General features: G+C 37.9%; 1 protein-coding gene and 1 non-coding gene across 2 annotated transcripts; both read left to right on the top strand.

Annotated features, from left to right (window-relative positions):
* Window positions 1–39,418: 39,418 nt before the first annotated feature.
* Window positions 39,419–108,455, top strand: UBE2E3 (ubiquitin conjugating enzyme E2 E3). The gene is made up of 6 exons (XM_016211201.2): window positions 39,419–39,544; window positions 40,183–40,401; window positions 42,199–42,249; window positions 102,656–102,788; window positions 105,911–106,058; window positions 107,823–108,455. The coding sequence occupies exons 2-6, from the start codon at window positions 40,208–40,210 to the stop codon at window positions 107,918–107,920; spliced, it is 624 nt and encodes a 207-aa protein (XP_016066687.1). The 5' UTR covers window positions 39,419–39,544; window positions 40,183–40,207; the 3' UTR covers window positions 107,921–108,455.
* Window positions 87,195–87,301, top strand: LOC148092600 (U6 spliceosomal RNA). Its single transcript, XR_015714953.1, has one exon. It is a non-coding gene; the product is annotated as a U6 spliceosomal RNA (small nuclear RNA).
* Window positions 108,456–144,179: the final 35,724 nt, after the last annotated feature.

Below are 144,179 nucleotides of genomic sequence, written 5' to 3'. Positions count from 1 at the left end.
AGAAAGAAAGAGAGAGAGAGAGAGAGAGAGAGAGAGAGAGAGAGAGAGAGAGAGAGAGAGAGAGGAAAGAAGAAAGAAAGAAAGAAAGAAAGAAAGAAAGAAAGAAAGAAAGAAAGAAAGAAAGAAAGAAAGAAAGAGAAGAAGGAAAGAAGGAAAGAAGGAAAGGAAAGAAAGGAAAGAAAGGAAAGAAAGGAAAGAAAGGAAGAAAGGAAGAAAGGAAGAAAGGAAGAAAGGAAGAAAGGAAGGAAGGAAGGAAGGAAGGAAGAAAGAAAGAAAGAAAGAAAGAAAGAAAGAAAGAAAGAAAGAAAGAAAGAAAGAAAGAAAGAAAGAAAGAAGAAAGAAAGAGAGAGAAAGAACATACAATGGGACAAAGATATTCCATTAAATAAATGGCATTGGGAAAATTAGACAAATATGTGCAAAAAAATGAAACTAGACCACCTTATAATACCATATACAAGAAGAAATTCAAAATGAGATAAAGACTTAAATGTAAGTAGTGAAACCATAAAAATCCTAGAAGAAACACAGGCAGTAAAACCTTGGACATTTCTCTTAGCAATATTTTTTCTAATATATCACCTTGGGCAAGGCAAACAAAAAAGGTAAACAAATGGGACTACATCAAACTATAAGGGATTTGCACAGCAAAGGAAACCATCAACAAAATGAAAAGACAACCCACTGAAGAGGAGAACATATTCACCAAGGATACACCTAATAAAGGCTTAATAATCAAAATTTATAAGAAACTTATAAAACTCAACACCAAAACCACAATCCAATTAGGAAATGGACAAAGGACTTGAATAGACATTTCTCCAAAGAGGACATACAGATGGCCAATAGACATGAAAAGATTCTCAACATCACTAATCATTACAGAAATGCAAATTAAAACCACAATAAGCTATCACCTCACACCTGTCAGAATGGCTGCCACCAATAAATCAACAAGTGTTGGCGAGGGTGTGGAGCAAAGGGAACCCTTATGCACTGTTGGTGGGAATTCAGACTGGTGCAGCCACTGTGGAAAACAGTACGGAGTTACCTCAAAAAATTCAAAATGGAAGTGCTGTATGACCCAGTGATTCCACTTCTGGGAATATCTCTGAAGAAACCCAGAACACTAATTTGAAAGAATATATGCACCTCTATATTCACTGCAGTTTTATTTACAATAGCCAAGATTTGGAAGCAGTCCAAGTGCCCATCAGTAGAGGAGTGGATAAAAACAGCGACTGTGGTACAATTACACAGTGGGATACTGCTTGGCCTTAAAAAAGAAAAAATCTTACCTTTTGTGACAGCATGGGTGGACCTGGAGAGTATTATGCTAAGTGAAATAAGCCAGTCAGAGAAAGACAAGTACCATATAATTTCACTTATATGTGGAATCTAGTGAACAAAATAAACTAACAAACAAAATAGAAACAGCTGTCAAGAGAGGAAGGAGTTGGAGGCTGGGTGAAAAAGGTGAAGAGATTAAGAAAAAAACTACAACTGGTAGACACAAACAACAGTATGGTGATTACCAGAGAGAAAGGGTGGTGAGTGGAGGTAGAAGAGGGTAAAAGGGGGATAAATGGTGATGGAAGGAGACTTGACAGGCTGGTGAACCCACAATATTATATATAGATTTGTACACCTGAAGCCTATATCATTTTATTAATCAATGTCACCCCAATAAATTCAATAAATTTTTTTTTAAAAAAAGAAAGCTCCTTATACAAGAATACTGATTTCTTACTAATGTCTCCTTGTTTTCTTTGTGTTTAAGATATTTCATTTTCAACGCCATTTACAAACCTCCAACCATCAAAAAATGTTTTCAAAATAAGAAAAAGAAAGCCATGACATCTCTTACCTACTATATATATATACCATATATTATTGTAAAGTCCTTATGTAAGAAGAGTACCTGTCTTTTCGCTTAAATTTTTGAAATCTGTTTTCCTATTTTGTTACTTTTATGGTCTCTGAGTTACTGGCAAGTACAAATTAGCAGTACTATTGCCAAGGAAACCTTCATACTACAGGTAAACTGTTGTGACAAATGAGTTTGACCACATGCTTTCCTCTTTGGTTTAAGCAGAAAAATTCTGGGGAAATATTCCTCCCGATCCACACAGATGTCCTATTGATAAAGCTTTGGCAGCACCAAACAAGATGGGAAAGGTCTTTGTAAAAGGAAACCGTCATTCGGTAGTTTGATTACTACTTTTTCTGGCATGCCAATACCTTAAAATTGTTATTCCACAATGTGACAGAAAATGTAAGATGTGTATGAAAATTATTAAGTTCCCTAAAATTGCACACTTGATATCTTCAGGAATTGGTATTTTATATTTATTAAGGCCTAGCAGATTTGTCTTACCAGAAACCCTGACCTGCAGAAATGAGTCCGATCCTTGTGGATTAGCTACCACGGGAGCTAATCAGTAACAAGGATGCCAACTGGAGACAAGGTTGCCAACATAAAGGGCTGCTTCCATCAAAGTCGCTTGGGAACCTTGACAGTTGGTAGACAAAAAGAAACCGCAACCTTGACGAGCAAAAATATTCATTTTGTTATAGTCATACCTTTTGTGCACACAGTATAGCAATGCCAGACCTGTAGGTTAGAATATTCTCTTTCCATTTATTTCATCATCCAGGCTCTTTCCAAAAGGTGTTTTAGAATATGAAGGAAAACAACTAGAAAATGTGAAGAGAAGCAACATGGTAGGGCTTCATAAAATCTCTTTGTTATTTCCCTTATTCCAGAATTAATAACATGCCAGAATTGTATATTCCCAACTCACCTGGAGTGATAGAAAAAACTAGAACATTAGCCAAGATTTTTCCTCCAGTTGAGCCCATAAAATACCTTTACACATGCTCTCTGATTGATCCTTACAACAGCCCTGTAAGGTAGATGTGCCTGTTCCGATTGTACAGATAAGAAAGCTGAGGTTCTTAGAATGTCAATGACTTGCCTCGAGAGAAAAAGCTGGGCAGTGACAATACCAGGATATCACAGATCTCCTCCATTTCAAGCGGAGTGTTTTCACTACATTACGACTGTGAGGAAATGTATGGGTTCTTTAAAAATTCTATTAGAATTCAAAGGAGAGCCAGAGGCACAGGCTAATTGCAGTACAGGCCTGGAATAGTGATGTTAGCTGAGGACAGAGCTAAACAGCAAGGCCTCAGATGGGAAGAAATGGAAAAACTGTTTGTTATGCAGGGCTAGGCGACACCTATCCAACGGTAAGAAGGGCAGTGGCCCCAGCCGAACGCAGAAGCACGCTGCATGGGGTCTAGGCGGTCCGCCAGTGCCAGTGAGTCTGAGCTGAAATCCAGAGAGGCCACGAGAAAGGCAAGCCTACCCCGCAGGCGCCCACTGGGCTTCTTTGGAGAAATGTTAGCAAGCGTGTGCCCTGATAAAGGGAAATCTATTTATAGATGAAAACATGTAACTAATGAGGATACTAAATGAGACTTGAAGAAAATTGACTTACTGATTGAGGCAATTATTACAAACTAATTGACTGGTGTGTACTAATATAGCAATTTTACTAATATACAATGAGGTCGAGTTTCCCTCGCTACCCCATCAATTACCTTTATTCTTTTGTAAACCATTAACCCCCAAGCAGTTTTTGTTTTATTTTATGTTTATTGGTTTCAGATTTATATGTTTAAATAAAAATTAATACTTGATGCATAAAAAGCTGTAAGAACCTATGAAGAAATTAAGCTTATACCTTATTTCTTATCCCACTACCAGAAATTTTAAAAAATTTTGTGGTTTGGTATGTAATCTTTCATATTTTTTTTAAATTTCCTATTTGAATATACATCTACTTATGTATAATGTTTAAAATAAACCATACCAACTTTTCACTAACTTGCCTTTCTAAATATAATGTATATTAGACCTTCTTCCATAGCAGTGCAATAAAGATGCCTTATTATTTTTAATAGCTGTTCGTATAGTATTCCATTCCACAGATACACTTTTTTAAAAATATATATATCTTTATTGATTTCAGAGAAAGGAAGGGACAGGGAGAGAGAGAGAGAAATATCAATGATGAGAGAGTCATTGATCGAGCCTGCAACCAGGGCATGTGCCCTGACTGGGAATCGAGCCCCAATCGCCTGGATCCTAGGTCGATGCTCAACCGCTGAGCCACGCCCGGCCAGGCCACAGATACACGTTAACTGACTCCCCTGGTAAATGTTAAATTATTTTTAATTTTTTTATTATTTAAAATGTTGCTCAAAAAGCAAAGAAAGCCATGCTCTACAATTCTAACGTGCAGATGTGTGTCTCTAAATACCATTCTTCACTAAATGGAGCTGGGGCTCCTTAGGAAAACTGCTGATTCTGGGGCTGGGACAGGGACAGTGAGCCTCAGCCATCTTTTTGTACCAGAAAGTAGAAAAGTGTTCTAAAATGTTTGGAATATGTCAGAAGGACACAGAAATGCTTAAAGTGGTCCCATTTGCCAAATCTGATCCAATTTGAGCACCAAAATAATAAAGATTAAATTTTAATGATTAAGATAATGTTAATATTTCATGTTAATAAATATTAATAAAAATTATTTTATTGACTAAAATTATAATCCATTTGTCCAAACCTATATGTATGTATATATCTATGTATGTATGTATATTTTACATGCATATGTATGTATATTTTAAACTAAATACATAGGGAAAAAGAAATAGCCATTCCTTACAATAGAAAGCAAACAATATAAAGGAAATGATTGAATTAGGAAAGCACCATTTGGTAACCATCATATTAATAATTGATTCAGGTATGAATCAACATTGGATACTAAGATTAGTGGCTGGAAGTTTGAGGAGTAACTGAATATTTCTTTAACCTCAAAGTAAATCCTCACAGATCCTATTAATTATAAAGAGAAATATGGTATCTTTACACTAGAAAAACCTGGCAAACACCTTAACCAAGTGATCAAAGTTAACTCCACCAATGAGAAGACAAAATTGCAGCATGTGCCTCCTCCTATGTGGCGCTAAGGAAAACACACATCAGTTCTATGGTATTCCTGCCAAAAGTGCAAGACATGAAACTAATCATGAGAAAACATACTAATTCAAAGTGAGAAAAATTCTACAAACCACCTGACCAGTTCTCCTTCAACAGCGTCAATGTCATGACACACAAAGAAAGACAGAGCCTGCTCCAGATGAAATGAAACTAAAGAGACAAAACAATGAATACAACCCACGGATTTTCTTGCTTTAAAGACCATTGCTGGGATATGGGAAGAAATCTGAGTAAGTTCTCTAGATAAGGAAAGAGTATTAATGAATATTAATTTCTTAACTTTGATACATGAACTGAGATTATATAAAAATGTCATGAGTTTTTAGGAAATTTACAATGCAGTAGTTAGGGGTAAAGGGGAATTCTGCAACTTAGTGCAGAAAAAACGGTTGTGTGGCCCTGGCCATTTTTGCTCAGTGGTTAGAGCGTCATCCCACAGACCAAAGTGTCTTGGGTTCAATTCCCGGTCAAGGGCATGTAGCTCAGTTGCAGGCTGGATCCCCCACCCTAGTCAGGGTGCATGAGGGAGGCAACTAGTTGATGTATCTCTCTCACACTGATGTTTCTCTCTCTCTCTCCTCCCTCCCTTCAACTCTCTCTAAAAAAATCAATGGAAAAAGTATCCTCTGGTGAGGATAAATAAGAAGGGTGTGTGTGTGTGTTTAGAGAGAGAGAGGGAGAGAAAAGAAGGAGAAAGAAGAAAAGAAATATAATAAAATGTTAATATTTGGAAATTCCGAGTAAAAGTTAATTCTTTGGTTATTCTTGGCATTTTTCTATAAGTCTCAGATTATGCCTACAGTAAGTATTTTAAACAGTATTCTAGTGAACATCAGTGTATATAACTATTTGTATCATTCTCAGGTGTAACTAGGATAAATTCCAAGTGGAATTGATAAATCAAAGAATATACATATTTTAGATTTTCAAAGAAATTGACAAAATTCTTCTATTATACTACTGTATACCATGTGATAATCCAGAAATGGCAGGGAAGAGAGTGCCTTATTTGACACCTTGGCATTAATGAACACTTGCTCTTTCCAACGCAAGTCTGATCAGTAAGCTTGCTCTTCGGGTTCGCATCCTGTGATGAGTAGGGAGGTTGAACGTCTCTCCATATGTTCAATAACCATTTGGATTTCATTCTCCTTAAAGTAGCTGTTCATACACTTTGCTATTTCAGGTGCCATATTTTTCTTAATCATTTATAGGAGTTATTAATATGTTAAGAATAATAACCAATGTAATATTAATTGTGAATGTCGATTCCACTAGTTTATTTTGTCTTCGACTTTTTTCTTTTTCTTTTTTAAAATATTTTTAAAAGTATGTTTTTGTTGATTTCAGAGAGAGGAAGGGAGAGGGAGAGATAGAAACATCAATGATGAGAGAATCATTGATCGGCTGCCTCCTGTGCATCCCCTACTGGGGATCAAACCTGAAACCCAGGCATGTGCCCTGACCAGGAATCGAACTGTGGTCTCCTGGTTCACAGGTCCGTGTTCAACCACTGAGCCACGCTGGCCGGGTGTCTTCAACTTTTTAATAGTTTCATAATTTTATGTAGTCAAATCAATCTTATTCATAGGGATTCAAGATTTCACATCATGTTTATAAAATCTTTTGTAATCCCAAGAATATAAAAATGTTGTTGTTTTTTCTGGAACTTTTAATGTTTTATTATTTAATATATAAGTCCCTCAAAGCTTTTTTTCTTTCTAGATAATTATTTAAATCCACTTTGGTGGATAATAAACTGCGTCTATATAAAACTTTTTAAAAAGTTTTTTATTGATAGAAGGGAAATGAATAATAATCTATAAACCAAATGCTCCACATGTTCTTTGTTTAAAACAAATGTGTCACAGAATAGTTCAATTTCCCTAGCTTGCTAAAGTTTGTGACTGGTTTGGATCCTAAGGATATCCAAGTCCTATTCTAACATATGACAAGCTGTAGGAAAAGTGCTGTCATCCTTCCCAAATAAGCGATCTTTTCCCAGAAATGATATCTTAGAGTAAATATCTGCCTGAAGAGACTCTTGTTGTTTTCTGCTTAGACGGGGCTGGCAGGCAGTGTCAGTCCCTTTGATCCCTTGAAAGAACATGGGCCTGTGGGCTGCCATCCTCTTGAAGGATCCTGTCATTGCCTGTCAATCCATATTAAACAAGGATGGTATTTTGTAACAATTTATCTCCTTCAAGGTGATTTAGTTATTTTCTGCCGAGATTATGCTAGAGGATGTCATTACTTTTGTCCTGTCTGTCTCGTTATTTTTATTGCCAGAGAATGTTGTCGTTTACTTTCCCCGATAATCCATCTGTCTGGGAAAAGACTGTATTAATACTTTTATGCTGGATAATAGCTTCATTTTTACACTGAAGAACATAGAAATAAGATCGCTGTCCCTGTTCTTTGAAGATGCTGTCAGAAATAAAAAATAAACAACCCTAAGGAAAAAGGACTTTTAAAGTAGCAAACTGTTACGAGTAGAATATTTTAAAAAGAAAATAGCTATATAAGCATTCAATTACATGCAGATTGACATCTTTGATTCATAGCATGCTGGTAAAGAGGAAAGCTTTGACTTAGCCATTGCTAGCTAAGTAACACTGAATGCATGTTATGCACTCTTGTAGCTCACTTGCATTATATGTAAAATAGAAATAATAACAGTACTATGTCCTAGTGTTGTTGTGAAGATTTATTTAGGTAAGTCCATGGAAAATATCTGAATACTACTTGGTACATATTGGGAACTCATGAAGCATTAGCTGTATCATCATCATCACCACCATTATTATAAACAATCCTTATATATTCCAGTAATAACTTTCTAAAATAATTAGATTTTAGAATTACGTGACATATTTAATCCTTAATAGTATTATCTGTAATACACAAATGCCCTTGAACTAGATATTGACAGATATTGATGGAATCAAAAGCTTCTCATTAATTTATGAACTATTAAAACAAAGAAGTCTGTACCCCAGTTACAGAGTGAATACTTTTAATAATATAGTTTTAGTTGATTCAGACCTCTACAAAAAATGTTTCATTTTTGTATAACAATATTTTACCATAATTGCCTTTGTAACTGAAGAGGTTTGTAATACATGCTGTATAGAAATGAAGACTTGTTTCTCATTCTTTCTGCCATTTTTTGGACCGTTCTGAAAAATGTGGCTACATGACATCTCTTTGATTCAGACCTCGGACAGCTCCAAGCACAACTAAATTTCTCCTCCAATGGCTCCTTAACTCCTCTCATATTCCCTCTTGTTCAATATCCTGTTTCAGTGCCCCCCCAACCATTCAATTTAGAAGGATTTTATGTTTACTCCTATCCTGTTAGTCTTTTTTAACATAATGTATATTTCACATTTTGGAACAAAATCCAAGTTGCCAGGGAAAAGATACCATATGATTTATTAAAAGAGTTAAATACCATAATAAGTTAAATAGAGCACAAGATATAAGATACGAAAGAAAATAAATATAAAAATGAACACTTAATGAATTATGAAACCTAAAATTGACTTCTGAGGCTAATCTCATCAATAGTTAGAATTACTGGACCTATTAATTTATTGGGGAGTGTCACAAACGTAGCATAGCCTTATTTAACATGAACCAGTAACTCCGATACCCTTGGCAACAATGGACACGTTTTGGCTGCATAAAGATTCAGATGACTGATTCATTGGCAATTGAATTACCCTGCCCAATGTGTGCTAATTAATGGATTGCTGAGAGGAGGCTCTAATGGAGAGCAACAATTAAAATGTTGTATGCTATTTTAAAAGTTACTGATAGATGATGAAGGCACCATGAAATACACAGATTTTAAAGGCACCTTTCAGTTTTAACAAATGCAGGCACCTCTCCCAAGATCTAGTTAGGACATTTCTCTCATCAGGAAGTTCTCTGTGTCCCTTTTCCTGGTCAGTCCGTCCCACCTAGAAAGCAACACCGTTCTGATTCCTATCACAAAAGGTTAACTTTGCTTGGACTAGAAATTCATATAGGTGGAATCATGCACTATGTACTTTTTGGACTCTGGCTTGTTTCACTTAGCATAACAATTTTTGAGACGCACCTATATTGCAGTGCACCAGTAATTTAATCCCCTTTTGCTGAATAATAATCCTTTGTACGAATAAACCAGTTTGTTTATCCACCCTCCTACTGATGAACACACATCTGGGCAGTTTCCAGTTTTTACTACTACAAATAGAGTTGCTAGAAGCATTCTTCTACTAGGCTTCTGTTGATACACATTTTCATTTCTCTTAGATAAACATCAGGAAATATAATGCTGGGTAAATGTATCGTTTATTAGAAACTGACACCCTATTTCCCAAAGTGGCTTGCCATTTTTATTCCCACTAGCATTATGAGAATTTTCTGAAAGTTCTATATCCTTGACGGCATTTGATGATGCTGAGCAGTAAGTTCTTTGTCAGATATATATGATGAAAATATTTTCTCCCACTCTGTGATTTGACTGTTCACTTCTTAGTGGTATATGGAAGAACAGAAGATTTTTTACTTTGATGCACTTCAATTAACAACAATTTTTTTTATGATTTGTGCTTTCTGTGTAATTGCAAAGAAATTTTCATTTTACCCAAGGTTGCAAAGCTATTTTATAATGAATTTTTCTAGAAGCTTTACAAATTTAGTCTTTATGTTTAAGTCCATGCACCCTCTTGAATAATTTTGTTGTATAACATGGAGTAGGTGTGTTCATTTTTCCCCCATATGGATATCCAAATGTTCCTAAACCATTGGTTGAAAAAACTTTCTTTCACCATAGAACTGTAATACTTTGATACTTTTGTATCAAATCTATTGACCACATATACATAGGTCTATTTGGGGGGCTCATTATTCTGTACCATTGATCTATTTGTCTATATTTTGACCAACACCACATTGCTTTGATTACTATACCTTATATAAAGTCTTAAAATCAAGTAATGTAAGCTCTAACAACTTTAAAAAAATTCAGTTACTGTTGATATACAATATTACATTAGTTTCAGGTATACAACCCAGTGATTAGACATTTACATAACTTAAGAAGTGATCACCCCAATAAATCTAGTAGCCACCTAACGCCATACATTGTTATTACAATATTATTGTCTATATTCCCTGTGCTGTACTTCACATGCCCATGACTATTCTGTAACTACCAAATTGTGCTTTTTAATCCCTTCACCTTTTCACCCATCCCCCCAACCTCCTCCCATCTGGCACCTGTCAAAATGAGTCTGTTTCTGTTCTGCTTGTTGGATTATTTTTGTTTTGTGGATTCCACATGTAAGTGAAATTATATGGCATTTTTCTTTCTCTGTCTGATGTATTTTAGTCAGCAGAATACCCTCTAGGTCCATCCATGTTGTTGCAGATTAAGCCCCCCAACTTTTAAGATTATTTTGGCAATTCTAGGTTCTTTAAGTCTCTCCTATAAGTTTTCAAATCAACTTGTCAATTTCTCAAAAAGTCTTGCAGTTATTTTTATTAAAATTTCCTTGAATATACAGAACAAATTGGGAAGAATTTGCATCTTTAAAATATCGAGTCTTCCTATCCAAGAACATTGAAATCTCTTTATTCTGTAAATCTGCTTTAGTTGCTCTCAGCAGTGTTTTGCAGTTTTCAGTGTAGAGGTTATGTTTATTTTTTGTTATGTTTATTTCTAAGTATTTTGTTTTTGGATGCTACTACAAATATCCTTCTTCAGTTATAGAGAAAAATAATTGTTCTGTATATTGATTTTGGATTCTCAACATGTTAAGTACATATACATTTAATAAGTAATAAGTATTTTTAAGATGTTCTGTATGCAATCATATTATCTGAATATAGTTTTATATTTCCTTCAAATCTTAAATCTTTTTTCCCCTCACTGCATTGTTTCGAATGTCTATCTAATAAAATGTTGAATAGTAGTGGGGATAAGTTTTAATGTTTCAAAATTGAACAGTAGGCTTTTCATACGTGCATCCAATCAGATAGTTGAAGTTTCCAGCTATCTCTAGTTTGTTGTGAATTTTTATTATAAGTAAGTGCTAAATTTTGCCAAATATAGCATTTCTTGCCATAACTGTGTTTTGTTTTGTTTTTTTCTACTTTAACCTGTTGCAATGTAATCTGAATGACAGTCACTTTTGAACATTAAAAGATCTTGCTTTTCCCGCTGGAGTGGTTCAGTGGTTGTGTCAACCTATGAACCAGGAGGTCATGGGTTCAATTCCCTGTCAGGGCACATCTCTGGGTTATGGGCTCAATCCCCAGTAGGGGCCATGCAGGAGGGAGCTGATCAGTGACTCTCTCTCATCATTGTTTTTATCTCTCTCTGCCTCTCCTTTCCTCTCTCTGAAATCAATAAAAACTTATTTTTTAAAAAAAGATCTTGCCTTTATGTCTAAACCCCACACGGTCATGATGTATTAGAGTTTTAATATATATTACTTAATTTGATGTGTTAATATTTTATTAATGTTTCCTGTATCTATGATTATGAGAAATATTGATTTGTATTTGTGTAGTATTTTTATCTTTTTTTGGTAATAGCATCATGCTGTTCTTATAAAATGAATTGAAAATTGTCTTTTTCTACTGTATTTTCTGAAAAAGTTTGTGTAAGTTTAATATTGTACAAACTCTTTAACAGTATAGGGCCTCCTGGCTTTTTATTTCTGTGTAACAAATTGTCCCTAAAACTTGTCAGCTTAAAAGATCTGTCTACATAAGACAACGAAATCTGTGAAGAATTTTATGAGATTTTATTTGAGCCAAACTAATGACAATGCCCAGAAGGAAGGTCTCAAGTGCTCCAGAGAATGACAGTTTTGCAGGGTCTTTTATACCTTTGGAATTAAGGAGAGAGCATAAGGAAGATTACCTGAAGGTGGGAGAAAGCAGGCGGGGATTAGATTACAAGGTAGTTAACAAGATTTTGTGCTCTCTTGAGGGTGGTTTCCATTCTTAGGGGTCTGAAAGGGGACATTTCAAAGATGTGTTAACCTAGATGCACAAAAACAATGGACAAGGCTCGCTTAAGGCAAAGATAACCTTTTATTAGGGAAGTTATAGGCCTGGGGCGTGACTACCTACATGGACTACCTGCTTGTATGACCTGCCCACTTAGGAATTTATATCAGATCACCCTGTGATGTCACTTTTGGTAAGATCTATTACAGTGCCCCTTTCTTGTCCACAGAACAAACATTTATTATCTCACCATTTCTGTGGGTCAGGAATCAGGGAACAGTTTTACTCTTTCTATCTCAGACTCTCCATCAAGATTTCAGTCAAGCTGTCAGCCTAGGCTACAGTTATCTCAAGACTCAGCTGGAGGAGAATCCGCCCCAAGGTCATTTATTCAGTGTTGGGCAGGCCTCAGTATCTTGTTGGTAATTGACTGAAAACCCCAGTTCCTCCCCTTGTGGGTTTTTCCATAGGCTGCCTAACTATCCTCACAGCACAGCAGCTGATGATTGTTAGAAAGATGATAGGTAGATAGATAGATGATAGATATAGATGATAGATAGATGATAGATAGATAGATAGATGATAGATAGATAGATAGATAGATAGATAGATAGATAGATAGATAGATAGATAGATAGATGATAGATAGATAGATGATAGATAGATAGATGATAGATGATGATAGATAGATAGATAGATAGATAGATAGATAGATAGATAGACAGATAGATAGAGATAGAGATAGATAGATGATAGATAGACAGATAGATAGATAGATAGATAGATAGATGATAGATAGATATAGATGATAGATAGATGATTGATAGAGAGATAATAGATAGATGATAGAGAGATAAATAGATATAGATAGATGATAGATAAATGATAGATAGATTAGATAAATAAGTAGATAGATAGCCTATGTTGCTTTTATAACTGAATCTCAGAAGCAAAATGCCATTAATGACTGTTGTATTCTAGTGGCCACATAGGCCAACTCTAATAAAACATGAGAGGCGACCACACAAAGGTACGGATACCAGTCTGCTTAATATACAATCATTAACAGTGGAAAAAGAAAGTATTCATCCCACTAATATCTAGTAGGAGTTTTATGTTCCTTTCTGGCACTAGCCGAGATGCATTGACAAGCTTGAGTAGGTAGGCAAGATAATAGTCAACAAACATTACTGAGTATTTCTCAAATGCCAAATGGAGAATGACAGTTACAAATGGCTGAAAATCTTGACAATTAGCATACTGTTTGACCTGATGATCCTCCCTTTAAGGATTTATCTGAGAAAATACCTGGAGGAGTATGCAAAGGGTTATGTGCAGAATCTTCACATGGTTGTTTAGCAAAGAAAAATATGCACAGAACTTACTTATAAGTAAAGTAAGTTCTAGTAAATAAAATTGGTATTGTGCAGCTATCAAAATTAGTTTCAAAAAGAATATTCATTGACATGGAAAAGATTTTATCATTAGCTTTAAGTAAATTAAAAACAAGTGATAAAATAGAGTTTCTATGGAATGATCCCACTGCATGAAATATATGTGTGTTAGAAAAATCAAGATATCAAGATATTGTTGCGCAAAATATTAATACGTAGAGTAGACATTTGTTGTTTTAGCTTACCTGGGGTCTATTTTTCCTTCTCCTAATAATAAGACCCAGATTTTCCAATTATCCCTTCCTTATCCTCTGTGCAATGGTTGGGTAGAATTACATAAACCCAAGCTCACTGAAGGAGTTGGCTGTGGCCTAATCTCTACCAATCACAGTATTCCCAGCCAGACACAATTACTGATTCAGGGATGGAATTAAGAATCTTATGCCCTGGACTTGTGTTTGAATAAGTCTGGAGCTACAGTAGCCACATTACTACTACTTAGAAGCCAAGAGATGGAAGGAGACCCAATGAGATCACTTGAGCCTGCACCTCCAGTCCAGCCTGTGTCTTCAGCTCATTCAGGCTCTAATACTGCGTATTACGTCATCGCTCCTCTCTCCATCACATGTGCCCCTTAGCTCCACTTTGCTTAGCTCCATTTCACAGCTTTGGACTGAATTAGGAAAAAAGAAATGAAGAAATGATGGAAGGAAAGGAGGGATGAATAGAAGGAGGGAAGCTTGGTTTTCATTTATTTTTTAAAAGATGGCCGTGTAAGATACAATGAAATATTAGCCATAAAAAGAACAAAATATCCCCACTTGCAATAGCATGGATGGACCTAGAGGGTATTATGCTAAGTCAAATAAGTCATTCAGAGACAGGCTAATACCATGTGATTTCACTTATATGTGGAATCTAAAGAATAATATAAACAAACAAAATGGAAACTCACAGATACAGAGAACAGAGAGAATGGGGGTTGGAGGACTGGGTGGAAAAGGTAGAGACTGGGAAGTACAGAATGGTAGTTACCAAATAGTCACAGGGATGTGAAGTACAGCATAGGAAATATGGTCTCTAATATTGTAATACCTGTGCATGGTACTAGGCGGATACTGGAAATACCAGGGGGAACACTTTGTAAAGTACACGATTGTCTCACCATTATGCTGTGCACCTGAAACCAACACAAAATAATATTGAATGTAAACGGTAATTGAAAAAAAATTCCTTCAACCAACATCCAGATTCATCACCAACTCCTGTCTATTCTGCTCTCATAATAATCTTGAACTTACCCATTGTTTCTCATCTCCACCAAGTTGTCCTTTGGGCCACCGATTCCCAGCTTGCCTGGACTACTCTAATAGCCTCCGCTTGGTCAGCCAATTTTAACTTTTGCCACCTGATGGTCCATTATCTACACATCAGCCAGAGTGACCTCGTTAGAACTGAAATCAAGCGATATCACCTTCCAGATCATAACTTTTTATTGGTTTCCCACCACTTAAGTAAAATCCAAATTTCTTACCATGGTCCACAGAGCATTTTCAGTTCAGGTTCTTGTGTCTCTTCTACCTCCTACTATATAACTGTCTCTGTCCCTCTCCTTAGTATCTAACAGACTGGTCTCCTTTTTGTTCCTCAAACAAGTCAAGCCCTTTCCCATAACTGGCCTTTGCATTATTGGTCTATTTGTCTGTAATGCCACATGGCCAAGAGTGTTTTTTCTGGCTATGCTGTTGAAAACTACATTCTCCATTTACTTGTTAACTCACCACCCTAATTTTCCTTCATAGAACTTACAATAATTATTATTATTTTTACATTTTGTTATGTATTCTATATCATTATATAATAGAATATGTCTTATATATTATATTTTTTATTATAAATTTTATTATTTTTTTTACCCCCATGAGAATGAAGACCTTGCCTATTACATTTATTCTGGTTCCTACAACATGTCACATAGTAAGAGTTTAATAAATATTTGTCAAATAAATGAATATGTGAGGTCTCTAAATATCGACATTTTTAAAATGGCTGTGTGAGATGTTAGGGAAATTTATGTTAGACAAATGAGAACAGGTAGAAGGGGGAAACTATGACCATTGTCTTCAAATAAGTTAAGGACCCACATATAGAAACACAAAAAGAACTATTTTGAATTAAATGGTATACGTTACAGGGAGGCATATCTGCTTCCATATAAGTAACTTAGTGTTTTAATGTTTTAAGAGTGTGAACTGTCTAAAGGTAAAATAGGGTGCCTTGTAAAGTTATGAACCTCTTGTAACTGGGAGCATTCAAGCAGAGACTAGATGGCAATCATCGGAGCACAGGAGCTTATTCCTCCTCGAAAAGAAGGCAGTACCAAATGAAACTATATAGTTAACTTGAGTAGGTAACTAACGTGGAAACTCTGGAGTTTTATTTCATCTTTTTATTTCCTAATATGAAAAATTAGTCCTTGCACAGTACACTTTTTAACATAATTCAAAAAAATGTCTGAAAAGGATATTTGGGGAAAGCTCTACTTACAATTACTTTTCTAGTAGCGAAAATAATTAGGTTCTGATTTTTTTGTAACTCAGAAAAATCAGTAGTCAATGCATCAAGTATAAACAAGCTAACAGTACACATAGTTCCCTGCTGAAAAATAGAAATATTCTGAATTACACAAGAAGAGAAATTTGCCTTGGATAGAATTTAAAACATTACCTACCATACCAAGGAAAGAAAAACATAATACTTTTATCAGCATGGAACTCAAGACTGATTTTTATGAAACTATGAGCACTACAAAGTGAAAAAACAAAAAAACTGATAAATTTCTAAACTGTCAGATTTTAGCTAATGGAGTAAAACCTCAGGTCCTTGTGGAATAAATTTTACACATGAGTGTTTATTCCTTTAAACCATAAAAGTCTCATTTTGATAGAAATCTTTTCACAAATGTATAGGCACATTTGCCACTTTCCTGCCTATTAAACAGAGACTATAAAAAATATATTTTAAAATGCCTTAATGATCTATACAATTATCGCTGTATATTCCACTTATACTGGCGTCCTCAGAGTCTACTGAAGCGTGTGTGTGTGTGTGTGTGTCCCTATGTTAGCATCTCATTGATGTGTGTTTTGACTAGTAGTGTCTCCTTGTTAAAGTTTTTCGGTTTTCTTCCTTATGATCACACTCCTGTCTGTCATTCTTCAATGCTGTTAAAGCCTAACTCCAGGAGCCTTTTTCCTGATGTTAAATGTGCTGCTTTTTATCTGCTGCTGTTTTGAAAATAAATAACTTAAGCAGAATAAGAACACATAAGAAAAATTAGATCAAAACGGTGGACTGAGCACATGTGTGTACCTCATCTTTCTTTCCCAAATCCTTAGAAATAAAGGAAATAATATGCTGTATGTGTGTAATACAAGATTGTAGGGTATCTTTATAATGAATTTATCTGAAGTGTAAAATTCTTGGGAGAGAAAAAACTGGAGCATCTTGGTTCATATGTACTCTGTGCAATACTAAAGCTGGGATTGAGAATTTGTGATGCAGAGACACTCAGAATCATGTGGTTATGTGAAAGTAAGTTCCCAAAAGAAAAGGAGGCCTGGCAGACAAAAACAAAACATGTTCAACATGCTGACACTTGCTACAAGGAGGCCTTCTGCACCATCGTCCTGGCCACCTGTCAGATTTTAACAAACTTGGATTTCAAAATGAGAAACTGTCCTTTTTCAGGTTAACTTGAACAGAATCCACATTTTCTTCAAGTCAATATGAAAACAACTTATAAGGATGGTGAACTTTTATATTTATATGTAAATTATATTATTAACCCCCCAAAATATACCTTAATAGTTTTGGAGCTAGAGACTCATGGCTTTCTTCAGTTCTGGAAAATTCCAATTTATCATTGCTTCAAATGTTACCTCTCCACCAGCCCCTCTATTCTCTCCCTCCAGAACTCTTGTTAGAAGGACATTAGGATCTTCACATCTATCCTCTGTATCTCCTAATTGCCTTTTCAGATTTTAGTCTCTTTTGTCTCTCTGTGCTGTGTTTTTAGGTGAATTCCTCAAACTATCTTCTCATTCCCCAATTCTTTTTTTTACTGAGCCAGTGTATGAATTATCTATTGCTGCCGAACAAATCACTTCAAAATTTAGAGGTCTGAAATAAGACCAATTTATTATCTCTCATAATTTCGTGGGTTGGCTAAGCGGTTTTCCTGCTAGTCTTGCCTGGACTCTCTCGTGTAATTCCATTCACCAGGCAGGTCAGCTACAAGGTCTGGGTTTCACTGGAGCTTTCTGAATGGACAGGTTCCAGCTGATCTCTCACTACCCAGGAGGTCACCCAGGCTTCTCTCGTGGCGACTTCAGTGTTCCCAGCAGCAAGACTGTGTAAGACTCAACACTCAAGTGTTTTCAAAAGCCTCTACTTGTATCACTTTTTCTAGAGACCCATTGGCTAAAACAAGTCACATTGCCGAGCCCAGATTCAAGGGGTAGAGAAATAGACTCTACCTTTTGATGACAGGAGCTACAAACAATGTATATTTGCATGAGAGTTATGAGTTTATTCTTTTAAAACATATCTTTGAATGCATATATTATACTTATGATGTTTTAAAAATTTTGAAATATGTCATCTCACAGAGCATCTCACTGAATTTAGTCATCTCTTCCTAACCCTTTCCAATCATGAAATTCCCTTCGGTATGTATTTTCTTTTAATTTTTTATTTTATTTTCAATGACTGAGAGAATTTCAGTTCTCACATAAGACAATGGTGAGCCCCTTACATTGTATCTAACTAGGAAAAGTAAAACTTCAGAGAGGAAAATAGAAACTGAAAGTAGAAGAAAGGTGAAGAAGTAAAAAGAGGTTTTTTTTTTTTTGACACCCCCCCCCCCCGCCGTTCCCCCCCCACTTAAAGGGATGTAAAGTTTAGAAGAAAAGGGGGAAAGTCAGTGCAGACCTTAGGACTGCCTTCTTGAGACATCTGTAAGGAAAGAAGCCAAATACATGTTCTTTGTCTTGAAGTGATTATAGAAAGAGCTGAGACCATATAAAACTGAGTACTTGGGAAGAGAGTAAGAAATACCCGCTTAATGATGAGGAGTGCATTAAATACAGACGACTGTGGTTTATTCCAGTTCAAATATTCAGCTTCTTCTCTGTGCCTTACTTTGGGCAGGAAGGAGGTAAGAGGAGATGAAGAGGCCTGCCCCAGATGCAGGTTCCTGGAGCATAAGTTTAAACAACCTTGGCCACAGAAGGTCAGAGAAGCATCAATCCTTACAGGACTGAACAAAAGACTCCTGTTATCCAGATTAAAGGAAAATAAATTAATGGATATCTTTTTAAAACTGGAATCCTGTAAGTTTTCTATAAGAGTAAGAAGTAAATGTGCAATAAATATATAGTGTATATTATTACCACTTAAAGTATATAAAATATCATTGATGCTGTCCTTATGAATAAATGATGCTTTATATGAGCTGACATTCAAAGTATTTAACAACCTTCATACATGAAAAAGGCCTGTCTGGAAGAATGCAGGGCCCAGTGGCAGCAAGTTTCTGGGGGTGCCTCGCCGCACCTGACATTGGCCTGGGATCCATGCTGGATCGTGGAAAGTTCAGTAGGCCTCAGGGTGGTAACCAAGACCACTGGGTCAAGAGACTGGGACTCCGAGGGCTTGTGGCAGTGGCTATTTACAAACCATAGAGAAGTATTTCACAATTTAAAATAAAGCGCTTTCTCCCCACCCCCTCCAGCTAGCCTTAACAGAAAAGAGCCAAGATCCTGTAAGAGAGTTGGTCACTGTATGAGTTAGCATCGTGCATAGCTACAAATGATAGAAAACTGTGTCATAGTGGCCTAAACAGAGAGATTTTTCATGTTATGAGAAAACAAACTAGCTGTGAGCAGTCTAGGGCTTGGACGTAGTGAGGCACAGCGACATCGTTAGGGACCCAGGCTCCTTCCATCTTTGCCTTCCATCATCCTAGCCGTCCTCGTGGCCGCAAGTAGTCTTTGCACTCCCACACTCCACCTCTAGGTTTCAGGAAAGAATAAGGCGGGAGAGTGAAAGAGCAGCACCTGGCTTAGGAGAGCAGAACTTCTGACACATCCCCGATAGACGGCTGCTTGCCTTTGGCCAGGAGTGAATCACATAACCTCCCCTGGATGCCAGGCCCCATCAGGAGGTCAGTATTTTTAGTGACGTTCTTTGTTGCCTTGAATAAAGTGAGGATTTGTTAGGATTGGTTGGGTAAAAGGCAGTGTATACCATGCTCATCTAAAAACTACATCAAAAATTGAACAGAATTGACTCTTCCAATGAATTCTTAACATTCATGAAAAAGTCTTAAAATAGCAAAGTACAGTTCATGTTGCTATGGGTTTTTCAATAATGTATTGTGTCACTCAGTAACTGTTGTTATATTTAAATTTCACATCTGCAAGGATGTATATAATCACAACCTCATGTTTAAGTGGAAACCGTCATATTACGTATAAGCTATTTCCAAACATGTATAACTAATCCAATTTCTAAGCCAAATTTCTTCATCCATGCAGAAAAAATGACTCCTCACTGATGTTCACATAAAAGCTCTTAGTGAATGCAAGATTAATTGTTGTAGCATTTGAGGAGAGAGAAAGGGCATAATTTAAAAATTATAAAAGTATCTTGGTTGAGGCAATCAAACACAAGGGAATTTTCAACTTAGAAAAACATTTTAATTTCAGATTTCCCTGCTACTTTGAGGTAGTTACATTTTGTTCTTCCTGGTTCTGCTTCTATTCTAAGGTGACCTTCAGTTTCCTTTCTGTCTTTCTCTACTTTTGTTTGACTTTTAATTTTTATTCCCCATTTCAGAACAGAATTTTTACAAGAGCAGTAAAAAGGTTTTCTCCAAATTGCCCAACATTATATATTTTTGTTCGAGAAAATGAGATCCTCATCTGTCTCTGCAGAGAGGCTTTTCATAGTTTCTAGTGTAGCAAATGCAATGGAATAAGTCATGCTCCCAGTTTAAAAACATCTCTGATGAAATAATATGTAAGTTCATTGGGGAATAACCCTGCATGTAACATATGAGCAACTGGCTTCTTTAACCTGAATCCCAGATTTGGAAGAAAAATGTTCTCAGAATAGGTTCCTTTGGTAACTGTTAATATTGCTGAATCCTCTCCTCTCAGTTTAGCAGAGAGTAGAGGGGAATCAGGCAGAGAACAGCATATTAAGATGCTTATCTCTCACATATAGCAAATATAGTGTTATAACGCCTTAATTAAAAACTGAATGGGCCCTGGCTGGGTAACTCATTTGGCTAGAGCATCATCTTGATACAACAAGGCTGTGGGTTGGATCTTTGGTCAGGGCACATACAAAAATCACCCAGTGAATGAACAAATAAGTGGACCAACAAATCCATGTTTCTCTCTCTCTTCATTCCTCTCTCTCTCTAAAATCAATTTAAAAAACACACAAATGGAATGGTTCTCTGAAAAATAATAGTGAAGGGTAACAAGTCATATCTAGGATAGCTGTTAGGTCTATAGTTAAACTATGCTTACATGTAATTCAAATTAACTCAGTGTAAATAGAACAAAATACTTAATACATTGGTTTAAGTCAATTTATCCTAAAATTTATGTCACTAGTGACCAATGTGCATTGGTGACCTTCCTTTCTCAAAGCCCAGACAAATGCCTGTTTGACATTGAATAGACCCAGTGAGTCACCTACAGCTAATCAGAGATCGATTTAAACTTCGCCAGTGTGTTGTCAGTTTAAAATGTCCTATCCTGCTAGTGAGGATGTAAGTTGGTTCAACTTTTTGGAAGATCATTTGGCAACAAATCAAGAGTATTAGAATTGCATAGTAATTTTACTTTGTGCTTACATCTGATCACCTCCTTTGGATAAAGTGGACTTATGTAAATAGATGTTTATCATAGCATATTTATAAAAGGAAAAATGGAAATAACCTAATTTTAGGTTATTAGGACATAACCTTATCTGTGGTTATGATTGAAGATAGAGTACAAAAAAGTAGAGCTTGAAATAGTATAACCTGAATTTAAAAAATGACTATTCATACAATAAGACCCAACACAGAAAAATTACTGAAAGTAAATTCAATCATTCAATGGTCATATCCAGGTAAACAGATTTTATCCTTCTATGAAAACCTTATATACGTATCTGATCAATTACTTTGAATAAACTCCTAAGCACAGAAATGATACAGTATGAGATTTATTGTTATTTTTAAGCATTTATGTCACATTTTCCAATGACCATCCGAGAGTATTATACCAATTTATGTATATTTATTGTAAGCAAGCCAATTTCTACTTACGTGTACTGAACTTACCAGGTCTTTATATTTTTCTTTATTGTCCCAATTATCTACATTAAATATGAATATTTTAATAATAATAAAAATACACATGAAAATGGCTTTGAAGCGATAGCATTAGAAATGCAGATCAAATAAGACAGAACTTCCCGTCCCTCGGCAATGACTGTTGGGAGCCCCATACAGCAACCTCAAATATCTGCCTACCTTCCTTTCTTTAACTAAGTGATAGATGTTTCTACTTAAGTGTCTCATGATCAATCTTACGTTAAAAGTGCCAAGAGGGGGACACCAAACCTGGTTGCTGCTGGCCCCGTTCTAGCAGCGGTACCCCCCTTCTCCCACCCTCGAAAACTCTGAGCTATCTTTAACTCTCCTCTGCTTATCACATCCAGTTTCCAAGTCATAAACATTTCTGAATCTCTTCTCTGTCCTTTATTTTCCGTTCCCAAAGCTCCTACCCCAGCACAGTTTTCCATTCCTCATTCATGGAACAAATGCACACTGAGCACCTGCTCTGCACCGGCATTCACACTATAGCAATGATGTTGGGGCAGACGCTGTTCCTACCCTCGGGAAACTCATGGCCTGGCAGGGCAGACAGACAGTAAATGAAAATGCTGCCATGAATCCTACAACCGCAACTGTGGGGATGCTTCACAGAAAGACTACGATTGCAAGCGCGTGTAACCAGAGAGGGAGATCTAGCTGGAGAGCCCAAGTGAAGATTTCATGAGGAAGTGCCACTGGCCTTGGCCTCTGAAGTGGTGGCATTAGCAGGGTGCAATCTAGGCATGAAGAACAGTGTGTCAAAGACACTGGGGAGGAAAGGACCCGGGGCATTCAGAATACAGGAGCCCGCCCAGCCCCCAGCAAAGCCTGTTTGGATGGAGAACAAAGAGGGGAGGAGAGCGATTTGCCCTGAGGCCCGCAAGGCAGGGCGTACAGATCATGCAGCCCTGCAGGCAACGTAGCCCTGAAACAGCCTAAAATTACTCTCTGCCTCCAGGTTATAGCCCCTTTCATTATTATTGCCCAGGACAACTAGGTACATCTTTCCTGAAGATCTGCTGGAACACATCAGGTTCCTGACAGAAGAAAGCAGGGGGGAAAAAAGTCACTTAGCTCACCACTGCCTACAGGCTCAAGTAGACTCACTGGGCTTTGGTACGGGTTGAATTGGGTCTCCCCCAAAGTTCGTATATTGAAGTCTCCACCTCTAGTGTCTCAGAATGTAACCTTATTTGGAAACAGGGGCATTGCAGATGCAATAGTTAAGATGAGGTCATTCTGGAGTGGGGTGGGCTACTAATCCCATAGGACAAGTGTCCTTAGAAGAAAAGGGGAAATTTGGGCACAGACATATGCCCGGGGAGAATGCTGTTTGAAGATTGGAGTTATGCTGACCCAAGCCACGGAACTACCAGAAGCTGGAGAGAGCCTAGAGCAGAGCCTTCGCTAGCACCTTGACCTCAGATTTCTGGACTCCATATGAGGCAATTAATTTCTGTTGTTCAAGCCACTCGATTTGTGATGCTTTGTTACAGCAGCCCAGCAAATGAATAAGGCCTTGTAACCTTAATTTTTCATTTGATATAAACTAAACTGTCGCCCCTAGTCACATAAGAGAACTACCACCCTTCCTGTTTTTCTTATCTCCTGACTCAAATGTTCTCCACTTCTCTCTGCTTATCTACATTACTTTTCCTTTTAAAACCCTGTCTAGTTTGGCTCATTTGGTTGGAGCGTCATCCTGTGCACCAAGGGTCAAGGGTTTGTATTCCCGATCAGGGGACATACCCAGGTTGTGGGTTCGATCCCCGAATGGCAACTGATTAATGTTTCTCCCTCTGTTCCTCTCTCTCTCAAATCAATTAAAAAAAAAAAAATACCATGCATGGGAACCCCCTGCTCTTTTGAAGCCTTATATGCTTGTTGTTAATGTCTCCCCTAAATAATTTTGGAACATGGTGAAGCAAAATAAATGGAAGAAAGACTGTGGCGCCTAGTTGAGCTCTTCTTAAAAACAAAACCACCCAGAAGCCCCAGTGAGAAAAACAAATAAAAGTGAGATTGCTCTGCATAAACCTTGGGTGAACGGCCTGGAGCTGGATCTGTTCTGTCTACGCCATCCATCAGGCAGCCCCCTTTGAAGCACCTGTGAAATCCTGTGGTGCCCAGAACTAAATCTGAAACCACTGATTTGGAGCCTCTGTCCGTTTCCAGGCACATAAGATATTTGTTTTATCGATGAGGAACTGACACAGAGACAGATCCTCCTATACCCATGTTCTTCCTTGGTGGTTAGTTAGGCATTAGGTGGGTCCGAGTCACTCAGATACTGTTCACTGAACCTCAGCAGCCATGGCTGGGACAGGATTGGGGTTGCCAGCTTGTTCCTCACGTTATTTTTCCCGACAGTACAACTGATCCTCCAGTTGTCTGATAACGATTCAGTAGAAGGGGAGAAGAGGCCCTCAGAGCTCTCTTAAATTACACTTTTATATGCTTGAGCACCAGCGATGCCAGGAACGCACTGCCGAAACGTGGGGTGCCCGGGCATCTGTTGAGAGCTGCTCGGCACGCTGTTCTGCACTAGCAGTCTGTGTCATTTTTGCACCGGGAGTTTCAGAGAATGTTACAAAATGAATGTGTAATATTCACAAGTAGTTTATACTTTTCTACCTCAGAGAGGGGCTTTCTGCAAAGGATATTGTACACAAGGAATGGGTTATTAATCAAAACTGCTAAGTTGTGTTATGACCCTCTTTTCTTTCGTGGTCATGGCCTTCTAGGATTTAGACATCCTAGACTATGTCACAGCTTTAACGAGTAATTTAATAGGTTCTTTAAAAAAATAAATTTTCTACTTAAATTAAAACAAATATAATGGCTATGCAATATGTGTATAAACTAAGCATATGTGGTAGGCTGAATAATGGTCCCCAAATGTATCCTATTTCTAATCCTTGAAACCTGTGAATGTTACTAATATGGCAAAAGAGACTTTGGAGATTTGTTTAAAGTAAGGATCTTGCAGTGGGAGGATTATCCTGGATATCTGGGTGGGCACTCAAATACAATCACAAATATCCTTATGAGAGGTGGTCAGGGGGAAATTTGACACGAAAGAAAGGCCGGATGACCACTTGAGCAGAGAGAGATTTGGAGATGCAGTACTGTTGCCTTAGAAGGAGAAAGGGGTCAGGGGGTGCAGCTCTAGAAACTTGAAAAGCCAAGGAGACAAATTCTCCCCCTGTCCTAGAGCCTCTGGAGGGGGAATGGCCCTGCCAACACCTTGTATTCAGCCCAGTGAAACTGACTTCAGACTTCTGACCTCCAGAAATATAAAAGAATAAATGTTTGTGGTTTTAAGATACCAAATTTGTAGTAATTTGTCACAGCAGCCATAAGAAAGTAATACAAGTTCTGGCTCCATGGCAAGAAAAGATGGGAACGTCATCAAAAAAGAATCACAGCAAAAGTAATCATAAGGTGTCTAACTCTGCACCTGTGACAATTCTGAATTAAGAATTTATGATCTAAGGATTTGTTGTTGTTGTTGTTGTTATCCCAATGCTCTCTTTTTAGGGCCTTCTAAATCCACACACTAAAATTAACAAAATGTTCCTAATACAGAGGTTCCAAATGTTTGGTCATAAAATAGTGCTGTACAGAATATTTTTATTGGTCCTTAGATGAGTGAGGAAAATACAGTGTAATGAGTTTTTTCTAAATTAGATTTATTTAAACATTTTCTCTTATATACTATGTTCCCTTTGTAAAACTATATAATAATATGCTGATGTTATCATTTTAAGCAGCAACTTTAAAATAAAGTGGCAAAATTAAAAACTGGCAATTGGCCCTAACATTTTTAAAACTTTTACTGGTCTATTAAATTCAACAGTCTAGTGATGATTTACCTAATGCACACAATCAATCATAAAAATTTTTCTACCTTATCATCTATATTAGTTACTTATTGCTGATATAGCAAATTCCCACAAACTTAGTGACTTACAACAACAAAAATGTGTTATCTTGCTGTTCTGTAGGTTAGAAATCTGACCTAGCTCTCACTCTCATCGAGGTGTTAGGGGTCTATGTGCCCTTCTGGAGAGCCTAGGGGAGATAATGCCTCCTTGCCTTTTCCTTTACCTTGCTTCTAGAGGCTTCCTGCATTCCTAGGCTTCTAGCTCTTTCCTCCATCACCAACAGCTTCTCTCTCACACCACATCGCATTACTGCGACCTCTTATTTCATTTCAGCTCCTTTTCTGACTTTTTTCTTCAGTCTTTCACTTTTAATGATCCTTGTCACCCACCTGGGTAATTCAGGATAATCATTTTAAGATCATTTTATAAACTGCCTTAATTCATCTGCAATTTTAATTTCCCTTTGCCATGCAACCTTACATATTCATAGGTTCCAGGGATTGGGACATGGCATGGACATCTATATTTGGCGGAGGGCATTCTGCCTACCACATTAATAAACTTAGACTAAACAGCAACTGAGACAGAAGAATTAAGGTGGTTTAATTTTCATTATTTCCTTAGGATGAATTAGGAGCATTGAAATGGCTGGATAGATTCACACTGTAGAAGTTTTTGAAGGATATTGTCAAGCAGCTTTGCAAAAACCATTGCAAATTATTACGTTAAATTAAAGATTAAATTCTAAGATGCATTAGAATTTTATGTGCCATTAAGAAAGAAAAATCACTGCCAATTAAACTATGACACTATTTTTCATCACTTAGAATTTTTATTTTACAGTTATTTAAATAATTTTCTTAATCTTAGTTGGCCTTACATTTTTATCATGCATCACAACAGTGTGAAGAGCTATGGCCAAGTTTATGGAGTCACAGGCAATGCCAACTACCTCAGAAGTACTGCTTGGCTGAGAGTGATTTAAGATATTATCGATCAGATGGTACATTTTGATCTCAGAGACACTAAAATGTGCATGTTAGAATCAATGAAATGCAATATATAGAATGGGGGACCCTCAGAATAAGATGATTTAACATTCCTGATTCCCATTTTTCAGCAGTAACTGAGATGGTCTGTGGTGGGAGGTGACTTCAGCTTTGCTGAGGCAAACATTGCACGTTTCCCATCTGTTCATAAAACGGGTACCTCAGTTAGTGAACGAGCATGTGGGTTATGCGCTGAACTCACACGGCCATGAGTACACCTGTGCAGCAGCTAACATTCTCCTTGCTGCTCTTTGCTTGAATTTAAGAATATACAGATTTCCTGCAACCCTCTTGAATGTCAAGTCTGTGGTGGGCAATTATTAAAAAAAACCACAGCATATATAACCCAGTGTGGAAAATAGGCTTTCGAAAAACCATCTTGAATAATTTAAAAATAACTACCATTTATTCAGGAGTTACTATGTGCCAGGCACTATGCTAAAGGCTCTGTCAACATTTCCACATTTAGTCTCCCACAACTAACAACATTGCACAGAAGATATAAATATGTTCCTTTTAAAGAGGAAAAAAGTAAGTCCTGAGCTAGGTAAATATGTTCTAGGAGACATGGCTAGGAGGGCCATAGCTAAGTTTTGAACCCTGGTTTGTTTGAATCGAATCACTGTATATACCATAATGCCTTCTATATTAATTATATTAATTTTATCTATGGAAATAAATCACTGCTTCCAGCTTACTGAAATTACATTAAAGTTAGGGGGTAATTTTTCTGCCTCTTCTATAATTCATCTTTCCTTCTTTTTTTTTTTTTTTATATACCTTTATTGATTTCAGAGAGAGGAAAAGAGAGGGAGAGAGAGAGTTAGAAACATCAATGATGAGAGAGTCATTGATCAAGCCCGCAACCCGGGCATGTGCCCTGACCGAGAATTGAACCCCGGTCACCTGGATCCCAGGTTGACGCTCAACGGCTGAGCCATGCCTGGCTGGGCAATAATTCACCTTTCTTACTAGATAATGCTTATAAGATATCTGAGGAAAACATACTTTATGAAAACGAACAAAGTTCAGGGAGTAAAAGTGCAAAATACAGATTTATAATTTTTCCCTACATTGAGAACGGCTAAAATCCACTTCTCAAGGGCATCCCTGCTACCTCCAAATACCACTTAAAACTTATTCATTGTGCATCATGACTATGCAATAATATGTATATTATATAGTTTTAGAATAAATATTTTTGCTAAGTATTGAATCAAAACCACTTCTCTAAAAAAATAACTCTACAAATTAAAAAATAATGATTATATATTGAAACATAGGGGCAACTTATGTCCCTGGTATATTTCAATGATGAGTAGGTAAACACTTCTATAATCTGGAAATTTACCCTCTCATATAATAGATGGAACTGAAGTTATGATTTTCAACGAATTCAAGGGGAAAAATAGCGAGAATATTTCTTTCTGCATATCATTGGTCTATGGCAATTTGAACAATCATGGACATTTACAATTTTTGTTGTTGTTTTGTTTTGTTAACCCTCACCTGAGGATATTTCTTCCATTGATTTCTAGAGAGAGTGCAAGGGAGGGAAGGATGGAGGGAAGGGAGAGAGAGAGAGAAACATCGACATGAGAGAGACACATCAATTGGTTGCCTCTTGAATCGATGGGGGCCAGGGATGAACCTGCAACCCAGGTACGTGCCCTTGATTGGAAATTGAACTCTCAACCCTTTGGTGGCAAGGCTGACGCTCTAACTGATGAGACACACTGGCCAGGGTGACATTTACTCTTTAATTTAGTAATCAGACACTTTTTTCCTATTGTTTCTCCTCATCACTGATATTCAGGATCTTTACCACTAAGTAGCTCTCAACCTTGACTGTGTGTTGGACTCACCAGGGGGAGATTTAAAAACCACTACTGTCTGGGTCTCACCCTCACAGCTTATGATTTAGTTAATCGGGAGTGTGACCTGTGTATCTGAATTTTTAACAGTTCCCCACTCATCAGATGATTCAAATGTGCAGCTCAAGTTGAGAACCACTAATATAAAGGGTTAGGTAATAGAAAACACATCTGTGAGTTTGAGAAAGAAGGCTAATTCTAATGGCTTAACAGTGATACTTTTGAATTAGCTGCAGATTTCAATGTATATGTTATATATGTTCCTAACACCATAGATAATGGAGACTTAGCTATGTTACTAAATACTCTAGGCACTTCATGAACCAAGAAGTATAACCAGATCATTATCTATTGTAACTCTGATCCTAAAATTATCTTATTTGTTTCTGGAATTCTGTAACAAATTTGTGTTTGGATCATAGCACCAGAAAATTCAATAGTACTACTGTCTTGGAGGAGGGGAGTTGGAGTGTCTAATAATAAGGTTTAAAGTTTATAACTTACCATCTTGGGCAGTAATCCTGGCCAAGTTTCTTAAAAGACAATTTGACACACTAATAAAACTTCTGCCAAAATAATCTTTTACAGAGCCAAAGTAACCTTAGGTATGATAAACTGGCCCCACTGCATGAATTCACGAAACAAACAGTTGTAACAGGTTATCTGTACTTCTGATATTGCTGTTTTCTCTAAAAACACAGAGAGAAGAAAGCAAGATTTTGTAGAGCAAGTGGTAGCAATGCAGCTAGGCTCCAAATAATAATAGTTTCTATTCATACAAAACTTTATAACTTTTTTAAAGCTTCACAATAAAGTTCTTTATTTGGTTTCTATGGCGATTTAAAGTCACCTCACTTTTTGCTAATGTTCTTTCTTAAATAAATGTTTTTACAACTCAAGCAGTGTAGTAATAAGGTAATTTAAAAGAAAATTCATGATTGGTTTGTTTGAGAAGCTATCATGATGCTTTCAAGAAGGATAAGGTTAGTCACTATGATGTTTATATCTGGCCCTATTGCTGTTTCTAATTAGCATATTACCTCTGGTTCAGACTCTACATCATGATACATCAATACTCCACTTTACACAGCTCCTTAGCGTTATGTCTTGTAAATAGACAATTGGCAACTGCAATAGCAAACACTCCTTAAGAGGAAAATATGACCTCTTAAGAGGAAAGTGTCATCTACTGGGACTTGATGTCAGCCAATGAATATTCATTCAAATAAACATCTGTTACTTCCACAAGCCACTGCAGTAAATCAGTTTTAAAAAGCTATACAGAGATGAATATCACATCACCTTCCCTCACCCCAAATCAATTTCTTTACAATATGATCCCTTTTGTTTGAGCTGTCCATCACACATGCATACTAAAACACATTGTAGCAACTGGGCTTTGGCAATAGGATGTGCTCCCGATGTCAGGCCCTGATATGGGTTTTACTTATTGCATATTTACAGCACCTAAATTATGTGTTTTATCAACTTTTGTGGTTGTAAATGCTGCAGTGTTGTTCCTTATTTTCAGTCTTTAACAAACAAATGCTTGTTTTTGTAGCAAACAGACTGTGCACACACACACACATATATCTATTTGCGTTGTTTTACTAATTAGACTAAGCATACTCAGATTAACTCATTAATCCATACACTGCACCAGACTAAGCACAAATTGCCTGTTGGTGCTGAGAATTTACTCTAGACAACTCCTGTAAATGACTCCCTATTATTTTTATATGCCAACATAGTTAAATGCATAAATGTAATGTATCAGTGTTCTAAGGTTCTTTTTAGGAACCCAGAAATTTCGGCATTCTATAAACTATTCAGCAAAAATGAACTCTTGCTCTTTTATAAAGAGCCTAATCAATGTTAAAATGTTCTTAAATGTACCTTTAGAAACATTTTTAAAATGTAAAAGAAAATGTTGAATTTCAACATGAAATGCTTTGTGTTTAAGGTTTGACCGTTTCTTTTAATATTGAAGTGATGGAGTACCAAGATTTATTTTCATAATCCCTTAGTTTTTAAGGGTTAGTCCACTTTTGGAGATTTTTCTTCTATTAAGAGTCACTGACCTGCATGTACCACACTAATAAGGAAGAAGTTTGAAATAACTTCAGCTATTTTCTTTCCATGGAAGTGCAGAGAGAGATGATGTATACATTTGATTTAATAAACACAATAATTTAAAATGTAGGTCAACATGATAACAGGCTAAAAGGGATAGCAGAGAACAGGGACAAAAGAAGAGAATGGCATAAAGAAGGGGAGAGATTGGCAGGAGAAAAATCGCCCCAACGGACCAGAAATCTTTTCTGATTTTTTACAGGCATTTTCTTACATATCTTTTTCTCGTTGGACAGTCTCCGTCAAGTTCACCATCCAAAAATTGTCCAAAAGCAACCCCTTTGGGATGCAACCTCAGCACCCCCTTTTTCTTCACTGGCTATCAACATCCCCAGCCTGCCCCAGGGATCCCAGTTCTTTCCCTTCTGACTGTGGGCCCCCAAATGTCATTCATTCCTTCTCCCTTCCATCTCCCCACTTGGGATGCTGCTTGTTTATTTAGAAGGGGCCTAGCATAGCGGTCCAGAGCGCGGGTTTCCCGCCAGAGCCATCATTTACTAGTCGTGTGACCTTGGGCAGCTTGCTCTATCTTTCTGTGCCTCAGTTTTCTCATCTGTAACATTAATATATAATAACAGGAACTGCCTCATTGCGGCTATTTTACTACCATATATATATATATATATATATATATATATAGCTTGCTACAATGCAAAAAATAATTCAAACACTGCTTTTTTAAGTGTAGAATTATCTTAAGATAGAACTTGTTTTTCCACCTGCTCGATCAGTGCCTCCTTCTTTAGAGCCTGTTCTGTGTGTGTGTGTGTGCGCGTGTGAATGTGTGTGTGTGCACCTTTTGAAGGATATGCGATCTACGTTCAAAAATACAGTTTTCTCATTTGTTGAATAGGTACTCAATGTTTGTTGAGCAAGCATGTAAATACCTCTTTTAATCCTCTGGCTTCTCTTGTAATGTATCTGAAGGCAGTAAAATCTAGGTCTAAGGGGCTGCTTATTCCATGAAGAATAGGTGAATGAAAATCAGCCATTGTTTTTCAGGCTGGAAAGTCCTATTCTTGGACCTGAAGTCCACCCTCTTAATCCATCCTTCTAGATGATAACCGCTATAGAGCAGAGATGGTTTCATATCACATTTGGCACACATCTTCCAGCACTGTGCTTTGTCATTTAAAATGTATTTGTTACATGATTAAATAAAATCTCAGATATGCAAATAGTTGCATTTCCTAAGTTCAATCGTGTGTGTGGGGGGGGGGTAGGGAGGTATGTGGCAAAAATGGCCATAGGTAAGTTGTAGACTTAAACATTTTTTTTCTAGGGATAAAGAAAAAAATTAGGTTTAGAATTAATTTAATCAGGAAGTAGAAAGACATTCAAAATTTTCAAGGCCAAATGGAATTTTAACAGTTAATCAACTTTTGTGGATACATATGGCCTTAAGTCATGCTTTAAAAATGGCATAAGTCCTGCCATTGAGCAATGTTAGTGTTTAAAAAGCACTACCAGCCACTTTAGCTAATTCATTTTGTTCAACAGCACTTATTAATACAATAGCATAAATCACAGAGATTCCAGAATTGGAAAGAACCTCCAAATTCTTTCAGTTAGCTGGTGAGGAAACTGAAGAATGAAGCAATGTCATTAGAACTAGAACCCAGGATGCCAGGTTTCTGGGTCAATGACCATGATGTTCTGAGAAAGAGCTAGAGAGAGTGGGACCAAATATGTTAAGTGTTATTTTTCCATCAGCCAATCTCATAGGAAAAGATTTCAACCATGAGGTGTAACTGATGGTAAAAATGATAGTTATAATACTGACCATTTTATATTCATATATATTCCATTGAGTGAATGGACCATAATTTATTAAAGCCTTTATGTTAGACAGTTTGAGTGGCTTCCATTTCTATGTAGTATAAATTACATTGGGATAAACATTGTCAGGCATATGGCATTTTTTAATATTTTGTATTATTTCCTTAGGAAAGATTCCCAGAAGTAGAATTACTAGGTTAAAGGGTATGAACATTTTTATGACTCTTGAAACACATTGCCAAATTGCTTTCCAGAAAAAGCTTATAGCAATCTTAACAATTTACATTGCCACCAGCAATATTACATAAGTGCCCTTCTCATAATATTCTCACAGGTATTTGGCATTATACAAGTTTTATTTTTTTTCATACAGTTTTTCTTTCTCAATCCGCACCTGAGGATATTTTTTCCCATTGTTTTTCAGAGAGAGTGGAAGGAAAGACAGAGAGAGAGAGAAAGAGAGAGGGAGAGAGAAACATTGACGTGAGAGAGACATATTAGTTGGTTGCCTCCCACATGCGCCCCAACGGGGGCCAGGGATCGAACTTGCAACCAAGGTACGTACCTTTGGCTGGAACCAAACCCAGGACCCTTCAGTCCTCAGCCAATGCTCTAACCACTGAGCCAAACTGGCTAGAGTTTCATATAGTTTTTAGACTTACAATTTATGTACAAGAATGTAGAAACTTATTTTAATATACATTTCTTAGATTTAAAGGCTGTATATAGTTTACTAATCCCAAATTTATAACATCTCCTTTAACTGTATAGGATGATTTGATATTTTTATAAGTCTATACAGAATTATGTGATATATACATTAACCCTTTTTAGAGTACAGACTGTTTTGTCTATTTTGTTGTATTAACTTGGTGCATGTAGAGGTATGTGTATCAGGAAGCGTAGTGAGGATTCAATTTTTTGTACCTGTTTTCTTCTGTGATTTTTTTTTTCTGTTGGTTTTTAGAGTATCATATCACAACTCATCTCTACCTACATTAAGTACTCAAATTAGTCTAATTTTTCTAAGGAGTGACTTTTTAAAAACTTAGCTTTTGAATTCATCTGAAATTTATATTGATGTATGATGTAAGGCATGGTTTTAAGCGAATTTTTTCTGTGTTGGTAACTAGTTACCTCAATATCATTGATTGAATAGTCCTTTGTTTTTCTGTGTTTTAGGTAAAGTCTCATGTGTTATATATAAAGTCATCTAATTCTTGGTTACTTCTGTTGCAGTGATCTACCTGTCCTTGAGCCTGAGCTTATTGTTTTAGTTGACGTAGTGTCCTCTCACATGGTTTTTAAAGGATTTTAAAAGTGGTCTTGTCTATTTTTTCTTACTTCAACGTTAAAATTTTTCACATATTCTAAAACAGTTTGCTTGAATTTTCATTATTTCTTTTAATTTATTAAATAATTTAAAAACATTAAACAGTATTTATCTTCACCAAGTGTACACATTTGCATTTATTCACATATTTTTTCTTTATTATAAAAGTAGCATTTGCTTATTAAAAAAATCAGAAAAGAACTGAATATAGAAAGAATTAAAACGCTTATTTACAGTTGCTCTAAAACGTAGGTATAGTTAATATTTTAGAGTATGTTCCTTTCAGATATTTTTGTTTTGCTAATTTAAAGATATGGTGCATATTCACTTGACAAACATTTGTTGAACACTTACTTTGTGCCAGATACCTTGTTAGGTAATGAGTCAGGCTCTGACTTCATAAAATAGAAAAATCCTGCCCTTGTTAACATTTTATCATAATTCATTTGTATATTTTTGCATAGTCCTCATCTGTATTTCTTAATAACAGCAAATTTCATTGTATGGGCGAATCAATGTATGTAACCATTTTCTTATAGTTGGAGATTTCCAATTTTTAAATTTTTTTCCACATTTAGGATGTTTCCGTAAGATACACTTTTTGAAATGGACAAATTTGGTTAAAGAGTGTAAATACATTTAAGGCTCCTCACACAAGTTTCCAAACTGCTTTTCAAAAGGCTTGTATCAGTTTTCACTGCCGTTGGAAATGGACAAAGGGAATTTTTTTTTTTACCTACTTGCCAGCAATGCTTAAAATCACTAAAACTTGTTTTTGTTGTTTTGATAGGTATCTCATTTTAATTTTCCTTTTGATAACTAGCAAGATTGAGTTTTCTTTAACAAAGATTAAATAAATGTACTTCTTTTAATATTTTTGTGTATGCCTTTTGCCTTATTAAGGTGCTTATGTTTTCATTTAATGTGTATGAGCTCTTCATGGAATAAAGATGTGAACCCTGTTTGATACTTACCCTCCCTTAGACTTATCTCTAAGGAGAGAAGCAGGAAATGATCAGAGTTTTGTGCCCTGGAGTCCTTGAAGTCAAACGGAGGCTTACACACCTCTCCATTTCCAGGGCCCAGCCCAGGGGCTGGCAGGTAGCAGGTGTCCCATCCGTGATACAATGGAGGAGCGCAGTGATGTCAAGCAGCACATTGGACTCTGGGGGTCCTGAGACACTGACACTAACAATGGCTAGCGTGGCTTCTTGATTTAAGCCTTGAATTGGGCCAAGAAATGACTTCCTAGTAAACCTATCCTGTTTTCATGGGTAGAAAGAGAAAATTTTATAGCCAGGGCACAGAAGGATTCAAGCAATTGAGTAGTATCTGAAACAGCCTGAAAAAGAATGGGGTAAAATGAAGAGATATTGAGAAAAGTTACTGAGTGAAGGAAACAAGCAATAACACTCTGAAATCAACACAACAAATTAATAAGCATTTATTCTACATCCATTATGTGTGAGTTATGTTGCTGGCCACGGTGGGTGACTAAAAAGATCTGTAGCCTCACTGTACCTTATGTAATCACTCAATTTGGAAGCTTTTTAGGTAACTCAAATGATATATTCCTGCAGAATTCTTGGTTATACACACACATACTTATGTACATAAAGACCACTGAGACCCACTGAAGGCTCAGGAAACGCATCTTCCAAACTAGGGAAGTCTAGAGGATTCTGGAACCTTCCTTGTCTACCCTTATGACAGGTGCCTTTTGGTCACATTTGGGGGGAAACGGGAGAGATGGTAATTGTGGCAATATCTATTGCAATTAGATTTAGTGTCTTTCCCTTTACCTCTGAGACTCTCAGAGCTGTGAGTGAGAAGCTGGCAGGACCCATACCAATAAGAAAAATGGGAGACTGAGAGGGAACAATCTTGTGGTAGCTTGTGTGGTACTGCTTTGTGGTATTATTTGAAGGAGTCATATGGGAAATTTTTTATTACATGCTTTATGGAATAATTTGCATTAGGTCAAGTTTGTATACTCTCAGGAGTGCTTATAAAACATGATCCTGCCCAGCCGGAGTGGCTCAGTTGGTTGACAGTCGTTCTGTGCACCTAAAGGTTGTGGGTTCGATTCCTGATTAGGGCACATGTGGAAGGCAGCCGATGGCTGTTTCTCTCTCTGTCCCTTTCTGTCTCTAAGCATGTCCCTGGGAGGGGATTAAAAAACAACAACAAAAAAACCCAACATGATCCCTAATTTCAAGGGTAGGCATGGCAAAAACAAGAAAGAGAAAATTATTACAAAACAGGGTGTCCTGTAAGGAAGAACTTCATGTTAGAAACAATTCATAACTTACAAGTTGCTTCTGGTCAAGATGGTGATATCCTGTTACCTTAGAGCAAGCTGTGAGCTGGAAAGAATCACTTGGATGACCCCTTTAGTCAGGTGAATAAAGGTAGCTGAGCACCTAATCTTGTGGGGGTAGGCCACTACTCCCCCTAACCTTATGGAGTCATTTATTCTCTTTATGGTGACTTTAACAATATGGTAAGTGCTGCTGAATACCTATTATGTCCCAGGTACTTTGCCAAGAGCATTATCTATATTATCACCTATTGATCTCTCTGGCCCAGTTCATTGTTAGTTCTTTTGACCCACACCCCATGACCCCAAGCTGAATTAATAATTCCATTACTAATTATTAATTGGTAATTAATAATGCTCCACTCATCCTGTTTACTGCTTTAATACAGCACTTCTCATTCTGTAGCCTACATTTCTGGCTGTCCCACTACCCGGTGAGCTTGGAGGGAGCAGCACTCACATCCCACACCAATTTCCCAGCATTTGGTCGTTCCTAAGTATTCTGTTGAGTGAATGTTGAGTAGTTCCATGATTCTTCAATGAGTTTGAAGAATCATGGAACTTTTGAGCAAGAGAGGAATTAGAACCTCTGCTACAATCTTCTTTTACATATGTGAAAAATTAAGTTGGAACAAGTAACTTCCATGAGGTCACATTAACTTGGTAGAATGAGATTAGTGTCCAGTTTCACAGCTTTTCAGCTCAATACAGTTTCTTCGGAAGAAGAGGCTATCAAAACACAGCTAATTTCTATTTCCCAATCTCCTGGCCCCGCCCAAATCCTATCAGCAATTGGCTTTTGGGCCTTCAGGCTATTTCTGTGATATTAAATTTCCTGAAAGAGCCCGCTTTTATATATAGCTTTTCTCTCACAGTTCTCCATTCCAAAGTCCAAACTCAAAATTGGTTGGTTTTGGCTGTAGCATCCGTGTAAAAGTTGTGTGTGGGGGGGGGGAGGAGAGGGGCATTCTGTCTATATTCTCACCAACAAGCTCCTTCCACGAGCTCACTCTGAGCTCAGCCAAATCAAATGCTTGTGAACACACACCACGCTCTTCCTTCACCGTTCGTTCTGACGGCAGTAGCCTTCCTCCTTATCAACCTGGTGAGCTTGAAGAAACTGCTGCTTTTTTGGACTGGGAGCTTCTAGCAGAGTGGAGACCTGGCTTTAGCGACACGCTGATTGAATGAGTGAATTTTGCGTGTCTAGCACCTGGCAGCACAGCCCTTAAGAAAGTTCACTGAATGACTTCGTCTTTGGAAAATTACAGAAATGTAACTTACTCTTCAAAATTGTAAGCAACCCTCTACCAAAAATTTTGTTTGGAGGAAAAATAAGTAAATATGTTGGCTCCCTGTCCTTTTTTTCTTTAACTCCGGCTCATCTGCTAGGACTGCCATTGTCACTCCCTCTGCGAACTCCACATTCTCCCAGCACCTCTGCCCCTGGACACTTGTGGGAGAGGAATCCACAAATTCCTTTGGGGCTCCATCCCTGGAGCAAGTTCTCAGGAGCTGGAGAAGTCTGGGCTGCAAACAGGAAGTTTTTGTACTTCTGACCAGCACGCGCCTGGGGCAAACGGCGGCCAACCTGTGCGGACAGTCTGACCAAGTGTCAGTGGGCTTCTCATTCCCGAGCTGGCAAATAGCACGCACGTCTGCACGGCCCCGCAGCAAGCGGTCGGGTCGGAAGCCCCCACCTCCTCTCCCTCACGCTAAACAATCTTGAACGGGACATGTGCAAAATTGTTTTGGCATTTTAAGTTTTCAAAGCACCCGAAGGGATGTCCCCTTTTGACAGGCTGAGCGCCAAAGAGGAGCAGAGGTAGGTCCCATCATGCAGAACCCCTTTTCTCCTCCCTCGGTGCCCAAGACGTCCTCTTGCCCCTTCGGCGCACATGCGGGGCAGGAGGCCGCTTTCCTCCACCTGCGCCGGCCTCTGCAAGGACACCTATCCGTCTCCAGCCTCCCAGGGCAACTGGAGGCTCCCGGCCGCGCTCAGGGCCCCTGCCCACGGGTGCGGGCCTGGGTCCGCGCCGGCCCTCCGCAGGCAGAGGGCACCGGGCAATCCTGGGGATGACCTCGGCTCGCCGCCCGGGAGGCGCCCGGCCCCAGCCTGCGGGGCGGGTAGTCCAATGGGCAGCCTCGCTCTGGAGGCGGGCTCAGGCCGGAAGCCACCCCGCGGCACGGCGGCCCCGCGAGACGGCGCCCGCGTCCCCGCCCTCTCAGGCACTGGCTCCGCGGCCAAGGGCGGCAGGGGCCAGCCCGCAGGGTCCCCGCCGCGCTCTTTGTCCTGGCCGCGCGGGCGGACGCGTGCACCCCCCCGCCCCGAGTGAAGGGAGGCGCGGAGAGCGCGCGCGGGAGCGCGCGGGACCAGCTCGCGCCCGCCGAGCGCCGGCGGCGCGCGCCCCTCCGCCAGGCGAGCAGCGAGCACGCGCGCCGCCGCCGCGCCCGCCCCTCCCCCGCGCTCGCCGCGGAACTTGCTGACTGCGCGGCCGGGAGGAGCCGAGCCGGGCGGCGGCGGCGGGAGGCCACAGCGCGCGGGGGTCTCCCGCGTCCTCTCCGCCTCGCCGGGAGCTCGCGCCCTCGCCCAGCCGAGCTCCCCCCCTCCCTTTCCGAAGGCGCTGGGCGGCGCCACCCTCCGGCCGGAGCCCGGCACTGCACAACCCCCTCCGACTTTCAATGTTCCACACTCCCCGGCCAGAGCCTCCTCGGCTTCTTTTTTTCCCTCCCCCCCCTTTCCCCCCCCCAGCTGCCTCCATTTCCTTAAGGAAGGGTTTTTTTCTCTCTCCCTCCCCCACACCGTAGCGGCGCGCGAGCGGGCCGGGCGGACGGCCGAGGTAAGGCGGCGGGGCCGGGGGGCCGCGTGGGGGGCGGCCGGGGCGGCGGCGGCGGCGGCGGTGGGGGAGGGGGCGGGGGCGGGCAGCTTTGTTCGCGCCGGGCGCCCGCACCGCCGGTGCCCGCGAGCCGCGGCGGGGCCGCGGGGCCGCTCGCATCACTTGGCGCCCGGCGCGGCGAGCGCTGCCCGCGGCCCCCGCGCGGCCCTCCCCACAAAGGGCCGCGGAGCTGCGTGGCCGCCGCCGCCGGCCGCGGCTCGCCTCCGCGGGCGCGGAAATTTGTTGCACTTCTTGGGGCTTTGTTTGTTTGTTTGTTTTTCCTCTGATTTTTTTTTTTCGTTATTTCGTACAAAATGTCGGTCCGTGATGTAAAAATTGAGCGAGGAACCTGGATGGCACTGGGAGCTTTGCAGAAGGTGCAGTTTGGATTCTGCTTTTCCCAGGGTGGCAGCTCGGCTCGGTCTTGGCCGGATGAATCTTCGCTGCTGGCCGTGGAAACGGCTGGAGCAGCTTGTTAGTTGATTTTTAAATTCCTAAGTGTTGTATTTAAAGGCTTACATGCACAGGGGAGGAATCGCCACCTTAAATAAGCATATGGGCGATTAGCAGGGTATGTTTTCCTCTCGGAAAGGGAATTTGGTAGCTTTGACCAGTGTCAGTGTGTAAATATTTAGACGTTATTAGTGACTTTTTAACATTTTTCAGCGAGATCTGTTATTTACAGTGTGTCATATGTTATTAATGCTCGTTGCCTAAGTTCCCTGGCAAATCTGTTTCATGCCTTCTGAGAAAGTAGACAATTGATAGATTGTCCAAGGGATGGAAAAAAATGTGAGTGGGTTTTCTAACTTGAGTCGGGTAAATCCCTGAACGCTGGCGTTGTGAGAGACACTTCACCTCCCCTGGAACCCTGCTGGACGTGTGATAAGTGGGAACACTTTTAAAGCGTTCTCATTACAATACGATTTGAGGTGACTATTAAGAGAAGAAAATGCTCTTGGCTTATTTCTTAAGACTTAACATTTCCTTTCTTTCCCCCCTTTCTTTTTAAAAGTTTTCCAAGTCCTAACTTCATCAAGATGTCCAGTGATAGGCAAAGGTCCGATGATGAGAGCCCCAGCACCAGCAGTGGTAGTTCAGATGCAGACCAGCGAGACCCAGCCGCTCCAGAGCCTGAAGAACAAGAAGAAAGAAAACCTTCTGCCACCCAGCAGAAGAAAAACACCAAACTCTCTAGCAAAACCACTGCTAAGTTATCCACTAGTGCTAAAAGGTAATGTGTAAGAGGAAGATGAAGCGCCTTGTCAGATTGTCTTCCACATGGTTGGACACTTTTGTTGGTTTTCCATCAGTTGCAGTAGTTCAAAAATATTTACTCGGTGGTCAGTTTTATTTGTACTTGAATGAGTTGTCATTCTTTAGGTGGTATATAAGCCACCTCTCTAGAATTATACTTTTAAGCAAACTTGTTCTGTACTTTGCTAACTTCAGTCAGTGTCCTTGAGTAGAGATTGGACTGACATTCTGACAGATTGTTTAAGAAGTTGGCAAGGAAAATTTGGTGAACCCAAATTAGCTGGTACATTGAGGATGTTCCTTTTTATGACTCATAGTCTTCCTTCTTCATGGAAATGGACACTTCTACAGATCAGCAGTGCCTCTCTTCATGAAACTTAATGATGAGAAACAATCATGTTTGCCAGAAATTTGTAAATTCAAGGCCTCAGCTATATTTGAAAGCAGATTTAAAAGCTGTGCTTCAAATCTGCTTTCCTTTTTCCAAACATAACTTTAAGTTATGCATCCCAGATATTACTTTTTGTAGTTAAATTATGGTTATGCCTCCGAATTCGTGTGAAGGCATATAAAACTGGTAAGTGCCATTTACAGTGTTAGGCGGCACTTGGTGATTGAAAACTTTCATTGTCCATGTGCCTTTTTGCTCTAAAACTTGTGGATATGCTTGACACTTTAATACTCAACAGCAGGACAAACATATTTTGTTGGGTATAAGTGAAAGATCATTTGTTTCCTGTTGATTTTTATTAGCTGTGATGGTGAAAATAATGTTCTGTCGAGTGGGACTCCATCAGTGGTAGTAGTGGAATATCCATGAATTGTAGTAATTATACATCAGATGTAGTATTAGTGTTGACATTTTGTTGATTTTTATTGATCACAATCAAAGGAAAAAGGAAATATAAAAACGGATCAAATATTGGCTTTTTGTAGTGATTCAGAAGTACTCTTATTTTTCTATGGTTTTTCATGTCTTGTATCAATAATTGGTAATAACTTGAGTATATTTTATTATATAACAGCAGTCTTCGGAATAATTTACAGTTTTTGCCAATTTGTTGTAATCTTAATGAGGACATTTTAAACATCTTAAGTTTTGAAAGCATTTTAAATCTGAATAAAATCAGTAACTGCTTTTCCCCCCACCCCTTTACTCAAAGCTATATATCTTCTTATCTCCTTTCTCCCCAAATTTATTAAATTTAAGTGCTGTACTTAAGATCAGGGAAAGCAGATAAGGTTAAATAATGCCAGAGTCCTTTGGAAGTTTTTCCCTGGTAGATACATTCGTAAATTTTAAACTTCTTTTTTTACAGATAAAATATTGTCAAAACTATTAATGTGTCAGAGCAGTAGCTTGTTAATTCTTGACGTTGGTAAAAGTGACCCGAAGTCATTGTCAGATATTCTAATGCTTTCCCTCCTCCCTGTTTGTCTCATTTGCATATAAGCTTGAAAAGAGAATTTCTTTGGTAAAAAGTGTTTTAAAATAGATTTTATATCCTTTACTGAGTGCTCGTGGAGGGCTATTTCTCAAAACAGGTGTAAATGTCTTACTTGTTTACAGTAGCAAGTGAGAAAAAAAGCTGCAAAGTTTCTGTGAAGGGATTTGGGTTATGCCTCTGAGAACAAAGAGGAAGCAGCCATGTTAGCATTACTGAAGGCAGAGCCAGCCTTGCACTTAGCTGCGTGGTGGTAGAGGGCAGTGTGACTCCCGGCGGCTCTGGAGACCATCTCCAACCCTTTTTGTCTGTTCTCGCTTCACTAACAGAATTCAGAAGGAGCTAGCTGAAATAACCCTCGACCCTCCTCCTAACTGCAGGTAAGAAACAGATTTTATTGATTTCATTTCAAATTGGGGGGGGGGAATCTCAGGAGATTGATGTATCGTCTTTGGATGTGTGTGCTGCTGAAGAGGCTACATTTGCTTCTTTTCAGCTTTTGTCAGTCAGTGGATTAAACAAACCTTTTTTTAGGGTGAATTAAATGAATTTGGGAGGAAAAAAATACTTTTTTGGCATGTGTTACACCTTTTGGGCTTTTGAATGTACTGATTTTATGCTTTCTACTGAGACTGGTGCGAACGGTGCTGATTTTTTTCTGTTGTAATGTTGCTGTAGAGTGTGTTTATTCAGAAGTGTATTGCAGAAACTTCTAAAATTTTGCTAAGCTTTGAAGTTACTGCTTGTGCGGAATCTGACCTTCCAAATGTAGAAATCCCTGAATGTGTTAGAAAATGTAAATGCAGTATATAGGAGTATGGTTGTTTCTGTTTGATTTATTAACTTGCCTTAAGGACAAATTTTATGTGCTAAGCTCATGGTTTTAGTTTTTTTCTAGACAATGTATTGTTGGAATTATTTACATTGTAATCAAATGTCCTAATTACTTGGAAAAATTCTTAGTAATTTAGGTACTTTAAATACGTTTATGAGAACCAGTAGATGAATTGGAAGTTGTGGGAAGAATTTATTTCAGTGAAACTCATGTAGAATAATTTAAGATTCTTGGTACATTAAAATAACTGGTTGATAATTTTTTCCCTGAAACAGTTTTTTTAATTCTGCTTAGTGCTCTGTTTTTCAGCAGTGACTTTATGGTTTCCAAAATTCATCAAACTTAAAAAAGTCTTGTAGATAGCTTGCATAGAGATATGGGCTCAAAAATTAGAGTGGCTGCTAGAAATAATGCAGCGTTTGGTTTGATGTGAAAATTTTCTTGTCTTACCTACATTTTTGCTGCAAGTTGTGTTCACTTGTGATGAAGAGACCTGTCTCTGAAGTCTGTTTGATATAATAGGGTAAAATCCAATTGCTTCCTACCATATGTGTTGACCAGATCCTCAGGCAGTCTCATCCTGATTTGTCCAGTGAATTAATTTTGCTCATATTTGTAATCAGCCATTTCAGTTCCAAAGAGAAACGTGAATGCAAACTAATTTTAAACATAGTGGTTTGTCAAATCTGAAAGTTATGACCTGCGCTGTCCATGATGTAGCCATTAGCCACTTGTGGCTGTTGACTACTTCAGTTTAGACCAAAGTGAGATATGCTGTAAATGTGAAATACACATTGGACTTTGAAAACTTAGTACAAAGAAAAGAATGTAGACTAATCTTACTTATTTTAAAAAAATTGTTACTACATATTAAAATGATAATATTTTGGATATATTGGGTTATATAAAATATGCTTTAAATTTAATTTTACTTTTTTTTTTACCATTTTAATGTGGTTATTAGAAAATTTAAAATTACATATGTGGCTTGTGTTATATTTCTATTGGACAGCATTGCTTTAGAGAATAAATAAATCTGAGTATTTTCAGGCTTCTAAATGGTGTCAAATCTTGTAGCCATTTAGGAGGGGGTCAAGTTAAATTTGCTCTTTGAAGAATCACTTAACTTGCAGAGTATATTTTGGTATTTCCTATTATAAAAGGTGTAAAGAGCTATCAGTTCAAAACTTTTGAATGTTTTAAATTTGCATGTAAGGTCAAACATTTTTAAAGGTTTCTGTTTATTTTCTGCAAATGACCCAAACTAGTGTACATGAATAAACCTAGAGAGCCCAGTAGACCTGTGTTGAATGCCTTTAGAGCAGTAACATAGCATTGCAGTTGCTGAAGAAATACGCTATACAGTTTAACCCGGGAATGGTTCCACAAGGTCACTGAGAATTATTTTAAGGAAGTAGAATCTTTCTAGGAGATAGAAAGTTAGCTTGTTTTTATTTTTCTCTTTGTATACCAGATTTCATGTTAGTCCATGAACGCTTCGCATTTAATGATTAGACTAGTGAAGTAGCAGACAGTGTGAACAGTAGCATGGAATACACCTTTGCTTTCCCTTGTCACAGCTTACGTTTACCATCAACTATTGCAATTGACATCTTTCAGTTCTTTAGCTCTGTATGCATTTCTTTGTGATGGCATGAGTGATTAAAGAAGAAACAGACAGAAAATAAGAGTCTTAAGTAAGGGACTGGGAGAATTTGTTTCTTACTAATTTGGGGACAGTTCTTCTCTCATATGCCTGACGTGTAAATATCCCGATACTTTTGTGTGTTTTATTATATCTTCAGATTCTTTTGGGTGGAATGTCTAGTTCTTGTCCTTGGAATATTGAGTGTTTAGTGGAGGCACTTTAGGATTTTTGACAGCTGAGTCCGAATTTGTATTGTATTTTTGCTCATGTCAGGTATGTGACAGATGCTGCTGTTCTTGTAATTCACAGGTGAATCAGTGAGAATTTTAGCTTTATGGTGATTATACAGTTTAAATTTCTTAACTTATGTTATTAAACATGGGTTTCTATATTAATAAATTCTAGAATATGTGAATTCATATTGATTGAAATCAATGAAACCTAATTCTTTTGGCTTGTGTAGTTAATTAGTCATAATTCCATTATGGTTTTGAATATGATTTTTACCAGCTTGTCAAAGTATGTGACAGATTTTATTGTTCCTCAGGGAAGAAATGAAAGTATATCTGTGTACATTTAGGAAAATGTTGAATGAAATACAGGAAAACTCAGCAAAATCAAAGTTATTCAGACTAGATTAAGATTTCTCTTAAATTGCTTTCTCTGTTTAATTAATAAAATATTCTTTAGTTATTATGTGGCTATGTCTAACAGTGTATGCACTCAGGGTGATCTTAGGATAGACTTAATTGTTGAATTATGTGTGTGGCTTTAAACTTGTTTGAACATATTTTGATAGTATTGATATTTATTTTCCTGATAGTATAAAAGTTTGATAAAATGTTATTTCCAGTGATTTGATGACATTTCAGTTTTTAGGTATTAGAGTGCCTTAGGCCAGAGCATCCCCAACATAATATTTTGTGGCCTCAGTTTATACTCTTTACGTACTATAATCTAGATTAGGGTATAAAATATTTAATGAGAATGAAGGGAAATTGTGTTATGGGTATTTCTTTATGTTTTTAGAGAAAGTTAATGACTAGAATTGTTGAGTGAGGTGCTTTTCAGACATTTATTTTCCACCCGTTTCCCAAAGTGTATTCTTGTCTTCTCAGTTACTGCTTGTACAAATGACAAAAGTATAGAAAGATGCTGGATCTTTAGCTCAACCTCTAATTTTTCCCATATATGAGAAAGTACAAATATACTTTCTTAAAATATTCTTTAATATGTTCAGATTGAATTTATGTTAAAGTAGGTATTCGGGAACATTGGTAAATAGTTTTTGGATGTGGGAAAGGTTTATTGGAAGGAGGTGTTACAGTATCAGGTCATAGTATTAATATGTTTACAGTGCAGAACCTGAAAGCAGGTACTATAATAACTTGCAAATTTTGCCAACTTCCTTCTTTTTAAAAATGATTAATAAAAGGAGCAATTAAGTTCTAAACCAGAAGTTGGCAACCCTAGATTTAGTCGTAAGCCTCTATCTGTGGATGAACTCCACCTCTTTTTGAGGATTATTACCGCTTTTCAGCATTTTCTAGGGTATACTAGATCTTAAAGAGTGATCTTCAGACAAGCAACATCTGCATTGTGAGTGAGATTGTTAGAATCTTGCCTCCCCATTGCAGAAGTACTGAATCAGAATTTGAATTTGAGCAGGATTCCCAGGTGAATTGTATGTATTATTAAGGTTTGAAAAGCACTGGACTGTCTGGGTTCATATCCCTGCTCTGGCACTTATTAGCTGTGTTTCCTTAGATAACTTATCGAATAGTTCTGTCTTTCAGTTTCCTTGGTTGTAAAATGGAGATTAAAATGATATTCCCTTTATAGGTTTGTTGTGAGGATCAGGTGAGTTAATATGTTTTAGTTTTGTAACAGTTATAAATTGGGTCAATAAAGTGGTCGCAGCAAGATTATAGTAGGAGAGACAGTTCTGCGGCTTGCCCTCACTCTTGCTTGCATTTTCTCCAAGTACATCAGCATCCTACTTTAGAAATAATTTCAGTTTACCAGTTCAGCACCTATTTATTAAGAACATATCAAGCAGTTGTTTATTTGATGTTAGTAAAAGCAGTTGCTTGGAACTTCAGTAAAAAAGAGAATGTAAAAATATTGGGTAAAGAGAAACAAATAGTATATCATACTCTTTAAAGGAATATGGATAAGGTTAATGATTCTTAGTTCAGTAGAGAATGCTTTTACTGTCAAGGAAATTATAATGGAAAATTTAAAAATAAGGGTGATGGTTGTTTTTCCTTTTAAATATTTCATTATAAGAATTAGTAGTTTTACTGAGAATGAGATTATATCAGTATTTGTAAAATTTAGATTCTGAATTGATGTAGTTTACTAGTTGCCTAAACATAGTATTCTTTCCTTGTCTTTGACCTAAGGAGGGATTTGGGAGCTTTTTCTAATTGGGGGATGAAGGCACATCATGATCAAAATAGCATGAAGTATTTTTATATAGCTTTGTTTCTTGCTTATACAGTACTATAGAGATTATAAACCCTCCCACAGATATAGATTCTTTTTCTCTTTTACTTATATACATTTAACTCTTGGTATTGTTTATATTAGTGTGAGCTATATTAATGCACTCTGTTTTATAAAGCAAAATTGTATCTTATGAATCATCCATTCCTTTTATTTTCAACTCTTCAGAAAAAAATCCTGGACTTGCCTTTTTATAAAAATTAAATTGTACCTGTAATTGGAAGCTTGATTTGTAAAATAGATATAGAACTACTCTCAGTGAAGGTATTTTCCATCGTACTCTACTGTGGTCATCTACCAATGGATAGTTCTTATTATTTTAATACTAATTAACTAAATTTTGGCATTAGCATAGACCTCAGAAATCAAGTGGATTTTTCTTGGCACTTGGACACTACTGATAATTTTAAATATTTTATTTTTCAGTAAGCTAATAGTTTGCTTCAACACAGTTGTAAATACATAATATGCTATATTAATGCTGCATACTATAATTATGTACTTGTTTGCCTTCTGCAAGAGTTAGCATTCCTTTGAAAGCGGGAATTCTTATATATTTTTGTATCTCTTGCTTCACAGTGCTTTTTGCATGTAAAGATTTGTTAATAAGTAAATTGAAGTCTGTCAAATTGACAGGAATAAAAATTTCAGGCAAAATAATGACTTCAGGGTGGAGAAAATCTATTAAATATCCCATATATTTTTTACTTTTTTCATAATTGTAATTTTTAATGTTATTCAAAAGTATTTAGCTACCTTTTTTAATAAAAGAAAATTGAAAATCACAGTAAGCCTAATTATTTCCCTCATATATGCCAGTGACAGAAGGATTCAGTACTGTTGTGACTAAAAACTTTTTCCAGAAGAATGATATGATTGAAAACTGTTCTTCTCCCTCAAAAGCCCATATTTTTATTAGGGATCTATTGAGTTTAATGACGATAATGTAATTAGAAAGTAGATGGAAACCGTGTGTGCATTTTCAGAAGTTAATATGGGTACTTTGCAGCTACATGCAAGATTCCCAAATTGTGTTCCTTTCTATAGGAAACCAATTGGTACCTCATTCCCTCCTTGAATGAGTGCTATAACAACAGATGGATATGTTTACTCATAAGAAACCCAACAAATCGTTCTTGCTTACATAGTGCAAGAATGCGAATGGAGAACTTGATCTGCCATTCTCATCTTCCCTACAAAATTGAGATTAAAAACAGGCAATAAACCTATTTGTAGACCTAGAGAAGTAGAAAATGTTTCTTATCTCTTCCCATACTGCTTTTGACAGGGAAGTATATTTGACATTTTGTTACAATTTGGAAGAAACATCTTTAAACTTCTGTTTCTTTTGCCTCTAGGTGAGTGGTTCTCTACTGGGGGCCATTTTTGCCTCCCTACTTGTGCCACGCCCAACCCATCCACAGTTGGCAATGCCTTAGAGACTTTTTTGCTTTTCATAACTGGAGAAAGAAGGGGGGCTGTTACTGACCTTTAGTGTGTAGAGGTTAGGGATGCTAAGTACCCTGTAGTGCCTAGGACAGTCTCTGACAACAAAGAATTATCTGGATTAAAATATTGGTAGCGCTGAGGTTGAGAAATCCTGCTATAGGTATTTATTCAGTTACCTTGCCTTTTGAATTTTGGCCTAGTTTGCTTTTTGCCATTTTCCTATTTTCTTAGTGATTCCTGCTTAATATATTCTCCTACACCTTCCTCAGAACTGGTGTCCTGACCTCCCACTACTCTTGTGCTATAGTTTATATTATATTATCTAATATATGTGTATGGTATTTTGTTGTGTGAACTCACAGAAGTGGCTATTTTGAGTACCTGCTAAATTATGGTCTATTGGGGCCAGAAATGCTTGCAGCAATATTTTTACTTCTTTTATGTTTTCTACTAGTTAATTATACCCCGACATAACCTAACTTTAGGCTGGTTGTGTCTGTGTTCTACTAGGAATATTGAAGTACCATCAAGGAGAATTACCATTAGAAAATCCTCAAAATTCAGTTTTACATTTCACATGGTTTTCAAATTTTTATCATTAAGACAGTACAGAGATTATTTGTTTCTGTTACTGTTATAAGTTCACAGTTCTTTATTTCAAACCCTTGGGGTCAGATGTGTTTCAGAATGCAGAAGTTTTCAGGTTTTAGAAAGGGAATATGCTATGCTTTTTGTTTTTTATGTAACACCCCCAGTGGGATCTGGGGCAGCACTCCATGATCAAACATACTCATATTTCCACACCAAAAATGTATGAGCATCCATAGTAAGTGGAACAAATAGAGACTGCAAGTAGTTTCAGGTTAGTTCATGTTTGGTGTTACTGCCAGATTATTTTGCTCCAAACTGATTTTTAAAAAGCCTTTGATTTTTTTCAGAGCTTTTGGGATTCCAGAATTGTGCATTAGCAGTTATGGTCCTGTACTACTTTTATTACAATGATAAATGACTACAGCTATTTTACTCATGGTGAAAGGGAGTTTTAAAGTCTTGCTGTGCTTTCCTTTCTTTTACCTGTTCCTGATAGCTGTTTTCAGTTTCTCAGTTCTTACTTTTGGATCATTGCTTCTTCTTGTTGTTGTACAATTTGTATGCTTAACTAGAAAAATATGTAGACTCTTTGATTTTAGAATTTTTTCCCCCTTTGAGGTAATATAAGTATCAGTTTCTTTTTCAGTTATTCTGTGTATATTGGATTACTTTTCCACTTCGCTATCAAATATTGTCTTTTAATCATTCCATTTTTTCTAGATATGCAGAAAGGAAGGTATCCTTTAATACTTAAACACAGGACTTGCCACTTTTATGTGTGCATTTTGTCTTAACAGCATTTGAGGCAATGTGGCTGTAAAAGGGTACACTAAATTTTGTTAGCTGTATTGCATTAACAAACTTAGAAGGCTTATAACATAAACATAAAACTTTATTTTTTTTGCTCATATGAAGTCCACTGTAAGTCCAGGAACTCTTCTGGGTAGCTTGCATGTGTTGACCTGGATCTTTGCTGCTTGCATCTTACAGCTCTGCCATTTGGAACATGTGTCCAGGCAAGCGAGCTGGAGGGTCATGTGCCAGCTTTTAAAGTGCTTTGGTCTGGAAGTAAGACAAGAATTAATCACATGGCCTCAACTGCAAGGTGGCTGGAAAATGTGGGGGAGCATATGGGGATTCATGAGAAATCAATTTCTCTGCCACAAAGGATATATACTTCCATGAATAGATGACTTTCACTGTCACTGCAGAAGTGGAAAGAGGAAATAATTGAGCACCAGCCGGACACTGTACTGGATTCCATAGTATAGTACCTGTTAATAAACTATCTTAATTTCCAAAACAACCCTGTGAAATAAGTATCATTCTTGTTTAGATTTCAAAACTGAATCTGAGAGTTGTTGAGAAAATTGCCAAATGTCACATATATATACAGCAGATCATGAAAGTAAGCACGTTTGCTTTTGTGCAGTGCTGCTTGAGAGATGTGGTAAAAGGATTCAGAGTTCATAATGGGTCTGGAGGTGCATGCTTAGTGTAAACAAGTGTATCTCATTTGTTTGCTTATAGTCTCTTGAAGGATCCAAAATACTGTTTTTGTGGGGGTTTTAGAACTTGGCAAGTATGGTGAGTTGGAGAAAAGGGAGCTTCCTTCTTTGTCTGCAAAGGGGGGTGCGAGGCTCTTTGTCTTCTTTTTTAAAAACTATTTAGAAGCATTTTCTTTTCAGGGAGCATGCGCCAACTTGCTATCTTTCCTGCCCTATTCTTTTCCTGTAGAAGAAGGTAAGGGATTGCATATGCTCATCATGGAAAAGGCAAATCTTTCTTCTTTGCCTTGTGGTTCTTTGTGTATGGCTTTCCTCTGGACTAAAGAATAACTTTAAATTTACGTCTACTTTTTTCTCTTGGGTATTGTGAAACAGCCCATGTTTATGAATTGCTTTGAAGTTGGGAAAAAATCTTCAGGTAAGAATTTTTAGCTTTATGGAGAAAAGCCCCAAATCACATAGGATTTTGCGAGAATTTTAGTACTGATTTCTTAGCAACATGTACACTTACTATTTTTTAATACTGGTACTACATCTGATTTTTCACAGAAATTTGGCATTATATTACATCCCTCTTAATTTTGTCTTGTTTTACAGAGTTTCTTTAAGTAGTGTTTTTTCTGTACATAAGTTATTCCTAGATATTAATATGGGGATTTGCTTTTTTTTTTTTTAAGAGTCTTTTTGAAAGAGGAGCTAGTTCACTTAGCATAATGTTTTTCTGGGTGACCTGCTATGCTTATATGGTTCATTTTAGATTGATGAAAGTAATGAGTTTTACAAATCACTCTGTGCCTCACATGTTGTCTAAATGCAATATAAAGTTAAATGTTAAAGCTTTGAAGTTTTTCCCTCTGTTAACATTTCATGAGTTTTAAAAGGGTGTATAGTTAAATAGCATAAGCTTGTTGTTAATGCCTGTTTTGGATGGTCCGCAGAAAGTGATTAACCTTAAGAATAAAAGCCATAGGGTCAGATTTCTAGGATCATTTAAATTTTTAAAAATGCCAGTTCCCTCAGTTTGGTCCTTGGTGTATATAATAATTGTTTTAATTTTATGGTTATTTGCAACAAACAAAACCTTGAAAGGAATTGCAGTAGTGCTGTGCTCATTCATTGTCCCAGGTTTAGATTGCCTGTTTTGGAGGGATTTGGATCATTTATGCCATACCAAAGTTTCTTTGCTGCTTCACTGTCCCAGAGCAAATATACTTTGTCATTCTGTTTAACTTCTTGCTTGTCTGGGGAAAAATAAAGACATCTCTAGCCTGAAATTGCTTTTGGGAGTATAGCTCCACATGTTTTGGTCTGAATGAAAGGCCTAGGGAAACATGAATTTTGTTACCTTTTTATTTTATTTTCCTTTACTTATAAATCATCATGATGATCCTCCCGTTACATCCATGCGTCTCACTTTTTATAAACACCATTCATTCCCTTTCTGAGGGTGGTTATTTGTAGTTCGTTTTGCCATTTACAATCTTATAGGTCCTTTACAAATGGATCATTTTTTCACATTAAATTTTAGTAGGTCAAGAATCCATTTATTCAGGGTCCCCTTAGAGAATCGATCGTAGAAGATTGTGACTACATATTTTTTATTGCTTCCTATTGCTTTCTGTAGTCTTCTCAATTTAAACAGAAGCAACAACAAAATATAGAGGGCACCATAAGGCCTTGGCTTTATGATTTTTTGTTTCACACTTGTTTCTAAGGGTATTGGTAATATTTGTTGGACTTGTGATGTATATGCTTGTAGTAATTTATCTGCTGTGATAATGAGGAACTGGGAAATCTTGCCTTTTGAAGGGTTCAGACACAAACTTAGATGTGTGTGATCTATGTGGAATTCACTGGCAGTTGTAACTAGTGTACCTTTAGATTTTCTTTATTTTATTTACACCAGTGTCTGTTTAAAAATTTAAAAGACATTGCTATTGTATTCTCCCAGATGCTTAATATCCCTATATCCATTAGAGGACTGTGCCAAGTATTCATTTTGTTTTTAAACCCTAAAATAAATATGTTGCAAACGATCTCTTTTCCCTCCTGCTGAGGTTTCTTAATTTTTGAAAATTAACTTTTTATTATGGAGAACTTGAAACATACAAAAGTAAACAAACTTATGTGATGAATCCCCATGTAGCCTTCACCCATTTTGAATAGTTATCAACCCTTGACCAACCTTGTTTCATCTAGAACCCCCTCCATTTCACCCTCCATATTATAATGAAACAAATCTCAGACGTCATTTCATCTGCGTTTTTAAGAATATATTTCAGTGTGCATTTTCAAAAGATAAGGACTTCATTTAACTTAACCAAAATGTCATTAACCCATCTAAAATTTTATCAGAGTTCCTTGGTCAGTCACTGTTCAGATTTATGTGTTTCATGGATGTCCTAGACCAAGGGTGAGGGACCTTTTTTCTGCCAGGGGCCTTATTTTTCCCTCAAAATTTACATTATAGTTATGATTTATTTAATATAAATTTATGTTGTTATGGAAAAAGCTCCTAGATTTATTGAATTTCAAGTCCTGCTTGCAGTTACCTTAGCGGGGCCAGATCAAATGATTTCCATGGGCTGGACGTTTCCCACCCCGTCCTAGACAATACTCCCACCTCCAACTTATTTTAATTAGTTTCCAAATAAAGTAGACACATTGTGATTGGCTGATATGTCTTTTATATCTTTTTTTTTTTTTGCAATTTACTTAATGAACAAACGGGGCTGAGTTTCTCAGAGACTGGATTTTGCTTATTGAATTATTATAGCTAGTTTAATATCTTTCTTTGTGTTCAGTGTTTCCTGTAAATTTGGGAGTTAGGTCAGGAGGCTTGATCAAGCCTGGCTGGTGTGGCTCAGTTGGTTGAGCTTTGTCTCATGCACCAAAAGGTTAGTAGTTTGATTCCCCATCAGGGCAGGTTCCTGGGTTTGGGCTCCATTCTCAGTAGGGGGCATGCAGGAGGCAGCCAATCAGTGTTTCTCTTACCAATGTTTCTCTCTCTCTCATTCCTTTCCTCTCTCAAATCAATAAAAACATTTTAAAAAAAAGAGGCTTGATCAAAGTCAGGTGTGATACTATTATTATTATTATTATTATTATTATTATTATTATTGTTATTTGACAAAACTGCTTCAAAGGTGGCAGTGTGCTTTCTGTCAGGAGACACATAAGATCTGGTTGTCTTTGTGATGCTGGCAGCCATTGGAATATATCTCTGAAGAGAATGTACCCACAGCTATTTGGTTACTCAGTTGTGTAAGTTACATAGTGAAGGTAGAACAAGTGCTTAATTTTTCCCCTTTTTACCAATTTTATTTTTAATTTTTCACAATAATAAGTTGGTTTTCCATTATCCTTTTCAGAATCATTGTGAACTCATATTTGCTGTTTCAGTTCACTGCAGAACTTTAGTATAGTGCCATTATAATCCTTACAGACCTTTTTAAAGTAAACTTCAACTTTAATTGCTTTGCCTTAGGAAACTTTGGATGTATAAAAATTGCATGGGCATATTTGGTGCTAAAATAATGCAAATAGATGCATTCAAATGAACATTTACCCTAGGTATTATTTTGAAAATTGAATACTTATTGAGGCTACTGTTTTAAAAATAAATGACATTCTCCTAGCCACCTCTTCTTCATTTGTCAAGGGCTAATTAATATCTTAGGATTAGAATAACTGAAATATCTTCATTAGAATTATAGTTCTGTTTTTAAGTTTTGAAATAAAATAGATTAAGGTGGAATGCAAAAGCCTTTATCAGAGTTGAATTAGTTTATCACAAAAATACAGCTTAACCTTCTTTGTCTACTTACACTATTTCTCATCAGGGCCTTCCTTGGCATTTTGGGCTGGGTTGTGTTTAGCCTTGAAAAACATTGAGTATCCATGGACCGTGCTGCTTAAATGCTAGTGGGGCCCTTCCCAGTATTGTGGCCACCAGAAATCACCCCACTCTCATTTCCAAATGTCTTGGTGGAGGAAGGGTTATTACTTTTAGTTGCAAATTACTCGTCCAGATTCCAGTTGTAATGAGAACAAATCATGATGATGTAATAATAATATTTTTGTATAGTGTTGCTTCAAGTAATGTATAATAATTTCTACTATAGTGTTGCTTCCAGTAATGTATAATAGATTTCTTATGTAAAGTCTGTCTTGACAAATATGTATGATTTTACTGCATACGTGATTGTCTTCTATGCAAAAAATGGTATTTTATTCTTCTAGCAATTAACTCTTTACACCTCCCCCAAACTGAAATCTCATACTAAATATGAACTTTATGCATGAGCTTAACATGCACATATATACATACTCTTGCAAATATGTATCTTTGTATATTCCTTTGATCTTTTCATTATTAGTGAATTTGACTTTATTTATAGGAAAACCAGTGTTCTTAACAGGAATTTTCTGCTAGCCTGTTGCCTCAAACTGAACTTTTTTTTTACTTTTGCCTCCAGCCTCTCCCTCCCTTCTTTCCTTCCTTCCTTTCTTAAATCCTCACCCAAGGATATGTTTATGAATTTGAGAGAGAGAGAGAGGAGTGAGAGAAACATCAGTCGGTTGCTTCCCGTATGCTCCCGAACTGGGGATGGAACCCACAACCTAGGTATGTGCCCTGACTGGGAATCGAACCCGCAACCTTTTTGGTATATGGGACGGCGCTCCAACCAGTTGAGCCGGGGCCAGCCTCTTTCTAATTGTTAACCTCTTCCTGTTTCTGAGAAATTTATTATTAAACCCTTTAATTCTGTTATCTTTTCTCTTCTTAGCTTCTGGCTTCCCATTTATCTTTAGTTTATTGAGCCGTATATATAGCCACTTCTCTACTTTTCTGTCTTGTATTTCTTTCATCTTTTTAATTTAATTTTTCTCTTCTATTTTATTTTATTAATGCCATTTGGTAATCTAGGTGTTAATATTTTCTTCACGACTTAATTTTTTTCTGCACCTGTTTCCTAACTTACCTTTATTTCTATCTTCCATTACCTATAAAAGCCCTGTGCTCTAGCAAAAGTGTTTTGTTTTCCACTCCCCAGGCATAACATGGATTTCTAGGCTCTGCATTTTTGTTTACCATCTCTCGTTATCTAGAGTGGCTGTCATCCTCCAGATAGTAGTGATCCTTTAAGGCCTAAAAACTTGTATCACTCTTTTGAGAGACTCACGTATTTCTTTCCAGCTGGACTAGGCACCAGAACTGGATAGGATCTTATGCTTCTTTATATTTTCAGCTCTTAGTATAATGCTCTCGCACTACATTTTAGAATAATTTTAACGAATTTATTAGTTGAAAGCAATTCTAAAACTAGCCAAATTCTCAAAGTGTGGAGTGCCACAGGAACCCTGCTTTGACCATACATCCTGGTTTATATCTGCTGTCTTGGTGTAATTATTAATAGCATTTCCTTTCACTTTCAGAAGTGCCCCAGTTTGTATGATAAATTATAGGGTCACCTTATCCTGATGCTATATATGGGCAGTATTGGTTCAGCTTGGTGAATCAGAGATTTTTTGTAATCAACAATTATCCAAAGCAGAGATTCTGATTTAGTTAGTCTGAGGGTGGCCTGAGAGTACATTTTATGAAGCATCTCTCTAGGTAGGATTCAAGTACTAGCAGCCTTCCAATCATTTTTTGAGAAATAGTACTCTGAGGCTTAAGGTCTTGGTTGAGATTTGGAGAGTGGAGAAGGGGCAGGGGAGATAATGAAATAGCATTTATTCTCTGTGAAGCTAGAGAACAGTTAAAGTCATGTTTCTTACTTGGTTGTAATGGCTTGTTATTTCTTAAACACCCCCTACTTTGATTGCCTGTCATAATAGAAGAGTATTGGTAAAAGTGTGTGGGAGGAGTCTACTAAACATTAAGGCTGTGTGCACACATGTGTGCATAGCTGATGAGTTAATGAGGGCATGAAATTTGAGTGCAAACAGCTGAAAATAAAAGTAAATCAGAACTAAATATGTTACAACTTTGGAGGATGATGGTGTGAGCTAAAAGCGCCGGTGATCCCAAATCCCTAATCTCACTAATACATGGTTTTCTTTGTAAAAAGAGGAAAATTTAAAAAACACACAAACTAACAGCTGTCTCTTCAGATAATCAACAGAGGATGGTTCATTTGAAAATATAAATTAGAGTTATAAAATAACTTTAAAAATTTGTACTTTTGTTAAATAATTTCTAGACTTTCAGGTACGATGCTATGAATGCATAGGGGAACAAGAAGTAGAAATATAACAAAAGAGATGACTCAGAGAAGTGGTCGGTTAGTGGAGCACCAGATAAGTAGGTTTGCTCAAGCATAATGGAAAGAATAGGGAGAAAAGAAAAAACTTAGAGATTAGGCCTGAAGTGGCATCAGACCTCTCAGAACTGAAGGTCAGGACCCTGACATGGAAGGGCAATAGGAAATCTCTGTAGGGTACTGTGAAAGGAGTTGGGCTTTAGAAATAACAGATTAGCCTGTAACTTGAGTTGTGGTTAGAGACTTGGATAACGAATTAACAAATGGATAGTTGGGGAAAATGGTCTGGATGCAGTTCTCCTTTCTAATCTGTTAATACATTATTTTCAAATATGGGTGAGGAGATTTTACAATTTATTTTTTTAATCCTCTAAGATAATACTGTCTTCACTATTAAATATTTGGTAGTAAAAAATGTAATGTCTGTCCATGTCTTAGTGTTTTAATAATGGAAGTTTGTACAAGGAAGTTGTACTTTTCTAGCTCTTGCACCTGGGGATTCAAGGGCTGGAATATCACAAGCAGCAGGCAATACGGTATCCTGGAAACCCAGTTCGCGTTAGCTGGAAGTTCATGGCCTTCTACACCTAGCTGGCAAATGAAATTCTAGGAATTAGGTTGACTTTAAGGTTGGCCTACTAATCATCTCTTGGAATGGATTTGTTTCAGTGGTTGCTGTTTTAATAAAAATGTGTATCACTTGTTGGCTGTGTGATAAAAGCACTAATACATTAGAAACAACGTAATGTCTTTTTTCAGTTATAATCTGTATTACATATTAAAGTTTATTTAGTAGCCTCATTGAAAGTTAAAAAGAGATACGTGAAAGTAATTTAAATATATTTTTATTAGCTCAGATATCTAAATTTATTATTTTTAACATAAACAATATAAAATTATTAATGAGCTATTTTACCTTTTTTTGGTACAAGATCTTTGAAATCTGGTGTATATTTTACACTTAACAACATGTTTCAACATGCTAAGCGCAGCCACTTTGTAAGTGCTTAATAGCCACAGGTGGCTATCGGCTACTGTGTTAGACAAGCCTGGATTTAGAATATTTGCCCTGTCCTTTTACCTCTCATAGATCAACTTGTCTTTTATTCTCTTACCTCTTTTTATTGTGCATAGATTTCAAGAAGTGGGGCACACCCTCGTTTATAAAACGAAGATTAATAATAATCCTTCTTGGCTAGTGGTGATTAGATGCGAAAGGTCTGAAAGAGAGCTTCAATACCCAGTACAGAAATGCAGGCTGTTTTCCAAAGGATTTTGTTTTGAAACACATTATCTCGCCCATGATTCTTCATTATTGGTATCTTATGGTGGCACATGCATACTTTTTGTTTGAGAGGAAGTCTCTGTTTTTCCCCCGGAGTGGACAGTGTATTTTGAACATCACTTTTCACTTTTGTGACAGGAAGTATGTTCAGCTTAAGTGAGATTCCTAGGTGGAGGAGTTTATTTAGTAAGGAGCTTATATTGGACTTAAATATGTTTTCATTGGTTTTCTAAGCTGAAATATTTTTTGTTAAGAGTTTAGTTTTTATATTAACACCTTTTAAGCAAATGTGAGCTAATGTATTTGTAAATTGTATTATCTTGTTATAAATAATCTCTCCATTACCAGTAATGTTTCGGACATCCTCTAATGAGCAAATGTGGTGTTCTCTCTCTGGACTTCTATAGAAGTACAGTGGTACCTCGGTTTTCGAATGTAATACGTTCCGGGAGACCATCTGAGTTCTGAAATGTTCGAAAACCGAGGGATCAACAGCTGACAGCTAGGCCTCAGGATCTTGCCCTCAGCGGAAGCCGTGTGGCATATTCGACTTCTGAAGCTTGTTCGAAAACTGAAGCATTTCGTTCTGGGTTTACGGCGTTCATAACCCGAAATGTACGTCAATGGAGATGTTCGAAAACCGAGGTACCACTGTACTTTGTAAATAACTTTAATGAAAATTATTTATGTCTTTAAGAACTTACTTCCAGGAGGAATAACCTTTCAAGATGTAAAATTAACTTAATCTAATAATAGTTGGACTTCATTTGATGTAAACTTTCAGTAAGGTATGGTTAATTCCCTGTCTTTTGGATTGTGATTTTTATTTACTACTGTAATTCCATGAGTCAGTTTGCTGTTTTTGAACACTAAATTTGATTATTAAAATGCTTCATGGAACAAATTTTATCTGTTTGCACATAGTACACGGTAAAAACAGACTGTGTTTTCCAAGACTTTTAGTCTTGTATGTTTTGATTGTCATTTACCCTTTTTGTGTGTTGACTTATGACAAGTGTCACTTAATTGCAGCTATGCATGCCCGTTTAAAACAACAGCTATTACCAACTATGCTAGGTACTTTACTAGGTAATTTATGTGTGTTACTTATTTCTCAGTTCTCTCAAGCAGAAACTTATTTCTTTAGAAATGAGAAGAGTAAGTCTTTGAGAGATTATGTAACTAGTCTAAAAACAAACTAATGATGGAAACAAGATTCAAACTCAAGTCTGTCTGATCCCAAAGATCTTGCTGTTCATCATACTGCCTTATAGATGTTCTGGTGGCAGGAGGTGTGACTTTTTGTGTGAGAATGTGTATGCGGAGTGGGGGTGAAGCAATAGGGATAATCAGTTTAGCACAGTACCCTGTGGCAAAGAATATATTTTAATTTGTTTGTATTGTATGCATATGCTTAGGGCTTATTTCTTTTTAAAGAGGCCTAGGCATCATAGTCTGCTATACTGTGAAAAAAAAGTAATATATATTATATTGTAAGCGACAACCAAGGTTGCTGTTACTTCTTTAACTTTTGCCAAATGTAGTTTTGAAGGCTGGTGTTTTATAAATCTTAGGGTAGACTATATTTTATAAGGAAAATGTTTTGAAAGAATTTAAAAGCCAAGAGTTTATATTTGCATATACTTGTGTACTGGCTTAGCCTGTCACCCAAACTCAGCACTGTGTATTTGTGGGTGTTATTTTTAAAATTTGATTTTGAATGCCTGTATCAGGACTCATTTGGTTGTAGTAGTAGAAAACTCAAACCAAACTGGCTTAAGGAAAACATGAATTTGTTGGCATAACTAAATAATGGTACAACTGAATAAGTTGTTTCACATAACCAAAAAGTTCAAGGTAGAGTTGGCCATAGGTGTGTCATCAACATGTGACTTCTCCATCTACTAACTCTGCTTTCTCTTGGTTGACTTCATTATTAGAGAGGCTTTCTAGGTGTGGTCATAAGGTAACTGCTAGTATCTCCCAACTACATCCTTTAGGTTCAGATACAGTATGAAATAATATAAAAGTCTTCAGTATTTTCATCAGAATTCTAATTGTATCCCATTAACTCTAATTTGGTTCACCCTTGAGTGAGTGACAATGAGTGAGCGGAGTGGGAGTAGAATGTTATGTACATGTGGCTCGTGCCTAGGTGATTGCTCTATCCTTCAGACTTGGGTATCATTAACTCCACTGGAAGCGTGTAGGTATGAGAAGGGCTGCAAATGTGAAATGGGTTACCACAAGTCAAGTGAATGGAACTCAGTAACAGAATCAGTAAGCATCTCTCTTGGGTGGCAGGCACTCTCCATAGTCCTGATTGTTCCCAGTATGTTGGCTTACCTAACTAATTTACATTTACCTGCTTGGCACTTTAGAGCATTTGTGTTTGATTCCCCTGGTTTATAGCGCCCTGTTACAGGACTATTGAAGAATTTGTTATGGGTATATAAATATATATTTTTCTCAACTCCATTGAACAGATCTATTTTTATAACATTAATCTTTTGGATATCTGTGTCTTAAATATTTTTATGAATATGAAATTACATTTATTTGAGTTGTAGAATGGCAAAGATGTTTACAGAGGGTTGGGTTAATTGTTTTTTTGCATGATTTTACCAAAACAGGTTTACAGGCATACCTTGTTTGTGTGTTGTTTTGTTAGTTTGTTTTTGTTTTTTCAAATTTTATTGTTGGAAGTATTACAGGTGTCCCATTTTTCCCTGCCAATTGACCCTCTCCACCTCGCTTTCATACCCCATCCCCAGGCCTTCATCCCATCATTGTCTGTGTCCATGGGTTATGCGTGTATGCATATAACTTCTTTGGTTAATCTCTTCCCACCCTCCACCCCCCTTCCCTCTTCCCTCTGAAATATGATCATCTGTTACATGTGTCAATGTCTCTGGATCTATGTAGTTCATCAGATTCTTTTGTTCATTAGCTTCTTGTTAAAGAAGACCCTTCAACACTTCCTGTAGTGCTGATGAACTCCTTTAGCTTTTCCTTGTCTGAGAAGCTCTTTATCTGACCTTCAATTCTAAATGATAGCTTTGCTGGGTAGAGTAATCTTGGCTGTAGTTCCATGTTTTTCATCACTTTGAATATTTCTTGCCACTCCCTTCTGACCTGCAAAGTTTCTGTTGAGAAATCAACTGACAGTCCTATGGGTGCTCCCTTGTATGTAATTAACTGCTTTTCTCTTGCTGCTTTTAAGATTCTCTCTTTGTCTTTAACCTTTGGCATTTTAATTATGATGTATCTTGCTGTGGGCCTCTTTGGGTTCCTCTTGTTTGGCACCCTCTGTGCTTCCTGGACTTGTAAGTCTATTTCTTTCCCCAGGTAGGGGAAGTTTTCTGTAATTATTTTTTCAAATAGGTTTTCAATTTCTTGCTCTCTTTCCTCTCCTTCTGGCACCCCAATAATATGAATGTTGGGCCTCTTGAAGTTGTCCCAGAGGCTCCTATGCTGTCTTCATATTTCTGGATTCTTTTTTCTCTTCTGGTTGGGTGTTTTTTGTTTCTTCATGTTCCAAATTGCTGATTTGATTCTCAGCGTCCTCTACTCTACTGTTGATTCCCTGTAAATTATTCTTCAATTCGGTTCGTGTAGCCTTCATTTCAAATTGGTACTTTATTATGTCATCGATAATCTCAGTTATTTTCATCATACTCTTACTAATATCCTTGAGCATCCTTATAGCCATTATTCTGAACTTTGTAGCTGTTAGCTTGCTTGGATCTATTTCATTTATTTCCTTTTTTGGAGATATCTTCTGTTCTTTCCTTTGTGACATGTTTCTTTGCCTCCACATTTTGGCTGCTTCCTGGTGTTTGTTTCTATGTATTAGGTACTATGTCTTCTGGAATTTGTAGAGTGGCTTTGTGTAGTAGGTGTCCTGTTGGGTCCAGTGGCTCAGCCTCCCCAGCCACCTGAGCTGGGCTTTCTAGGTGCTCCCCTGTGTGGGCTGTGTGCACTGTCCTGTTGTAGTTGAGCCTTGGTTGCTGTTGGAGTTACTGGGAGGAATTGAACCCCAGCCCAATCAGCTGTGAAGACCAGCTGCAGCTACTGTGCTGGAGACACCCCTATGGAGCAGGATTTACTTCAGTGGAGCTTTGGTGTTCACCAAGTGCGCCCCTTGAGTGTCACTCGTGGATGTGGTAGGGTTGTAGTCCAGCGTGGTCGAGTCTGACCACCAGGTGCACTGTCTCTGAGGCCTTCTGGGAGGTGTGAAGTCAGCCTCTGTCAGTACTTTGCCCAGGGCTACCCAGCATGAGCTACGCAGCAAACCGTAGTTGGCTGCTACTTGTGCTGGGCTTGGCGGTGCCCAGGAGAGGCCAAGCTGTGAGCCAATGCAGCTGCTGCTAGTGCCAGGCCTGGGGCCACTTATCAAGCCGTATGGGGCCCACTGCTGCTTGTTTGAGAGATTATAGGAAAGTCCTAAGCATGAGGCTCGAGAGGCCACTTGCACAGAAAAGCCCCTGGAAATGGCCTGGATGAGCTGCAGGTGGGGAGGGGCGGGGCCTCCGGGAATCACGGGGCGGGGCCAAAGGTGTGAGTCAGGTGCTGGCGATTCAAATATGGTGCCTGCCTGCCGGCTGTGTGCAGGGAGGGCTTGCCAAAGGAGTGATGGCCTCTGCCAGCTCTTCTGCCTGAGAGGAAGCCGCTCCTCCACCTCTCGCCCGACTTCAGACAGGTTAGTTCCTCCCCGAGTGTCCCAGGTCCTTTCAGGCTGGTGCCGGTGCTGGGCTCAGAGGGAGCATGTCTGAGTGAGTCTGTGCGCGGGCCCTTTAGGAGGAGCTGCTGGGGCTCCCACAGCCTCAGAGACCCTCAGCGACAGTCCCTGCTGGTTTCACAGCCCGGAGTTGTGGGGACGTCTCTTCCCGGCCCTGGAGCCCTGGGCTGGGGGCCCGCTGTGGGGCTGGGACCCCTCACTCCTCTGGGAAACCCCCACTGCCGAGATTCCCTCCCAGGTTTAACCCGAGGCACCGGGTGTGGGCCTGCAGCCGTGTCTCTGCGATTCAGCCCCAATCCGCCTGTGCCTCCGCCCCTCCTACGGGTCTCGATGCTCCCTTAGTTCCCTGATTGTAGGGCTTCTGTTCAGCCAGATTTCAGGAGGCTCTGAGTGATGGTGGTTCTGTATTTTAGTTGTAATTTTGATGTGGTTGCGGGAGGTGGTGGGTGCAGCTGTTACCTACGCCGCCATCTGGTTTCTCCCCTTGTTTATTGCTCTTTGCTTTATTGTGCTTCACAAGTATTTTTTCATCAACATGGAGGCAAGAGCCGCTAGTAGCAAAAAGATACAACTTGCTGAAGCTCAGGTGATAGAATTTTTTTAGCAATAGAGTATTTTTAAATTAAGGTATGGACATTTTTTTAAGCATAATGCTATTGTACACTTGATAAACTACAGTATAATATAAACTTTTATATGCATCGGAAAACCAAAAAATTTCTGTAACTTTATTGGGATACTCTATTTGTGGTGGACTGGAATGGAACCCTTAATATCTCGAAGGTATTTCTGTACCTTTTGGTTAAACCTTAGCTAGATGTCTTGAATTGTTTTTTGCTTGTATGTATGGTTACAACTAAACCAAGATACTGATCTAACTCCCAGTGGTTGGGCTGAGGGTTGTTAGGTGGCTGCCATGGCTGGAAGGGAGAGGGTCCAACCCTAGTCCTTCTGTAGGAACAGAATGAGGAGGCATTTCTAAAGTCCCTTACTCTGAGAGCAAGCCAGAACAGGATGGGTGGAGAGGCACAAGTTTGTGGCACTATTTGGGATTTGTGTCAACAGGATAAAATTAACAGTGTGGAGCTGGAATTGAGCACGACTTAGGCAGAAAAATCTCCTCCAACAAGATTCTCTTGCATTGGCATTGCATTCAAAACTTAAGGTTTGCTCTCTGTGGTATGTCTTCACTTGTTTTAGAGGCTCACCTCTCTGTCCTGTGCCTATTTTACGCTGTCCATGTTTGTGATTTCAGATTTTGTCAGCTTCCACTCTTTGCCTTTTCAGATTCCATGAAGGCTAAAATTTGGGGGTATAGAGTTGCCAGATAAAATACAGGACACCTAATTAAATCTGAACTTGTTAATACGTCCCAAATATACCTGGGATATACTTACACTAAATTTCCTTGTTTATCTGAAATTCAAATTTAACTGGGTGTCCAGTGTTTTTCCTTTAATTAAATTTTTAATTTTGAGATAATTATAGATTTATGTGCAGTTATAAGAAATAATTCAGAGAGGTCATCCTGTATTTTTATTTGCTAAATCTGGCAACCCTCACTGGGTCTTTTCATGATAAATAAACCCAGCCTCAAAACACCTGTGTTTTGCAAATAATAAAGATTAGTTAGAAACACTTTGGGAACCTTCTCATACTTCAGATAAGACTGATTTTTGAAAGAAGAATCTTTGAGGTAAGGTACTGCTAGTATGCAAACACTTTGTAAGTTTCAGAACAAAATTACTTTAAAAGCCATGCAGAATTTAGAATACTTAATAATTTAATCTCCTTTCTAGCAAGATACTACACTGGAAATGTTATGAAACAATGGACTAACTTAGTTTGAGGCATCTCTGAGCAGGTAATATTTTAGCTAGATAGTCTCAGATCTCTCTTATCCTCAGTCCTTCAAAGTCATCCCAACTCTCTTGACCCAGATTTGAAAGAGGGTTATATAATCCTGTTTTTTCCAGCAGTTTGTGGTGATGTCATAACTGTGGAATTACAATTTGGATAAATCAGAGCCTATATGCCCACCACCCCTGTGAATAAGATGGAAAAAAGAAAAGAAGTGACCCTTTAGGTTTTCACAGTTCTTCAGTCAAATTGAAACAGCTTGCTTGCTAATTCTGTTCCTTCATCTGGACTGTAGTTGGTATGGCATGGGGAGAAACATGGCCATCGTGTTTCCCACACAGCTACTTAGTCAATCCCAGTTGTTGCTCTCCATTGGTAAACAAACCTTATAATACTTTTGTTTTGTAAACAGAATAGACTGAACTGGGGGAAAGGAGAGGCAATTAAATAAAACTGTGAACTAAGTAAAAATTGATTATCTCTTTTTTCCTTTATGCTTAGGAAATACCTGGGCAAATAGCTGTAGAACATGGTTGTTTTCTAATGAGACAGAAATTGGAGTTCACAGTGATTAGTCCATTGGATCTTCCATTGGATCAGCTTTGGTCTCCAGCTTTACCTCTGCAGGAGCACAGCATGCACATGTTCTTTGTGCCACTGCTCAGAGGCAGGATGGTGAATGTAGAGCAGGTGGTGCTGCTGCATGGCTCTGTCTACTTGTGTTGCCCAAAAGAACTCTCTGCAGTGGTAGAAAGGTCTGATATCTGCCGTATGCAGGAAATGAGCACTTCAGATGTGACTAGTTCGAATGAGGAACTGAATTTGTAATTTAATTTTACTATTTAATATTTTAATAGGCACATGTGGCTACTGGCTACCCTATTGAATGGAATTTTGAACCTTTATTCGAGCTTCTAGAGGATCGAAAGTCAGTTTGTGCTTGTTCCACAAGTATACACTGAAAGTAAAACCAAACAAATGCAGTATTTTATATTCTGAATAGTCTTTAGTCTGGCTTTTTACTTGGCTCTTGAGAAGTGTCAAGATTTAATCAGTTTAAACTTTGGCCTTAGTGGTACATTACTCCATGTGACATTATGGGGTCTCTACAGTATAGACAATTATTATTGCTATGCCAGTTAGGCAACTATATTTTGTATAAGGGTTTTGTTTTTCTTTTGTAATCCTCATCCGAGGATATTTTTTTAATTGATTTTAGAGAGAAGGGAAAGGAGAGAGAGAAGCATCAATGAGAGAGAGAAATATTGATATGAGAAACAGCAATCGGTTGCCTCCTGTCTGTGCCCTGATCGGGGATTGAACCCGTAACCTTTTGGTGTATGGAATGATGCTCCAACCACCTGAGCCACGCAGCTGGGGCAGGGTTTTGTTTTTCTACATGAGGTTTGGCTGGACACTTTGCAAATAATTCTGCTAATATTTATTGAACAGTTTCTTTGTGACAGGCATTATTTCAAGTCTCATAGCAGCCTTATGAATATTATTCTCACTTTGAGATGAGAAAACTGAGGCACAGAGAGATGAAGTAAATGCTTAGGATCACACAGTTGGTAACAGGTGGAACCAAAATTGGAAGTCAGGCAGATTGACTCCGAAGTTTATGCTCTTAAGAGGGTAGACTGCACTGTTTTTGTAAGTTGTTAAAGTGGCCGTCACATTTTGTTTGCATGCATAGAAGCTGACTACTGGTGGAAAAAGCAGTTAGTTCCTGAGATACATACTGCAGCCCTGATTGTATAAGGAAAAATTTCTCAGTTCTAAGCCATGTATGGCAGTGCTGGGGGCAGGCAACTCAAGAAGGTTCTAGCAGAGCAAGAGACTGGGCCTGGCTTTGACAGTCTCTAGGGGTGAGGATAGTGGAGGGGGAAGGGATTCCTCCATGGCTTCGTTTTGTGAAAAGGGCATAATTAAAGTGGGCCGAAGAACACTGGGCATGCTTCAGCTTCTTATAAGCAAACGTTAAATAGTTACTGAGAGAGAGTGGTGTGATTGAGAGCTGAATTTGAAATAACGATTTGATAGATTATGACCATGCTTCTTCCCTGTAGTCTTTGAAAAAGTCATTCAATCTCACATCACACTCTTGAACAAGTGGGAATTAGAGGCACTGCTACCAACCCCCAGTCAAAAATCTGTATATAACTTTTGACTTCCCCAAAACTTAATAGCCTACTGTTGATCGGAAGCCTTACCGATAACAAACAGCTGATTAACACATTTTGTATGTTATATGCATTATATACTGTATTTTTACAATAAAGTAAGCTGGAGAAAAGAAAATGTTATTAAGGAAAATATAAGGAAGGGAAAATACGTATACAGTACTGTATACTGTATATATCAGTACCATAAGTTTATATTGTTTATTTATTTAACAAGACGAATAGTCTAACGGTATCTACATCAATATTGGCTTATATGATACAAAACACTGTTATATGTATTACTAATGCTAGCCATCAATAATGAAAAAATAATGTGAAAAATAAATTCATGTTTATTTACAGGTATAACAATTCATGCATCAATAATGAAGAAACAGCAATATGATTGCTTTATGGTAGCTTAGTGTAATCTATATGATTGCTTCATGGTAGCCTAGCCTGTACACTAGTGAATGAATCCTTGTAAAATGTTTATGGCATGTAGCATCACAGTCATATTCATAATACAGTATTGGAAACATTGTTAAATTTAAAATGATGCACAGTTTCTCCACATGGTAGAGGTAGGGGGTGGGGGAGGGAAGAAGGGGCAGAGAGGCACATATGATAAGGTAATGTGATTCTTTGAAAACAAAGTTATAAAACAGTAAAAAAGCTAACACATTATGACTTTTGTATTAAATATCACTCACCTGCATAAGGATAGGCTATCCACTTCCATACAAGTCTTGCACATTAATACTTAGGCAGTGATGATGGTGCTGAAGACACAAAAACATCTAGTACATATCTTGCCTTATAGTGACTAGATTTGCACATTTACACAACAGATAAGTTTATTAACTGTACAGCATGATAATTACTGCTCATTAAGTGGAAGTGGATCACCATAAAGGTCTTCATCCGTGATGTCTTCCTGTTGAGTAGGCGGAGGAGGAAGAGGAGGGTCTGGTCTTCCTGTCTCAGAGGTGGCAGAGGCGGGGGTGGTGGGAGGAGAGGCAGGCACACTCAGTGTAACTTTATGGAGCCACATCATTTCTGTCTGACATTTTTGCTTTTTCATTTCTCTAAAAAATGTTTCTGTGCTGTAAAAATCCTTCCTATGCAATTAACTTTAGTTCAGTCTCTATATCATAGAAAGGTCCATGTTGTAAAAGAAGTTGAAAGCAGTCTTGAATCATTGGAACCATTCTGCCAGATTAGTTAATGTTAGTTTGTTTTTTGGCACTGCTTTTTCTATACCTTCTTCCTCATCACTTGGCACCGATTCGGAAGCATTCATCTCCATCAAGTCATCTTCTGTTAATTCCTCCGGTGTGGTATCTGTCAGCTCTTGACTTTCTCCAAGATCCATATCTTGAAACCCTTTACCCCCCACCTTTTTTGCAATATCCACAATTCCATGATTTCCTAGATTGGCACCCTGTCATAAATCCTGTGAAGTCATTCACCACATCTGGACACAGTTTTCTCCATCCGGAATTTATTGTGTTGGGCTTGTTAGTTTTCACGGCTTTTTCTGTAACAACAATAGCACCTTTGGTGGTGTAATCCTTCCAGACTCTCATGATGTTCTCTATATCCAGGTTCTCTTCCATAGTGTTGACAGTCCTTTCCATAGGGCACGATGTGTTAAATGTCCTAATGGCTCCCTCATGTAGAGGCTGACTTAGAGACGTTGTACTTGGGGGATAGTAGAACACTCCCGTACCTTTGGTGTTGAACTCCTGGAGTTCTGCGTGGGCAGGGTCATTGTCCAGTATCAAAAGAACTTTAAAGGGCAGTCTCTTAATGGCTAAGTACTTCTGACTTCGGGGTCAAAGCATCGATGGAACCAGTATGGAAAAAGGGTTCTCATTGTCCAGGCCTTCTTGTTGTCATAAAACCAAAAGGCTGGCAGGTGTCGTTTCTCTTTTTCCTTCAAGGTTCTGGGATTAGCAGCTTTGTGGATAAGGGCAGTCCTGATCATCCTGCATTCACACAAAGCAGTAGAGTTAGCCTCTTCCTCTTGCCTTAAATTCTGGTGCTTCTCTTCCTTACTAATAGATGTCCTTTATGGCATTTTTTTTTTCCTTCCCCAGAATAGGGCACTTTCATCTGCATTAAAAACCTGTTGAGGCAGATATCCTTTCTCCTCAGTGATTTTCTTAATAGCGCCTGGGAACTCATCTGCTGCCTCTTGGTTGGCAGAAGCTGCTTCTGCTGTTATCTTGATGTTTTTAAAAGCCAAACCTCTTTCTAAAATTATCAAACCATCCTTTGCTGGCATTAAATTCTCCAGCTTTAGATCCTTCACCTTCCTTTTGCTTTAATTTGTAATACAATAACTTTGATTTTTCTCGAATCATATTAGAGCTTATAGTCAAGCCTTTCTTATAGCTATCCTGCACACACATAAAAGCTGCGTTTTCAGTACAAGATAAAAAGGTATTTCGTAAAAAGTGCAAGATTTTTATTCCTGCTAGTGTAGCTGCAGCAATGGCTTCAGGAATTTCCTTCTCTTTCTTTTTTTACAATGGTTCTTAGGTTGGATTAATTTATTTTGAAATGGTGGGCAACCACAGCAGCAGACCTCAATCTACTGTACATATTAAACAGTCCAGCTTTTTCTTGTAATGTCATGACTTTTCCTCTGCTTCTTGGAAGTGCTTCCAGCATCACTAGTGACACTTCATATGGATCCCATGGTGTTATTCAGGGTTTACGGTATTGCACTAAACATGATGAGAAAATAGACAAGAGCCGCAAGAGATCACTTTTTACTGAGATGTGTAATGCACTGGGGAGATGAACTGCTCACTGGGAGATGATTAGCATCACATGGCAGTTTAAGCAGATACTCAAACACTTGAGCACCCCACAATAGCAACAGGAGGTAGCAACAAAATTATTACAGTAGTATGGTATGTGCTGCAGTTAATTTTATGTAGTTATGACCTAATACTGCATCTTTACATTTTACATTTCTTTCCTCTGCAAATGGCGCCATGCATGATCTGTGAGTGTTGTGTGTGTAAGTTTTGATAAATTTTAACCTTTTGTAATAGATTTGTATATATTTTATAGTAGTGAATGATAAAATTGACTAGTATCTATGTTATATTTTATGCATTCATAATATACCTTTTTCTTAATTTTTTCAATATTCCAAGGCTACACAGTTCATATGTGAAGTTTTTTTTCAAATTGTCATGCATCTTCAAGAAAGAATGTCCTATCTAATCCTTGATGTTCCTCAATAATTGTTAATTTAATGCTAGTGTGATGTTTTTCCTAGGCATGGAATATTTTTGATGTTGAGAGATTGGGCACATTACAAAACAACTGAAAAGTAAATTATCTTTTTCACTGTCTATAAATCCCAATTATTAAACTGTCATATTGCTTTTGTTTATTGTAGTGTATATGCCTGCTTGCAGTCAGTGAACAATTATAATTTTCTTTTTTTCAGTATTTACTTATTTTTTGTTAATCTTCACCGGAGGATATTTTTTTCCCCATTGTTTTTTTTCTTTTCTTTTAGAGAGTCGAAGGGAGGGGTGGGGAAGAGAGAGAGAGAAAACATCAACGTGAGAGTGCGACATTGGTTGCCTCTCACATGTGTCCTGATCCAGCCAGCGCCAGGGATTGAACCTGCAACACAGGTTTGTGCCCTTGACCAGGAATCGAACCTACAACCCTTTGGTGCATGGGCTGACGCTCTAACCATTGAACAACACAGCCAGGCCTTTTTTTCTTTCATTAAAGTTCACTGAAATTTTCTTCTGGCTCCTATAGATGCTAACACTAATTACACTAGGAAATGTAAGAAGCACCGTTTAAGATTTATTGATACCAAGAATTGTAAGGTGGTATTAATGAAGCATATTGGTACTTAGCTATTCTATAAATGCTTTTTTAATCATAAAAAGTACAATCTATTATTATTTTTCTTTTATTATGTTTCTTCATAAACTATTCCAGTTTTTTAATACACTTTTTACCCTTCATTAATTGTCCTCTAATGTATTTGTATCTTGATATCGTAAATGCTGTTTCTATTTTCTGTTCTATTCTAGCCAGTGGTTATAATAAGAATTCAGTCACATCCTTTTTTTTTTTTTTTTTTACCTTTTCTGGATCATCATAGTGTTTAACCAACGGGAAACAGTAAGGTGAAAGTCTACCAAAGTATTACTTCTGGTATAGTACTGGTGTAATAATTAGAAAATATGTATTTGTGGTGAGCTGTACTCTTTTGTATTTTATTTTTATTATTTTTTTTAACTTCTCTTTATTGTTGATAGTATTACAGATGTCCCCATTTTTCCCCCCATTGATCCCCTCTACTCCACATCCACCCCACTCCCAGGCCTTCCCCATACCAGTGTCTGTGTCCATGGGTTATGCTTATAAACATGTAAGTTCTTTGATTAGTCTCTCCCCACCCCCTCCCCCACCCCCACCTTCCCTATGAGATCCTTTAGTCTGTTCCCTGCTTCTGTCTCTGGATCCATTTTGTTCATCAGTTTATTTTGTTTATTACATTCCACATATGAGTGAGATCATGTGGTACTTGTCTTTCTCTGACTGGCTTATTTCTCTAAGCATAATACTCTCCAGCTCCCTCCATGCTGTCCCAAAGGATAAGTGATCTTTTTTATACCTGCATAGTATTCTATGGTGTAAATGTACCACAGCTTTTTTTATCCACTCATCTACTGATGTGCACTCGAGAAGAATGCATATTCTGCAGCTTTGGGGTGGAGTGTTCTGTAAATGTCTGTTAAATCCATCTGATCCAGGGTGTCATTTAGGGTCACTGTTTCCTTGTTGATTTTTTGTATGGAAGACCTATCCAGTGAAGTCAGTGGGGTGTTGGAAAGTCCCCTAGTATGACTCTCTTGCTGTCGATCTCTTCCTTAAAGTCCTCTAGAAGTTTTTTTTAATAAATTTAGGCGCTCCTATGTTCAGTGCATATATGTTTATCAGGGTTATATCCTCTTGTTGGATCAATCCCTTTAGTATTATGTAGTGACTTTCTTGTCTCTCATTATGGTCTTCATTTTGAAGTCTATTTTGTCTGATATGAGTATTGCTACCCTAGCCCTTTTTTTTTTTCATTTCCATTTGCATGGAAATTTTTTTTCCATCCCTTCACTCTCATCCTGTGTCAGTCTTTTGTTCTGAGGTGGGTTTCTTGTAGACAGCATATATTTGAGTCACATTTTCTTATCCATTCAGCCACCCTATGTCTTTTTATTGGAGCATTTTAATCCATTTACATTTAAGGTTATTATTGATACTTATGTATTGCTATTTTAATTCTTTATGTCTGTGTTTCTCTTTCTCTCTATTTCTACTTCTAATTACAGCAGCTCCTTTGACATTTCCTGCAATGCTTATTTGGTGGTGATAAACTCCTTTAGCCTTTTTTTGTCTGGGGAGCTCTTTATTTCACCATCTATCTTCAATGATAGTCTTGCTGGAGAGAGTAGTCTTGGTTTCAGATCCTTGTTTTGCATTACCTTGAAGACCTCATGCCATTCCCTTCTGGCCTGTAGAGTTGCTGATGAGAAGTCAGCTGACTGTATGGGAGCTCCATTATAGGTAACAGCTTGCTTTTCTCTAGCTGCCTTTACAATTCTCTCTTTGTCTTGAATTTTTGGCATTTTAAGTATGATGTGTCTGGGTGTGGACCTCTTTAGATTCTTCTTCCTTGGGGACTCTCTGTGCCTCCTGAACTTGTGTGCCTTTTTCCTTCATCAGGTTAGGGAAGTTTTCTGCCATTGTTTCTTCAAACAGGTTCTCTAACCCTTGCTTACTTTCGACCTCCTCTGGCACTCCTATAATGCGAATATTGTTACGTTTCATGTTGTGCCGCAGCTCCCTTAAACTGTCCTGGTTTTTAATTGTTTTTTCTTTTTGGATCTCTGATTGAGTGATTTTTTTCTACCCTGTCTTCTAATTTGCTGATCCAGTCCTCAGCTTCCTCTAATCTGCTGTTTATTCTTTCCAATGCATTCTTTATTTCTGCTATTTCATTCTTAATTTCCTTCATAGTTTCCATATCTTTTTTCATGCTGTTGAGTATCCTTACAATCAGCATTCCAAACTCTATATCTGATAGATTACTAATCTCCATTTCATTTAGTTCTTTTTCTGGAGACTTCTCTTGTTCTTTCATTTGGGACTTGTTTTGTTGTCTCCCCATTTTGGCTGCCTGTTTGGGTTTGTTTCTATGTATTAGGTAGATCTACTAGGACTCTGAGTCTTTTTGGAGGGTCTCTGGTGCAAACCAATGTTAGACGCAGTTTGTGACTGGCCTTGAGCACTCTGGAGCTGTCATCAACCCTCCACTTGAGGTTTCCTCTGCTGGGGCTGGGTGCAGTTGGATAGGACCAAGATGCACAGCAAAGTCTGCTTTTCCAAGGCCGGGGTCCAGAAGCAGATCATGCAAAGACTCAAAGCACTCTGAGGTCTGCCTCTGCCTCCAGGCTGATTAATCTGATTCTCTTAATAAGTCTCAGGCTGTAGGAACACCATAGAGTGGAGCAGCTGGTTGTTATCAGTCTCTTAGCTGGCTTCAGGCTGTAGAAACTCCTCTGGGTAGGGCAAGAGGCTTTCCAACAGGGTGGGGCTATCGCTTCCTCTCCCAGGCATAAGTAGCAAATTGTCTGCATGAGAAAGATGTCCTCTGCAGTATGGGGGAATGACTCGGCACAGAAATCCAGAGGGGCGTTGCCTGACCTCACTCTCCACACAGACTCTCCCACAACCCCAGACTCTCCCCGCACAGCTCCAGTCCACTCTGCCCTCCCTCTGCTGGAGCCCAAGGTGAGTGGCTGCACAGGAAACTTTGTGCGTTGGCCCTTTAAGAGGGTGCCTGCATTTCCAGCCGCTTTTCCCTGCCAGACAGAAACCCTGCTGCTTTTCACAGCCAGATGTTATGTGGGCACCTTTCTCAATTTTCGTGCTCTTAGCTGGGAAGCGCAGCCTGGGGTGTAGGCCCCAGAGCCCTCAGTGGGAACCCCCACAGCTGAGATCTCCCTCGACCCTCAGCTGCTGCCTGTGGGAGCCCAGCCAGCCCCCTCGCGTCCGCGCTTCCTACCCGTCTCTGTGTGGTCTCCACTTTTCCTCCTTGGTTACGAGGGTCCTCTAGCTCGTCTTCAGTTGCAGTTGGTTATTCAGGATGGTTTTTCTATATTTTAGTTGTAATTCCAGTTTGGTCCCGGGAGAGAGTCAGTGTAGCTTCCACTCAGCCTGCTGCCATCTTTAATCTCCCTGTTCTTTTGTATTGTAATTGTGTTTTCTACGTAGATCTCATTTTCCGTCAGTGAAATCAGTAGAAGGCTTGATTTCAGATGTGTTTGAATTGGCTATTAACATGTAATTGTCCTACTGTTTCTCGGTTGCCCTGTCCTTTATAATATTGAAGTGTTGTTTTTGAGATGGTTGCTTTTATTTGATTTCTTTTTAAAATAAGAGTAGTGGTTGATATTTTTAACAGTAGAAGAAGTTAAAGGGATATTTGTGTTTCTAGGTTTGCCTATCTGCCCTAATATTTGTGTGGTGTAAGGGAGATTATCTACAGAAACTACGCAGGGTTGTTTTTTTTATATATAATTTATTTTTTTAAGTTTATCATTATTGTTGAGAATATTACAGATGTCCCCTTTTTTATCCCCATTGGTCCCATGTCTGTGTCCATGGGTTATGCTTACAAGCATATAAGTCCTTTGATCTCTCGCCATCCACTCCCCCCTCCTCGCCTTCCCTCTGAGATCCCTCAGTCTGTTCCAAGCTTCTATGTCTCTGGATCCACTTTGTTTATCAGTTTATTTTGTTTACTATATTCCACATATAAGTGTGATCATGTGGTATTTGTCTTTCTCTGACTGGCTTATTTCAGGTGGCATAATACTTTCTAATTCCCTCCATGTTGTTCCAAAGGATACAAGATCCTTCCTCTTTACAGCTGCATAGTATTCCATGGTGTGGATGTGCCCCAGCTTGGGCTGTTTCCAGATCTTAGCTATTGTAAATTGCGCTGCTGTGAACACAGGGGTGCGTAAGTTCTTTGTGATTGGTGTTTTGGGTTCCTTAGGATATATTCCTAGCAGTGGGATCACTGGGTCAAATGGCAGGTCAATTTTTAATCTTTTGAGGAAACTCCATACTGCTTTCCATAGTGGCTGCACCAGTCTGCATTCCCACCAGCAGTGTACCAGGGTGCCCCTTTCTCTACACCCTCGCCAGCAAATGTAGTTCGTTGATTTGTTGATGGAGCCATTCTGACAGGTGTGAAGTGATACCTCATTGTGGTTTTAATTTGTATCTCTCTGATGATTATCGATGTTGAGCATTTTCTCATATGTCTCTTAGCCATTTGTATGTCCTCTTTGGAGAAGTATCTATTTAGGTCCTTTCCCCATTTTTTAATTGGATTGTTTGTCTTCCTTTTGTTAAGTTGTATAAGTTCCTTATAGATTTTAGATATTAACCCTTTATCCTATGTGTGGTTGGCAAATATGTTCTCCCATAAACTGGGCTCCTTTTTTGTTTTGTTGATGGTTTCTTTTGCTGTGCAGAAGCAAAAGAAGATTTATTTTGGTATGCAGGTTTTTAATACTGTCAGATTGAAAATTATCCTATGTGGAGGTGTAAAAATTCTAGTAGGATTGTCACTGTTTTAGTTAGTAATTGTTTTATGGCTGCCAAAAATGGATTGAGTAGTTACATATGAACTTTGTCTCACAGTTAGATATAAAGGGAAAACAGAAGCTAGTAGAACTTTTTCTCAGTATCATATTATACTTTCCCTTCTTCCTGTGTTTGGATAAACTGTTTTTAGTGAGACTTTAGAGTAACTAAAACTACATTTGTCTGATAAAACCAATTTAGGGGAAAAATCCGTTTGGTAAAAAGTATGTTCTAGAATATTGAAGATATGTACCTCCTGCGGGTAGTTCTTTGTTACACCTTCTTCCTTTTTTTTTTTGGAATTTTACTCCTACATGGATGTGCTTATTGAGAGTACTCAAGTTTGTCTCACACTTTTATTTGTGCTTTGATTACCTCTGCAAAAATGAACCTACTGATTTCTTTCTTAGTGAGTGCCCTGCGTTAAAACTTCCTACTAAAGACTTAATCAGCTTTAACTGCACATCATACAACAGGCAGGTCCCTTTTGGACTTAATCTATTATAAGTCCCTTACTTTGTTAGTAGAATCAAGGATGGATTTAGTGAGGACCGCAGGGTCTTGACTCATTTTTTATCAAAGCTGAAACAGAAGTCTCTCTCTAGGCTCCAGTCCAGTGTTCTTTTCAGTGCTCCTCAAACAAAATTTTCTTTTTGAAAGATAACCTAGTGGCTGTAAAGGAACCATGATACAGAAGCGTCATTTCTAACTGTATTAGTTGCCAGGTAATGTTCTTCCATTCTTCAGCTTTCATCTTTTTAAAAAAAAATGTTTTGTATTGATTTCAGAGAGAGGAAGGGAGAGAGAGAGAGAAAATTGTCAATGATGACAAGAGTCATTGATCAGCTGCCTCCTGCACACCCCCTGCTGGTGATCAAGCCCTCACAACCTAGGCATGTGCCCTCAACCCAGGCATGTGCCCTGACTGGGAATCAAGCCAAGATCTCCTGGATCATAGGTCGATGCTCAGCTGCTGAGCCATGCCGACTGGGCTTCAGCTTTCATCTTAATGCCAACATTGTGTGAGCTATAACAGTTTAATCACTGAGATCCTCTGGCAACTAGTGTTATAAAAATTGGATCATAGCATTATTTATTGTTTTCATTTTAGGTGTGTTTTTTTTTTTTTTTTTTTTTAAAAACAGTTTATTTAAAAAGTCACAGAGGTAGAAAAGGTGAGCCAGCTGGGCTGTGTGGGCTCAGGAAATAAGTTACAGATGCAAAAAAAGGGGCCCTTGGCCCTGGCCTATGTGGCTCAGTTGGTTGAAGGTCATTCTGTGTACCAAAAGTTTGCTGGTTCAATTCCTGGTCAGGGCACATCTCCAGGTTCTGGGCTCGATCCCCAAAAGGAGGCTTGCAGGAGGTGGCCGATTGATGTTTCTCACATCCATATTCTCTCCCTTTCCTTTATTCTCTCTCTTCAAAATCAAATAAAGTGTGTGTGTGTGTGTGTGTGTGTGTGTGTGTGTGTGTGTGTGTGTGTGTTTTTTAAAAAAAGGCCCTTGGAGCTTAGAGAGAAAGGCAAAGGTAATGCCTGGAGGAAAGACCGGAGAAGGCACAGGCGCAGATGTGCTTCAGAGGGGGACACACCCATTTTAGCTTTTGAAATGAATGAACCATATTTTCTCGTTTTAACTGCTTTTAGTAAGAACAAATTATAAAGATCGACTGTAACTTTCTTCCCCAATTATTTAATTTTACATTATAGACAATGATTTTATTTGCTTTAAAATGCTCTGACTGAGGTTTATTAGGCAAAGTGGACTCCATAGAATGCATAATTTTTTCTGTCACTTTAGTGTTTTCCGAACTAAACTATCATTTTATGTGGAAGGGTAGTGCTATTTTCTCCACTGCAAGGCAGAGGACTCGGTTACTAGATGGGAAGGGGAAATTATCTTCTTTTGAGAAAAAGCAAGCTACAGATTTGTTTTGCCCTTGCCAACAATGGCATTTTGGAAGAGTGTATCTATCTATTCCTTTCTAGTGTAACAATGCTGATTAGGTCAGCAGCACTGACTAGATTATTCTTAGCGCATCTGTTACATTTAATATTGTATATTATAAATTTTCAAACATAATTCAGGAAAATATTTTGTCTTATTCATTTGATAGAGGGTCAGAGTGTTTGTTCGTTGAAATTGACATTTGAATCAGAATTGTCTTAGGATTTACATTATTTCCTAGGTAGTTTGCTGTATATTTTAGGTATTTTAACAGCTCTTCAAAAACCAACATGGTCAAGGGGTGTTGTATGTCTGCATACAGGCGTGCACATGGACATACACTCTCATGGATTCATGTCTGTGTGTTTATAATTGATTTTAAGACATTTATTTGAATACTACATGTTGTCAGATAAGCACACAGAGGTTTAACATTTACTGGTATAAAGTAATCTCTTAATGTCTGAAGCCAGTTTGGAAGATCTGACTAGTAAAATAAGTACATTATATTTTTTTGTACACTAATGGTTTGATACATAGACACACATATTTAAATATATATTTGTTTGTAATTAACATCTACTTTTTGAAGTAAGATAGTAAGCCATTTGATGGCATCACACATCAGACTAAAGTTTTACCATTATAGTACATATATAGTCATGAATTTAGGGATATTGATAAATATCAACATTTCTCCTACTGAATATTTCTGGAGTCCCTTCTACGTGTTAGACATTACTTGGTGTTGATAATGTAACAGTGAATAAATCAGGCTTATTCTCTGCCCATATACTCCTTCCTTTTCAGTCAGGAAAACATATATTAATTTTTTAAAATTGCAAATATGTTAAGTGTAAAAAAGGAAAGATACTAAGTGTTATGATAGTGTACCATAGGGGTTGTGTTATTATCTATTGGTATGTAATAAACTATCCCACAAGCTAGTGGCTAAATAGCAAACATTATTATCTCATACTTTCTGTGCGTCAAGAATTTGAGAGAGCAGTAACTGAGTGTTTCTGATTCAAGATCGTCCGTGAAGTTGCAGTGACGGCATCAGCAGGCTATAGTTATCTGCAGACTTGATTAGATTGGAGAATCCATTTTCAAAATGTCTCACTCACACAGCTGTTGGCAGGAGGTCTCAGTTCCTCACTGGCTGTTGGCAGGAGGCCTTAGTTCCTCACCATATAAGGCCTCAATAGGCTACTTAAATGTCCTCATAACGTAGCAGCTAACTGCCTCCAGAATAAGCAGTGAGAAATAGAGAATGTGGAGGGGGAACATGGCTTCTCCCTCTGGTCTAGGCTTCCTTAAAACGTGATAGCTGGGCCCTGGCTGGTGTGGTTCAGTGGTTAGAGCGTTGGTCCACTTAACGAAGGGTCGCAGGTTTGATTTCCGGTCATGGGCACGTACCTGGATTACACATTCAATCCCCAGCCCTGGCTGGGGTGCATGCAGGAGGCAACCAATCGATGTGTCTCTCTCATGATGTTTCTCTCTCCCCCTCCCTCCGTTCCACTCTTTCTAAAAATAAATGAAAAAAAAATGTCCTCGGCTGGGGATTAACAAAAAACCCCCAAAAGCATGAGAGCTGGGTTTTAAGGGCAAACATTCTCAGAGAGAGAAAGGACTAGAAGGGGCTAGATGGAAGCTGCATTGCCTTTTCTGACCTACCATGGAAGTCATACAGCATCACTTCTGTTACATTCTGTCCATGAAGGTTATCTCAGGGTCCCACCCAAATTCAAGAGAGGAGAAAGAGACCATGCCTCTTAATGGGGAATGGCAAGTTCTGGGAAAGCATTTGGAACACAAGTATTGATGTCATTTTTGTAAAATATCTGTTGCAGAAGGGAGAACAAGAAGGGATGCTGGCAGATTAGTTAGCATGCTTGTAGTAGTCCAGGAAGGAGATGATGTGCCGGGGGGGATGGAAAGAAGCAGATATGTGTAAGAGATATGCCACAAGATGGACAGAGTCTAGTGACTGAAAAAATGTGGATGTGAAGGAGATGGGATGTTAGGGATGACCCCCTGTTTATGACATGAGCAATCAAGTGGATGTGCCATATTCTGGGATAGGAAATCCTGGAGAGAGACCAAAGTGCGGATGGAAGTTTTGTTTTTATTTTTGTTTTCACTGGTTGTGGTTGTGGTGGGGTGAGGGTGAGTTAGGGGAAAGACTCGCTGAGTTCACTTAAATTGAGTTCGAGTTACATGAAGGACATGCATTGTAAATGGAATGTTGTTAGTCTAGCTCACAGAAGCCACCTGGGCTGGAAATAATTATTTGAGAGTGTTAGATGTATAGATGGCAATAGGTAGGTATGGTTAAAGTTCCTGTAGTTGAATGCAGACTGAGAATGTAAAAAGAGAAATAAAAGCTCTAAAGAATGTCATCTTTTAATGATTGACTCGAGGATGCCATGTCAGCAAATAAGACTGAGAAGTACTAGCCTGAGAGGTAGGAAGAAATCAAGAAGGATGTATGTCAAGGAAACCTAAGGAAGATGGTGTTTTGTGGGTGTAACAAAGTCATGCCAGTTGAGGATTAAATAATGGTTAGTGGAGTTGGTCTCTTGGAGGTGACTTTAACAAAATTGTTTTTGAAGAGGAGTGGAGGTGAAAACAAGTTGGAGTGCTGTGAAAAGTGAGTGGGGAGGGAAGGAATGGAGATGCCCCATGAAGCAGCTTAGTTTGGTCAAGTTGGGCAGGAGAAGGGACTAGGAAAATGAAGTAAAGAGATTTTTTTTTTTTTAAATTTTAAATTTATCTTTACTGATTTCAGAGAGAGAGAAACATCAATGATGGGAGAGTCGTTATTGATCGGCTGCCTCCTGCACACCCTGGACTGGGGATCGAGCCCGCAACCTGGGCATGTGCCCTGACCGGGAATCAAATCGCGATCTCCTGGATCCTAGGTTGATGCTCAGCTGCTGAGCCACGCCTGGTGGGCAAGAGATTTTTTTTAATTAAAAATTTCCCCCCTTTTTAAAATGGAAGGGGCTTGACACCTCTAAATGTTTACTTAAGGATCAAGAGAGAAAGAAAGGACAGAACTCTCTCTGTACTGTCAATTTTGTGTGAAAGCCAGAGCATTCGGAAGGATATTTGAAAATTAAAAGAAGGTGTTTATGGCCCAGTATATTAACCCACTCCTGCATAGGCCATTTTAAAAATGCAGAGTTTTACTTAGCTTTACTTTCTCATGTAGCTTATATGTGTTCTTCCCAAATCAGATTGGTCACTTGCAGTTTTTTGGTTTTAATAAACTAGAACATTTGTCAAGAACTGCAGTATTTATTGAGACAAAGCAGGGATAGATAGTACTTGATGGATTTTTACAATAAAGGTGAACAAAAGTAAAGGATTTTCCTTTTTAAAAAACCAAGTGGTGAAGTAAATGATAAGGTATAATCTCGAGGAAACAAACTAATGGCAGTGTTAAAAGACAATGTCAGCATTCTTGGGAAAATGAACAATTTTCCATTAAATGATAAAGGCAAGACTATTTTTACTTTGAACTTATCATTTCGACAGATAAGAATAGGTTAAAAACAAGCTAACAGGCAAAGAAGTCCCCAAGAAATAATAGACATTTAAAAAATTGACATGCCCTGGCCGGTTTGGCTCAGAGGTTAGAGCGTCAGCCCATGGACTGAAGGGTCCCGGGTTCGATTCCAGCCAAGGGCACGTACCTCGGTTGCAGGCTCAATTCCTGGCCCCGCATGTGGGAGGCAGCCAATTGATGTGTCTCTGTCACATTGATGTTTCTCTCTCCCTCCCTCACTTCTGCTCTCTCTGAAAAGCAATGTAAAAAATGTCCTTGGGTGAAGATTAAAAGAAAAAAGAAAAGATGCAACAAATTTCATCAAAACTGAATGGTAACAAAAAATTGGGGAGTGCTTAAGAGAATGTAAAGATGTCCAGAATAAGTGGAATAAGTAAAGGATCACTTGGTCTTTGTCCCATATACTGGAGATGAGACTCAAAAAGATTAAGTTATTAGCTCAGTAGTTCATAGCTGACTCTACTGGAAGAGCCCAAACTATAAGTCAGGTCCTCGTCTCTGTTGAGAATGTTATGTGGTACCATGGAGCATGTTAGAGCTATAAAAATGAGACTGGAGTAATTACCAGTGAAGATTTTTTAAAAAGCCTTTGGAATAAATGGTAGTGAGCAATGTAGTGAGTTTGGTGTTAGGGGAATTGAATTTTAATCCTAAATCTGCTGCCAATTTAGCTGTGCAAACCTGAACATGACATACCTTTACCATCTTTATACCTTTTTGTCTTTATCAATACAATAATGGAGTTGGAGCCAGAGCTAAAAAAAAAACCGTACACCAACCCTCACATTTATTGAGCACCAACTATGTTACAGACATAGTGTCATTTTTTTAATACTTTCTCTTTTAGTCCTTATAGCACTCTTTGAGCCCCAGGTAGCTTGGCAAGATTACCTGGCTAGTAAGTGAGGAAGGTAGAGTTCCAACTCAAGTCTGTCGACTTCAAAAGTGGTGCTTTTTACATAGCATCCGTAGACCAAAACTTAATTCTTTTTGTACTATTTTAACAGCCATTACCCTATCAATGTGTCAATACTACTGTAATTTACTAGATATTTTCCTTTAAATCTATATTCATATTTTACCTAAATATGAGAAGGAAACTGCTTGATAAATAAAAACAAAACTAAACAAACTGGTGCGAAAGACTGAAAATAACAAGGAACTCTACCTTTCTCTCTGAAAAAAGAAAAAGAATATATGAAAGGTAGGAAGAACCAAGGGCCCAGAGAGAAAGAAATCTCTGGGTTAGAAGCTAGAGCCTGAACAGTTCAGAGAAGAGGGTTTGGGACTAGCAGTTTGAATCCTATCTGAGAACTGTATCACAGACAAGAACATGGGGAATGGAGTAAGGAGTTCCTGGATCTGATTTAATGGAGAGAGCTGGGGGTGGGATACATAGTTGGGCCAGGAATAGAACCTGGGTTATAGGAGGGTCTGGAACTGAGGGTGGAACTCTCCCCTAGAGAGGGGAGGAGGGTAGAACCTAAAGAAAGGACATAGGGTTTGGGAAATCTTGAAGAAGCATAGGACTGGAGTTCAGATTAAAGCAGGACAGTGGCCAGGGCACTCCAGACATGGAAGGAGTGTGCAGGTAAAGGCTGAGACCCAAGAGGGGCCACTGACACAGGTAAGGGTAGGGCCGGTAAGAGGGGCTCAGAAATGAAAGCTTAGAGGTGGGTGCACCTGAGGTTGCAATTCTGGAGACTGACTTGGGGGCATAGGAGGAAGAACCAAGTATAATTCACTCCTGTTTAAGCCAACAGTTTTTCTCCTCAGATTGGACTGTTAGTGCAACAATTCTGGGCAATTTTCTCCAAGGGAAGACAGTTTTTGCTTACAGTCTAAAATCATCTCTTGCACACCGCCCCTTTCAGTAAATGTGACTGCTTCTAGATTTGATTTATCTGTCCCTTCTAGACCTGGGTTCTCCCTTGATCTGTTTTGTGTAGAAGTACTTACTCTTTAGTGTCATATGTTGCTTATTTAAAAACAATGTTAAATAAAAGGTGTTGAATCTTTCTACTTATATATTGCTTAGAATACTCCTTTAGCTTGGTTTGTCTTTCAGTTGCCAAATAAAAAGGGGACTTTGATACCCGGGAGATAGAGCAGTTGACCTGAGGGGTGCAGCCTGCTGCTGCAGGTTTTCTTGGTTACAGAATCCCATCCCTCATGGTGTCAACCATGTCTTTCAAATCCTCTGAGCTTGGTTGACTTTTTTTTCCATTTTCTTTCAATAGCATCTTCTTGTTTTTCTCTTTCTACTTAGAAAATCAACCTAGTTAATTGTGTTTTAATTTTTACCAAGTGGCACATAATGAGATTGCTGTGGTTACTGTGCTTTGTCTTCATTCATGCCTGTTGGACTTGGATTGCTTTACTCTTGGTACTTTATTGGCTATCTCTTCTAAAATGAATATTATTGAAAAAGATTATATTAGTACTTAATGCTAGTAAAATCTAAAGCACACTATTTATATTTAAAGATTCAAACCTTCTTGGAGGAATGTATTCTGGTGATGCACATACATGCATAAATACACAAATAGACACACGCACACACACACAAGCTCATGTATTTATACATCTGGTTAATATTTTCATCTATATGCATATATATAGTTATTTGACCTATAGGAACACATAGTCTGTGTGCTGTATATCTGTAGGTGGTATATGTACATATATATACACACCTATATAATATACATATATATACCTATAAACACATACACACCCATATATATGTATATGTGTGTATGTGTATATATATATATATACCTTTAAACATATATACACACACACTTTAGTGTAGATGATCCATTTATTATTAGTTTTTGTGCCAAAGGACCCAGGGAAGTGTAGATAGTTAAAACTGTGTGCTGTTCTTATTTGCTGACACCTCTGCATTTTGTTTCAATTTCTAATGTTTGTTTTTTCACTAGGCCATTTGATCAGGTTCTGAAGAGCTTGAAGTAATTTTAATTGCAGGAATTAGGACTTTTTCATATTCTGGTTTTCCATTCTCACATTCTTCATTTTTTATTTGAAACAATGGTAATATCTCAATGAATGGCCATAGTGCAGTAGTACAACATATAATTTTTTTTTTTCAGTATCTGGAGGATCTAGAAAAGTTCATGCCTCTTGTATAGGGGAGAATTATTTTCCTGATAAACAATAATCTGGGCTAGGAGCAGGAGAGATCTAGGTTCTCTGGTCTCAGACTTTCGTAAAACGAGGAAGTTGGAAACACTAAAACTCTAAAGTTCCCCTGCAGCTCTGAAATTTATGAGGATATGGGTCTGTGAAACTCTTTAGTTAAATCATTGGAGCATGATCAACCAGTACTCAAAATTTACATCACTCAGAAGCATATTAATTTTGCATTAATCTCCTTTTGGCCCCTACAGTATAAACTTTTAAATTTTCAAAATATAGGGTGCAGGGGCATTTTTAACTTACTTTAGGTTGTAACTTTGAAAAGCACAGCCTGGATTTTATTTTGCATTTTGAAAGAATAATAGCAACTACAGAACTGAAGAGTTGGGAGCTTCATTGGTAATTACATTAAATTTTATTTTCATTGGAGAGCACACTGTATCAGTGATATATATAGTTTTTAAGTTTGTTTTACTGTTAGGTTCTTTTTTTTTTTTAAGATTCATGAATTAGTTTCTTTGGATTGCATAACAAACTACCAGAAACTGTGTGGCTTTGAATATAAATTGATTGTCTCACTGTCCTGGAGGCTATAAGTTCTCAAAAGCAAGGTGTGGGCAGGACCATCTTCCTTCTGAAACCTGTAGGGGAGAATCTTTCCTTACCCTCTTCTAGCTTCTGGTGTTTGCAGGCAGTCTTTGGCATTTCTTGGTTTGTAGATGGCATCATTCCAGACTCTGCCTCCATTGTCACATGGCCATCTTCTCCCTGAGTTCTCTGTGGCTCTTCTTCTTACAAAGATAGAAGCCTTGTTGGATTAAGTGTGACTCATCTTGCCCTAGCCAGTTTGGTTCAGAGGTTAGAGGGTCAGCCCACAGACTGAAGGGTCTCGGGTTCGATTCCCAGTCAAGGGCATGTTGAATAGTTATTTGATAGGATATTTAACCTTTTCAATGAGATTGTCTTGAAAATAACATTAATTTTGCTAACTGTCCATTTCAGGAAGATTTATCAAGATGATTGGAAAAATAAGTTCAGTCAGTTCTCATTTGCAGTGTTTATGTTCTGTAATGCTGCCATAGACACTGAATTAGGGATTACTGAAGCATTGCTCCTGACGGAAATGCAGGGTTAGGTTTCTGTGAGCCTCTGGTTATATTTTCCTCAACAGATCAGTACATAACCTGGTTTATATTTGTTTAAAAGACACCTTTAATATACATTGTTAATTCATTAACATTGAACCTATGGCATTATAGCTCATGCCTCAACAAAGCGTATGTTATCTAACATTTGTCTCATAAAGCACATCAGAGCCTTCTTGCACTTAGGGACACTAAAAGCACTTCAGCACTGTGCCTAGGGGCCATTTGAAACAGTAAATCACCAATAAAAAGCAAAAAACTTGTTACTAAATAGACCTTGAGTACTCGTTTACAGTATGAGAGCTGAAACCAGAAGGCAGAGTTGCCTTGTTCTATGTCAGCTGGGACTCAAATTTTTTGCCACTTAGCACATGCCTCTAATGACTGCAAAAAGAAAGGGTTGTTGCTAGTATTGATTTGAAGTTTACAGATATATTTTGGGGAGTAGGTGAATTCACAAATACAAAATCCATGAATAAATGAGAATCACCTATATACTGAACAGTGAAAGAATGAGTTATATTAAGTTGTTAAAGTTGGATTCATATACTTTTTATCTTAATGTTTACAGTAAATAGTATATCCTCTATCTTTGTCTTCTGAGTTCTCAAATATAACCACAAAATCTCCATTATCAATATTTAAAACAAACAATGTAAATTAATTTATTGCCTTGCTCTTTTATTTGGTGATGAGGAATCATGAGTTACTGTGTGGCATCCATCAGAAAGAAGACAGAGGACCTTGGCCAGTGTGGTCAGTGTGTGGTACCCCTTTCCTAACTGACTCAGCAATAATTATCCTCTTTAAGTAACTCCACTGACAAATTCTGGGTATTTCTGGGCATAAAAATCAGGAATATCCAAACTATCTTGGTATCATCATTTACCGGATGTGTGACTTTAGGTCAGTTAAGTTCTTTGTGCCTCTGTTTCTTTTGTACAATGAGAATAATAGTATCTACTTTATGATTTGAGTGTGAGAATTAAATAAACTGTACCTACAACAAACTTAAAAATAATGCCCACCACTTAAGTTAGTACTGTTGTTATCATCATCCTTAATTTAAGTAAACCCTTTTTATTCCTCCCTACCCCTTTCTATCATGGGTGATAGAAAAATTGAAAAACATGTGCTTATGATATTTCTTATATTTGTAACTTCTCTGTGTACTCATGGTTATCATAGATCTGACTAGTCACTCGCTGTCCCCCCGGCCTCCTAACATTCTAAGGAAGGAGATAAACAAGTGAATGATGGATTATGTTTAGACTTGATTAAGAAAAAGTGAGACTCCATCCTACCATCCTGTCATTTACTCACTACGTACAAAATAATTCAGAGATGTTTTCAAAAAGGAAGGAACATGTAATAAAGTATTTTGGAAACTGAATTTTAATCATCATTCAGTGAGCAAGCAATAACCAGATTAGGTCAAGTTCCAATAAACTAGAATTGTAGAACTATAAATTATACTTTGAATTTTTTCCCAGTTTCTTTTCAAACTTTACATTATATATAATGATATTGTAAAGACATAATTGTGATGTGTTGCTATACAAATATGGGCCAGTGTTACAATAATCTGTTTTCTCTCAACATTTTATTATGAAAATGTTTAAACATACAGCAAAGGTAAAAACTTTATAGTGACTCCCTGTATGCACACCAACTAGATTCTATTATTGAATAATTAATTTTTATAAAGGCAGTTTGATGTAGCAGTTTCATAAATGAAAAACTACATACTAGAACACAAATATGTGATCTCTAGAATCTACTAAAAATAAAGGGTGCCTTTTTTTTTCTACTTAGGAGATTTGCTTGAATTGTAGGAATTAAAATGTAATTTCAGAAGTAGGTTTTTCTGATGTATATCATCATACTGTTTTTTCATTCAAATCATTAATAAAAATACAATAGCAACAGCAGTGTGCTCACTTCGGCAGCACATATACTAAAACTGGAACTATACAGAGAAGATTAGCATGGCCCCTGTGCAAGGATGACACAGAAATTCGTGAAGCGTTCCATATTTTAAAAAAAAAAGAAAAACAAAACTCATGATCCCATTGATAAGACAGCCAATTAAAAAAGTATTAAAGATTTTTAGAATCCAGCATAACCATCTCCTGTGGCTTTAGTCACGTGTCAGTGGGTTCTGGGCCTAAAGTTGGAAGTATTCTCAGTTAAAAATACCAAATAGTTTTTAGCGACAACAGTGTTTTTGAGGTACAGTTTAGGTTTTAGGGTGGATCTGGGCGTTTGCCCAGAAACCAGACCACTTTGTACAGTATACTTGAATTCCTAAACGTATTCACTAGCCTAGACACTCTTCCTAAATAGACCAGAAACCCTGCTATTAATAACATATAAGATCGTGAAGTAAGTTTGCTTTCTGTAAATGTTTTTATTACCAGTGTTTTATTTACAAATGTAATTTTCACAGTATCATATTAATTTTTTGTCATTGAAGTTGTTACCTGTTTTTTTCCCTGGTAGTTGATGTGAAATGTATTCAGCCTTGTTATAACCTTGATGTTTTCCTTTATTTTTTATTATGAAAACAGGTATAATTGCCTGGAATGTGTATTTAAGGGTATTCTTTTAGAATAGTAACCTAAGAAGTACCGATAGTCATAGTTGTTAAATATCATATGTCATTTTTCTGGATTTAAGTAACTGTAATACTGTGTTATTGAACTTGTCTCAGAAATTATGGAAATGCGGAGTCATTATATTAAATTAATTCTGGATTTGAATCATATTATTGGCTATTAATAATCTTCTACATTCACATCTACATATATTAGCAGTAAAGAATCATTTTGGTGACAATCTAAATGTTTGACTCTGGCCCTTTGTATATGAGATTTGTTCCACCATCACTTCCACTAGATTACATTACATTGGTTGGACTGCCTATATACATCTTTTGTGTCAATTGATATGGTTATGTTTAAACCTGTGATGATAGCAGTATTGATATTGTACATATATTGTCAGTAAACTTATATTAGTTTGATATTGATTGAAATTCTTGTCCAGCTTGAGTCTATTGATCATACAATATTTTGTATAGTTCCTGTGGTTATTGTAAATATAAGGCTGCTAACCAGTTGCCCAGTCAATTTATATTTTAAGTATTTTGATTTGGTTTTACTAATAAGCCAGAAATATCTCCATGAAGCTACTTGTTTGTTAGTAAAACGATTGTGAATGAGAATTGCGTAGACTATTTGAACTTTTAATTTTATCTATTTTTCCTAATTTACACTACATTTAGGAATGATCTTAGTATATTTATTAAAAATTTATTCAGAATTTTTAAAAATGTTATCTGCAACTTTTAACATTAAGGGTCATATATTTTATAAGAATGTGAATTTCAAATTCATAACAAGTGTGTGTATGTATATGGATATTTACATGTGTGCATATGTCTATAAATTAAATCTTAGAATAAAAGAAGAACTGTAACAGAAATGTAAGTAAGTTTTATAGTACAATATCTGGCTTTTTGCTTTTCTGGATAAGATATTAGTAACTGCATCATGGCCAGCCAAACCTCTTTGTTGAAATGAGGGGCATGGTTAACCATAATTAAAAATGCCAAATAAATTTGAAAGTAGAACTGTTTGGCCCATTAAGTGAAAAGATCTTACCAGGAATTCCTACATGGAAAGCCATTTAAGTCTGAGATTTAACTTTAAAAAAAAAAAATCTTTATTGTTGAAAGTATTATAGATGTCCCCCTTTATCCCCCATTGATCCCCTCCACCCCGCATCCACCCCACCCCCAGGCCTTCCCATAGCAATGTCTGTGTTCATAGGTTATGAATATAAGCATATAAGTTCTTTGATTAATCTCTCCCCACCCACTCCCCCACTCCCACCTTCCCTCTGAGATCCCTTAGTCTGTTCCATGCTTCTCTGTCTCTGGATTTATTTTGTTCATCAGTTTATTTTGTTCATTATATTCCACATGAGTGAGATCATGTGGTACGTATCTTTCTCTTACTGGCTTATTTTGCTTAGCATAATACTCTCCAGTTCCATCCATGCTATTTCAAAGGGTAAGAGATCCTTCTTTTTTACAGCTGCTGAGATTTAACTTTTAAAAAAATAAAATTCATTTATAGGTAGACATTTTAAAAATATTATATCGTTTGGTCATTATAGGCTATAGAAATGCTATACTTTTACTTCCCCTCACCCAGATGAGATTTTAAAAATTATTCTCTTGCTACTTAAAAAATATAGATTCTATCTATATTCCTAAACAATTTATCTTTTGGTTATTTTTGAGCATTATATACTTGGTATAATGTAATTAGACTTCTGCCTTTTTGTTTTTTTAAATTTTCAGTGAGATATAATTGATGTGTAACATTTTATTAGTTGGCAGGCGTATAAAAGTGATTCTATATATGTATATATTGTGAAATAATCACAATAAGTTTACCTAACATCCATAACCACATATAGTTAAAACATTTTTTCTTCTGATGAGAACTTTTAAGATTTACTCTTCTAGCATATTTCAAATATAAAATACAGTATTGTTAACTGTAGTCATTATGCTACATCCCAGGACTGACTTCTTTTATAACTGAAAATCTGTACATATTGACAAACTTTACCCATTTAGCCCATTCCCTTCCCCCCACCTTTGGCAGCCATCAGTCTGTTCTCAGTATCTAAGTTTTTTTCTTTGCTTGTTTGAAGATCCCACATGAAAGTGAGATCATAAGGTATTAGCTTTTCTCTATTTGACTTAATTAACTTTACTTAACCATAACGCCCTCAAGATTTATTCATGTTGCCACAGATGGCAAGATTTCTTTTTATGGCTGAATAATATTCGCGCGCGCGCGTGTGTGTGTGTGTAATATTCGTGTGTGTGTGTGTGTGTGTGTCTCTACACATTTTCTTTATCCATTCATCCCAGTGAACACTCAGTTTGCTTCAGTGCCTTGGCTATTGTAAATAATGCTGCAATGAATGTAGGGGTTCATGTATCGTTTTGAGTTAGTGTTTTTGTTTCCTTTGGATACATACCCAGAAGTGGAATTGCTAGATCAATATAGTAGTTCTATATTTATCTTTTTGAGAAACCTATATGCTGTTTTCCATGGTGGCTGTACCAATTTACATTCCCACAAATGGTGCCACAAGGGTTCTCTCTCTTCTCCACATCTTCACCAACACTTTTGTCTATTTGATGATAGCAGTTCTAATCAGTGTAAGGTGATTATCTCATTGCAGTTTTGATTTGCATTTCCCTCATGTTGAGTACCTTTTCATGTACCTTTTGGCCATGTGTATGTCTTTGGAAAAATGTCTATTCAGATCTTCTATTTTTTGAATCAGTTTTTTTTTCTTCTTTTGCTATTGAGTTATATGAGTTCTTTATGTACTTTGGATATTAACCTCCTCAGATACATGATTTGTTAATATTTTCTCCCATTCTATAGATTGCCTTTTCATTTTGCTAATTGTTTTTTTTTTTTTTGTGCCAGTGGTTTTTAGTTTGATGTAGTCCCACTTGTTCATTTTTGCTTTTTTGCCTTTACTTTTGGTGATTGATATCAAGGAGCTTACCCACCTATGTTTTCTTCTTAGAAGTTTTATTGTTTCAGGTCTTAACATTCAAGTCTTTAATCCATTTGGAGTTGATTTTTTTTTTGGTATGGTGTAAGGTAGTGGTTCAGTTTCATTCTCTGCATCTAGCTGCCCAGTTTTTCCAGTATTATTTATTGAATAGACTTTTTCTGCATAATTCTTGGCTCCTTGGTCATAAATTTTAATTGACCATATATGTGTGGGTTTATTTTCTGGGCTGTCTATTCTGTTCTATTCCTTTTATATCTGTTTTTATACTGTTTTGATTATTATAGCTTTGTGTTAAAGTGTGAAATCAGGGAGTGTGATATCTGGATTTGTTCTTCTCAGGATAGCTTTGGATTATTAGGGGGTCTGTTGGGGTTCCATACAGTTTTTAGGATTCCTTTTCTGTGAAAAATGTCACTGGAATTTTTAAAGGGATTTCATTGTATTTGTATATTGTTTGGGGTGGTAGTATGGACATTTAACAATATTAATTCTTGCAATCCGTGAGCATAGGATATCTTTCTATTTATTTGTATCTTCAGTTTTTTTCATCAGTGTCTAATGGTTTACAGTGTACAGATTTTTCACCTCCTTAGTTACATTTATTCCTAAATATTTTATTCTTCTGATTGTGATTATGAATGGAATTATTTTCTTAATTTATCTTTCTGATAGTTTGTTCGTATCATCTAAAAATCATTTTCTGCAATGGGAAAGCTGTATCAGGGAGGTATTCCATTAGCAAAACCTGAAAACCAAAAACTTATAATCACCCTTCTGAGGTTTTTATCTTCTGAAGAAGCAGAAGCTTCTATAGAAGTGCGACGTGAAACAGATTCTATGCCCAGCTTTTCCTTGGGAGATGTCTCTGACAAAATGAACTTTTATATGGAAGTAATATCTTATGAAAACTAAAGTGAACATTCTTTCAAAGGAAAAGAAAAATTGAACATGGGCGTATTCATCTGGTAGCAATTGTATAAAATAGCACATATTCAAGATTAAGTTTTAATTGGTGACATTTATTTCTCTGGAGAGTCAGCTTCTGCTATCTGATAAAGTGTGTATTATTTAATATATCGGAACTGCAAAAAATCATTTGGCTGACTTATTAAAATGGTCCCTATCAAAGGGAACCTTCATAGTGTAGATGTGGATAATGACGTTTCAAAAAATCTTAGAGTGCATCATTCAGTGTTTTTTAATATGTTCTTTGTATCTTGACACTCGCTCATTTGCATGGATTTCTATATTGTTAATGCTCTAAATATTTTTAACCTAGTATTTTTTTTCTTTATGAATAAGAAAAATTTACAGTCTGTGAAAAAATAAAAACAATTTTAATTGTATCACCATAACTTTACATGCAAAGAAAATGAGATGGAAAAAATACCATTTTTAAATGTGCTTTCTTATTCCCAACAGTGATTCAGAATTACAAAAATTTGTGGGCAAGTGTTTGATATAATTTTAGAATTATCAAACACTATCTAAAAAATCCTGGAGCTAGAATGTTGCAGTATTATCTTATGCCCCACTCAGATTTCAGCCTGTACAGTGAATTATATTTCATTTCTATTTTTCTTGAAGCCTCAGAAGAGGTACTGAGAAGGACAGTATGTGGCTTTCGGCAGGTGAAAAGGTTTGACTACTAGGAAAAGTGAGGATTTGAACTCAAACACAATGTCATTGTCATGGAAATTTTCTAAACTTAATATATTTAAAGGATATGTAATAACATCTTCAGGAAAGAATTGGTTTGTCACTTGCAATTTGTGAAAGGTAGAGAAAGGGAAAAGGCAGTACACTAGTATTTTAGATATTTCTAGGTAGGCATATTCAATATAGATAGCAAAATCCTCTTTGGAAAATCTACACAATATATATAATATACAAACCAATCACTATTTAAATCACTTCAGTATTTTAGGGTTAGCATTCATATTTTTAATTTGTGTATATTATAGCAGAAGAACTGTTTTGTTTCAGTAATTGTATTCATTCTCTTTAAGGATAATAACAGTTTCAAAAGTGAAAAGTGAAACATACAAGTAAAAAATGTCTTAGATAGCTGTCATCTTATGATTTGTATGATGCAAGGATATATATTGAGATGTATGTGTGGAGATAGGGAGATATAGCTACATAACAGTATACAGGGTGGGGCAAAAGTAGGTTTACAGTTGTTCATGTGGAAAATAATACAACAATTAATAATAATACAAGAATAAACTCCATGTTTCACATACAAATGTAAACCTACTTTTTCCCCACTCTGAATAAGGATGGAGACATAATAATATATATAAAATCTTTCTAAATAGTGTATTATATATATATAATACCCATTTTCCTGAGGTATTCTTTTGTTCAAGGCAGAATTTCTTACAACTACTAATTTTTTTACAAGCAAGAATTATTATTTTATTGATTTTTAAAAATGTGTTCCTAAATAGTATGAGTTAATTTTTAAATTATTATTTTTTTTAATATTGATTTCATAGAGAGGAAAGGAGAGGAAGAAAGAGAGAGAAAAACATCAGTGATGAGAGAGTCATTGATCGGCTGCCTCCTGCACGCCCCTGACTGGGGATTGAGCCCACAACCCGGGCATGTGCCGACCGGGAATCGAACCCCGATCGCCTGGATCCTACGTTGATGCTCAACCGCTGAGCCATGCCCGGCCGGGCTAAATTATTATTGTTAATATGTCTTACTCTATATGTTCTCAGGATTCTTGCAATGGGGCATGGGGGCAGGGGGAGGGTCACATAGTATTAGGCAATATAAACTTAATATTGAATTCTTTTGATCTCAGTAGTCAGCTATCTTAGGGTTCAGTATTTATTCTATGTGATACTGAATTGTATTGGTCTATATTAAAGTAAGCTTCCAGTACGGTAAGCAATATCAGTGCAGTACATTCTTCAAACAGCACAGACATAATCCTCATTTTCTTGAGTGGTATCTTTGAAATACCAAATTTTTAATTGAAGTGGGCAGGATATAGAGGGGTTGGATCATAGCTGGTACCATTTTGGACATTCTTATTTTTGAAACTGAAGAACAAAGTTGGGGGATTCTCACTACCTGATTCTAAGACATACAATTTAAAGCCTCAGTAATCAGGGTAGTGTGGTATTGGCATAAGGATACACATATAGATCAGTGAAACAGAATAGATAGTCCCAAAATAGATCCATACCATAAATGGTCAGTGGATTTTTTGGCAAATCTGCCAAGATAATTCAATAAGGAAATGATTTCAACAAATGGTGCTAGAATAATTGAAGATCCATATGCAAAAAAACAAGCCTCAATCTTTGCTGAACATCATATATAAAAATTAACTAAAAGCGGGTCGTAGAAATAAATGTGGAAGCTAAAGCAATAAAACTCCATGAATAAAACATATGAGAAAGTTTACATGACCTTGGATTATGCAAAGATTTTTTTTTTAAGGACACAAAAGGCTTGAAATAACAGAGAAAAAATAGGTAAATTGGACTTCATCAAAACAGACTACTGAGAAAAGCTACAGACACAGAAAATATTTGCAAAACCTTTATATGATAGAAGACCGCCAGTTTTCATTCCTCTTCCCTCTGAGTCTAGCCCAGTTTTTCACATATGTTCTGCATACAGATTAACCAAATGGAGATAAAATGCACCCTTGTCTGACACCTTTGCCTATAGGAAACCATTCTGTCATTCATATTCTGTCCTGACGGTGGCTTCCTGTCCACAATACAGGTTACACATCACGACAGCCCAGTGCTGAGGAGAGCCCATTTCTTTCAGAAAAACCCAGAGCTTATCATGATGCACACAGTCAAAGGCTTTACTATAGTCATAAAATTAGACTAACCTTCATCTGTTTTTTTGACTTTCCTAAAAATTGATACACTTAAACTGGCTTGGGAAAAACTCTTTTTCTCTTTACCTGGAAGATGGAGGGTTGGCTTATATTCAGCATGCATAGAGCTTTCTGTTACACCCAGTTAAGCAGAACTGTCTCTCGTTCTTCACATGTTGCACTGTATTGCACTGAACCATTTTCATATTTGTAAATTTAGTTAGGTGGCATCTTACCCCTTTTATCCTTACTACAGTCTATAGTGCCTGGCTTCTGATGTACATAAAATAAATTGGTGGATAGGTCAAAAAAAATTTTATGCAAAATCAATCTTTTGCCATGATGTCTTTTATTATGTTTAACATTTATTCAGCAAGCGTTTATTAAGTGTTATGTGGAAAGCATTATACTAGCTGCTTTGGGACATATAAAAATGCTGTAACATCTAAACAGGGTTAGAATAAAATATAATCTCTATGTAGTGTAAAGTGTAATATAAAAGAGGAGGGTGGGTAACCACTAGAGCTTTCAGTTGGATAGTAGGTTAAAAATACCAGAAAATCTGTTTAGTCTGATGACAAAGGAATTCTCTTTTCAGCAGCTATAATATTCAAAAGAATCATAGTTTAAATATCATTTAACAACATAGTTTCTGGGATTTTTATAAAATTATTCTCCTTACTGTCGTATTGTTAGGCTGATCAAAGGAGTTGGACTGTGCGGTAAATGAAATAATCTTTATCTTAGAAGAGCAGAGGACTTGAACTTCCATTAGTAGTCTCTTAGAGCTGCCTTCTGAGGCTTCGGCACATTTCCTTTCCTCTAAAGAAGTACAGTGGAGAGTTATGCCTCAAAGATTCACTGGTATGTTTTTCCTTCTTAAAGTAGAGTTTAGGACTCATATAGAGTATGAAGGCACTTGAGACAGAGCCCTTTACCTCTCCTTATAGGGGCATTGAACAGGAAATAGAAGCTTAGTATGAAATATCTTTTATATAGAAGATCATTATAACTCAGTACTAATTGTTACAATGGATACCAGGGTTTTGTGTGAGTGCTGTGAAACACAGTGATTCTTCATACTGTAAATTGTGATAAGGTTTTGTCAAATAGAATTATATTTGTGGCTGATGCTTTCACTTCGTGACTTGAATGATGACCAAGCCTTGGACATGAGGCAGTGTAGTCTGGAGGATCATTGGAGTGCGAGGCACAAGACCTCATCTCCACCGTCACACAGTGGAGGGTCATCTGGGCAGAGCTTAGTGCCGTTGGCTTAGTACTATAGTGGTGCCTATCGGTTAGCCATAGAGGGCAGTCATAAATGAGAGAATATCTGTGAAGCCTTCTGCTGCATTTGCCAAAACTAAGAGATAAATATTGGTAAATTACTATTAACTAAGCCCTAGGCTTTATTCAGATTTATCACTTTTTCACTAATATCCTTTTTTTCAAGCATATTTTACGTTTTCCAGATATTTGAAAAGTAACGTTTGCCTGTCTTAAGAAACAGTATATTCTGAACACCACCCATTCTCTTCTTAACTCAAGACCATTATTGTGAAAGACATTAACATTCTGTGCCTTCAGGGGTTGTTACCTATCTTATGTTTTCTGCCTTGACCTCATGGTGCTGTACTCTTTCTCTGGTTGGCCCTCCCTCAGTGTGACCTCACCAGAAAGCCAAATAGCAGTGTGTGCTAGATATGTTCAAAAAAGAGGGGGAAGCTACTTTTAGCATTAGGGAGGGCCTTCTATTTATTAATGAATTCAGATAAAGAATATTCAGAGAGGCAGGGAAGTAGGAAAAATCACAGGAGCAAACATCTGAGGAATTTTCCAAGGATTCTGAAGAATTTCGTTGGCTTTCCAATATAGTTTGCTACTTCCATTCTTGTGTTATAAGAAAGATTGCTGTAAAAAGCTTGCTGAATGAATGGATAGGGAATCTGGTGAGGAAAGAGGCTTAAAACTTAAGTTTTATGCCTGTAACATTGGAACAATAAATGAAAGTACCATTTTTTTAAATAACATTTATTTTCTGATTATAAGAGTATAATTACTCTAAAATATTTGATAAGACAGAAAAGCAAAAAAATACATAGTAAAAATCAACTATGATTTCATTGTAGACATAACCACTTTAAAATATGATACATATACATATTTTTTACATGCTTTGAAAACTATATACAGTTTTGTGACCTCTTTACCGTACTCTATCTCTCGGCATTTCCCCATCATTAAATGATCTTCAAAATCTTTATTTTTTGTGGCTACCTCATAGTTCATTGAAAACCATAAGTGATTCAACTTTCCATTTTGTTGGACTTTTAACTTATTTTGAGTCTCATTATTGTTACTTTGCTTTGAGCCTCTTTGTAAAAAAAGTATTTATTCACATCTCTATATATTCTCTTAGGGCAGCTTTTTGGAAGTGGGTTTACTTGATCAAATGGCTTTGATACACGTGGTTAAGGAGCCTTTAAAAGGCCTCTAAAAAGTCATACTCTTCTCTCCTCCCACTAGTAGTGTGTGCTCTTAAACTTTTTCAATCAAGTACTAATTTTTGGTGTTTGGAAGGGCTAGGGTTTATTTTGAAGATTATTTTGACTCTAGAGTTTGTGGTAACAGTTGACAATGGACAGACAAGTATAATGTTCAGTAAGTAGTACTTGATGATGCAGAGATACAGTTTTACAACTAAAGAGTTAGAAACTATATGTAATTTATATGAAATGATATGTTTAAGCAATATATATGTAATTAGAGAGAGAGAGAGAGAGTGTGTGTGTGTGTGTGTGTGTGTGTGGCATTATGTATAGGAAGACTGAACTTAAGGGCAAACCCAGGTAGTTAGAGATGAAAGTGGAGAAAAAAAAATCTTTTGAAGTGTTAGAGAGTATGAGTTTACATTAATGGGATGTTGTGTTTTCTGTAAGACCTTATCCTAAGGAGTATTCCGTTTCAACTTATTGTGTAGCACCTGCTTTTGTAATTTTAAGTTTTTGACCTTATTTCAATATTCCAATAATGCCAATAGAGCTCTTTAATGTCACATAGATTAATGCATTCTTGAATTTCTTAGTGAGCCTTTTGCTGTTTTATATTCTTAATTTTTTAATTTTTTTGATCCTCACCTGAGCACAGGAGAGAGGGAAGGAGGGAGGGAGCGGGGAAGAGAGGGAAGGAAGGAGAGAGAGAGAGAGACAGACAAACAGAAACATCATTGTGAGAAAGAAACATTGATTAGTTACCTTCTGTACATGCCCCAACTAGGGATCAAACCCACAACCCAGGTATGTGCCCTGACCAAAATCGAATCAGCAACCTTTTTTTGGTGTATGGGTCAATGCTCCAGCCACCTGGCCAGGGTCTTACTTAAACTTTAGGATTTTAAAACAAGGTTTTACTTGATTTTAGTAACTCTACTTTGGGTTTATGCTTTTAAGTCCGCTTCTGCTTTATAAGCAGAAAGAGGGAAGGAAATGGCAAGAAAGCATAGAGCAAAGAGTAGATGTAAGTAGAAAGGAGAAGAGGCCCATGAATTGAGCCCTGAGGACGGGCAATATTGAGAGGTTAGAGAGGTAAGGAATAGCAATAGTGATTGTGAAGGAGCGCCAGGAAAGTTAGGAGGAAAACCATTCAGTTATACTAGTAAGGAAGCAGAGAAAGTATATCAAGGAGGAAGAAGTGATCACCTGTGTTAAATGTTGCTGGACCAGGCAAATAAGATGAGGATCTGAGAAATGAACATTGGGTCTAGTGATGATGTCGTTGGAGACTTTGGATGAGAGCTGTTTCAATGGAGTGAGGGGGAGTAAAAGCCTGTTAAGACATTGGGATGGAAGTTGGAAGGGATAGAGGAGGAATAGAGGTTTGTTTTCAATAAAGTTGGAGGAAGTGGCATTGTGGGTGTGATCTACAGAGAGGAAAAAAATAAATGACATAGGACCCAGTGTAGAATGGCTGAGAGATTGAAAACTACTGAAAAGGTGTGTAAATGACACCTATTTTGAGATTGTCAGCATTTATCACCCATTTTCTACTCAGCTGCGAAGCTTTAGTGCCAGTTCTGCTGCCAGCCTATAAAATGCTTTGTTTGAGTTAGGGTGGAATCACTCTGGCATCTAACACCTTCCCTCTCCACCTTCCACTTCCCCAAAAAAGTCCTGACTAGCAGGTGGTACCTTTGTGATAGATAAAGAAAAAGAGGCCCTTATTCCAGGTAAAGCAGCTAACAGAAGAGCTATATTTTAGTCTTCACTTACCTTAAGCTAGATGTCTTTGGAACAGTAAAGGAAAATTTTAGGACTATAAGCTGTAGCCTTACTCAGTCTACTCCAAGACAAAGGGAGAGTCAAAATTAATATTCTGCTGTAATAAACATCTCTTTTATCCTGTGGTAAAATAGCATAATAAATGAGAAAAAAAAGCAAATTTAGAAACCAAGAGTTTGGTGTGGGAAGCCCCGCTCTTCTACCAATGCAAAGGGTATTTAAGATGGATCATTTAGTTTTTGTGCCTTGGTTTCTTCAGGCGTAAAGGGAGACGTTTGGCCTCCGTCAAGTCCTTTCAGTCTGAAATTCTCATTCATGAAAATATAGTGATCCAACACTTACCTTCTATCCAGCCAAGTGAAGTATAACATAGTTCTGCTAAGAAACAAAAAATAGCGCTGAGGAAATTTGGTTTCTTACACAAATAATTATTTGCGGAATATGGAGATTAAATTTGATGTAGCAGCACTGAAGTTATAAGAGGAAATAAAGCAAAACCAAAATACCAGTTCGTAGACTGTCCAAATTCTGCCAGAGTCATTTTGTAGCTGTGGGACATACAGAAAGTTATTTAACTCTCCAAACCTTAGTTTCCTCATCTAAAAATTGGAATATAATAATAGTACCTGCTTTATAGATTTGTAAGGAGAATTAAATGATTTACACACTGTGATGCTATGAACAATGCCTGGCTTGTAAGAAGGATGGACTAAACCTTAGCTAACATTATTATTCCTACTGCCTGACATGTAGAGTTTAGAAACATTTTAGTGAAGTAGCTATCCTATAAAAGTCTCTGACACTGTAATTTAATTTTATAATGATTATCTTGAGTCACTAAGGGAAAATTAACTGAGAAAAGGACATGCCATTGAATCAAGTTTAACTCCCCCCCCCCCCCAAAATTGGTACCCCGTTTTTTATGTGTTTAGGTACAGTGAAAATCTGCTTCAGGAATATACTGATTCTCAAATGATGACAGAACGAGCCATTACTGTAATTGGTTCCACTTGCTTATGAAGTAGTACTATTTTTAAACTTACGAAGTAGTACTTTTAAAAGTATATTTTTCGTAAATAGGCCAAAATAGTAAGATTTTACTTGTTATACATAGCTCAGCCTTAAAGAGAGATTTTTGAAGCGTCCTGTAAATATTTTGATTATACCATGAAGTTTTCTACACCCTTTTTGTATGAACTCTTTTTCAGAGCACATATTTGATTGTTGATAGCATTACTTACCTGATGTTTACAGTTCATCGTTTATGTTTTACAGAATTAATAAGATGTACTAGTTAAATCATCTTTAATTATACTGAATGTTGTATTGTAATTAATCATTGCTGGTTTGCACTTATTTTAAATGAAACAATACAGATAATTTCTAAACTTATGGCTACTTTATTTTTTAAAAAAATACATTTTTGTTGATTTCGGAGAGAGAAAGGGAGAGGGAGAGAGAGATAGAAACATCGATTATGAGAGAGTCATTGAAAGGCTGCCTGCTGCACAGCCCCCACTGGTGGTCAAGCTGGCAACCCTGGCATGTGCCCTGACCAGAAATCGAACCGTGATCTCCTAGGACCATAGGTCGATGCTCAAAGGCTGAGCCACGCCCAGCTGGGCTATGGCTACTTTAAAATTCGAAACACTTTACATAATACATTAGCTTAGAAAGTCAAGGTAATTTATGATGTAAAGGTTCGAGAAAAATGGAAGCCTGTAAAGAAAATTTGAAGAGAGTTTTGAGTAGTATATTGGATGGGCCTTACCAAAAAATAATCGCTAATTTAGACTTTATTTGAATAGTCTCTCTCGTTTGTATTTTATAAATGAAACGAGCTGAGCACAATGCAATGTACCTGGGATTTAGTAGCACCTAGCAGTAAGGTCTTGGTTTCTGAAACCTTCCCACTGAAAGGAACCAGGGCTCCTGAAGTGGCTGATTCCAAGTCTGGGAGCCTAGAACATCTTGTTACGCCAGAAAATAAGGAAGTGCTCAGTGAAACTGATGGCTGCCTATCACCAGGAGATGGGAACATTTTTCTTTCTTTTTTAAAAAAATATATCTTTATTGATTTCAGAGGGAGGAAGGGGAGGGAGGAAGAGAGAGAGAGAGGAACCTGCATGCTGCTGACTGGGGATTGAGCCCGTAACCTGGGCATGTGCCCTGACCGGGAATCAAACCTCAATTTCCTGGATCTTAGATCGATGCTCAACCACTGAGCCACCCTGGCCAAGCAGGAACATTTTGAAGAGGCTCCCACTGGCCAAATCTGGGATAATTTGGAAATTATCCCACATATCATTAGGAAAAAAATAGGAATCTGTTAAACCTCACAAGTAATATATGGGAGAACAAAGGGCTCAAGAGCCAGAGGAAAGCTGGATTTGGAAAGTCACAGTTTTATCACCATCATATAGTTCACTTCAGCCAAGACTCACAAGTGGATTTTTAAAAAATATTTTCATTGATTTTTAGAGAGAGACAATGGGAGAGGGAGAGAGAGAAACATCCATGTAATAGCGAAGCAGCAATTGGCTGCCTCCTACACTCCCTCCACCGGGGATCAAGCCTGCAACCCAGGCATGTGCCCAGACTGGGAATTCGAACTGACAGCCCTTCATAGAATGACGCCTAACTAACTGAGCCACTTTGGCCAGGGCTCACAAATGAGTCTTAAATCTAGGGGAGAAATGTTGATGAACAGCAGGGTATTTGCATGGTCTTAAAGTATCTGTCCAAAGGTTGCCTCTTGGTTGTAGGGAAAAGGTATTAAACAGTAGGAAAATTAGACATCATTTGATCTTGGTAATGAAAATTAACATCACCCAGTTAGGGACAGGTTGAATACCATGTGCCTCTGGATGTGATACTCTGAGAAGAACATATCACTTACGTACTATCCTGGCCATAAATGCACCACCTGCATCTAATCCTGAGGAAACATCAGACAAGTTCAAAATGATGAGCATTCTATTAAAAAAAATATTTTTCAAAAATGTTAATGTTACAGAAGTCAAAGAAAGGCTGAAAGGCTTTATTAAAGAAGACTAAAGGTGCAGGACATAGATTCGCCTAAGACTGGGTCCTACATCTGGAGAAAATTAGAAGTGTTTTTCCTTCTTTTTTTTAAAGGCATTATTGGGTCAATTGACAACATTATTTTGATCTTAGGTTAAAGTATTGTATTGATATTATATTTACTGAATTGTAGCTGTATTGTGATTGTATTATTGAAGGTTATTTTAGGAAATGCATGCTGAAGTATTTATGGGGAAAGGGCTGTGATGTGTTCAACTTACTCTCAAATGTCTCAGAAAAAAGCACTTTGCATATATGTGGGGGGGTGTATACATAAATATGTACATATACATAGAAAGAGAAGAGAAGGAGGAGTGATAAAGCAAATGAGGCAGAATGCTGACAGAAAAAGATCTGGGTAAAGTTATATGGATGTTTTTTGTTGTAATTTTTCTCTAAGTTTGAAATATTTCCAAGTAAGTTTATACAAATGCATGCACTCATTGGGACTCATCTCTTATTACTCTAGTTGCTAATTTACCTTTAATATTTAATTGGTTTAAGCTATTAACATTCATTGCTTACAGACCTACACATTGATTTTTAATTTCTTTTAAATAGTGCTGGGCCTAAAGGAGATAACATTTATGAATGGAGATCGACTATACTTGGTCCACCAGGTTCTGTATATGAAGGTGGTGTGTTTTTTCTGGATATCACATTTTCATCCGATTATCCATTTAAGCCACCAAAGGTAAGAACCTAGAAGTACATTCTTTAATATTTATCCTTCCCCTCCTAAATCAGTTTATTTTAGAGGTTAAATGTGTATTGATGTAACCATTTTAACTTCATTGTTTTTCATGGATTGGTACGGAAACTCTCAAGTACTAAGAACTTTAAAACTGTGAAAGTAATTGATTAATGCCTTTTACAAATAACTTCTTAATCAGCAGAGCGTTTGTTGATTATAAATAAAAGTATATCACTCTGCACATCAGAAAAGCAGACAGAGTTTTTATTTTTGATATGAAGGAAAATATCCTATGTACTTTAGACGCATACTGGGATTAAAAAGTAAGCCTGTTTGACAGCTTCTAGAAATAAGGGTTAAATAACTTGAATTTTGTGCTAAATACCTTATCTTTATAGGTGAGCAAAAACTAGAAAACTATGGCAAAGAAGAGGGAAGCTAAGACTATTTAGTAAACTTATTTTGTGCTCTTTGTAGGTAGCATGTAGTAATGGGAACGGAGGTGGCTGGGTGACCTAATGCCTCCTTGTTGTCTCTGAATATGAGTTAAATGATAAGAGAGAAGGGTTGAGTTGTGCCGTGTAATGACTGGCAGTTATTTTTCAAGTCTTAAATATAACCGTTACGTAAATTGATTTCTCCTCTCACTTCTCATTATAAAATGGTCAGGCCAGTGGGTAAAAACCACCAATATTAAGCCTGAGCATAATTATTCTTTAGTTACAGAGATTTCTGACATATTAGGGAAAAGTGTATTATCATGCCCTTAACTATGATGAAATGCTTTTCCTTTAACATAGTTCCTTCTGTTTCCAATACTGTGTCAAATATATGCAGCAATTTAATGCCTGCAAAAAAAGAAAGAAGAAAAAAAACCCAGACGGTATATTATCTAATCAGGTAACAACATTTCCACCTAGTGGTATTTACCTCAAATTGCAGATAACAAGGTTCCCTAGCACCTAGAGGTATTGGCTCTTGAATATAACTGTCAGGTTTTTTAGTACTTTATTCTTTGGTCCCATCACAGTTTAAGGTATTTAAATGATTGTCTTAATGCTTCCTGGTATATAGAGTACGTCTTGCTAGATCATTCAAATAAAGGGATAAAACCCTCATGTTAATAATAACACACATTGTATTCACTTTAAAAATGACATGTTAAATGGCAGTATATCACTAACTGCTCAATTTGCGTTCAGTGGTTTTCTGTATTATAGAAAATAAATAAAACTTTAGCAAAATAGCTCATGATGTATAAGTAGCGATATTTGTGTTTACTTGCCTCATTTTTTATATTGGAAAAGTGATTTTAGCACGATAGCAAAATTAGCAGAAAAAAATTTGCAAGGTCTGTATTTTACAAAGTAATCTTTTTATGGGAGGGAAAATTTGTTTAAAAAAAAAATTTCTTAGCATCTTTAATGAAAAGTAGAAATTGACTAAAATAAGGGTTTCAAACTATAGTTTTCTATATATGATTTATCATAATTGTTTTGGTTAATATGTGTTTTCTTAATTTAGCACAATATTTCTGCTGGTCTAATTTTAATTTTCTAGCCCTTTGATGTTGATTAATTCCTTTTGCCTAAGGTATAATATACAGTATTATGAAGCATTGTGCAGATCTATAGTTGGACAAGTGAAAAAGAAATGAGACTTCTGCTGTTATCTTAGTGTTGGGTACAGTTATTTCTCTACAGTACTGCTTCTTTTTGAAGTTCAGATAAGGTGTTGAAGAACAATAAAAATTTAATTTTCTTTTGTTCACTCATTGTTAATAGCTAAACAGATTCAAAATACTAATTGTATTGTGTTTGTAAACCTTACATACAGTTAGCTGTCAATAATATGAACATGCATTATTCCTGTATTCTATAGAAGAGCTGTCTGATAGAAATACAGTGCAAGCTACACATGTATTTTAAATTTTCCAGTAGCTACATTAAAAGAATAGAAACAGTGAATTAATTTTAATAATATATTTTATTTAACCCAGTATATCCAAAATATTGTCATTGCAACATGAAACCAGTGTAAGAGTATTATTAACGGGATATTGTACATTCTCTTTTTGGTATTGAGTCTTTGAAATCTGATGTGTATTTTATACTTTTAGCCCTTTTCAATTCAACTAGCCACATTTTAAGAGCTCTGTGTAACTGGTACGTATTGTATTAGAGCAGTTCTAGAGGAGCATGGTCTCCTCTCCCCTCGCCCCTGCAAGACCAGTGCTTTCTTGCCCGTCGCCAGTGTTTTTTTTGTTTTTAATTTTGTATCCTTATCAGAAATACTTTTGAGGACTTAATATTTTCTTCCCACACTCCACTTGGGAAACAACAGTACACTGCTAGTTCTAAGAGATCAGAAACTGTCTTTTTCTCTCTATATAACTTCAAATTAAGATTAACCATTGTGATTGTTTTGGAACTTGACAGTGTTTGTTCCTCTAATCCTCTTTTTCACACATCTCAGGGGTATGTTTCCTTTTTTCAGTAGCTTAATACCTTGCTTGTTTTATTTTACTTCATTGTCTTAACAAGATCGTAAGCCAGTTATGGAAATAAAAGGCTAGGAAATAGGCTGGTGATTTAACCAACCTTCCTCTAAATTCTTCAATATTTTCTGACACATGGCAAGAAATTAGTTGAGTTGATACTGATCTTTTCTACTGACAAACTAATGTAACTTCCATTTTATGTTTAAAAAATTCTTTACCAATTCCTCTTACCTTTGGCATCAAAACATTTCTGTTCTCCCTCACTTTCTGTCTTTAAACGGGTGTCATGTGCACACAATAATATGTATATGGTGCGTGCACAGACATACATAGAATTACTGTATCCTTTATTTTGATTAAACTAATCAAATCAACACTTACTTTGGCTTAAAATCAGTATAGTTCTTGCTATACTGGGTAAAAACCAGGAAATTTCTTTTAACCAAGTTAAAACCATTTGATTTTGTTACCACTTAAACCTAGTGTTCTATTGGCTCTTTAGTTAAATTATTTGCTTTTTAGTATCATCTGTGATGTGTTACCCTTCATTTTTGCCAGCGAGGGTTTTAATTGGTAGGAAAGCATTTCATTTTCTCCCTGTTTTTAATGTGACTGCCCTTAGGTTACTTTCCGCACCAGAATCTATCACTGCAACATCAACAGTCAGGGAGTCATCTGTCTGGACATCCTTAAAGACAACTGGAGTCCTGCTTTGACTATTTCAAAGGTTTTGCTGTCGATTTGTTCTCTTTTGACAGACTGCAACCCCGGTAAGCAGATCTTTATTACCACATACAATGAGGCTATAGAAACCAGTGCATTTTCTTGGGTAGCTTAAGTGTAGATTTGGAAAGTAAGTGCTATTGGTGGAAAGATCAGCATAAAACATTTTGCAAGGAAATTATCAATGCCGTTTCAATTAGAATAGACCAAAAGTTTCACAATAACTTTCTTCAGTTTGTTAATGGAATGCTACCCTATATTATCGTCTCCCTATCATTGACGGACTCTTTTCTGAAGCACGTACCTGTACAAACCACTTTGATAGTGGTGGAGCAGTGTCTCTGACTCCAGAGCCTCCTTTTTTTATGCTGCCACGTGCTTTAAAGCAACCGCTTAGTAATAAAGAGCTGCTTGTTTTCTCTTCCTTTTTGGATTATAGTTAATTGTATTAGATGTAGTAATAGTGAAGGATATTAAAAAATTAACAGCTGATGAGATTGTTGGGCTAGATTGTGATTAGATATACTTAGAGGTAAAGTCGTTAGTGTATAATTTATAACATAAAGAAATGCATAACTGCTACGCATGATCTTTAACATGGGTAGCTGAATTGAAAAAGTGATGTTTAAGCCAGGGATTTTGCATGTTATCTTACTGAGAGGTTACTTTTTAAGAGTCTCATGCTCTACCGACTGAGCTAGCCGGGCGCAGTGGTGAGGTTACTTCTTAAAAGACGTAGACTTACTTTTTCTAAACATTTGATTAATCACCAAAGGCTGTTACTATTATCTTTGGCCCAGCATATACCCAATATAGACAGACAGACAGATATTGTAACATCATTTATTACAGCAAAAGATTGAAAACAACCATTAATAGAGGATGTACCTGTTAAAAAGAATGAGGCAGCTCTTTATGAACTGATAGGGAAAGCTCTCTAAGGTATATTAAGTAAAAAAGCAAGGCACTGAAAAAGATACAGATGTATAACAAGATATTCTACATGCTTGTGTATGTGTATATCTCTGGATAGAAGTGCTGTAAACCGGTAACAATCATTTGCCGGGGGAAAAACTCCTGAGTAATGGAGGTTTATATCTCAGATTCAATTTTCAGTTCAGAATTCTATTTAAAACAAAATGGTAAGTTTTAAAATGGAGATAAAGATAGTTAGAGTCACATTATTGCATAGAGTGAAGGAGACATTTTATTCTGAATAGCATTGAATTATTAGATCTGAGTTTTTATTTAAAAATTAAAATTTTTAATAGTCATAAGAAGGCAGAAATAAATTATCTAGCACAATTTCATCATCATCATCATTATTATTGTTAATCCTCACCCCAGGATATTTTTTTCCATTGATTTTTAAGAGGGAGGAAGGGAGAGAGGGAGGGAGAGACACTGACATGTGAAAGACACATGAATTGGTTGCTTCCTGTGCACATGCCCGATCTGGGGCTAGGAATCGAACCTGCAACTCAGGTACATGCCTTTGACCTGGAATCAAGCCTGCAGCCCTTCTGTGTGTGGGCCAACGCTCTAATCACTGAGCAATACTGGCCAGGGCTTCACACTTTTATTATTGAATAAAATGCCAAGAGTAAAAAACAGTTTTTGTGTATTAAAGGCATACATCTTTTATAAAAATCATATTTATTGACTCAGCACTCATTTTTAGTTATAGGACCTTGAACTAAATTGAATATTAATATTAAGATGCTGCTAAAATCAGCATTTCGGTTTAATAGAATGTTAAAACTGTACCTTTCGAACATATAATATTTTTTATTATTCTTTTCACTTTCCAGCGGATCCTCTGGTTGGAAGCATAGCCACTCAGTATTTGACCAACAGAGCAGAACATGACAGGATAGCCAGACAGTGGACCAAGAGATACGCGACATAATTCACAAAATTTGTATGCAGTGTGAAGGAGCAGAAGGCATCTTCTCACTGTGCTGCAAATCTTTATAGCCTTTACAATACGGACTTCTGTGTATATGTTATACTGATTCTACTCTCTGCTTTTATCCTTTGGAGACTGGGAGACTCCCCAAAAAGGTAAATGCTATCAAGAGTAGAACTTTGTAGCTGTAGATTAGTTATGTTTAAAATGCCTACTTGCAAGTCTTGCTTCTTTGGGATATCAAAATGTATTTTGTGATGTACTAAGGATACTGGTCCTGAAGTCTACCAAATATTATAGTGCATTTTAGCCTAATTCATTATCTGTATGAAGTTATAAAAGTAGCTGTAGATGACTAGGAATTATGTCATTTGTATTAAACCCAGATCTATTTCTGAGTATGTGGTTAATGCTGTTGTGAAAAATGTTTTACCTTTTACCTTTGTCAGTTTGTAATGAGAGGATTTCCTTTTACCCTTTGTAGCTCAGAGAGCACCTGATGTATCATCTCAAACACAATAAACATGCTCCTGAAGGCATAGTTTCCTGTCGTAATATTTTAAGTCAGTCTTGTTAGAAGGTGTGTCTGAGATGATTGTTGATGAAATAAAATTGCGGATATGAAGAGGACTGCTAAAGACTAGTACAAATAAATGAATTATTAAATACAAAACATTGGAAATCTTAGTTTTTTTTCCTTTCAATCCTAATGAGAAAATATAATGAGCTTAATTAAATATGGAAAACTGAATTTTAAAGCCATTGGTCTCAAAAACATAAAGCTCTACTTTGCTAATACGATATTTGAGATAGAAATAATATGAAATCCTGGCTCACTCAGCAATCTGATATTGTTTTACGGAACATTTTGTTTCCAAATTGGTGATTTCTGTCCACCATTGGGCAGTATTGTTAAATAACTACAATCTGGTCACTGTTCTATGTCTTGGTGCTTTTTTTTTTTTCTTTTTTCTTTTTTAATAGTTTGCTTCTAATCTTGGTCTTGAATTTTTATGGTATGTGATGTGTATTACCATTTTCATTGTGGCACTGGTCCAGTAGATGTAGCCAGAGGCAGAATTGAACACAGACCCTTTCTGCCTAAAGGTCAATGAGAACTCTGGATTAGTCTACAGATGTGGCTTCATTTCTCAGTTGAAAAATATCAAATTTTAAGGGTTTCATGGGTTATATAAATTTCTTTTTTCTGGTTATAATTAGTGACTGTGAGATTTTTTTAAAGGAGTTAGAATTGCTTTGCGATTTTCAGGTATGGTAAACTGTAAATGTGCTGCTTTTCCCCTATGGCTGGGATAATCATTGAGGTAGCTCTCCGGTTATATAACCAAGGTTGTGGAATATGGCACAGATGTCATCTCCAGTCCTAAATATGGAAATAGAACACCATCTTAAAATTTATAGAGTGGCGTTATTAGCATAAAATGCATTGCTTCAGATAATAAAGTAAAACAATTATAGTTTCATATCCCCTCACTAAGAATAATGGTCTTCCGTTGACTTGGGTATCAATAGAAGTCTTAAATCAGGGTAAAAATAAAATTACTTATATGTCTACTTTTCACTTAACCTCCTTCCCCTTAAAATCTCCCCATATTACAGAGGAGCGCCAAGCAAAAAGGTAGTGTTTTGAAGAACTCAAGCTAGGCCTGTGGAAACCTCTGGCTTTGACTCTTGTAAGTGGTGACCAGTAATCTGTAACTGAGTTCAAGTCAATGTGATGAGGGTGGGGGTCTTTCCTGTAAGCTGCTAGGCTTTCTATGTAGGTCAGTAGAAAGTATTTTTCCTCACTTTGAATATTTTGTACATTCTACACCCTGGAGTAATAAACTTCTCTCTTGTGCTAAAGAAGCTTTCATCATACCGAATGTTAGGATGTTTGGGGATGCCATCATTGGCTTCCTTCATTTGCTATCAGCCTAATGACTACTACCAACGTGCTTACTTTGTGGGCTGTGTCCTCTACTCACCTGCGACAGAGTGGAGGGAATTGATTTCTTGAAAGTGTGTGTGGCTCTTGCACAAACTACCTTTGTAGCCTTGAATAAGATACTTGAACTTCTTCGAATTTCAGCTTATTCATATACGAAACAAAATAGTTGAATTTCATTATTTCCATATTCTCTGTTAGCCCTCAAACTCCTCAGGTAATTTTAACCTTAAAAATGTGTTCTGCTTGTTCTGCTTTCTCTTTCAGGGAACAGGGTACAGTTCCAAATGGACTGACATGAAAACCAATCATCATTTGGTTTTCTACTAGGTTCCCTTAAAATTCTGAAATTTTTTTTCATCTTCTGTATTTTCGAAAACTATAGATCTACTTCCCAGTTACAAAGGTATTCATCCATGTATACTATATAAATAAGGGCTCTTTTTCCTTGAAACTTTGCTTTATATATAAATGGTAATATTTCAAAACTCAGACTTTTTCTCATCTGTTAAGAGCAAATTTTACAAGTTAAAGTCCAACTTTGTAAATATTCAAGAATGGTCACAGCACCATGCACCCCTTGAGCCTGGAGTGTTCTATTTGTGACCATTTGTGATCATGTGCCCTCAGAGGAGTTGTGTGGTGCACCACTACATGCCAGGAACCACTTAGTTTTGGAAGGGCCCTAGCTCATTTAATGTCCCCTAAAGAGCTTTAGGAGAGGAGACACAATCCTCATTTGACAGCGAAACTGTTGCATGAATAGATTAAATAACTTGTCCCATGTTACAGAGCCAATGTGATGTGCAGGTACAGCCAGCCCCCATTCTTTACAACTAGGCTAAGAGTTTTTGTTATAACATCATCATTAATATTGAATATGTATATCTGTTATAGCAGATATACATAGATTAATTGCTAACTTCTGAAAATTATTCAGTAAGATAAGGTACAGTTTTGTATTTTAGTAAATCTTTATTTTAATAGTCTATTTTAAAAGTCTCAAATGGAACCTTCCAAAATAAGACCTTATTGATAGTTTCCAATAAATACAAGCTATGTTTATTTAGCTTCTGCCTTCAACATTTGTCATAGAAATACTTTTAACATCACTGATTTCCTTTTTTTTAATTTTGAAAAAGAGAAATGATGTTATTTTAAATTTATTCAACTGTATATCACATAACATCAGGAAATTGAGCATTTGTTGACTACTTTTTTCAAAATAACAAGATGTGTTAGTTACATAGACATTGCTTTCCCCCCCCTAGGAAATCGTAAGTATCACAGGGATAAAACTGTGAGTTGACCCATGTATATGCTACTCTTTCTAATAACTTTGAGGTGTTGTGTACTTGAAGTCAGTCCACTGACTTGTCCAAGGGTATATATTTTTGTTGTTGTTGTTAATCCTCACTGGAGGATATTTTTTCCGTTGATTTTTAGAGAGAATGGAAGGGAGGGAGAGAGAAACATCAATGTGAGAGAGACACATCGATTGGTTGCCTCCCGCACATGCTCCTGCTGCGGCTGGGGATTGAACCTGCATCACAGGTACATGCCTTTGACCAGGAATTGAACTTGGGACGGTTTGATGCATGAGCCGATGCTTTACCCCCTGAGCCGCACTGGCCAGGGCCAAGTGTATATCCTGATAACAGTATAAGAATGACTATATTGTAAAATTTAAGTCAGTTTCAGTCACATGACTTCAGAGGTTAACCTGCATTATAATCATGTTAATGTAGTACATTAACACATTTTCAGTTGACCTTTTTATTGTGTTCTTTGGAAATAATTATGGCATAATATGAAACTGATTACTTTTATAAAACTATTGCAAATTATTTTAAAAGGCTGAGCTGATTCTACAGTATTATCTACTTATATTTTCATTAGTGTTCCTTATTTTAGATAAATAGAATATATAAACGAATCCATTTGTTTCATGTCTAAATAAAGTTTTTTCAAGTAATACCCAAATAAAAAATAATTCATAATTACATTTTAGTAGATAGGCATTTGAAACATCAATTTTTTGTAACTTGTTTGTCAGCTTTTGGGCTGGTGAAGTTCTTCAATGATTTAAATGTATACTAGAATGTTTACTAGAACGTTTCTACAGTGGACTGATAGTCCTTTCAAAATGGTTATAAAGTGAACTTTTGGAACTGGTTTATAAACTGCATTGCCAAGAGTGTTAGGTTGTGTTCAGGCCTTGTCAGACAGAACCAACCTTGTTCATTAGAAATGAGGAGTATCCTCTACAGCCAGGGCTGAGGAACACCCTGAAGTCATTTGGTCTGGCCCTGACAAGGCAACTGCAGGTGGGGCTCGAAACTCAATAAAACTAGTAGCTTTTCTCAGAGCTAATTTTTAAGTTAATAATTTTGGGTGGCCTGCAAATGATTTATAAATATCCAAGTGGCCCTTGGCAGAAAAAAGGTTCCCACCCCTACCTGCGGTAGATGCATAGTATCACACCTAGGCTCACTTTCCTCTTTTTCTACCTGATTGTTAAATTCATAAGCACTTGTCTGAAAGGATATCCTGGATTTCTAACAGTATCTTTCTTGTTTTAGTTTGCCCTCAACTTCTTGGGGTTCTAGTAGCTCATGTGACTAGAAGCCCAAGATGATATTTAAATGATGATATTCTATCAGTAAGACCAAACATAAGAAGCTAAGTTTGAACATTTAAAAAAAAAAAAAAAGTAACAGATTACTCAAATTCAGGTACAAGGACAGTGTAAACATTTTTTAGTAGTAGTGCCATTATTTAATTATATGAGAAAGAGTGATTTGACTGCTATTAAGCAGCAGAGCTCTGGGCACTAGCCCTGGGTGTGTTTAAACCTTCCCCATTTCTGTTGAAATTCAGTGAGACTAAAGTCCCATTTATGCAGATCTACCCAACACAGAACATTAAAAGCTTTTCCCCCCAAATCCTTCAACCCCTAAAGTTGATATCTCAAGTCCTACTCCTTTGATGAAACCTTTCCATTTTACTATCCTGTGCCTTTAGTCTGTCAGTTGGTCTGTTTCTCTCAGAAATAATAAGAAATTCAAGCATGTATGTATTTCTAAGTATGAACTACAAGCCAGGTTTCCTCCTGTGCAGGAATTCTTTTTCCTTTATCTGTTTTTTTTTCCCCCTCTTGGAGAGGCTGTGTGATTACGCTATTGTAACCCCTTAACTGACCTCCATTGTGAGTGCATCCTACAAATTTAAGTGTTTGCTAATTGAAGGTCCTTTCAGGCACTACAATATGTACAGAGAACAAACACATTGTCACATCCTTAATTTATAATTTCTTGTCCAGATTCTTACCTCTTCTTAGCAGACAGCACATCTTTGCTAATGTGTATCCATTTTCTGTTGAATGAGAATTGAACAGATGTCCCTGCTGATTTCACTATGAAAATATTAGTTTATAGATTTCCTAAGTTTTACCCAATCTACATGATATTAAGCATACTTAATACTATTGGATGCTTTTAAAATAATTACTTTCTGTCCTTCAAACTACTTAGTATCCACTGTCTCTGGCATGCATTTTGGCATTTTATTAATTTAATTTAATACCTTATACATATTTCTGGACAGTGAGCTTTTGGAAGATAATCTCTATCTTTCCTTGTCTCTCTCAGCGCAGTCTCTCTCTCCCTAACGTGATACATGGCTGCTGAATGAATGAACATTATGTCATGGGCGTAAGTCTGCATCAGGTATTCAGAGACCGTGTGAAGCATGTCAGTCATGTCTTTAATTCCCCATCATACTGATTCAGTGCTTCCTATGCGGTTAGTGCTGGGTACATTCCTGTTAACTTGAAATAGAAGTAGCAATGCGTTATTCCCATCTTTAATGTTGACTTGTTTAAAATGGAGAGTGATTTTATTTGGTGATTTTAAAAGTCCTTATATACCAAAATGCTTTCTGCCCTACAAAATTTCCTTAATTTCCCATTATTGTTGTTGTCTTCTTGATCACTTGTTGTCTTGAGACTGGTTGTCTCCTGCAGATGCCCTGCCCTTGGCCAGGGGATTGAACCTGCAACCAAGGTACATGCCCTTGACTGGAAATCAAACACACGACCCTTAGGTCTGCGGCGGATGCTCTAACCACTGAGGAAGACCGGCCTGGGTAGAGTTTTGTGCTTTTTAAGATGGAAAATATTACAGTGTGTTTGTGTGTCGACGTGAAAGATAGGGTAAGGGAACGATGCAGGGCAGAGAGGCAACGTCCTGGAGAAAATCGTCTGCTACACCATTTGCTGAGGGTGTTTCCAAAGTTCTCTGCACTTTCTTTGGACATTTGTTTCTCTCCCTGACTAGACTAGGAACTCTGGGAAACATCGTATCCAGCACCAGCACTTAAAGCAGTGCTGGCCTTTATCAGATTCTTGAATTCTCCTAGGTAGGCGAGGGGGTGGGATCTGGCATGTAAGTACAGTGGTTGGCCTTTGCTGGGGACTAAGACATCTCATCCCATCCATAGGTATCCAGAACAGGCAAAGGACAGGGGATATGCTGTCATAGAAGGTCTCTTGTTGCTTCTACTCCAAGAAAAGGAAGTGGTTATTGGCTGGAAATGAGGGAGGGGGCGCCCGAGCTCCCGTGTCTGTGTGGCTCCTCTGTGCCCAGTGCAGTAGTCATTTATTGTTAAATGAGTGAGTGAGTGAATTGTCTGTCTAGATGGACCTTTGGCTTCATAATTACATGTTAATAATGAACAAGTAGTTAAAATTCCCATAGAATCTGGAATGTCTTTTTCATCAAGTGTGGTTAGCAGTTGGTTTGAATCTTAAGCACCTTAATATTTTCTTTTCTTCAAGTGATTGCTTTTCCTTTTATCATTGAAGAATTACCTCGACACCAAATTTAACTAGAGAAATTAAAATATTTATTGAAAGCTATTTTTTTCTTGAAATGCTGGGAAGAGAAGAAACTGATGTTTCCCAAATTGTTCATCACAGTCTAGTCAGGAAAAGAGATATCAGGTGAATACAGAGAGCTTCGAAAACACCGCAGTAGATGGTGTGGCGGGTGACTTCTAGTTGGATAGAGGAGAATGGCTTCTCGGAATCCTTGCCCCTTCAGATGATTCTAGAAAATTGAGCTTTCTTTACCCCAGGTCTGCTTTGTGGATTTGGTGGTCAGGACAGTGACACCAATTCCTGATACCTACCAACTTCTCCCCCTAGTCCCATGGGAAGACTCCTGGTTCCAGGCCTTCTGTTCTCTGGGCTGCATTTTTCTCAAGAAGTAGGGAATTTGAAGGGCAGGTTTCATTTCCAGAGAACCCATGGGCCAGTGACCTCGTGACCAGGGCTCACGTCTTCCATTGTGCTTTCATCTCCCTGATACTGTCTTGACTTCCTGCTTCCCAAGGTTCATAATAAGAAATGAGGCCGATCTTACCTTCTTTCTCTGAAAATCGAGTCAGAGACAAATGCAGAATCATAACTGGCTCAACCACTTTTGCTTAGAGTCCAGAATTAACAAACATTTAGAAGTTAACTTTTTTCCCCTGGTTGAGTCTTGCTGAACAGTACCTTTCCTGTGATTGTTGCACATTTACACAACTATACTTACTATCTGAACATAAAGAAACAGGGTATGGCTCTTTGTTCCATAAGTTAACAGTATTCTTTAGCATATCTCACTTATACACAGGCTCACAGTTGCCGACGACTTCCCTTATTTCTGAACCACATTATGTTTTGATTACGTTCTCTCCTTTCCAGGCCTAGTCTTATTCAGCCCCTTGGGTATCTCTCATCTACGGGAGCCTTTTAAGTTAACTTCTTGTTGGTACCGAGGACTCCCATCTATTCACATTCCTGTCACAACCCTCCCAGAGTAAGCTCCCCATCAGGACACTCCTTGCTTGGAGGACTGCAGGGTTGCCCGTTGTTCACAGAGTGAAGTCCAAACTCCCCAGAAGCCCAGCTTTCGCTCATGACATCAGTGTGCCCATGGTGCAGTTATTTCAGTGGCAGCCTCAGATGTGCTTGTTTAGTGAAATGCCTGTCATTCCTACCAATGGCCACAGTTCCATCTTTCACTTAAAAATATTTTCTCAGCGAAATGGCAAGAGTGACTCGCTGAGAACACTTCCTAAATCCTCTGACTCTTCTTCAAGGCTTTCTGCTTGTAGAACTACAACTCTTTGATGCTCTGACATTTTTATCATTTTTTTTACCACCAGCAGTTCAAAGTATTGATGCATGTGACCTTGTGGCTGGCCTGCTAAGTGTCAAACATCAGAAAATGGATTGCTTGAGATACTTTGCCGGGCGCACCAGTATTTTACATCTGAATTGATGTGCTTGGTGCTTTGAGACAGATGGTACCTTGCTTTGGTGCCTGAGAGCAATTGGTGGTGCTGACATTGAGCCTTCCACGCCATCCAGAATAATTCAGTGGCGAATGGGCAACTTTGATGGTTCTTTTTGGATTTGAATATTTGGAAGTGTTTTAGCTTACATATTAAATATATATCTGCCTTCATAAATGACATTACAGGCAAGTACTGTGTATCAGCTTGGCATATGGCACCACTTGTTTTTCTTTTCACTGTAGTGATATGTTTCTAGTAAGATTAACAAGTATTTGGCCATGTTTAAACATGGGCGCAAAACTTTCCAGTTACCTGTTAGCTAGGCTCGTGTAAGATACAAAGGGAGGCTTTCACATACTCCTGAAGTGAGTTTAAAGCGGCAGAGGCCTTTGACTCTCATGTAGGTCATCTCTCTTAGTTTCTTTTTTTTAAATCCTCACCCAAGGGTATTTTTTCCATTGCTTTTCAGAAAGAGAGTGGAAGAGAGAGAGAGACGGCGCCTGGTTGCCTCCATACGTGCCCTGACCCGGACCTGGGCTCGAGCCTGCCGCGGAGGTGCGTGCTTGTGGCTGAAAGGGAACCTGCGGCGCCTCCAGCCACGGGCGAGGCTCTAACCACTGAGCAAACTCGGGTAGGGCTCTCCTTAGTTTGTATTCCCCGCTTAACACCTCTTCTCGGGCGCCTTGCTCAGGCAGCGTTTCCTCATTCAGGGCCTGCCTGGAAGACTGCGAGGGAGAGCAGCTCTGAAGCCCGGGGTTTTGTTACATACAGTGAGAAATGGTTTTGTAGCCCTTGTCTTGCAGCTTGTTGGAGCCTAGAGGTGCATTTGTTCTCTTCATGTATTTTCAAAGTAGGCTTTATGTAACTCTGTGATGATTATTTGGGGAACATCGAGTGTTAAATACCATAGGATGCCAAGTCCCACATAACACTCCAGGGGGACCTCCGAAGTGTAACAGCCAGGCACCCCGTTCTGTACTGGTTGTGGGTCATGTTGATGGAGGATTGTTGATTTGGGGGACGATGGTACTGTAATGGGGAGAAAATGCCCTGCCCATTTAAGCTTTGGGGAAAGGTTTACACCTTCGAGCTTGGGTTAAAAATATTGTATTGCCTGTTCTCATAATGCTGGACGGATAAAGACAGTAATAAAAAGTTTCCTCAGATTCTGTAAGCCGGATTTGTCTCTCTTTTGCCTACATTCCCTGGGAAGCCAAGATCACAGGCTGGTGGCTTCTGGTATTGGGGCTATTAGTGTTGATTGTACAATGTTTAGTATAAATTCTTTTTCTGACAGACATACTGCGCACAGGTACTCTGACCACATGTGTAGATTCATTTGATATTACATACCCATGGACTGGTCTCTTAATAGTTGCCTCTTTAGCATCTACATCTTGGAGCATGTGCAGCAGACTTGGCTCCTGTTTACTACAAAGTGGCAAACCCTGGAAGAATGGCCTTGGACCAGTGCTTTAGGGAGACACAGGCACATAACACCAAAATGGAGGCTTCTCTGAAAATCACTGGAATCTGCTTATTTTAACACAGTAGGGATAGTTACCTTAGCTGCAAAGTCAGGGTCCTGCCTAGGAATCCTTAAAATTACCATTTCCAAAACAAAACATATCATTGAATAAAATATATGTTACACATATATGAAAATGAATTACTAAGGGTTGTATCCTGACATTTGGACACTTCATCTTGAAAGAAATGAATATGGAGATCACAACATTTAGATTTTAGTTGTATTACTTAAAGGTATTAGAGGTCATTGATTAATCACAGTAGTTTGTGAGTAAAACACTAATTGTTTCAATTCTGACTTCTGGGTCTTTAGAATACTGAACTCTAGAGCCAAGAAAGTTTAATTAACCACCAGCCTGTAACAGAGTAAGGTTTCAAATTTCTCATTTATGGCCTTCCTCTGTAAGTAGGAATATATATATATTTACTTCTCTGGGCCTAATTTTCTCAATTATGTAATGAACAAAAAATGATGAACAACATTGCAGAAATGTAGTGACAAGAGAAAACCTTTATTGGTAAAACACTGGGCAGTGTAAAGTATCTGGAAAGACTTTTTCAGGCAGTAAAACAATCCAGTTGCCAGTTGTAGGGATAATTATATGTTTGCGAGCCTCACGAAGCTTCGCTATTAGAATTTTGTTTTTGCTTGTGCTAATAGGCTGTGTCGCATTTTTGTTGTTTGTTTTTGTCTCTGGGCTCTGAAGATTGAAGTTTACTGTTAATTGCCAAGAAGGACATAAGTATATTTCTTATTTATGAAATTAATTCAAGGGATGTAATGAAAAACCTAATAAACTTCCTTCACATTTCCCTTTCCTTATCTCCCCTCCCCTCACTTTCCCCCACCCCTGCCAGCATTCACTGTATAAAGAAAAGAGCAGGTGAACACTTATTTACATACTTGCCCCTTTAAACTCTGAATCAGAGAGAGGGTTTATGGGATCTCCCACAGCTACACTAAACAGCTCTTCCCCATCACCCCCATCTACTCATAACTTTTGATTTAATGCCTTGAAAATTGGCCAGTAATTTAAATTGAACAAGCAAAACCAAGTATACAAGGAAGCATACCTTTTAAAAAATTATTTATATATTCTGTTGATATTTTGCATAAAGACCACAAGGTGCTTTCGCTTCTGCCTGCCCCACTGGGACTGTGGAGTCCTTTTGGGGCGTGTGGTATGCCATAGCGCACCATAAATCTCCACTAGGTGTCAGTGTGTTACTAAGTGAAGCCAGTTCCCCATGCTTTCCAGACCTGTTCTTGAAACACTGTCTTGGAAAGGTGAACTCATCATTTAAACCAGAGTGATACAGAGAAGTTTCAGTGTATAGGTTAGTAATGTCAAATTTGTCCTAATGAGTATTAATAAAAATGAAATCTTTTATTTAAAAAACTCATTCCTTTCACCTGAGGATTTCAAAATGCTTTACTTGTGTTCTGGTTCTTATCATAATAGTCCCAAAGAGATAGAATGCAAACATTCATTTTACATTTTACAGTAGAGCAAGCTGAAGTGCAAGGGGACAAAGTGGCCCAAGATCACACAGTTGACGTGATGGGCTCAGGCTGGTATTTCCGCAATCGCAGAACCTATTCTCCCTGAGTAGTTCTGCTTCTCCTTTGAGTGGGCAGTGTATTTAGATGCAGAGTCCCTTCATCTGTCATTTTTGTCAACTACCTTGCCTAAAAAACAAGCTCAAGAAGAGAGGAATAATACCTAAGAATGATTGACATGATCAGTTCAGTGAGTATGGTGATGTTTAAGATGGAATTTTAAGATTTTGTGAAGATTGCACAAAGACAATGTGCTAAATAACCAAGATGAAACAACTATATTTTATATACACTATTTTGGAGATGGTGAGCTCAGACCAATGTGAACCTCACCTTAGTTCATGTGCTCAAATGGAGAAGGAAAGAGAGGCAGCTGTAATTTTGTCTGGAAGGTGGAAGCTATTGGACGTTTGGGGATTATGGGGCATATTGTATATTGTAGGTTTTACACTGTATTCCTTTATTAAAGAGACTACATATAATCCTGTATATTAGGATTTAAATAGCGATTTTCCCAAAATTGAGTAAATACCTAGGTTACAACTATAAAATTATGATTGTGGATAAAGATAATACACAGAAAAGATGCTAGGGTGGTGGGACTATGGGTAAATTTAATTTTTCCCTTTATATGGTAATATTTTTATAATAAGAAAAAATGGTTTCTCCTTGTAAAAATTTGCCACAATCTCAACTTTAGAAAGCCTTGTTTTATATCAATGAGGTACATTGTAAACTCTTGAAATTCAGGGTTTGTTTACTTCAAATGTTTTGGTTATATCATAGAAAGGTTAAAGTGGCAGGAGTACAGGATCATATTTTCAAATGTTACTGTGAATTTTTAGTGAAAATAATGATTGCCTAAATCCCAGCAGGCTGTTTGCTGTAGCACATTGTCGATGTAAAGTAAATATTGATGAAGTGTTTAATAAATGTAGCTCTCTTTAATTTGTGTTTTATATTTTCAGTGGTGCAAGATTAAAAGAGTTGCCAGTTAAGGTCTAGAGAGTTTTAAAATTAAAAAATGTTATAGCTATTGATTTTGCATGCTTGGACCTATGTTTTGATTCAAAACTGTAAATATATCAAATCATTCATGGATTAATTGAGGTATAAAGTAACATTTCACATATGAGAGAAAACTTGTACTTTTATGATATGTCTCATTTCAAGAAATAACAGTGTAGCCACCAATGAATTATGTATAAAACTTCACGGACAATAGTAAAACACTACTGATCAATGATTATCAGTCGAGAAGTTGGGCACGTGTATCAGAATTGCCTAGAAAACTTAAAACATATATGTCCCCCTTGCCACCATCCCCATCCTGTAATTGCAATATTTGGAAACCTGGATTTCCAGATTTGTCAATGGGGTAGGTGGATGGAGGAGGCAAGAGAGTGAAATTTCCGGGCTTTTCAGGGTGCCGTAAGTCCTGGTGCATATTACACCTTCAAAGTCACTCCCGTCCCCAGGTGTACACTCAGCGTAAGTTAGTTCTTGGACTCCTGGAGCCACAAAATGCTAGTAGCTTAAAAAACCTTGAATATTGGCTTGCAGTGGTCTAAATCATTAGAGTTGACACAAATCTAGGTGTTCGGTTAGTGGAGATGATTAGACTCTCATCTGGAGGTGAGGTCTTCGTTCAATCAATGGAACAAATGTAAATATAAAGGAAAGGAGTCCAGGCAGAAGACCAAGAGCTCTCAGCCTACCTCATGTCTGATTTGTAGGATATCAAAAACTATAGCTCCCACTAAACCTTTATTTTCTCTACCAGTTTTCTCTACTGTGCATAGAATCCCAGCATTAGGGGTTCATTCTTTGGCTTAAAATATATGCATCTCCAAGAATCTTTTTAATACTGATACTACAGGGATCAGTAGCAGTTTATGCAGTGATTATACACTAAAGCTCATTAGCCCTGAAAAGTCAGTCCCCACACCTGGCTGAAGCACGCTGCTGGGTAAACGGGAATTTTGAGGAGAGTGAAAAGAAGCCGAGAGATCTCTAGCTCCTGCCTGAGAGGCCAGGCAGGACGGGCAGGGGTTGATTGCCCAAGGGAGACCCTCCAGCAGAACGCAGACCAATTTCCAACTAAAATTCAGATTCTGTTTCTGTGGGGCTAGGGGAGGAGATGCTGCATTTCTGACAAGGCTTCAGATGGTGTCCATGTTGCTGTGTGGAGGAATTTAGACTCCTTCACTTGTACGTCTATAACAAGTCTTAAACTCAGCACATAGCGGTCCATGAGGCCAGTTCTTGCACTCGAGTGAGACTAAGAATCGCCTGGGAACTTGCTAAAACAGATATCTGGCCCCCGTCTCAGGGACTCTGATACAGTAGGTGGGGACCATGAGTGGAGACAGCATCTCCAAGTCGCATCCACAACCCTGCGCCTGACGTTCCAACACGTTGCTGAGTTCCAAGTTGTGGACGCTGCCTGACATGCTGCAAAGGTGAGCCCACATCCTCACTTTTTGCTAAAATTTATATATAAATTCAGATCTCGCCATTCAAGCTCTCTCGATCTCATCTTTCTTGTCTTTGTAAATTTAGCCACACACAGGAAGATGAAGATTTTTGTATTGATGGTTTGCATACTCATTTATCAGGAGCATAGAGAGTAGAAATTCCGCAGGCACGGGACCTCAAAATCATTTAGATCCTAGTTTTCTGGTCATGGTGGCTTGAATTGCTTGAAATCCACAACTTAGGGATATTCTGCAGGTGTTAAGAATGCTACTGTTTTTAAATGTTGCAGGCTTTTCTTGGCAAATTTCTTTCAAACTTTGATAGAAATATTTTAAGAACTTGGAAATACTTTTTTAAAAAGTTTAAGAATTCAACACATTGAAAATGATCCATAGGCAACTGGAAGAAACTTCTTAAAGTTCTTATCTCCTTAGATTAGTGCTTATTCTATTGTTAAGTTAAAGGGTAAGGACTGGGCTAAATATAAAAGTATTTTTACTTAAAATAAGTTAACTTGAAAGAAATTTCTGTTTTAATTATTATTGTAACAGCTTAAAATACCCAACTGTTACTCAAATGTTTGTTTTCAACTAGCTGTTTCCATTTTTATCAGTTGTTTTCTTCAGTATCTTTGAATGTGCTGTTATCATTATTATGAGAAAATAGGGTTATAGCTCCTTGACCTTCACATAGCAGTATTTGATAACAGTTACTTCAGTTTAAGGGTTATCAAAATACAATTTGTCTCAAAGATTAAATATGCTAAATATTATGTTTTAAAATGTGTCTTAAACATGTTGGGCATGGAGATTATATTTTTTCATTTTTTAATCAGTTTTACTCCTTTCAGTATACTATAGCCGTCCTGTTTGAGCTCTAGTGTGCTGTGGTTTGTAAAATTTCTCTTGGTGCGCTTGCATTTTAGAACAGTAGCTTCCCTCACCGGGGCTTTTCGAGAGAACTGATAAATAATAAAGTCCCCGTGCCACAGCTGGGTAGCCTGACTGGAAAGAGCTAAGAAACCGTGTTTTATAATGACATAGCCAGTGCACAATAGGAAGCGACAATGATCAGCACTGCTTGTGAGGGGCCGGCCTGCTGAGCAGGGCTGGTGGGAACAGAGCTGCCCAAGGCGCCCTGCTGCTCTGCACACTCACAGAAACCCCGCGGGCGTCAGCTGCGGCGGATGGAGTCTAGGTAACTTCCAAGATTAACACTCTGGTTGCATGCTATTCTGTCACTATAAAAGATTTACAAATGGGAGACCGCCCCCCGCCCCCCAAGCCCACTTCGTTACCGGCTCTCATATGACCCGGCTGCTGCCTCAGCAGAAATGACCAGCCTGTCACCAGGGTGTTGTCCCACGAGCGTCTATTTGCCTGTATTCCTGCCCCGCCTGCGCCCCTGAAGCACAAACGCAGGGACAGCTCAGGAAATACTATTAATCATTGCTATTAAAGATTACTCGACGCTCATAGCTTACAAGTAGTATTTCCTGGGTCATCAGCCCGGGGGACCATGCAGAGTGTGTATTGTTAGTTACTTTGTGCTTTTGACCCTCAAATTTCTCTGCATTTCAAATAAAGGAGAGGCCACGGCTGGGAAGCCTCTCAGCTGCCCTCTTCCTTCGCTGGACTGTGGCTGCTCTGTCCTCCTCTGGCTGACTTGCCGGCACAGGCCCGAGAACCCACTGGCCGTGGCCACTGCCCCACTGCCCCACCGCCCCACCGTCCCTGCGGCCCCCACCTCTTGCGGGCCTCCCCGAGTTCATGAAACGCAGCGCTCTCCCGGGCCCAGGGCCGCGGCAGCCCGTCCGTGGCGGGGGACTGCTGTCCGTGGTGTTCCTCTCGCCCGAGACTAACAACAGGCTCCTTGGAAACGGAGCCGTCGGTTTTCTACCCTCGGTGTCTAACCTGCTGGCTGACACGGTTTTGTGCCCTTAATAAGTTCTTGTGGAGAAGCCTGTTTGAGGGTTATTTTCTGCTCCTGTGCTGCCTGAGGCTTTGGTGTCGTTTCTTCTGGTGAAGTTGAGCCCCCCGGAGCCCGTTACTAAAGGGGCCAGCAGCTAGCACGCTGCGATGCTTGGAGCTGCTCCAGGAGCCGTTTGACACCCCTTAACCCGGCCCGGGCACCCTCTCTCCTCTTCCAGGGGGGCTCATGCACCCGGGGGGGTCCTCCTGGTGTGTGTCCAGGCCCCCGCCCAGCCAGCCACCTGCCTCCCACGCCCTGGCGTCATTTCTAGTGGGAGAGGGGAAGGGGATTTGGGGCTGTGAAAATGTGACATTAAGGAAATACGTAGAAGCAAATGTTCGCATCAAATTTATTTCTACATTTAGGATTACTTGGAGTTGTAGATGTAAAATGTTTTAAGATTTTTATGAGTTTAAAATAAAAAGATGTTGTCTGGGTCTTGCATTCATATCATCTTGGACCATCTGACAATTTTTATTTCTTTTTGTTTAAATAGGACAACTTTGTTTTAGACCCTAAGAACATTATTGGCTTTTCTGTACCCCATTTTTCTTTGAGGTAGCACCTCCCCTTCCTCTAATTTCTCTACTCTTATGGGATATTCTTTACAGTGTCATCCACTTTTCTGGATTATTTAAATCTTTAACTTTATGCTCAGTGGGAAGAATGATTTGATAGCTCCTTAGGAAGCTTTAACAAGATTTTGTTTTTTCAACTTATGATAGGAAGAGAAACTTTGATATTAGTTAAAACTGCCAACATTATATAGTAAAATAGGCATAGTAAAGTGTGGCAGTGAACGTGGGCTTTCTACTCTATGCTAGCTGTTTAACCTTGGGTAAATTACTTAACCTCTCTGTGGTTTAAATTTCTTATCTACAAATGTATATAGCAGTAGTACTTACTCATAGGGTTGCTGCAAGGACCAAATAAGATAGGGTTGTAACTCGGCAATAGCCTGGAACGTGTCAGGTGCTCCATCAATGTCAGGTATTATGTTTTTGGATGGACACGATATCAAACGGCTCCTTTTTAGCCTCTATTTTCAGAAGGGAACCCAATTTCCTAAACAATCTAACTAGCCTAGTTCTTTTTCTAGCGCTAATCTCATGATTGCCTGAACCCGCTCCATTCCTCGTTGGGAGCTTATTTATTTCTTTGGCATAAGCATTTCCAACCATAGATGAACTTTTTAAAAAATGCCACCGAGGATGGAATAATAAAGCATAGGTAACTTGTGTCACGGAAAAGCCGCCTTGTTGTGATGTTGCAGAAGAATCAATGCCTCTGTCCGAATCCCTGAACACGTAGGAGTAACCTCATGGAGCTGCCCGTATGTGGCAAATGTTTGAATAAATCTCGTCATTAAGTCCTAAATGTGTTTGACGCTGTTGAGGGCAGATCTCCTGAAAAATTTAGGATGGCCCAACCCTTGGGGCTCACGCAGGCTGCTTTGCTTTCCCGGCCAGTTCTAAGCTCAGCGCTGCTGGGCTGACTCTCTGCCCTCTGTGGTTGACAGCGAAGCCTTCAAAACTTGGTTGTAGGAACTGACAAAGGCAAGAGTAAGGCAAGAGGGTTCTTCCTGGGTTTTGTTCATCTCTTTATATTTTAAGTAATTGTACTTTTGAATATCCAGGTCTGTTGTTTATAGCAGATATATTGGTGTCTGAAAATCACTTATGTAACAAACATTTATTGGTTTCCTAGCACCTAGAAACTTCCAGAAAGTATTTGGAAGATCCAAGGGGAGGAGGTAGGGTAGCCAGGCTTCAAGCTAAGTCACTTGAAATGATCTTCACTCTTAAATGCATCATTCAGTTTTTCCTACTTTTAGGAAATTTTTTTCTCTCTGAAAACATCTTTTGATTTTTCTAGGCCTCTACATTTCTAATTAGTATAGATGCTCTTTGATTCTTGCTTCCGTTTGTTAAAACACACTCATAGCAAACTTCTTTTAGTCAAATTGAAACAATGGCTTTATTTTATCTGGCCTAAGATTCCTGTGAAAGGGGGATTCATTTATCTTTCCTGAGGGGTAAGCTGCTGGGGGTGAGCTGGTGGTGGGCATTGTTTTGCACAGATGGCCTTAGGCGCCTCAGGAGAGGGCAGGGGTGCATTGATTATATACATTAAGTATGGCACCATCTTCAGGACTCCACTCAGGACGTGTATTAAAAGGTCACTCTTGAATTCCTATGTCAGGGATCCAGATGAGGAAGGAACTCAACTATAGGAAGTAATCAAGGTGTATAGTGTAAAGGCCTGCAGAGTAGATGGCAGTTGGGTTTGGTTTTAAGGAGCAAAATTGATAGACTTGATGACTAATTGGATAAGAAACATAAAGAAGGGGGTGGATTTTAAAAAATAACCCTGAACCTTCTAGTTTGGATGACTTGCTACACAGTCATACTATCAATCAAGAAAAGAAATATTCATCAATAAAACAACAAATGTCAAGCGCTGGCGAGGGTGCGGAGAAAAGGGAGCCCTCGTGCACTGCTGATGGGCATGCAGACTGGGGCAGCCACTGTGGAAAACAGTATGGAATTACCTCAAAAAATTAAAAATGGAGCTGCCATTTGACCCAGTGATTCCACTTTTGGGATTATATCTAAAAAAATCTGAAACACTAAATCAGAAGAATATATGCACCCCTATGTTCATAGCAGTGTTATTTACAATAGCCAAGATCTGGAAGCAGCCCAAGTGCCCATCCGTAGATGTGTAGATAAGAAGGCTGTGGGACAGTTATGCAATGGAATACTCCTGGGCCATAGCAAAGAAAAAATCTTACCCTTTGTGACAGCCTGGGTGGACCAGGAGAGCATTATGCGAAGTGAGATAAGTCAGAGAAAGACAAGTACCATATGGTTTTACTTCTATGTGGGACCTAATGAACAAAATGAACTAACAATGAACTAATAGACTCATAGATAGGCAGCAGGCTAACAGCTGTCGGGTGGGGGTGGGAGTGCTGGGTGCTGGGTGCTGGGGTGGAGGGATTGAACAAAAATGAAAGAGAGAAAAACAACTGGACACAGACAACAGGGTGGTGACCGGCAGAGGGTGGGAGGAGGTGGAGTAGGGTGAAGGGGGGATAAATGGTGATGGACGGAGACTTGACTTGGGGTGGTGAACACACAGTACAGCGTACAGATGATGTGTTGTGGAATTGTGCACCTAAAACCTATATAGTTTTCTTAATCAGTATCACCCCAATAAATTCAATAAAAAGCGGGGAAAAAGGAAAGGATATTACTAAGGAAGGGAGTACAAGAGTAAGAAAGGGTGAGAACTCCCTACTACTGTGCCTTGTCATCTCCATATGGGATTTCTTTGATTTCTTAAACCTCAATACAGAAGAATTTATTGAGACTAAGTAATTTGCCCAAGATTGCAAAGCTAAACTGGCAGAAGCAGGATTCAAACTCAAGACCCTGTGACTGAAAAGCCCGTGTCCTTTTGTTATGCCATAGCAAATAGGAACATAAGCCACACTCTCAGTAAGGATGCTGCTTATGCTGCTAGGAGTGCACTGCAATTCTAAAAGTGATCCCATATATTGAAATACCAAAACAATTAATAATTGTTGTAAGGACCCAGTGTTTGCAACAGCCTGTCCACTCATACTTTCTCAATTTGCATCAAATGCTATTTAATTAAAGAGAAACTTATCCACACAATTGAATCACCAAAAATATAGCACTGAAGTATTTTGCTGTTTTGATAATTATAAATTTGCACAGGCCTTGAAACTAAATATCAAGTGTTCTTGTCCTGATCCGATTGTCAGTCATATGACCTTGTTATATTGAACCTTCCATAGCAGAAATTTTCACATTAGAAACCCTTACCTAGTGCAACATGCTATTTCAGACATGATTCACTGCCTCAAAGCCCAGATTGGCTCAGGTCCTGAACAATATTGGGGGGTGATTCATCACCATTCTTTCCATTTCTCATTATAGAGATCATAGGACCTGTATTGTCCAAGATCCAAAGTAGTGTTTCTTAAAATATGGTTCCATAACTCATGATCTGGGTTGATAGTTAATATATGAGTGCTTGAGCCCCTCTCCAAATGTACTCTTAATAGATTATCACAAAGTGATCCAAGAGTCTGCATTTCAATAAATGTATAATATGATTTTCATATACACTAATGTTTGAAGCAACTGATCAAGATGTATGTACACAGGTCACTGCTGCAATACAGTATCCTTGACAGTAGAGGCATTTGTTCCAGGTGACAGGCAAGAACAGACCTTTGGGAATATTCTTTCTACTATCATTGATTGCTCATTTTTCTTCTAGATATTGTGAGATACATGGGGGCACAAAAATAAAAATAGTCATTTTTATTTGCTTGTGATCATTGCTGCAGTCAAGATACTTATATCAACAGCCTTCTTAAAAGATGCCTTTTGCTGGTTAAAAGTTTATGTGCTTTGTGAGAGGGGTATTTCATATTCTACAAAACACTGGTGCTCAATTTTCATGGCATTATTATTATTTTTTAATTTTGTATTTGTAATCTGCAGTGATTTTTGTTGGATTTAGCCGAGAATATTTTTCTCCCAAGTAAGGTACTAGTATAGTGCTGTGCAGAGCTACCCGAACACAATGCTCAGTCAATAAACTGGAAGCAAATATATGTCCCATAAGGAGCACAGCATGTCATACATTCTGATGTCTTGGACAGTATCATATGAAGCCAAAAGTGACCAAGGAAAAGCAAAGCATAGTGTATCTGTGGATAGCTCCATGGCTCTAAAATTCTATTATTTTTACATTTATAGAGCGAGCAATAAAATAATTTGATGCACCTATCCATGTTAAAGGTGTGAGATGTTGATTGAAGGCCCTTAGCCAAAAAGATGTTGTGCCCAGAAAACTATACTTAGTACTAATAAGGAATCTTTTTCAAGAGATACTTCACTGAGCATTTGATAAATATGCACAGTAGATCTGCTCTACTCACTGCCGGAGCCTGACTCCTACCCTCCCAAAGTAACATGTTTTGTAGCTGATGATCATAATGAAGATTAATTTAGGAGTATTAGCCAAAGCATTATGACAAAGAATTAGCATAAAATCTCAAATGAGAACCAGATTTTATGTTGTTACAAATGATTCTGCTTAAAACATTTAGCTGAAAAGCTGAGAAACAAAGACAACTTCCTTGTCATTTGCCTCTACAACATTAAACAATGACACACTCTGATGTTTCAGGTTACTTTTACAGAATTTATCAGCCCCTCCCCTGAAGTGGTCTAGGGGCTAAGGTACATGCATATGAAAAGATAAAGATTAATCATCAAATTAATGACACACGTAAGTCCTAAGGAGGGATGACTCCTGGCTGGAGTTATCAGGAAGGCTTGGTGAAAGAAGAGGCTGTGGAGGTGAATCTTGTGTAGAGATTAACCAGGGAGCAGAAGGTGAGAAAAGACAGTGGCAATAACTCTGATGATGATGAAAAGGTGCCTTTGATAGATGATGTGCTGAGAAATAGTTGTAGGAGGACACTAGCATTGAGAAGGAGTGAGAAATAAAGTTGGTTGTAAAAGGAAATCTGTTGAAAACCACTAGATCCCTTCAGACTATGGGGTACACATGCACCTTCTGCCCCAGAATCTTCAACTTATATGCTCTTGATGTTAATGGACTAAAGGGGTCCATTGGCCTGAGTGCATCAAAGCCCAATAAAACAGGAACAGGAGCTTGCAGACAAAAAAGTAAGGGTTTATTTTTAGGAAGTGGCCCACACCCAGAGTCACAGGGGAGCTAATACTAAAAGACCTGGCTTCCCTGATGAATTCCAGGGGATGGGTTATATAGGGGGAAAATCAGTAATCATGGTGACTAAGGGAGTTAGGGTCGAGGTCAGGGTCCTGGTCTCTGCTGATTGGTTGGCACTAGGGTAGGGGGTAGCTGATCGTTGCATTTGGCCCTGATGTCAGCCATGGTATTGCTTTGTCTGGTTTCACCGCTTTTCTGGGCATGGAGCTGAAATACAATTGAGGCCTAGATGCTATTTTTAGCTTGATTGAAACTCACTTTGTGGTCAACAGACCCAAGGCTTTGTTCCTAAGATTATTTGATGTGGACCAGAACCTTGTCCTGAGGGCTTGATAATTAAGGGACTGAACATGCAAGGGTGAAGGAGGCAGGTGAGTCGGTGCTGGACGAGGCCCGTTTGAATCAAAAGGAAAGAAGAAAAGATCATATTGAAGAAATGAAGCCTGCGCCATTACACTGAAAACAAAAGTGCCGAGGTAGAGAGGAAAGCCCCTGTTTGCATCCATGAGATTAGTCACCTCACACTAAAGTTCGACGGGCGACGGCGGAAATAGGCCTTTCCATTACAGCAGAGCAAAGACCTTAAAGCGGCCTCGGGCGTTTCTTCTGCGGCGCTCCACCGCCCAGGGGATTCCCGATTCCTCTCACCTCCTCCCAGGTTTGTTTCTACTCTGCTGGCTTCTCCTCCCACCCTCTCTCTGACCTTTACTCTTTTTTGTCCCTTTTTATCCAGATGTGAAAAAACAAATGAACAAGAAATCCCTCCCTTTATCTCATGCAGGGCGGCTCTGCAAGCCTCTGATTTCTTGATTCCTGTTAGCACCCTGCGGGCACCGAGTTGGGAAGGAGCACACGAGCAGGACATTTTCCTGAACAAAGACAGCTCCCTCCCGAAGAGACATTCTGGGGCCAGCTATTAAAGTCCTTATTAAAAATTAATCTTATTACTGACAGCTGTCAGAGCGGAGGGGAGTGGGGGGACTGGATGGAAGAAGGTGAAGTTGGCCAGCGAGCATAGGTGCTCGACCCGCAGGCACGGACGACGGTGCGGCGCTGGCCAGAGGGGAGGGGTGGAGGCGGGCAAAGGGAGGGGAAACGCGGGCATCTGTAATAGCGTCAGCAATAAAAATAAAGTTAAAAAAATTAACCTTATTGCACATACAATGACAAACTAGGAATATAACTAAAAAGATTTCCTCTAGTTCCGCCTCCTCACTCGTTCCTGTAGCTCAACTCTCTGCCTCACTAACTTGGACAATCCACCTACATTCTTTTCTAAATGGCAGTCATTTTATTTCTGGGTGATTAGGCTTCCCTCCCTCCCTCCCCTCTCTCCCTCTTCTCCTCCCCCTCTCTCCCACTCCCCTCTCTCCCTGTCTCCCCCGTGATGAGGAGACACGTGAAACTCCCTCTGCCAGGAAGAGTCACTTAAGACCTCATGTTCTTTAAACTGCTCCCTGGAAGCAACTAATATTCATGACTTCCTGTCCCACATGATTTGGTTTTTACATTTACATATGTCCTCTTATTTAATTATTCCCATAACCATGTGAGGGAGGTATAATTACCTTCATTTTTATAGATATGGGAACACAAGATTAGAGAAGTGAAACAACCTGTCCAAGACAATTCAGCAAAATCAAAACAGAATAAGAATTTGAAAACAACTCTGTCTTTAGGGATTTGGAAGTAAGTTAGTTTGATGCCTTACTACTTTCTACTGTTGCAGCTTCTCTCCCAAATGTCTCTTTAGTCTTCTTTCTTGAGTGAAAGAAGAATTGAAGCTGTGTTGATGTGAACATAACCACCAGCCTGGCATCTCTTAAATTGCTATTAAAATTTAAATCCTTGAATAAACATGCCTCATATTAATGATCCTTTTTATGCATTTCTCTGTACTGCAGTCACTCAAAACCCTAACCAGTTTAGCTTCGCTTTTCTATTTTTTGTCTAAAGACTCTTTAGAGCATGTCCCATATGACTTAGTTCAGACTCATTCCTCTCAGCCTTCCAAGTCCATTAAATAACTTTCAATCAGTGCTCCATGACCTGCTCCTACCTTCGGAGGTACCAGGTGTTTCCAGTTCCAGAGCCTTCTTCCATGGGCAAAAAATAGGCAAATAAAATAGAATTTACTTCTCCTCTTAAGTTTTCTTGATTATGTTTGATGGTTGATGCAAAAATAATAACACTGTGGTTCTAAATGTATGTAGAGGAAATATTTAAGACAATTCTAAACAGATGAAGGTAAAGGAATGTGAAGGGAGGTAAGGTTTCTATACTTCACTTAAATTGGTAAAAGGTTGGACCGGTAGTAGACTGTGATAGTTATGTATATAATGTAATAGCTAAAGCATCCATTAAGATGATACACAAAGATATACACTCAAAAACATGGTAGATGAATCAAAATACAATTCTAAAAAATGTTGAAGCCACTCATATGAAGGCAGGAAATGGAAAACAGAAACAAAAAACAGAACCAACCAAACAAGAAAGAAAAGGCGGATGCATCCCTTAACACATCAATAATTACACTAAATATGAAGTTATAAATACATTAACTAAAAGACAAAAATTGGCAAAGTAGATTAAAAAACATGGCCCACTATTTACTGTTTATAAGAAACTCACTTAAAATGTAATGATACAGGCAGGTTGAAAGTAAAAGAATGGAAAAATATATATTGTGCTAACATTATTCAAGGAAAGCAGGGGAGGCTATACTAATATTGGATAAATAGACTTTAGATCAAAGACAATGACTGGATACAGAGATGGATGTTATAAAATGATAAAAATGTTAATCCACCCAAAGGACATGGTAGTCCTAAATACCTATGCACCAAACAATAGGGACACAAGACACGCAAAGCAAAAGCTGACAGAACTAAAAGGAGAAATAGACAAATGCACTCCACAGTTGTAGCTGGAGACTACCCCCTCTGGAGGTAATTTTTCCAAGTTCTTGTCTATCATTCCAGAGAGATTCTATACATATAAAAGAAAACATACGTTTTTATACAAGTAGTAGTAATATGCAAAACACACTGCTCTCCATGTTTTCCCCTCCACTTAACTAGAGATTGTTCCACAGCAAGACAAAGACCTATTTCTTTCTTTATGCATGTGCCATAATTTATGTAACTAGCTCTACTGATCAACAGTGAAACTATTACAAATATAATTTTGTACTTAAATCAGTTCATACACATAGGTAAATATCTGTAGGTTCTATGGCGTAGACTAAATCCCTAGAAACCCACTTTAAAAAAAAAATTATGTCAACTAAAGAATTTTTATGTACTTGGTAATTGCACAAAACAATATGGTTTTAAATAATGTTTTAATTTCAAATGATAACATTCTATGAATTCTATGAGGAAGTCAATATTAAGACCTGGAAATTATATGTGTACTTGTTTCCGTTTGTCTTAAAAAACTTTCTTCTTTTTCTGTTCTTCTTTTTATATTCTGTCATCTGTTTTTCTTTTCCTTCTCTCTTACTTCCCTTCTTCTTTCTCCATCTTTCTCCTTTCCATTTTAAACATCACAACAGCTACTATTTGTTTTCTAATAATGGGCCGATTGAGGGCTGTGTAACCACTAGGTGGTGGTACGAGAACATAGGGAGAAATATTTTCGTAAACAGAGGAGGAATTAGTTTTGATTTCCTGCTCAGTTTTTAAATTGCTATACACTTGGGCCCTTAAATGCCTCCTGAGGGATGTCATTGTGATCGCTGTTTAGCAGTTGAGCCGACATAAAATTGATGTTGAGCTTTACAACAGCTGTTATAGACCACTTTATGTTGACGTTGAGACTTTTAAAAATGCTCATTGCTTGAAAATGTTAACTCTTCCATAGGAGTCTGTTTTCTGAGTGATTTGAAGGCTTTGCTTATATTTCTGACTGATTTACAGATCTTACAATGTTACAGTTGAGACTACTTAGAATTTGTAATCCTGCTTTATTTAGCTGACTGAATTTCCAGCGAAGAAACGACAGTTTCCTAGCTAATTTCTATGGCAACGACAAAAGGCGTCTGCTGACTGGAGTTTTACCCTACTGACTGCAATTTCATGTTTTATTCCACCTTACATCATTGGTCTTCATGTAAATGAGTAAAATATATATTTTTAAATAACTTTGGAATGTGATGTAAAAGCATTTTCTGTGTGTGGGTTAGGTTAGTTAATTTTTGAGAGTCTACCTTGTCCCTTTAAATATTCAGAATCTGTGCTTAGAAATTTTGGATTGGTTAATTCTTCTTAAATCACACACAAAAGAAGGAATCCAATATACCTATGGAAAGATCTTTGCTTACATTAGAATTGCATGATCATTTGCATTTGCTCTCTGCTGAAATTCTGTATAACATTTTTCACTACAAGAGTGCGGTCACAGTTACCCTGTGAAACACTCTGCTCAAAGCCAACACATGCACTCTTTCATCCTATGTAGTGTCCCTGTCGGATTCGACAAAGTGGCTAATATAGTGGTTCTGCTTTGTCACAGCACGTTCATGTCAACTGGCAAATCCACATCTTCCTCAGAAGTAACCTTACAGCAAAGCACCACTGGCTTGCTTTGATGAGTCAGTTATTTTTGGACAAGTGTTGAGGCGAATCACCTCATTTCCACATATTGATAGTTCTGCGTATCATTTTTGCTAGTGCTCACCATGTTAGCAAATGAAGCAGCAAACATTTTAGCTAACAGTTTCTTTGTTTTTTATAGTTTTTATTGATTTTATTTTTTTAGAGACAGAGGAAGGGAGAAGAGAGAAACATGGATGTGAGAGTGTAATTTTGATGGGCTGCCTCCTGCACGCCCCCAACAGGGGGTTGAGCCTGCAACGGGGCCTGTGCCCTGAGCAGAATCCAACTGGTGACCTTTTGGTGCAGGGGACAAGGCCCAGCCAACTGAGCCACACAAGCCAGGCCTAGCTAACAGGTTTTGATGATAAAGCGCTTTATCATTCAATATGTGTAGTCTTGATAATAAATTCTATGACTGGTATCCAGTAGTGGTCTATTATAACATCACACCTGAAGCTTCATTTAAGTCACTGGGTGTTTAACTAAAAGGAAAAATGGTTGCTTTGTACCTGTTTACACATAAGGGGGGGAAATCACAGAGTTCAATTCAACGGAAGAGCACTCATTTAAAAAAAACCTCCCTTAGATGATGAAACTATTACAATACTGTTCCAGGAAATAAAATCAACTGCCGTCGATTCCTTGGTTTTATTAGGAAAGATAGCTCATTTTGTGATCCGCAATGTTTAAATCAATTGAACGATAGTGAAATCTCTCCCCTGAAAAGGCTGTTACACAGCTTGCAACCTTTTGTTCAAGAGATTAAGTTTGCATCTCCTCCCATTATCTCCTTGTAATTGGAAAACTTTCATTTTGACAGAGAAAATGTGCCAGTATCCCTGTGAGCTTTGCCACAAGCCAATGCAGAATGCCATCTGGAGGATGCTTGCCCAGGCCGCGCAACAGCCTCCTGTCGGGCTGTATCTGGAACTTCGCAACAGAACAACTAATAGCATCTTAAGCTCCATTTGTCTAGCTCGCTAGTGCTCTTGGCAGAGGTCATAACCAGCAGTGGTTTCGTTGATTTGCTGCATCAAATGTAATTAGCTTAAAGCACTCACTGACAGAGGCTCTGGGAACGGCATAAAAGCCTGGGGCTTGCATTTGCCCGTTGTGTCAAATTTAAGTTTAGATCAACAAAGACATACTAATTTCATCACTGGAACAATAGAACTTAATAATTTTTGAAGGCGCTTATTTGGGATTTTCTTTCCTTTGGACCTCATTCATAATTGTTTTATTTTATTTTTTAGTCACTGGCTTCCAGTGAAGTGGTTGATGCTTCCCGCTAGGAAAGAGCGTGTCATGCATCCGTACGTCTGAACCTCACCTTTGAGTACCTTTGTGGAAAATGATGAGACTTTTTATCAGGTTACAACAAAAAACTTTGAACTCTGCCAGTTTCATACTCGCAAGAGTCGAGGTAACATTATTACTGACCCTTTAACCTTTGCTTACTGGAAAACTCCGCAGTGCCAGAAGCCTGTTATAAATGAGTCAGTTTCAGGGACTGAGTAAGAAGGAGAAACCATTACTTGGGGTTAAGTTTAGGGCAAAGCTGGGCCCAGAGTACAAGATAGACTTTAGCTATTATAAACAGCCATGAAGAAGCTACAAAAAAGAATTCCTGCTTACTGCAGAGAAGGAAGAGTTCAGCAGAAATAAGGTTTAACAGTTTTCTGAATAAATGTTGTAAAACAAGTCAGCAGGTGTGTGTACGGAGAGGGAGAGCATGGCCTTGGGCTCAGCAGGGTGGCAGCGCTTCCCTGGATGGCTGTGCTGATGATCTGGATGAAGCTTTGTTTTATTTCCCAATTGATTTTTAGAGAGAGTGGAAGGGAGGGGGGAAAGAGAGAGAGAAACATCCATGTGAGAGAGACACATTGATTGGTTGCCTCCACCACATGCCTTGATCAGGGCTGGGGCTTGAACTGCAACCGAGGTAACGTGCCCTTGACTGGAAATCAAATCAGAGACGCTTCAGTGCCAGGGCAGATGCTCTAACCACTGAGCCATACTGACCAGGGCCTGAATGAGGCTCTTTAAAGACCTAGTGAAGGACTTAAGTATATGTCACATGCAAAGTAATAATGATATGTAAAATGCACTCTTTATGACTTCTAAATTTCCACTGGTCCTCAAACACATCTCCAGTACTCGAGCTTGCAAAGAGATCACTCTGAAATTTCCAGGGGATGGCAGTGAATTCTGTGGACTTTGTGTCTCACTGTGGAAGCTGCCTTGGTTTGAGTGTTGCAGGTACACCGCTTTTGATAAAAGCAATATGCATATGTGAGAATGAGGTTAAGTAAGTGTTTATTTGAGGATTTAATATCGTACACACTCTAGGAGTAAAGCAATTATCATGCTGCTAATTTCATATTCATGTACCTCTTATTTATTTGTTGTTTACCTCTCTGCATAATGAAAATGCCATGGAAATCTGCTTCTTCTGGCTTTCTAATTTAAATGAAACTAAATGTTATGTATAATTTCAAGTTACAGATTGCTAACTTGATTCCATTTTAAATAATCTTTGTATGAGAAGTTTCTATGTACTTGCAGAATACTTTTAAGCTGAATAACGCATAATTGGCTAAGTAATTATAGAATAGGTAGTTAATAGAGTAAAACATGAGTCTTAAGCATTATAGGTGTATTTTCAACCATATAGTTATCTGCACTTTTATATATATGTGTTTTAAATATATATGTATACACATACATATATCTATATATACACTTACACACATAGATATACCCTATATTTTTAAGAATCAGCATCTTAACTACTTTTCTGGCAGATATAATATAATCAGAACATAATAGCACATTGCCCCTACTGATAAATTATTTGTATCTGGCTTACTTGTAATCTGGTGTTAGAGTCAATGTTTGGTGAAGTGATTCAGAGAGATTTAGGGCACCGGAGTTCTCATCTACTTACATGACATGATGTTATTTAAGAATTAGTCATTGGCAGAGTTCTAAGCTAGTTCATCTTCTGGGGATGTAATTAAAGAAAATGAAAAAGAAAGAAATCCATATCTAATGTATGTGAAGTTCCTCTCTAGCCTGGGAATCCACCCAAGTTACATGCCCCAAATTCCACTCCCTGACCCTTCCTTGCTCTTCTGGAGAGAACCAGAGTGGTGTGCCATCCAAGTTCTAAATATTGTATTTATTCAACAAGTGTAACTGTGTGTCTACTACATGCATAGATAAGGCCCCTACCCAGGGTGGCTGCAGCCTGATTAAGAAGATAACACACAGATATGAAATACTAAATAACACTGCAAGTCAGTATACATTTAAATACTCCAAAGGCAGAAATTGCTGAGGAAATTCACTTCTGAAAACCCTTAATGCAGTCTGCAAAGTTCGGTATGTGCCAGTTGTTCAATTTCCATTGTTATTTACAAAAGTGAAGCTTTGAATTAAGAAAAAAATGCACCATCTGCCTACCACTGTAATAATGCTTGGTTTTATTCCCAAGCATGTCAACCACTGGCGTGGCATTTTAACTAACTGGAGCACTTTTCTCATTAGAGTGTGTCTGTGTCTACAAAGGGCCTCTTTTTTTCTGGTAGCTCATGTTAATATTGCTGGCCCTTTACTTTGCCTTTCCTATCCATTGGTATGTCCAGCTTGTCAAATGACCCCTGCACTCTAGGTAGCTCATGTACAGGCTACACCTGATACCCTTCCTTTGCCAGTTACTTACTTAATCATTTTATCAATTGACTGCTTAATCAATATTTATATTGAGTGCCTATTTTCTGTGGAAAAGGGCATATTCAGCCCTTTGAAGATACAAAGAAGTACAATATGATACCTGCCCTCAACTAAATTTCAGTCAAAGAAAAAGTGCATCTAAAACTACTCTTTTTTAAGTAGAATTTTCTAAGTGCCAGAGTAAATATTACACATTTATTCATTCATTCAGTCAATCATTTTCTCAACAAATATTTATTGAGTCTGTTGATGTGTCAAGTACTCTGTGAATCACTGGAGATAAAAGATGAATAAATCATGCATGGTGCCCGCCCTGCCCAATATGAATTTAGAGGCTAGACCCTTGTTACTCAAAGTATACCTGAGGGCCAGCAACATCAGCAGCTCCTGGGAGCTTGTAAGAAATGCAGTATCTCAAGCCCCATCCAGATCTATTGAATCAGAATCTGCATTTTAACAAGAGGCCCAAGTGACTTGAAGTAAAGTTGGAAAAGCACCAAGCTGGAAGGATTATGGATAGCTTTACAGAGACGCTGAAATAAGTAGAAGCCACCAGGTTTTATTAAAAGAAGGAGGTAGGCACATTTAGGCAAGAAAGAGGCTTGTCTTAGTCTAGGCTGCCAGACAGAATATCATAGTCTGGGTGGCTTATAAACAACAATTGATTTCACACAGTTCTGGAGGCTGGGAAGTCCAAGATCAAGGTGAAAGCAGCTTTGGTGTCTATGGTGGGCCTGCCTCCTGGTTCAGAGACCCATCTTCTTGCTGTAACCTCACCTGGGGGAAGGGGCAATGGAGTTCTCCAGGGTCTCTTTTATAAGGAAACTAATCTTATGAATGAGAACTCAGCTATCATGACATAATCACCCCCCAAAGCTCCACTTTTCAATACCATCGCGTAGGTTTTAATATGTGATTTTGGGGGGGCACAAATATTTAGTCTATAGCAGAGAGGATTAGGTAGAATCTGAAATGTGATTCAAGATATGACGTTTTGGAAGCTAGCTGGGAGTCATTCTTCAAGAAATAGTGGGAGCCTGGCCAGGCGTGGCTCAGCAGTTGAGCATCAACCTAGGATCCAGGCGATCGGGGTTTGATTCCCGGTCAGGGCACATGCCCGGGTTGTGGGCTTGATCAATGACTCTCTCATCATTGATGTTTCTCTCTCTCTCTCCCTCTCCTTTCCTCTCTCTGAAATCAATAAAGATATATTAAAAAAAAAAAAAAAAGAAATAGTGGGAAATGACCCAGGAATTGACTGATGATCCACAGGGAAGAGGGGTGATTGACAAAGTACGATAATGTAAGATTCAAAGCTGGGAGGAAAGAGAATGGCTTAGGTTCTAGACTAGAAGTAGGGATGGGCTGCCAATGGTGATGCAGCAGCTGGGGATGGAGCTTTCCTATCCAGCATAGGTGGAGGTGACCATTAATATTATCAAAGGTGATTTTTTCTTTTTTAATCTGCACTCGAGGATATTTTTTCTGTTGCTTTTCAGAGAGAGTAGAAGGAGGAGAGAGAGAGAGGGAGAAAAAGAGAGAGAGAGAAACATTGATGTGAGAGAGACACATGGATTGGTTGCCTCCCACATGTTCCCCAACCAGGGCTGGTGATCAAGCCTGCAACTGAGGCACATGCCCTTGGCTGGAATCGAACCACAGACCCTTCAGTCTGCAGGCCTATGCTCTGATTACTGAGCAAAACCAGCCAGGGCTCAAAGGTGATTTTTAAATGAATTTTCAGGGCTGATAATTTGAATCCTAAAATTGCAGCGAAAATGAACAAGTAGATACAAATCAAGGTATATCATTTTAGATAGACACCAATTTTTCTAAAACACATCTAATTAGACCTTAGATAAGGGGGGAAAGGAGCTATCAGGTAATCTGGATCAGTAATCGTGCTTCAGAATTAATGGAGAATGTTATTTAGGAGGAAAAGACTGTTTGTATTTTTATCTACATAGAGTTATATCTTCATAATCAAGTGAGACCCTACACAAGATTGTGAGAAAGTGAGTTTTAGCTGTGGTGCCCTTATCTACTTCCGTCACTCTTTCTGTGACCCTCCTCTTAGTTTTTGAAGTCTTTAACACAGAAGGAAATGAAGGTACCATTATAGGAAAAGCCACCAACGGCAATATTGAGGAACTGGCGACCTTTCCAAATACATCTCTTTGAATAACACTGTGTCAATTGGTTTCTGTCTGCTTGTGAGGTTCATCTCCTACACAGGGGTTTGAAAGAATCTGGAGGCCACTTGTGTGTAACCCAATCAACCTTTTGACAATCATAAATATTTACACTTGTTATTAGGTCCTTAAGAGAGCCTCAGCAAATGATTTTGCTCCTGAGATGCTTTAAAAAGGACATCTATCTCTCATGTTTTGTGGACATCTGTTAGTGTGGCATTCAGTGTGCTTTACACACATGACTTATCTGCGTACAAACCTGAGCTGACAGGGAGAAGCCTGCAGCTCTCCAATAATGACAGATTCACAGTGAGATATAGGGCCTAGAGCAGTGTCCTGGACAAAGCACAGGGCACACCATCTGAGAATGTCCAGTGCTGATGTTTCAAATGCATCAGCACAGTGAGTGTGAAGGTAATCTTTTCTCTGAACAGAGTGTGACAAAATAACTTGATCGATAAATCCAGGATTTTATTTTCATAGTCAGTAAGTGTAGAGAGCTAAAGTAATAAGTGTGGCTATGTAGGGTTTTGGAAGAAGAGTTTTGCAGCTGGAGGTAGAGTCCACAGGTGAAGTTTTTGTAGTAGACTGAGAAGATTAATTGTTCTAATAATTTGGGATGGTATTTTTAGAGTGAAATTATGTTACTATAATATAGACAGACCGTGTTTTAGGGAGAATCTATTCTATAGAGCCATAGAAATGTCCCCTCATCAAATGAATAGTAGCTGCATTGAGCATTAGTCAATTCACAGTATTTAAAGGATAAGACTTCTCATGACTTTGAGTTCCAGAGGTGAAGATTTTGCCCTACAAATAAGAGTTATGTGGTAGATGAATATTTCACTGGTGGCAAATCTGCAACCTAGAAGCATGCAACAGACTGACGAACCTCAAAGGGAAGGCAGGGATGGAGGGCATGGGTGGGAGAGATTAACTAAAGAACTTCTATGCATATATGCATAGCCCATGGATACAGACAATAGTGTGGTGAAGGCCTGGAAGGGGGTGAAAGTGAGAGTTGGAGGGGGTCAATGGGGAAAAAAGGGAACATCTGTAATACTTTCAACAATAAAGATTTTTTTAAAAGACTAGATTTGATATTTTACTTACGAAGGTCATCCGGAGCCATATATGACTAAATTAGTCAGGTGGTCAATTTCTAGTAAACTCTTAGGTCAAAGAAAGATGGAAGAAAGAATGGATGCAACAAAGGAAAGACAGGAAGAAAGAGAGACCATGTAACTATGAAGTAAGAACAATTTTCCAATACGTACTGAAAATTCTCTCTTTAGTTCCAAGAGACAGCAGCATTGACTTTACAATTCCTTCATTCCTTGCAAAGAGACTGTGATGGCAGAAAACATTTGAATATATGTTCTAGTGTTTGTCCCAAATAGGTTTCATTATTCTGCTGTCAGATTTTATGCTTATGAATTAATTGTAGTAATCACTTCTCAGTAATTATTTATATAATGAAAGTCACACTAAATACACGAGTGCACTATTTCTATCATTACTGATAATAGGAATTCTAAGTTTGATTTTCACGTATGAAAAGGAGAATTTCTAAAATAACACATCGTATCATTGGCAAGTACAGAGTAGGTAAAGATATTTTCTTTCATTCCTCAAAGGATAGCTGCATTTTATGAGATAATTCCTTAGGATCAACAAATATTTCTGAAAATTTGAGGGTAGAGTCAAATTATTTTTCTAACAGACACTCTAAGGTCGTATCTTTTTTCCTGTCTACATTGGATATCCTTTGGCTCTACCAATGTCTGCTCTATATTTGTATCTCTTTATGCTAATGTTTCATCTCAAACTTCTTTCCCACCATGTCAGACTCCTACCAGTGAGAATGACTGAAAATAGCTTTCCCAGTTAAGGAAAATCAAAACAAAACAAAACACTGGTGCCTGTCGAGCGGCTGCCTAGTGACTGGCTATTGAAGTTCGGCCCGTGAAAGAGGAAAATGTGGTAGCAGAAGCGGCGCCACATAAATGATGATCGGTGGGGAAAGTGTCGCACATCATGCGGCCTCTGTCTGTTAATTTAATGTGATGCACTTGAGTGTAAAAATAATGGGCTCTGTCAGCCTTATTAATTATCTGCGCTTGTTCTAGAAGTCAGGATCATGAAATGCCTCCGAACCAGTGGACGTAATGGGCCATTTTAGAGCTTTACATGCAACTATCTGGGTGAGCAATTGGCAATCCCAACGGCCGGCTCTCCCGTGGTTTGGGATGTTGTGCTGAGCTGGGCTCACGTAATAGCAACATTGGCCACAAGATGATGGAGTAATCCATTTTCTATAGCGAATTTCTTTAGCCTGGTGGGACAAATTTCCTAGTTAATGAAACCATTTGATGCCTGGGGCATTCCTGAGCTCGTGCTGTCTCTGTCCATTATGGTTTAAATATACTGCATTTAGGTTAATGGTGGAAGCAAATTAGTATGTTATAATTACTCACATGCACTTCTTTGCTGTATTCTTCGGTATGGCCCTTAGCAAGCAAGCAGGTAAGCTAGCCAACTGGTGCCCCAGCACTGGGAACTATTAAGGGCTTCGCGCCTGAGAATTTAGTAACAGGACATTGGAAGAGGAAAATGCTCGCGAGTAAGTCACTCCAAGGAAAGACCTGGCTGCTGAGGGTCATCCTTTCATTCTTCAAGCAAGCTCATCCATTTCTGTGTGTGTGTGTGTGTGTGTGTGTGTGCGTGTGTGTGTGTACGTGTGTGAATTTACACTCTGCACTGCTAAAAGGCAAACCCATGTCTCTTTTTCTGCCCTAGATCTTGAGGCTGTGTTAAGAACCCAATGCCGCTCGGCCGGGCGTGGCTCAGCGGTTGAGCGTTGGCCTAGGATCCAGGCGATCAGGGTTCAATTCCCGGTCAGGGCACATGCCCAGGTTGCGGGCTCAATCAATGACTCTCTCATCGTTGATGTTTCTGTCTCTCTCTCTCCAGACTCTCCTTTCCTCTCTCTGAAATCAATGAAGATATGTTAAAAAAAAAAAAAAAAAAAGAACCCAATGCCTCTGTAACACATGTTTATGAGGGGGTAGGAGTTCTGGTGAAAACACACAGAGGCTGAGATAAGGAGGCTAGGTTTCATTCTCTTTGATAATTGCTAGCTGTGTGACCTTGGACAAGTCACTTATCCTTTCTGAATCTAAGTTTATCACTTCTAAAAGAATTATAATAATATCCATTCTGCTTAAGCCATTCTTATTTGTTTCTGGATCAAATTAAATTACTGAAATAATGAAGTGCTTTAGAGATGTTTGATGGTATCATCCATCTCTCTATTATTATTATTTTTATTTAAGCCTTAAATATGATCTAGCCCAATAGATGTTTAATATCATGATGATCTTTCTTACAAAGTTTGGGTGAACATTTTGTTGCTGCTTTTTCCTGTGCCTCTGTTTGTGTATCTAGTATCCAAGGAATACAGCCTTCATTCTGGAAAGAAAAATCATTATTATGAGGGAATGAAAGTGGAAACTTGATGTCAAATATTCAGGTCCACGTGGCCATATAAGAGCTATGAAATAATCTAATTAAATGAAGATCATTATTTATAGTTTCTTTCCATTGTAACTAGATTTAGTTATGACATTTAGATGTATGTCTCACCAACATGCAATAATGAATAAGATAATATATACCAATAAAGCTTTTTCCTTTACTTTTGAAACAGTGAAAGTTAATTGTTCAGCTAATGCTATGAGACATTGAGTAAGCCACTTAACCCACCTGAACTCTGGTTTTATTGTATGAAATGAGGAAGTACCACTGAATAATAATCTCTAAGGCCCTTTTAAGCTCTGAAAAGATTTGGCTCTCTGATTTTGTCTGTCTTTGAGTATGTGATAAGTAAATGATATTATGTGTTTCACACCAGGAATCATCTTCAGCTATCTGAAATGGTTCTTCTCAGCCAGTTATTCTTGATTTTATTACCTATTCATTTTCTTTATAGCTCTTACCACAGCCTCTAATTATTTGGTTTATTTGTTTATTTTCCTCTTTAGGGTTTGCCTCTCCATGAGGCTAGAGACTATCTTGATCTCAGATGGATATCCAG

Source organism: Miniopterus natalensis, chromosome 8 (genome assembly GCF_054644295.1).
Source record: "Miniopterus natalensis isolate mMinNat1 chromosome 8, mMinNat1.hap1, whole genome shotgun sequence".
Lineage (NCBI taxonomy): Eukaryota > Metazoa > Chordata > Mammalia > Chiroptera > Miniopteridae > Miniopterus > Miniopterus natalensis.
This window is presented reverse-complemented; position numbering and strand designations above follow the sequence as displayed.

What these genes read in the sequence shown, in the direction of transcription:
- UBE2E3 (XM_016211201.2), top strand. Translation starts at nt 40,208, where the DNA reads ATGTCCAGTGATAGGCAAAGGTCCGATGATGAGAGCCCCAGCACCAGC. An exon ending in GACCCTCCTCCTAACTGCAG is followed by an intron (nt 42,250 to 102,655) that starts GTAAGAAACAGA and finishes TCTTTTAAATAG; the next exon opens with TGCTGGGCCTAAAGGAGATA. An exon ending in TTTGACAGACTGCAACCCCG is followed by an intron (nt 106,059 to 107,822) that starts GTAAGCAGATCT and finishes TTCACTTTCCAG; the next exon opens with CGGATCCTCTGGTTGGAAGC.